Source organism: Trichomycterus rosablanca, chromosome 14 (assembly GCF_030014385.1).
Source record: "Trichomycterus rosablanca isolate fTriRos1 chromosome 14, fTriRos1.hap1, whole genome shotgun sequence".
Classification (NCBI taxonomy): Eukaryota; Metazoa; Chordata; class Actinopteri; order Siluriformes; family Trichomycteridae; genus Trichomycterus; species Trichomycterus rosablanca.
Genome location: NC_086001.1, coordinates 33,819,504 through 33,963,682, shown reverse-complemented (window position 1 = coordinate 33,963,682; position 144,179 = coordinate 33,819,504). Strand labels below are relative to the sequence as shown.

Genomic DNA, 144,179 nt, shown 5'->3' with positions numbered 1-144,179 from the left:
AGCCGATCTAACTAAAAGAGAGAAAAGAGGTGAGGCGCGGATTCGAACCGGGGTTGTGCCGATGCTAACACAGCGTTCAAACCGCTGAGCCAAACTGGCACAGCTGAAACCAAAATCCGCTTAATGCCTTAAGGGGCTGAGGTAGTTGCAGTGAAGCGTCTAGCATAAGCCCGATGCTACTCACGTTAGCCGGGCGCCTAGCAACGCTAAAAACAAACCGCAGCTCGCGGGCTGCACCGATCGCACCGTCTTTCCCTATAAAGAGAAATAAAAACCTCAATACCTCGACCTTGCGATCTACACACCCTTGCGCCCTTTTAGCGCCGGGGGTAACCGAACTGGCCCTGATAAAGGTACAGGCTGGTGCAGTGCAGCATAACCCACCAAACAAAGACAAAAGGTGCGACACCTGCAGTCTAGCAACGCCCCCTTAAATAGGGAGCTCGCAGCTGCAGGTCGTTCGCCCTAATCAGCTGGCCTCCTATTTGAGGCCATGCTGTTCTTTGTTCTGTAACGCCTGCAACGCTGGGAACTGGTGTTACGTTCACCAGACGTCGCAGGCACCCTAACAGGACCCCCCCCTCTAGGGACAGCTCCCGAGGTCCCAAGACACGCAGACCTGTTCCTTCGGTACTCACGGATCAGTTCAGGGTCCAGGATGCGTCGAGCCGGTACCCATGAACGTTCCTCGGGGCCGTAACCTTCCCAATCCACCAGGTATTGGGTGCTGCCCTGCACTCTCCTGCTATCCAGGAGGCGGCGAACCGTAAATGCAGGGGCACCCTGGATGATACGAGGGGCGGGAGGTTGTGGGGGGGGTAAAGCTCCCCCGCTCGCGAACGGGCGAAGTTGGGAGACATGGAAGGTTGGATGCGCCTTCATCCTGGGAGGCAGCTCCAACCTACAGTACAGGCCAAAAGTTTGGACACACCTTCTCATTCCTGTGATTTCTCTTAATTTTTTTAAATTTTCTACATTGTAGATTAATACTAAATACATCCAAACTATGAAGGAACACATATGGAATTATGTAGTAAACAAAAAAGTGTTAAACAAACCAGAATATGTTTTATATTTTAGATTCTTCAAAGTAGCCATATTTTGCTTTAATGACAGATTTGCACACTCTTTGAAATTTTCTCAACCAGCTTTATTAGGTTTCCACCTGGAATGGTTTTCAATGAATGTTTGTGCCTTGTCTAGAGTGAATTTTTGGAATTTGTTGCTTTTTTAATGTGTTTGAGACCATCAGTTGGGTTGTGCAGAGGTAGAGTTGGTAAAATATAAAACATATTCTGGTTTGTTTAACACTTTTTGGTTCACTACATAATTCTTCATAGTTTGGATGTCTTCAGTATTAATCTACAATGTAGAAAATGAAAATAATCAAGAAAAAACATTGAAGAGAAGGTGTGTCCAAACTTTTGGCTGGTGTGTCCAAACTTTTGGCCTGTACTGTATATGTCACCGGGTTTATCCGTCTAACTACCTTGAACGGACCAATGTACAGTGTATCACAAAAGTGAGTACACCCCTCACATTTCTGCAGATATTTAAGTATATCTTTTCATGGGACAACACTGACAAAATGCCACTTTGACACAATGAAAAGTAGTCTGTGTGCAGCTTATATAACAGTGTAAATTTATTCTTCCCTCAAAGTAACTCAATATACAGCCATTAATGTCTAAACCACCGGCAACAAAAGTGAGTACACCCCTAAGAGACTACACCCTAAATGTCCAAATTGAGCACTGCTTGTCATTTTCCCTCCAAAATGTCATGTGATTTGTTAGTGTTACTAGGTCTCAGGTGTGCATAGGGAGCAGGTGTGTTCAATTTAGTAGTACAGCTCTCACACTCTCTCATACTGGTCACTGAAAGTTCCAACATGGCACCTCATGGCAAAGAACTCTCTGAGGATCTTAAAAGACGAATTGTTGCGCTACATGAAGATGGCCAAGGCTACAAGAAGATTGCCAACACCCTGAAACTGAGCTGCAGCACAGTGGCCAAGATCATCCAGCGTTTTAAAAGAGCAGGGTCCACTCAGAACAGACCTCGCGTTGGTCGTCCAAAGAAGCTGAGTGCACGTGCTCAGCGTCACATCCAACTGCTGTCTTTGAAAGATAGGCGCAGGAGTGCTGTCAGCATTGCTGCAGAGATTGAAAAGGTGGGGGGTCAGCCTGTCAGTGCTCAGACCATACGCCGCACACTACATCAAATTGGTCTGCATGGCTGTCACCCCAGAAGGAAGCCTCTTCTGAAGTCTCTACACAAGAAAGCCCGCAAACAGTTTGCTGAAGACATGTCAACAAAGGACATGGATTACTGGAACCATGTCCTATGGTCTGATGAGACCAAGATTAATTTGTTTGGTTCAGATGGTCTCAAGCATGTGTGGCGGCAATCAGGTGAGGAGTACAAAGATAAGTGTGTCATGCCTACAGTCAAGCATGGTGGTGGGAATGCCATGGTCTGGGGCTGCATGAGTGCAGCAGGTGTTGGGGAGTTACATTTCATTGAGGGACACATGAACTTCAATATGTACTGTGAAATACTGAAGCAGAGCATGATCCCCTCCCTCCGGAAACTGGGTCGCAGGGCAGTGTTCCAGCATGATAATGACCCCAAACACACCTCTAAGACGACCACTGCTTTATTGAAGAGGCTGAGGGTAAAGGTGATGGACTGGCCAAGCATGTCTCCAGACCTAAACCCAATAGAACATCTTTGGGGCATCCTCAAGCGGAAGGTGGAGGAGCGCAAAGTCTCGAATATCCGCCAGCTCCGTGATGTCGTCATGGAGGAGTGGAAAAGCATTCCAGTGGCAACCTGTGAAGCTCTGGTAAACTCCATGCCCAGGAGAGTTAAGGCAGTTCTGGAAAATAATGGTGGCCACACAAAATATTGACACTTCAGGAACTTTCACTAAGGGGTGTACTCACTTTTGTTGCCGGTGGTTTAGACATTAATGGCTGTATATTGAGTTATTTTGAGGGAAGAATAAATTTACACTGTTATATAAGCTGCACACAGACTACTTTTCATTGTGTCAAATTGTCATTTTGTCAGTGTTGTCCCATGAAAAGATATACTTAAATATCTGCAGAAATGTGAGGGGTGTACTCACTTTTGTGATACACTGTACCTCGGTGCCAGCTTGTGAGTGGTACCTTTGACGGGGAGATCCCTCGTCGATAAGAGGACACGTTGGCCCGGCCGGAACGTTAGAGCCGGCTGCCGCCTACGGTCAGCATTGCGCTTCATGGAGCGCTGAGAGGCCAAGAGGGCCTGTCTTGCCTTCCGCCAGGCAGCGCGGCAGCGACGGATATGTTGCTGCACAGTCGGCACCGCAACCTCTTGTTCCTGATCAGGAAACAGCGGAGGGGGATAGCCAAACTGTGCCTCAAATGGTGACATACCCAATGCGGCGTGGTGCAGGGTATTGTGGGCAAATTCAGCCCACAACAACTTATCCGCCCAAGTGGCTGGATTACCTGCAGTCAGGCACCGAAGCATCTTGCCCAGATCTTGAATGACCCGTTCCGATTGCCCGTTGGACTTGGGATGATATCCCGAGGATAAGCTAGCCGTCGCGCCAAGAAGTTGGCAAAAGGCTCGCCAGCACTGGCTAATGAACTGCGGACCCCGATCCGACACAATGTCGGACGGGACCCCATGTGCTCTCACCACATGTTGCAGAACAGCCTGTGCGGTAGCCATGGCGGACGGGAGCTTGGGCATCGGAACGAAAAGGCAAGATTTAGTGAACCGGTCCACAATCACCAGTACCACCGTGAATCCCCTGGATTTTGGCAATCCTGTGACAAAATCCAGCGCCAGGTGTGACCACGGTCTTGAGGGTACTGGTAATGGATGGAGGAGCCCACGAGGACGCTCTCTTGTGCTTTTGTTGGTTGCACAGACAGCGCAGGTTCGAACAAAGTCCTTGACCTGACTCTCCATCCCCGGCCACCAAAACCTTCGGCGCAAGAACACCAGGGTCTTAGAGACTCCTGGGTGAGCCGCAAATGAGGACGCGTGAGCCCATTCAAACACCTGACGACGGACTGTTGATGGTACAAACAGCCGGTCAGGTGGACCTCCACCTGGGTCGGGCTCAACCGCTTGAGCGTCCCGAATCGTCTTAAATATGCCCCACGTTACTGGGGCAGCAATTTGACTCAGGGGGATGATAGGGTCAGGCTCAGTCTCAGGTCTGGTCGGCTCCCACTGCCTGGACAAAGCATCGGGCTTAACGTTTTTCGACCCTGGTCTATAAGACAGGGTGAAACAAAACCGACCAAAAAAAAGTGACCACCGAGCCTGACGGGAATTCATCCGCTTCGCTTGTTGGATAAACGACAGATTTTTGTGGTCTGTCCAAACAAGGAAGGGATGTTTTGCCCCCTCGAGCCAATGTCGCCACTCATCAAGCGCTAGCTTAATGGCCAAAAGCTCCTTATCTCCTACCGGGTAGTTACGCTCGGCAGGAGTTAGACGGTGTGAAAAGAAAGCACATGGGTGGAGCTTCTTTTCTGGACCCACTCTCTGGGACAATACCGCCCCAACCCCGACGTCAGAGGCATCCACTTCCACTATGAAAGGTTCCTCTGGGTCGGGCAACTGCAATACAGGAGCAGTTGTTAAGAGAGACTTAAGCCTATTGAAGGCTTGCTGGGCCTGCACCGTCCATTTAAACGGACCCTTACCTGTGAGAGCCGTCAAAGGAGCGGCGACCGTACTGAAGTTCCGAATGAATCGCCTAAAAAAGTTTGCAGAGCCCAGAAATCTTTGCACATGGCGTACGGAACTTGGAGTTGGCCAGTCCTCCACAGATTTGATTTTTGCCGGATCCATTCGCAGGGCACCTTGTGAAATTATAAACCCCAAAAAGGAAACTGATGGGGTATGGAAAATGGACTTCTCCAGCTTGACGAACAAATGATGGTCGAGCAGAAGCTGGAGAACCCGGCGAACATGCCTCACATGTTCTTCGATGGACCGGCTAAATATTAGGATATCGTCTAGGTAAACATAGACGTATCTATCAAGGGCTTCCCGCAAAGCCTCATTGATAAAGCGTTGGAAGACCGCGGGGGCATTCATTAACCCAAAGGGCATCACTAGGTACTCATAGTGTCCCGTGGGCGTAATGAATGCAGTCTTCCATTCATCCCCTCGCCGGATACGGATCAAATTATACGCGCTGCGTAAGTCAAGCTTCGTAAAAATTGAAGCCCGCTGAAGGGCTTTGAAAGCCGTGGCCATCAGCGGCAGCGGATAACGATCCTTAACCGTTATTGCGTTCAGACCTCGATAATCGATGCAGGGGCGCAAGGTTCCATCCTTCTTTCCCACAAAGAAGAATCCTGCCCCAGCTGGGGAGGACGATGGTCGGATGAACCCCTGATCGAGTGCCTCCTTTACATACTCCTCCATGGCGATCCTCTCCGGTCCCGACAGGGAGAAGAGGCGCCCCCTAGGAGGAGAAGTGCCAGAAAGCAAGTTGATCGCACAATCGAAAGGTCTGTGTGGGGGCAAGTCCCGCGCCCGGGACTTGCTAAATACCTCCTGCAGGTCATGGTACACGGGGGGCACCCGGGCCAAGTCAGGGGTCATCGCCTCAAGCGATGATGGCGCCGATGACATGCTCACTGGCAGCAGACATGCATCTTGGCACCGTGTTCCCCATGCATAGATTGACCCGGTTTGCCAATCAATTTGGGGATTGTGCTTCCTCAACCACGAGTGTCCCAAAACCACTTGGAGTTGGGGAACCTGGGTCACTAAGAATGTGATCCTCTCCTCATGACTCCCCAAACGCATCGTGAGAGGAGGCGTTTGATGCGTGATTGGACTCCCGGCCACCGCCCGGTCGTCCACGGCATGAACCACAATGGGAACTCGTAAGGGTTGAAGCTCAATCCCCAACCCATGTACCAGATGGCGATCTATGAAATTCTCCACCGCGCCTGAATCGACACAGACTTTGAGATCAGTATTCCCAGAATCCCAACGCAACGACGCCCTGAGAAAAAGACCTTGCTCAGGGATGATGGAACAGCTCGCCCTCGACTCCCTGCCACGGGAGCGGCCTACTCGTTTCAACCGAGGTCGGGCCCTCGAGGCGGAGTCGGATGGTAATGGGGCGCCCCCCCGAGTCGATCCCAGTTGCATGGGTTCTGGGTCCTGATCTCGCGACGCGGGCCGGGGCTGGCCTTGAGGCCGACAAAAGGGCGGGTGAGACCCTCGCTCCCGGGAACGTTGTCGGAGTCTGGTATCAATTGAGGTAGCTAGGAGATAGAAGGCCTTAAGAGAAGTGGGAAGTTCTCGAGTGGCCAACTCATCTTTAATTCTCTCTCCTAGACCACGGTGAAAAATGGCAACTAATGCCCCCTCGTCCCAACCGCACTCAGCCGCCAGAGTGCGAAACTCGATGACGTAGTCGGCGACTGAGCGCCCCCCTTGGGACAGCTCGAGCAAGCGCGGGCTCGCCTCCCTTCCCCCTGTGGGATGAAAGAAAGTGTCCCTCAGAGCCTCCTTAAAAGAGGACTCTGAAGAACACTCCGGAGCGTTCTGTTCCCACAGGGCAGTAGCCCACTCCAAGGCTTTGCCGGTAAGTAGAGATATAATAAACGCAACCTTGGAGCGCTCAGAAGGGAAGCGGGACAGCTGTAGCTCGAATGTGAGGGAGCATTGTAGGAGGAAGCCTAGACATTTCTTCGCCTCCCATGAAAAACGCTCGGGGGGCGGAATGGAGGTTTCGCCTCCTACAGGAGGTGCTGGGGGAGCGGGAGAGTGGCTGAGGCTACCCGAACCGACTGCCAGAGTCGGCAACAGCTGGGCGATTTCAGTCACCCGCTGTGTCAGCTCTGACAGCGCCAGTTCGTGTCTCCCCAGTGCGACCCCCTGGTGACGAAGGACGTCAACCATGGGAGGAGTCTCTGCTGGGTCCATCTATGGTCGCACCTTTCTGTTATAAAGAGAGGCTTTAGGACCCAAGGATGCAGAGAAAAATTATATTTATTTACAATAAATAATAATTTTTACAAGACAAATGATAATAATGAAAATAAAAAACGGAAACTGGCAAAACAGAAAACAATTCGGGAAAGCCCGAACGGAGCCGCTGGCTTGCTGGCAGCTGAAAAATAGAAAAAGAACAGTACAAAACACAAAAGAAACAATCTACCTATGCGAGGCGCGAACCCTGGTCACTCACTCGCAAAGCGAATGCGTATCTCACCTCGCTATCCCGTAGCTGAGAGTGACGCTGCGCCTACGCCTTATAAGGAGCGTTTAAGGAAAGCGAAACCTCAGACACTGTCCGAAGAAATCGCGCAGAATAAGGTAAACGCCTTTTAAAGCGTAAATAATCGGCTGTGTCACCAACAACGCTCTGGGAAGGAGCCGATCTAACTAAAAGAGAGAAAAGAGGTGAGGCGCGGATTCGAACCGGGGTTGTGCCGATGCTAACACGGCGTTCAAACCGCTGAGCCAAACTGGCACAGCTGAAACCAAAATCCGCTTAATGCCTTAAGGGGCTGAGGTAGTTGCAGTGAAGCGTCTAGCATAAGCCCGATGCTACTCACGTTAGCCGGGCGCCTAGCAACGCTAAAAACAAACCGCAGCTCGCGGGCTGCACCGATCGCACCGTCTTTCCCTATAAAGAGAAATAAAAACCTCAATACCTCGACCTTGCGATCTACACACCCTTGCGCCCTTTTAGCGCCGGGGGTAACCGAACTGGCCCTGATAAAGGTACAGGCTGGTGCAGTGCAGCATAACCCACCAAACAAAGACAAAAGGTGCGACACCTGCAGTCTAGCAACGCCCCCTTAAATAGGGAGCTCGCAGCTGCAGGTCGTTCGCCCTAATCAGCTGGCCTCCTATTTGAGGCCATGCTGTTCTTTGTTCTGTAACGCCTGCAACGCTGGGAACTGGTGTTACGTTCACCAGACGTCGCAGGCACCCTAACAATTAGTACTTTGTTGCACCACCTCTGGCTTTCATAACGGTTTGAACTCTCTGAAGCATGGAGTTAACTAATGACAAACAGTATTCTTCATCAATCTGCCTCCAACTGTCTCTTATTGCTGTTGCAAGATCAGCTTTGCAGGTTTGAGCCTTGTCATTGACCATCTTCTTCAATTTCCACCAGAGATGTTCAACTGGATTGAGATCCGGACTATTTGCAGGCCGTGCCATTGACATTATATGTTTTCTTGAAGGAAAGTTTTCACGTCCTTTGTCCTATGGCAAGATGCATTATCATTATCACCAAACATCCTTTTAACTGAAAAGTGTCCAAAATTTCAATATGGACTTTGGCATTTATTGAACACTGCCATCTCCCCTGTGCATTTACCTGACATGCAGGCCCACATCATCAACAACTGTGGAACTTTACATGCAGTTATCTTCATACATTTCATTGGACAGACACCAAACAAAAGTTCCAGCATCATCACCTCGCCCAATGCAGATTCTTTATTCATCACTGAAGATCACTTTTATCCAGTCACCCACAGTCAGATTGTTTTTCTTTAGCCCACTTTAACCTTGTTCTTTTCTGTTTAGGTGTTAATGATGGCTTTTGTTTGGCTTTTCTTTATGTAAATCCCATTTCTTTTAGGTGAATTCTTACAGTTCAGTCACAGACATTGAGTCCACTTTCCGCCCACCTGTTTCTCATTCTCATTTTGACGCTTTGATGCCTTCCTTGGTCTACCAGTATGCTTCCCTTTTACAACCTTCCCATTTAGTTTGTACTCAGTCCAGATTTTAGACACAGCTGACTGGGAACAACCAACATCTTTCATGACATTCCATGATTATTTACCTTCTTAACACTAGCTTGACTGAAAATCTGAGATCCTCAGGACATACCCCCTCCTTCTACATAACCATTAGAGCACTATCAGTCCTCTTTTGTCATGCATATGCTTGCAGATAACACACTATTCAACCCACCCCCAACTAATCTATGATTCTGTTTCTTGCTAGCCAGCATGGTCAAACAATAGTTTGTGCGCCAGTTTTCAAATAGTGTCATATATAGTAGTTTTCAAATAGTATTCATATATACATGTATGTATGTATGTATGTATGTATACACACACACATATATATATATATATATACTGTAGATCAAGCCAACATGAGCATTTATAGCAGCAGGAAAAACAAGATAGAAAAACAACCTGGACATGATGCAGTATAGTTTTATTTTATGCTCTGGTTAAGTGTAAAATATTGATACATTGTCATTTTTATAAACTGATGCATGACATTAAATAATGTAAAAACATGGTGTTGTAGAAAAGCATTATGTACTTTAATCAGGAATGATTTGCACTTTACTTTTTAATGTTACTGTTATATTAGTTTCTTTTTTTTTTTTAGTAATTTGTATACTTGCACATTGTAATAAAATGTAATTTTAAAAATCAACCGCCAAGGTCGTGGATTCGATCCCCGTACGGGCCACACCCAGTTTTAGACTTAAACTAACTAACAAGTGAGCCTTCTCTAACTAGCAGGTCTTATTAACCTGGGCTTCAAACATTGTCTCTGAGAAGTGTGAGATCTGTGTACTTTGGTCAGTGGAAGTAGTTTTATAGCTTTATAAAAACATTTTACTTACGTGTCCAGCCCTGCTACACAAACTGTCATTTTTGTCCCTGTTAAAAACTTTAGCTTAGTTAAAGCAAATAAAGACACATTTAAAATGTTCATCTTTTATTACTGGTTTAAAGTTGCATAAAACATTTACATTTTCAGCATACGCTTTTATCCAAAGCAACTTACACAATGAGCAATTGAGGGTTAAGGGCCTTGCTCAGGGACCCAACAGTGGCAACTTGGTGGTGGCAGGGCTTGAACCGGCAACCTTCTGTTTACTAGTCCAGTACCTTAACCACTAAGCTATCACTGGCATAAAACAAATGTTTGTACAAATAATATGAAACCAAAGTACAAAATAAACAGTTCACTTATTTTAATTATCTCACAAATCACTTCTTAGTTTTAAAGGTCAAAGGCAGCAGCATCTTTTAGATCAGAACAGCTATTAACATTAAATATCACTAAAGAGGAAATCCTGAAGACAGCAATGTAAACCTTTCATTTAAATACAAGCTGCAGTAAAGTTACATAGTTGATCCATGGTAAAAAAGAACCTCACAGCTCAGCACAATGGTTAAACTGCACAACCCAACAAGTTAAAATAACCCATCATGTGTTCTGTCCAATATTTATACAGTGCTGGGTTGCCAAATAACACTTTTTCCACCTGTATTCGGCCTTTTCTTTCCCATATACCAAAAACAGTCGCCATTGCAGGTCTACAACACGTTACGAAAACATTTGGGACAAAAGAGCCATAAACACTCACTAATTTATATACATTATAAAGATAAAATAATAGTAATAATAATAATGTCACAATTCTGTACCCAAGCAACAAGCTGTAGTTTATTTCTAGCACCACTAGATGGCAATGATGTCTGTATAAAATTTTGAACTTCACTGTAAAAGTCAGTTCAACGTGTTTTACTGTGTATATATGGTAAATAAAAGCTTCCTATCTGTACTAGATTGGTTCTTTGGCATGAGCAGCAGGGATCAATAGACCCAACATGCCTTGTGCCAGCAGGTTAGATCGATGGTGTTGTGGTTTAATGGTGTGGGACTTTTTCCTGGCTGCATTCCTTTACAGAAAACAGAATGTATTCATTGAATAATGGGATTCAGACATGTTTCGGACACATTTACGATATTATCACGTCCACATGTGGATATTACATTGAATGTTATTGTCAGTGAATGCACTGAGGGGAACATTGAAACCATCAGAAAGGCCCATGAAAGGGAACCAAGAGCAGAACTTCCAGAACTAATAGAAGAAGACTTTGTGGACAGCATGGACCTGAGAGATCGTGTGAGGCAGGTCCTGTTCAGTAGTGCCAGCAGCACGCAGCAAGATAAAGTCAGTCAGGAACCATCGATAGAAACTATGACTGAATCTCTTGCTGGAGCGCTCTGCCAGCACCTCCAGGACAAAATCACTCTTCTGCTCCAGAATGTAAAACAACTACTGGAATGCAGAAGCTCTCAGGCTGACTGTCTTTCTACACCATGTGGCTGCGACTATTCGCTATTAGATTTTTTTCTTAATCTGCTCAAGGCCAAAAAGTCCTCAAATCCAAAAGAGCTCTCGCTCTACTACAAGATTCTTCTACACACTGTTGTGGACAAAACAGTGACACAATTGTTGACTAAAGGATTTGAGGTAATCACCCATGGGCTCCCCTCAGTGTGAGCTCGTTTCATTGCTTCGTCCAGTTCTTCTAACGACCATCATGGAAAATCTCATCCCTTCAAAACAAGGTCAATTATTTTCTTTATTACTATGTGTTCACTATGGTGATGGTATATTTTTGCATCATTGTGTGTGTATATATTATTTCAGTAGAGGACGCTTCTTGCAACACGATACAGTCCTCTGAACAGAATGAAGACACCACAGAGGTCCTGGGTTCAACAGGACAGTGTGAAGACTCTGTCAATGGACAGACAACCACAGTTGGTAAATAACAGAAAATCCCTTTTGAACACCTTTCAGAACAGAACCATTTGCTACAATTATTGGATTAAAAATAAACCTTTGTGTGAGGTTTTGCTTATTTACCACATCGATTTTTTTATGAGCTTTTAACCATCACAACTCTCTTTGTGTTTCTTCTTTCTATGATACAAAGACACAAATCCAAGAAGAACACGGATGAAGAAAGTCCGGGACTTCTTCAGAGGAGTGTGGCAGAGAGTCAGACGACTTTTTAGCAGAGGATCCAGTTCCAGCAATGTAATTACATCATAATAAGAGCTGATTTTATGTGAAACTGGGTGTTAAATGAGAAAATCTTGTATGAATATTGTTTTTTGTTTAATATAAATTTTCCTTCTTTTACAGGCTTTGAATGTGGACAATCTACTGGATTTAGTTGAAAGGGTCCAAAGTATATTAGTGGAGGAACTTAAGGACAACCTGTATCCTCCACTGATAGAGTTTGTAAACAATCAATTTCCATGTACATCCACTAGTTCAAACCAGACCAGGGACCATAATGAGCCTGGACCCTGTGGAACCAGTCCCACTAAAGATCAGCAGCTTGAAACAGAGCTATGAGGGGAAAACTTGCCACCTAATAACCCAGACACCAATGTGGACAGTATGGACCTGAGAAATCGTGTGAGGCAGGTCCTGTTCAGTAGTGCCAGCAGCACACAGCAAGATAAAGTCAGTCAGGAACCATCAGTTAAAACAATGACTGAATCTCTTGCTGGAGTGCTCTGCCAGCACCTGCAGGATGAAGTTACACCACTGCTCCAGAATGTAAAACACCTACTGGAATGCAGAATTTCTCAAGACGACTGTTTTCCTACACCATGTGGCTGCAAAGATTTTGTATTAGATTTATTTCTAAATTTGCTCAAGGCCACACATTTTTCAAGTCCAGAGGAGCTATAGCTCTTCTACAATATCCTTCTGCACACTGTATTGGACAAAACAGTGACGCAACTGCTGGCTAAGGGATTTGAGGTAAAAGAGTCACCCATAGGCTCCCCTCAGAGTGAGCTCGTTTCATTGCTGCATCCTTTCATTTTAATTACAATCATGGACAATCTTGTCCCATCAAAACAAGGTAAAGTTTTTCTTTCTCACTATGTGTTCACTATTGTGACGGTATATTTCGTATCATTGTTTTGAAAAGCATTTTTAATCCCGTGTATCATTGTTTGAACAGCATTTTAAATCATGTTTCTGTGTGATTTCAGTAGAGGATGCTTCTTGCAGCACCACCACAGAGGTCCTGAGTTCAACAGAAATATCTGCAGATCCTGTTGATGAATTCCCAATTCAATGTAAATAACAGAAAAATTCGATTTCAACACCATTCAGAACAGAGAAAAAACATTTAGCATTAGTTTATATGTTGGGTTAAATGTTTTCTAATTAACCATAAAAACCTTTTATGCGTGCGTTTTAAACATTGTGACTGACTGCGTTTCTCCTTTCTATGATACAAAGGCACAAAACCAAGAAGGAAAAGAATGAAACAGGTCCAGGACTTCTTTAGAGGAGTGAGCCAGACAATCAGACGACCTCTCAGCAGAGGATTCCATTCCAGCTGAATCCACGATGCTGATTCATTTTCATTTTTAGTTCTATTTAGCAATTAAACATTGTAAGAGACGTTCTAAATAATACTAAAGCGAGTGTAGCTGCACACTTTCCAATTGGTATACTAAATGTACAAGGTATTTCATAAGTGAACAGACAGGGATGAGATTGTTTAACTATCTCTCTGGCTATAGTTCATTGCTTATATGTATCTCAACAATCTGATTAGTTTTGAAGTGATTTGGGTGAAAGTATTCCTTTTGTGGGACTTGAGCTCCTCTAATGATTGGATTGTTTGTGGGCTAAGTTATTTGAATGGGTTTAATTACAGTAGACCAAAACTGATCAGTTTAAAACTTTTCATGTTACCTTTTGCCACTTTACTTCAGTATTATTATTATACTGACTGACCGTAGCTTTAAAACAAATATAAACATGTCTGTTGTAAGCTTTAAACAGTATTACTAGAGGAAATGCATTTTTTCTGGATCTAATACGCTGTTCTTCATTATAAATCAGTAAAAGCTGAATCATGAAGAATGGAAACCCTTTTTACTTTGCAGAAATGCAGGATAGAAGCATTTTCACTAGCTGCTACAACTATAAGCATGTGGAATAAGTTTTAACACAAGGGTAGATAATTCATACATGTACCAGCCAGCCCACCATAAATCATGGTCTCAGACTCATTTAGTGTAATTGACACTTTCATCAACGAATAAAAACGAGATGAAAATGTTTGGCAGGGACGACATCCAATCAGAACTGATTTAGTTTTGGAGAGTTAGGGAGAGATCCAATCAGAACTACTTTAGCGTATGTGGAGAGGCGGGACAAGCCGGGTAGCCATCCTATCAGTACTAATTTCTTTTGCAGTACCGCTGTAAGACCACACTCGCACACATTTGATCTGAACCCAGGAAGACCAGACTGGCCTGTGAACTGTCGTTACTCATGGAACCAGGTTAACTCCACAATGTCAACAGGGAGAAAGTGGAGAGCCGATATATAGACACATTCCTCATTTCACATCGTGAAAAACAAGACGATGTGTAAACCATCTGGGGCGACGATCTCGGGTAAAAACACAACAAATCTAAAACCACTTCTGGCACTGCTGGCAGTATAATGGCAACATAATGGCACTGCTGCTTTTACGGTACCCAGTTTTATAAAGAATGTAATATGCAATTTGTTATGAACAATGCATATATTTTTCAGGCAGAGCAGGCCTACTGGTCATTAATATTTTGTTAATCTTATGCTCAATAAGCAAGGTCAGGTAAATAAAGATGTTTGAAATAAGTTACATCTGTTTTTGTGTGTATTGCACATTCAAACATTAATAATATTCCATAAGTGGTTAAAAATGTTTCATTTTGTGTAAGTGTGCATAATTACTTAAATAATTCAAGTGAACTGATTAAAAAGCATTTACATTTTACACCCTTTATATGTATTTTAGTCTAGGCAATTTTCTGGCAATTTTCACGATTAATTCGGTTAATTCGCATGAACGTTTACACCCGATGTTAGAAATGTGACAATCGTGATTGTTTACATACTTTATATTTTAATTAAAATACCAACATGTCACGAGGCAGAAACTGACCAGACGCTCACGAAACATAAATCATGGAAAGTTTAATATCAAAAGGGTGAAAACAGTGTACAAAATCGGGTAGAATGCAAAACCAGCGGATAAACTAAACAGTAAACGGAAGACAACAAGGATTATACACGGTAACGGTTAGATTCAGAAATAAGGAGCGCAAACACGATCGGCAAAACGAGACACAAACAGAAGAGTTTAATTAAGATTCACTGAATCAAACACCGCTGAACTGAATCAAAACTCCGGAGATGGTGAGCGTGATCAGGATTGGCTGACCGGGACATGTGAGTCACGTGACAGTCCGGGGGAGCACGGGAATTGTAGTCCATATAGTTAGAAGCAGACCGTGCCCCCTCCATCCACCCCCAATAACAAGAGGACAAAATCAAAGCTGAGCTGAGTGATTACTTGATGCCCCCCCAGTGTAGCTACTGATACAGACTCACTCAGTGGTGGAAACAGTACAGTACAGGCTCGTGTTCCTTTTAAGAAACCTGTAAAGAACTTTTTGTAGTTCTTTTCCTAATGTAAGGAGGCTCTGCTGCACATTATTTAAAATAAGAGTTGTTTGTGAGATATTCTTATAAAGGATATAGATAATTCAGATTTCTATTTTGTTTTAATTATTGTTAATTATTGTGATATTGTTTTTGTTATAAGTTTGAGTCCCTTGAAAGGATAATTATAGGTGGTGCTGTTACTATTTTTGCACTTCTGCAGTCTTTTAAATTACAATGCAAAAAAAAAAGAAATTTGAGTCTTGTTTCAATTGCATTATACAAGAAAAAAAAAAAACTAAATCATAATCAACAATCGGTTATAATTTTAAAATAATAGAGATTTTTTTATTTGGCAAAATCGCCCAGCCCTATTTTAGTCGACTGAAACTAAAACTAGACTAAAACTAAAACAATTCAGATGACTAAATTATGACTAAAACTAAATTACATTTTAGTCAAAAGACTATGACTAAAACTAAATCAAAATTTGCTGTCAAAATTAACACTGATGGGTGGTTCCATGAGTAACCCAAAAAATAGGTCCAGACAGTGTAGATCTTTAACCATACAGGTTTCTGAAGGCTTCTGCTAACGGTAAAAACAATCAAACCTTTTAAGATTTGAGCTTTTTTCCAGGAATAAGAAGGATCGAGAGCTCTGGGAGGTCTTTCTGGGTGAGTAGGAGATGATGAAGGTTTGATATCTATGCAAGGTTTAAGTCTCTATTCACAGGACCTCACAGGACCTCACCGGACCTCCAGGACGTCACGATAGCGTAACGGTAGACCTCTATAAATTAAGGGCTGGATTGTGTCTAACTGCATTTCTTGCTTGTTTTCTCGACGCAGGTCAACGAGCATCTCGATCCGGAAGACGAGGAGATTCTTCTTACAGTTACCAGCAGCTTCTTTGTTTATTAAATAAATAAATTGTTCAATAAAGACGTGAACTGTACCGTCGTCTGTGTGTCTGTGTGTTATTAGCACGTTTTTAGGCGTCTGTGTGCACAGACTTTGATAGGACACCCAAAAGACGGGTATGATACCGATTGAGATGCATCTCCAATTTAACTGGAGGCCACCTGTGGTCAATTGGTTTGATTGGATACGATTGGGGATTGCAGACACCTGCTTATACGAGGTCCCACAGTCCACAGTGGCCATGGGGTCAAAGGAATCGTCTACAGACCTCAGAGGCATAGATCTGGGCAAGGGTACAGACCACCAACATCCATAAATGGAAGAAGTCTGGCCTGGCCGGGAGGTGAGCAGGAACCTCCGGCGTATCCTTGTGGAGACGTGAGAACCTTCCAGAAGATCAACCATTTGAACTAGGTGCTAAAATGCACCTAGAGGTCTCTCGGACCACGAGAAACACGTTATGTCTGGTGGAGACCAGGCACCCGGCTAATGCTGCACCTACTGTGAAGCATGGTGGTGGCAGTGCTGATAGAGGGGAAGATGAATGCAGCTGATCCGTCCTGCAGTTCTTATATATTTTATTTATTTGTATTAAACAGCACTGAAACACACTCATGTTAGGACGACCATTTGAGGTTTTCAGTGTATTTCACTGTGCACATTCTTTGAAAGTAAAATTGTTTTATTTAATTTATTTTTGTTTATTTAAAATAATACTATTAAACCTACATCTCTCCGATGGTCTGACTGATGAGCTGTCTGTTCTGACATACTGTTTAAGCCCGGCTAGCTCAGTCGGTAGAACATGAGACTCTTAATTTCAGGGTCGTGGGTTCGAGCCCCATGTTGGGTGACTATCCTCATTTAACATCTACTGAAACCAAAAAACACCGTTTGAAACACCGGGGCATTAAAAAGATCTCACACTTGTCAAAAACACAGTTTGAAGCCCAGGTTAATAGAACCTGCTAGTTAGAGAAGGCTCACTTGTTTGTTAGTTTATGTACGAAAGTGATAGTGGCCTGTAAGGGGATTGAGCCCATTATTTTATTGATTGTAAGCATTTATAAAGGTCATGACACGTTCATTAGGTGAAATCATTAAAGAGAGCGTGACCTATACAGGGATCGAACTTGCGACCTTGGCGTTATTAGCTCCACGCTCTAACCAACTGAGCTAACCGGCGGGTACATCGAGTTTCTGTAGATCTCTGTACATAATTCTACACTGACTCCATTCAACCAGCTGCACGGCAGCACAAAAACCATTTGATGGTCTGCACACTTTTAGTGTGTCTCAGTTTGTTCATGCTATGATGTGAGTTATTTCTCCTGCTAAATTATTTAAATTGAATTAAGGTGGTGAAGTTTTTACTCAACAATAAAAAGTTATATTTAACATAACTGTTCAGTACATTGTTTATTTTAAGTAGTGCACTAAGTAGGGAGTAGGCGTCATTTGAGAGGAGGCCGATAGTCTCTACTCAAAACAGCAGACTGAACGAACTGGCAAAGTTAGCTAAAGAAAGAAATGCTCTGAACAAACCTTTTTTATATTTTAGACATGCTTTTTTATCCCCTTGTGTTTTTAAAGTTTTCTCATTTTGCACATAATGCTAAACTAATATTTTTATTTTATCAGTGGTCCATTCACTCCACTATAGATAATCACATTATTTCCCAGTAATAGTTTATCCTAAAGATTTATACCTTTATTATTACTATTTACGTATTAATGTTTACTAAAGCAATGAGCCACAAGAGGCCGTGCATTACTGTGATTTTAGCACGGGGATGACGTTTTTGGAACGACACAAAGCGGAGTGCCTAAAACTTCTTTCCCCGTGCTAAAATCATAACAGTAATGCACGGTCTCGAGTGGCTTATTGCTTTTATAAAACGGCGGTCAACATAAAATATAATAAATACAACAACGTTTAATTCAAAAATGTATTTATTGTGTATAAACTTACAATAAAGCGTTCTTCCGCGACGCAAGATAGTTCGATTAACAGTGTTGCTAGGCAACATGAGGGCGAAAATAACATTAACTATTGTATTCAGTGGCGTATTTATATGGACACACTCACTATATTTTATATTTATGTATTTTAGCTTGTTTGGTACAATCTGATGAGTCACACTTGTGTCTAAGTGCTGATAAATGAGCAAAGCAGCTCCAACACTGTGAGCATAATTTCTGTAAAATGTGAATGCACTGGTGTTTTTTGAGATTACTCTGTATATTAAAACTCTTTCCACACTGTGAGCACTGATACAGCTTCTTTCCAGTGTGAATGCGCTGGTGTGTTTTGAGAGCACTCTGTTGATTAAAACCCTTTCCACACTGTGAGCACTAATACGGTTTCTCTCCAGTGTGAATGCGCTGGTGTTTTTTCAGATCACTCTTTCTATTAAAACTCTTTCCACATTGAGAGCACTGATGTGGTTTCTCTTCAGTGTGAATGCGCTGGTGTACATTGAGATTACCCTGTTGATTAAAACTCTTCCCACACTGTGAGCACGGATATGGCTTAACTCCAGTGTGAATGCGCTGGTGTGTTCTGAGAGTACTCAGACACCTAAAGCTCTTCCCACACTGTGAACACTGACATGGTTTCTCTCCACTGTGAATGCGCTGGTGTATTTTAAGCTCACTCTTTGTATTAAAACTATTTCCACACTGTGAGCACTGATACGGTTTCTCTCCACTGTGAATGCGCTGGTGTATTTTAAGCTCAGTCTTTGTATTAAAACTATATCCACACTGTGAGCACTGATACGGTTTCGCTCCAGTGTGAATGCGCTGGTGTGTTTTGAGAGTGCTCAGACACCTAAAGCTCTTCCCACACTGGGAGCACTGATAAGGTTTCGCTCCAGTGTGAATGCGCTGGTGGTTTTTGAAAGTGCTCAGACACCTAAAGCTCTTCCCACACTGGGAGCACTGATACGGTTTCTCTCCAGTGTGAATGAGCTGGTGGGTTTTGAGAGCACCCCGGGTACTGAAGATCTTCCCACACTGTGAGCAGACGTTTCCTTCTTCCTGTGTGGGACTGAGAGAGGTGTTAATGCTGACAGTACCAGAGGACGTTTGCTGATTACTGGAGCTTCTGGTGGGCGTCAGATCCTCATGTTCAGTCTTAATCTTCACCAGAGTCTCATATTTAACATGGTTGCAGCTCTTGATGTGATTGTGGAGCTGATTTTGGGTTGTAGAGGAACGTGGACACGAGGAGCAGCAGAAATCCTTGTTCAGTTCTGAAGCAGAAAATAATCAAATACATTTATAACATTATAAATAATCAAACACATTTATAACATTATAAATAATCAAATACATTTATAACATTATAAATAATCAAATACATTTATAACATTATAAATAATCAAATACATTTATAACATTATAAATAATCAAATACATTTATAACATTATAAATAATCAAATACATTTATAACATTATAAATAATAAATACATTTATAACATTATAAATAATCAAATACATTTATAACATTATAAATAATCAATTACATTTATAACATTATAAATAATCAAATACATTTATAACATTATAAATAATCATATACATTTATAACATTATAAATAATAAATACATTTATAACATTATAAATAATAAATACATTTATAACATTATAAATAATCAAATACATTTATAACATTATAAATAATCATATACATTTATAACATTATAAATAATAAATACATTTATAACATTATAAATAATAAATACATTTATAACATTATAAATAATCAAACACATTTATAACATTATAAATAATCAAATACATTTATAAGATTATAAATAATCAATTACATTTATAACATTATAAATAATTAAATACATTTTTAACATTATAAATAATCAAATACATTTATAACATTATAAATAATAAATACATTTATAACATTATGAATAATAAAATACATGAATACATTTATAACATTATAAATAATAAATACATTTATAACATTATAAATAATAAATACATTTATAACATTATAAATAATAATATACATTTATAACCAGAGGTGGAAAGATTTACTCGTGTTACTGTAATTGAGTAGTTTTTTTGTGTACTTGTACTTTTTTAAGTAGATTTTACAGCCTGTACTTTTACTTTTACTTAAGTATGTTTTGTATTAAGAACTGTAATTCGCTACATTTTAAATAACATCCGTTACTGAGTAAAAAACAAAAACAAAGAAAACAATAAAAACTCGACATCTGAGAATTTATGAAACTGTTCTTTAGAGTCGGGCTGCGAACTAAATCACTGAGTTAACGAGTCAGAAATGACTCACTCCGTATCATTATGATGTTGTGTATAAACAACTCCATGAATCCGTTCATTTGGTGAAGAGATTCAAATGTATGAACCAATCAGAGCTTCAGAATTCAGATTCTGAATTGACAGTTTAGTGAACGAATCACCAATTTAAGCTTTTTACCGGGAAAGTCGTGAGAATAAATATAGTTTTCATTAGTTAGGTGAATAAAACAGTTGGGTCTGGTTTTATATATTCTAAAAACATACAAGATGCTCTTATATAAAGTGGAATGTATCCCTAATGGAACAACACATGGATATAGATCAGGTAAGCAGATAAGTGGTTATGATTTTCTGCTGCTGTGATTGATCTGGGTCGCGGTTCTGCTGTTTACGGTACGCTTTCATTTTGCAACGAAAGCATTATGAAATATTGTGATTTATTATGTTTATTAATATAATTTATTTGAGTATTTATTGAAGTAAAAAGGACAGCATCAATGTGATTGTAAGATTCTGTTGGTGTTTTTTTTATTTTGATCATGTTCCTATGATGGGGTAAAAAGTATATTTTATGTAAGTGCGACCCTGACAGTAATCTGCTGCATGACTGGTGATCTGCTGTATCATTCATCTATCAACTGTTGGAAAATAATGTCCCTCCTTCTAATAAAAAAAGTAACGTTTACTCTGAGTACATTTTAAATGAATTACTTTTTACTTGAGTAGATTTTTAGACTAGTAACTTTACTCATACTTAAGTAAAAAAATTATCAAAGTAATAGTACTTTTACTTGAGTACAATATTTAAGTACTCTTTCCTCTGTAAAATACATTTATAACATAATAAATAATAAAACACATTTATAACATTATACATAATCAAATACTTGATTTTGATTTATTCTTTATAAATAATAAATACTGTTAGTAAATGTTAAACTGAGATCTGATGCTAAAGTCCTGTAACGTGATTCATCCTGCATTCATCATTTCCTGCTCACACTGATCTGCATGAGCACAATACAAGCTTTCACTGTATGATGCTTCATTTCAGGTTCCTCTGATTCTATTCAATCCAAATCTTATTTTACTCAAGATAAAAAATATCTTACTGAGTTCATCTTTATCTTCAGGTTCTTCCTTCTTCACAGGCTTCATCTGGAAACCTCCACACTGTTGGTCCTCTGGGGTGAGGTGTTCCTCAGAGGTGACGTGTTCCACAGGGATCGAGGTTCCTTCACCTGAAATTTCTTTGTTTTGTGAAAGAAGAAAAATAAGTTTGTTATTGTTGGTAGTAACGACCAACTTCTTTATTAAGCACTTAAGTTAGAACTAACAGACACGTACTTCTATACTATCTGTCAAAAACACGACCTATAAACCTTTGTTCACACAGGGTTTCAGCAGATTTAATAATACTAATAATAATAATAATAAAACCCCAAATCAGAAAAAGTTGGGACAGTATGGAAAAAGCAAATAATAATATAAACTGCAGGCAGGCCAGTCCAGGACCCGTACCCTCTTCTTCCACAGCCACGCCTTTGTAATGTGTGCAGCAGGTGGTTTTGCATCGTCTTGTTAAAAAATACTAGCCGCTCAGGTGGCGCAGCGATAAAAACACATGCTGCAACCAGAGCCGAATTTCAAGTACATCGTAGCGTCATGATCTTTTCAGAAACACGGCTAAACCACAGCGTGGTGGAACTGATGAAGAGCTGATGTAGGTAATGAAGAGCTTCTGTGGTGGAGTTTGCCTTTATGTAAACAAAACATGGTGCATGGACTCTGCTATAGTTAATACCTACTGCTCTGCTGACCTGGAATACCTGGTTATAACGTGTAGACCCTTTATAACCAGGTATTATAACCACCAGAGGTTTCCTGCATTGTTACTGCTGCAATTTATATCCCTCCAGATGTTAATGCTAATGTAAACCCAGATGGAGTCTTTATTGTTTCTGGAGACTTTAATCACTGCAGTTTAAGATCTGGACTTCCAAAGTTTCATCAGAAGGGGACTAAAAATTTTGGACCAAGTTTACACAAATGTTGCTGATGCCTAGAAAGCTCCACCCCTCCCCCACCTGGGCCAGTCTGATCACCAGTCTTTGTTCCTGCTCCCCAAGTACACCCCAGTCATCAGACGTCTGAGACCCACAGTGAGGAGAGTTAAGATCTGGATGGAAGGTGCAGACTCATCTCTCCAGGACCATCAGCACAAACAATCACGTATATATTGAATATATCAGCTTATATACTCGACTTTATTTATTCTCCTTCATTACCCAATCATTCAGCCACTTGTATTCACCTGGCATTACTCTGTAATTATATACTAGTGTAAACACGGTACAGTCAGCATGATCTGTTTAATCTTCTTTATCTTCTGTCTCCTCATTTCACTCACCTGCTCACTTCTGCACTAAATATACTAAAATATTACAAGAAATTCAGACACGACCAAATCAGGAGAAATAATTTTGCTCAAGTCTTACTGAGTTCATCTTTATCTTCAGGTTCTTCTTTCTTCACAGGCTTCATCTGGAAACCTCCACACTGTTGGTCCTCTGAGAAGAGCAGTTCCACAGAAGCCACAAGTTCTGCAGGGATTAAAGTGACTTCACCTGAAATTCATCAATATGAGAAGAAGAATCTCAACAACTGGAGGAAACTGAAGGTTGTGGGTTTGGTTCCTAATAGGGATGTCCCGATCCGATCTTACAGATCGGGATCGGGGCCGATCAAGGCATTTTTAACTGATTGGAAATCGGCTTTAGTAATGTCGATCATAACCCGATCTTTTGTTTTACGTCAGCATGTCCGCTGTGTGGAAATACTTTAAATTGGAAAGTGAAACGAGTCCAACAGCGGTGTAATGTCTGTAATGCGAGCGTTTCACGAGGCGGTGGGAGCAGAGCTGCGTTCATTACTGTAGAATTTTACTGTTTATATGGTGTGTGAGTCGAGGATCACTCCGGTTTACAAAACAATAACTTTTAATCCGAGTATGAAAACTTCAGGACCAGAACATACAGATTTTACGAGTTTACGTGTTACAAGACTGAACGACATCTCAGTATCAAGCACTCTGATTGGCTTAGTTATGTAACCGAGCGTCGTAGTGATGCACTCGCTTAATAAAGAAATAAAATACACGGTATATTCACTAATTGTCGGGAGCAAAACACTTTGTTAACTTATTCTGTTCCGAATAGCGGACAGCCAGAGCCGAGCACGCTATCCCATGCACTATGGAAGCCCCAAAGGGTCAAAACACACTCACTTTGCGTAGAAACGTCCATCAAACCATTGTCACAATACAAGCACTTTAGGAACTGGCTTTCCTTCATAACAAAAGAGTGACTTTCCATTTTATTTTGGTATTCAGGTTTTACTGTAATGCTGTTAAGTAACTTATTTGTTTTTTTATATTCAAGTTAAGCTGCTACACCACTTGTGAGTGGAGATTTTTGTTCATTTTTAGTGTATCACTGCATTAAACAGAATTATGTTCTTTGAATATAAAGTTCAAAGTGAAACTGTAATTATCTCACTTCATTTTCACTACAATGCTGCACTAGGTTTGTTAACTTTTATTTTGTAAAAGAACATTAAGCAATAGCTTGGATGCAGGCAATTTTTTTCCTACAGCACTGCAGAGCTATTCAGTTGTTAAACATGTACATTGAATTAATTTGAATAACTGTAATGTACTTGAAGTGTGCACTGTGTAAACAGTGTTATCTAGTTCTTATCTAGACAATATCTAGAGAATACAAGTATCGGTTTGAGAATTGGTATCGGATCGGGATCAAAATTAAAGATCGGGATCAAGAACAAAAACGCATGATCGGGACATCCCTAGTTCCTAATCATAAATAAATCCTAGTTAGATTAAAACTTAAATCCAGACACTGTACTGTACTACACTAAACTGTACTACACTGTCTGGTGAAAAAGTGGCATCATGCTCTATATTTACTTACAGAAAAAATCATCATCATCATCATCATCATCCTCCTTTTGTATTATTTTCTTCTGGAATTCTTCATGTTGTAGATCCACAGGGGTGACGTCTCCCTCTTCTGCTGACTGCATTATTAAAGATCTAATAGACAGACAGACAGACTATTCAACTATAAACAAAGTTCAACTATAAACAAAGTTTAAAAATATGACGTGTTTATATAAAACTGTGAGATTTAATCATGAAGAAACTCAGTTTCGCTCAATTGATTCATTTTGCTGGATCGGTTCAATGAATCGGTTCATCAGTACTGAATCATATGTGATGCTAACAGTTAGCGGAGCAGCTAAAAGTTTGTGTGTTTAAATAAAACTGAAGTTAAATCTCCTCAAATCCTCACAGTGATGTTTTATTATGAACTCTAGTTTTATTATTAATTAGAATGTGGTTATAATTAAATATAAGGGTTATAATTAAATACATATTTTACTTACAGATGAGGCTCTACAGTACAAATACAGCAGCTTCTTGTTCTTCTTATGATGTTTAATGGCGGTTGGCAGAACAACTTAAGACGCACCAGCGCCACCAACTGGACTGGAGTTGAACAGCAGCTTAGCAGTAAAACATCTCCATTAGCACATCTGTATTAGTGGTGTGCGATACTGAAAAATTTCATATCGATCCGATACCAAGTAAATACAGGGCCAGGGAAGAGCAGTGTATCATGATTGATGAGGTGAATGCATCATCAATTTGCTTTGACTAATTAATGATTTTGTGTTTATTAGTTCATCATGTGCAGTGAAAACCCACTACAGTTTGTAGGTAAATAAAAAGTAATTTTATGAATATAATAAACTTTAATGAAGTCTGGGGTTTTTGTTGAGAAACAATTATATAATAAGAAACATAATTCCCCCTCTCATTGTACACTTTTGCTTTTTGTAAAATAAAGTACAGAAAAGTTCCGGGAGTCTCCCGCATATACACAGCGGCTCCCTGATTCTCACAAGTCAGATAAAATCTCCTGGAATCTACAACGAGCGGCCAAGAGAACACACACACACACACACACACACGCACACACACACATGAAGGAGACACAGACTTTTTTACTACGACTGCGTATTAAATCCGTTATCTGATATACAATCTAGCGCACTGTGTAGGGAACATAAATCAATTGTCTAATATACTGTCTAGTGCACTAAGTAGGGAACATAAATCTATGATCAAAAATACAATCTAGTGCACTATGTAGGGACATAATTAATTATGTAATACAGTATCTAGTGAACTGTGTAGGGAAAATAAACCAATTGTCTAATTCACTATCTAGTGCACTACGTAGTGCACTATGTAAGGAACATAAATCCGTTATCTGATATACAATTTAGTGCACTATGTAGGGAACATAAATTCATATCTAAAATACTATCTAGTGCACTATGTAGGGAAGCGACTCCTTCAGCTTCCAACTGCTTGGATTGCTGAGTACTATCAACTTAGTGAATCGACTCTTTCGAGTCTATTCCTGTCCTTCGACTTAAAAAAAACGGATTAAAGAATCGACTCAAAGAATCATTTGATTCATTTGAACGCGCAGACTCACTCGCTCTCCCGCTGTGAGCTTCTCAAACTAGAGGTGGGTGAAACCGGGAATTTTGGTATCGATCCGATACCAAGTAAATGCAGGGCCAGTATCGCCGATATCGATACCGATACTTTTTAATATTTAAGCTTCATAGATCCAAAGGATCCAAAAGACCTAGGATAGAATTTCGCCAAACATTGTACGTGACAACAAAATACTTTATTATCACAATCAACATTTTTGTTTAGAAACAATGGAACAGTAACAAAACAAGGTTTGCCTTAACATTAGGACAATAAATATTTTTTTAGGTAGAAAAGGAGAAACCACAATACAAAAATAAAATAAAAATTCTCCCCTCACTAGACATCTTTTCTAGTTCTTTCTTTCTTTGTTTCTTTTTTCAAATAGAATTGTTCTTAGGAAAAACAATAAAAAATAAGGAATTTTCTTCCTTTCAGTGCAATTCTGTTTTTTCTTAAATAAACAGAGTGTAAAAAAATATCACTCAACACAACTTAAAACAAAATCTCCTGAGGTAGAGGGCTGACAAACCACAATACAACAAAATTAACACACCACAACAAATACTGTAAACAGTTTCAAACTTGTTCTTTTTTTCAAGTCGAACAATACAAGAAAATAATACAAAGAATAAGGAATTTCTTCCCTTCAGTGCACTTCTCTACGTTTTTTCTTAAATAAATAATATTGTAAACAGTTTCAAACTTGTTCTTTTTTTCTTCCCTTCAGTGCACTTCTGGCTTTAAACAAAATAAAAACAATAAGTGAAAATTAAATAAAGAAAGTATAAATAAAGAAAGAATACAGCTACACTGTGGGCCCTCCCCCCGTTGAGAACAAAGGATTAGAGGTTTTTATTTAAGAACAGTATCATGTCTCTCTCCGTACTGTGATGTGTCGACTCGAGGATAGCGCTGAGTGGGCGGGTCAGGCTGAGCAAATAAACAGAACGTATTCTGTAAATATGATACGATTTGCAAACAAACACAACACGATCTACAAATAAAAAACACTATTTGTAAACAAACACAACACGATCTACAAATAAAAAACACTAATTGTAAACAAACACAACACGATCTACAAATAAAAAACACTATTTGTAAACAAACACAACACGATCTACAAATAAAAAACACTAATTGTAAACAAACACAACACGATCTACAAATAAAAAACACTATTTGTAAACAAACACAACACGATCTACAAATAAAAAACACTAATTGTAAACAAACACAACACGATCTACAAATAAAAAACACTATTTGTAAACAAACACAACACGATCTACAAATAAAAAACACTAATTGTAAACAAACACAACACGATCTACAAATAAAAAACACTAATTGTAAACAAACACAACACGATCTACAAATAAAAAACACTATTTGTAAACAAACACAACACGATCTACAAATAAAAAACACTAATTGTAAACAAACACAACACGATCTACAAATAAAAAACACTATTTGTAAACAAACACAACACGATCTACAAATAGAAAACACGACTATTTAACGCACACAATGTGATTTACTAATGCAAAACGCCACTGTTGCAAATGCATATGTGACTTTCAAATAAATGCACAGCAGTTTTCTAATACACTGCACTTCACAAACAAATAGAACACGTTTTACAAATACAAACGCTGTTCTGCAAATGCCGTTCGTGAATCACGTGACTTTTGGCTGCACTGTTCTGGCGCTCGTGTCACTTTTATCAGATTTTCTCACAAATACATCCCGACTCGTACAAATGCATCACACCTGAGCAGTAGGGGCCGCGGTGGGTCCACGTTACAACATGTGAATGAGCGAGAAGAAGCCACTCCAGCCGGCTTGTGAGTCTAGGTGGATGAAGCACTTTGCCTTTTTGAATGAATGATTATTTTATGGGTCATTCTATAATTTGGGGTACATTTCACATCACCAAAAAAGTACAAAAACAATGTTCTCTCTCAATAAAACAATCAGTGGTTTAAGTTAATATATTCTTTAGTATAACATATCCACTAGTTGCAAAGCTTAAACATTAATTTTTTTTATTTTTATTTAAAAGGGACAGTAGATGTAGACTACTAGGTAACTTAGTTGACAGGTAACATAGTTGACAATTTCCCTATTTTGACCCATAACTTCAGTGGTAGACCTTGCCTGGCTGACCACATGTCATTTCTTGAACAGAATAATGTCTAATTTGAACATACGTTTGAATTAAAATTATAAAAAAAATTGTAACCATAACAATGTATGTAACATAGTTGATGGTCAATTAATATACTCATTGACAATGTTCTATTATAGATAAAATATTTTAAAAAATAAGAGAACATTCACCACAGTGTGTTCAATATGCCCTCCACAGAGAAAAATGATATCATGTAATGCTGGTCACATAGTTTTAGAACAAACCATTTTTGAGTTACTGAGTGGAGTTCTGTTATAACATAGTTGACAGAACTTTTGTGGACATTAATAAATAAAGATATTTAAATTATTTAAAAGAGAAACTCAATTTAAAAAATATAATTTTTCTTTGGTATTTAAACTTTTAAAATAAACAAAAAAATAGATGTTGTTGCCCTTAATGATTTTATTCATTATTTTAAAACCAAGGCACCCTCAACTTAAAAAACAGACACAGCAAAAACTGTTCATTTAGGAACATCATGACAAATTTCAAGTTAAATGAAGCATAGGATGCACATAATGTTTTTGTGATATTACAACATGTTTTCCATTAATAGGTAAAATATGACATTTTTAAAGAAAATAGTTAGAATAAATATAATTATTATCATTGGACATGGAATGTACCCCAAATTATAGAATGACCCTTATACTATAGGTCGCGCATCTCGATAGAGCCACTGATCTGTATCTCAGTCATATATCTCAAGTTTATTTATTTATTAGGATTTTACCGTCATGTTTTAAACTTTGGTTACATTAATAACAGGAACGGTAGTTACTCATTACACGAGGTTTAACAGTTTACAAGTTTAATATCAAACACAGTCATGGACAATTTAGTGTCTCCAGTTCACCTCGCTTACACGTCTTTGGACTGTAGGAGGAAACGGAAGCTCCAGGAGGAAACCCACGCATGTCAATACATTCCCGTCCATTTACTGATTTATTAACACCACATCCTGAGTCTCTGGAGGACGTGTCTACATTTTAACATATGTAGTTTGGGTGTACATTCTGCACATTAAAATGTATCCATCTACTGCAGAGGTCACACGGGTAACACTCTTTAAAAAAAAAATCAGTAAATAATGTCCACAATAACGTTATAATAATAATGAAGTTACAATGAGATTAAATTCTCTGCATTGTCCTAAATTACCACTCAGCCCTGCTGTCATAAGGTTCCCTTCCCAGCTAACACAGAACGTTCCCGTAACGTTAGATTTTGGTTCCCCTATGGTTATTTTTAGGGAACCATCCCATAACGTTATGGTAACGTTCTATTTTCGTTAAAAAATCAGCGCTGTTCCCGGAACATTCCGGGAACTATGAAACCTAACGTTCTCTCATGTTTTTATGAAAACTAACAGAGAACGTTATCTAAAAGTTGCCTTAAGGTTTTCTTTCTTATGCATTCCAGTAACGTTCCCGGAAGGTTTTTAAGTTAACCCAGCTAGCACAATCATCTGGCCCAGTTCCCACTTTTCTACCGGCACAGTCGGCCGAGTGTCAGAATCGACCAGAATGAATGTAGCCAGATCCGGCCCAGTTGTTACCACAGCTGGGTTTGACTGGTGCTCGTAGAAACGCGTGCGCGCCGACGCTGGTTGTCCGGCTGTGGCCCAGCGTCCAGTCTCTGATTCAGCGCCGGCAGAACAGCGTCACCATAGCAACAGTGCGACACGAGCCGTTGAAAAAGAGGACTCGTTCGTTCGTGTGAGGTAAATAAACGTTTAATCTTAACAACTTTTTACTTAGTAAAATGTAAGCAGAATGTCTATTAATGAGTTCTGGATTAAGATAGAGAGTAATTTGGAAATGGAAACTGTTAGGTAATGTTATCTAGTGAGTTTCAGGTTAACTGGTAGTCTGAACTGAAACACTTCAGGTAATGTTAGCTAAAAGGCTAACAGGTTCTAGCATTAGACAACAGCTGCTAAATAATTGAAGCTCACTGAATACTGTGGATAACGTTAACTTAAAAGCTACAATAAGCAACAAGAACAACAACAATAATAGTAATACAATAATAAGCAACAGATGACCTACCATCTCTGACTACATCCACAAGGTGGACCAACAAAGCAGGTGTGTATCATTTAAGAGTGGACAGTGAGTGGACACGGTATTTGAAAACTCCAGCAGCGATGCTGTGTCTGATCCAGTCATATAAGCACAACACACACTAACACACCACCACCACGTCAGTGTCACTGCAGTGCTGAGAATGATCCACCACCTAAATAATACCTGCTCTGAGGTGGTCATGTGGAGGTCCTGACCATTGGAGAATAAGGTAAAAGAGGGCTAACAAAGTATGCAGAGTAACTGATGGACGACAGTGGAACTGTAGAGCTACAAAGTGCTTCTATAAATAGATAACTTTATTAATCCCATAGGGAAAATCAGTAAATGGTTAGTAAACTATATGGTTAGTGGAGCTGATAGAAAAAGAGTATACATACAAAGAGGTGGTTTTAATGTTATGGCTGATCGTATATAATTTTATAACCCAAAGGTTGTCCCTTGTATTTTTTGTAGATATTCAAGTGTCCACTACCATCACTGAGCCACATTTGCTTATTCACCTCTCATACATGAGTAAAAACTATGAACACTACTCTGCAGCATCTAACAGCCGGTGTAGATCATCAGCCAAGGTCACAAGATCCAGCAAGAAGGTTCTGGGTTCGATCCCCAGGTGGGGCGGTCTGGGTCATTTCTGTGTTGTTTGCATGTTCTTCCCATGTCCGCGTAGGTTTCATCCGGGTGCTCCGGCTCCCTCCCACAGTCCAAAGACATGCAAGTGAGGTGAATTGGAGACACTAAATTGTTCATGACTGTGTTTGATATAACCTTGAGAACTGATGAATCTTGTGTAATGAGTAACTACCGTTCCTGTCATGAATGTAACCAAAGTGTAAAACATGAGGTTAAAATCCTAATAAACAAACAAACAGTACTTCTTTATATTGTATATATATATATATATATATATATATATATATATTATATTGTTCACTTTTATAATTATTATTCTTATATGCAATTATATGTTATTTTCTATATACAGTATAATATTCATATAGCTGTCATTTTGGTTCACTTTTGTAATCTTATTTATAATATTCTGATTATTATTATTATACTACTTGCTGCAATTATTTATTTATTTATTATTATTTATTTCACAATCTGTAGTTAATCTGTAGCATAAATCTACTATTTTATCTATGCGAATGTGAAAGGAGAAGAAAACGGTAAATAAATAGTATCGTAGTGCTTTGGGGGCTATTCCGGCCCAGTTACGGGAGAGTCGGCGGAGATTTGGCCCGATTCTGGGCAGTCATTCAAAAAGAGTCAGAGCCGACACGGGCTGCCGGCACTGAACCAGATGCGGCAGGCTCGGCTGGCAGGAGCTGCGCCGGAAGTGGGCCACAATTACAAGGCTAGCTGGGCTATAACACTACTAGTGCTATTATGATATTTAAGCTGGATGAATGGATGGAAATTAACATGTCATTTAAGGTGACTCTAAACTAGCACAAGCAATTGAGATGCTCTGTTGTACTGCACATGCGCTGAATGCTAACATCCTGAAACTGCTAATGTTTCTCAATCTTGGACCCCAAATAAAAGCAGTAAGGTCCCACCGAGATTTGAACTCGGATCGCTGGATTCAGCGTCCAGAGTGCTAACCATTACACCATGGAACCCTGACGCAACAAAAACTAAAAGTAATGATTCGTCATTTGCTGAGTAAATAAAGCCAAAAAGAAAAATAAACACAACTTCAGATTTTACTTTTACATCTCAAGTTATTTAACCTTACGTGATTGATATAATTGACTGAAATCAATTGAAAAAACTATTTTGAACACTAAATAAAACTAATTTTAGTTAAACATTGCCACCCAAGTATCAAACTCACAACAAAACGTTCTACTGTTGAAAAATGGCACTAAGTTCAGGACGCAGTTGGCCGGTAGATGGCGCTGTAAACAATGACTTGCGCTTTGTGTTCTAATTTCGGCATAAAGCAGTCAAATGTGAAACACTACCCAGCTAGCCTTGTAATTGTGGCTCACTTCCGGCGCAGCTCCTGCCAGCCGAGCCTGCCGCATCTGGTTCGGTGCCGGCAGCCCGTGTCGGCTCTGACTCTTTTTGAATGACTGCCCAGAATCGGGCCAAATACACTGGCCCAAATTCGGATGCCAGATCTCCGCCGACTCTCCCATAACTGGGCCGGAACTGCCCCCAAAACACTGCAATACTATTTATTTACCGTTTTCTTCTCCTTTACATCATCATAGATAAAATAGTAGATTTATGCTACAAATTAACTACAGATTGTGCAGTAGAAAGTATTTTATTGAGATAATTGCAGCAAGTAGTATAATAATAATTATCAGAATATTATAAATAAGACCAATTACAAAAGTGAACCAAAATGACAACTATATGAATATTATACTGTATATAGAAAATAACATATAATTGCATATAAGAATAATAATTATAAAAGTGAACAATATATATATATATAAAGAAGTACAGTTTGTTTGTTTATTAGGATGTATATTTAGTATGTATACTCTTTTTCTATCAGCTCCACTAACCATATAGTTTACTAACCATTTACTGACTTTCCCTATGGGATTAATAAAGTTATCTATCTATAGAAGCAATTTGTAGCTCTACAGTTCCACTGTCGTCCATCAGTTACTCTGCATACTTTGTTTGCCACCTTTTACCTTATTCTTCAATGGTCAGGACCCCCACAGAGCAGGTATTATTTAGGTGGTGGATCATTCTCAGCACTACAGTGACACTGACATGGTGGTGGTGTGCTAGTGTGTGTTGTGCTGGTATGAGTGGATCAGACACAGCATCGCTGCTGGAGTTTTCAAATACCATGTCCACTCAATGTCCACTCTTAAATTATACACACCTGCTTTGTTGGTCCACCTTGTGGATGTAGTCAGAGATGGTAGGTCATCTGTTGCTTATTATTGTATTACTATTATTGTTGTTCTTGTTCTCGTTGCTTATTGTAGCTTTTAAGTTAACGTTATCCACAGTATTCAGTGAGCTTCAATTATTTAGCAGCTGTTGTCTAATGCTAGAAACTGTTAGCCTTTTAGCTAACTACCTGAAAAGTTTCAGTTCAGACTACCAGTTAACCTGAAACTCACTAGATAACATTACCTAACAGTTTCCATTTCCAAATTGCTCTCTATCTTAATCCAAAACTCAATAATAGACTTTCTGCTTACTTTTTGCTTAGTAAAAAGTTGTTGAGATTAAATGTTTATTTACCTCACACGAACGAACGATTCCTCTTTTTCAACGGCTCGCGTCGCACTGTTGCTATGGTGACGTTGTTCCGCCGGCGCTGAATCAGAGACTGGACGCTGGGCCACAGCCGGACAACCAGCATCGGCGCGCACACTTTTCTACGAGCACCAGCCAAACCCAGCTGTGGTAACAACTGGGCCGGATCTGGCTACATTGATTCTGGCCGATTCTGACACTCGGCCGACTGTGCCGATAGAAAAGTGGGAACTGGGCCAGATGATTGTGCTAGCTGGGTATTGTCTTCTCAGCATTGGTAACAGTATTTTTACCTAAATAAAACCAGGTTCCACCGAGATTTTAACTCGGATCGCTGGATTCAAAGTCCAGAGTGCTAACCATTACACCATGGAGAAACAAAAGAAGAATTAAGCACAAAGGTTAATAATTACACCATTTACTTCACGTGTTTTTTTATGTACTGTTTATGGTATTTAAGCTGGATGGATAGATGGAAGTTAACATGTCAGACATCCCAAGTTGCAAAAACTCATTTCAGGGAGCTAAAAACAAAGCTAAAACCCTCTCGCACACAGCAAAGGCTATGGGTGATAACAGAACTTTTAGGAGCTGCCAACTGAGCTACTAAACTAACTGTTCTTGTCACAAACACATTAATGTGTACTACATAGTGCACCAGATAGTGTGCAAGATAATAGATTTATGTTCCCTACATAGTGCACTAGACCGTATATTAGAAAAGAATTTATGTTCCTTCCTAAGTGCACTACATAGTGTACTAGATAATAAACTTATGTTTCTTACATAATGCTTTAGGTAGCGTATTAGTTAACAGATTTAGGTTCCCTACATAGTGCACTAGATAGTGAATTAGACAATTGGTTTATTTTCCCTACACAGTGCACTAGATAGTGTATTACATAACGGACGCTTAGCTTCTGCAAGATGATTGGAGGATCAGTGGAAAGGCTAAATCCCGTTTTGATTGACAGCTAGTTTGAGCGCTACACCGTCACTTCTCAAACTCAAACTCAAAAGAATCTTTATTGGCATGACAAATAGGGACATTCGTATTGCCAAAGCAATACACTTCATTAGTCACTTAATCACTGGGAGCTTCAGTCCCATCACGGATTTTGCGAGTGAAGTCGAAAGACAAACTGCTGCAACCCATTTCAGGTAATTTTCTTGTAAAAGGAACAGAGGGCAGAATTTATGTGTAAATACATTGACAAATTTTATGATGTAAGCTGACAATGAGCTTCCCCTCTTTGAAAGACCAGCAGCCGCCACTACAGTATATTAGACAATTGATTTATGTTTCCTACACAGTGCACTAGATTGTATATCAGATAATGGATTTAATATGCGATCGTATTAAAAAGTCTGTGTCGCCTTTGTGCGTGCGTGTGTGTGTGTGTGCGCTCTTAAAAAATGTTATTCACTTACAAACTGTAGTGGGTTTTCACTGCACATAATGAACTAATTAACACAAAATCATTTATTAGTCAAAGCAAATTGATGATACATTCACCTCATAAATCATGATACACTGCTCTTCCCTACATGAAAGTAAGTACAAACTATCGGTATCAGATCCATATCGGCGATACTGGCCCTGTATTTACTTGGAATCGGATCGATACCAGTGGCGATTTCTCTAAGACTGCAAGGGAAGCTCAGCTTCCACTAAAATGTCAAAAATTAAATGGTCAAATATGAACAGTTGTGTTAACATTTCATTGACTACAAATGCGTTAGAACACGTTCATCTCGAAGACGAGTTCGTTCAGAATCAGCTACTTATCACAGATCGACTCGATTTTGTTAACTTAACTCATACGTTCCCGGAGCGTCAATGCATTTCCCCGCAGACGCTGAGCGTCTCTTTGCTTCTATGAGGGCTGTATGGGCGGGTTTTCGGAACTCGCCGGTCATTGGATAAATGCCACGATTTTGTCCCGCCCCCGGACGCTCAACGTCTCTGGAGGTGAATAGAGCTGTGGGCGGGTCTGGACGCTGAGCTTCTGCAAGATGATTGGAGGATCAGTCGAAAGGCTGAATCCCGTTTTGATTGACAGCTATCACTGGGAGCTTCAGGCCCATCGCGGATTTTGCGGGTGAAGTCGGAAGACAAACTGCTGCAACCCATTTCAGGGGAGAATTTATCGGTTATAAATAAATAAATTGACAAATTTTGTGATGTAAGCCGACAATGAGCTTCCCCTCTTTGAAAGACCAGCAGCCGCCACTGATCGATACCAAATTTTTCAGTATCGCACACCATTAATACAGATGTGCTAATGGAGATGTTTTACTGCTAAGCTGCTGTTCAACTCCAGTCCAGTTGGTGGCGCTGGTGCGTCTTAAGTTGTTCTGCCAACCGCCATTAAACATCATAAGAAGAACAAGAAGCTGCTGTGTTTGTACTGTAGAGCCTCATCTGTAAGTAAAATATGTATTTAATTATAACCCTTATATTTAATTATAACCACATTCTAATTAATAATAAAACTAGAGTTCATAATAAAACATCACTGTGAGGATTTGAGGAGCTTTAACTTCAGTTTTATTTAAACACACAAACTATTAGCTGCTCCGCTAACTGTTAGCACCACACATGATTCAGTACTGATGAACCGATTCCATTGAACCGATCTACCAAAATGAATCAATTGAGCGGAACTGATTGAGTTTCTTCATGATTAAATCTCACAGTTTTATATAAACACGTCATATTTTTATACTTTGTTTATAGTTGAACTTTGTTTACAGGTGAACTTTGTTTACAGTTGAACTTTGTTTACAGCTGAACTTTGTTTATAGTTGAATAGTCTGTCTGTCTATTAGATCTTTAATAATGCAGTCAGCAGAAGAGGGAGACGTCACCCCTGTGGATCTACAACATGAAGAATTTCAGAAGAAAATAATACAAAAGGAGGAAGATGATGATGATGATTTCTTCTGTAAGTAAATATAGAGCATGATGCCACTTTTCCACCAGACAGTGAGATACAGTACAGTGTCTGGATTTAAGTTTGAATCTAACTAGTATTTATTTATGATTAGAAAATCAAACCCACAACCTTCAGTTTCCTCCAGTTGTTGAGATTCTTCTTCTCATATTGATGAATTTCAGGTGAAGTCACTTTAATCCCTGCAGAACATGTTGCTTCTGTGGAACTGCTCTTCTCAGAGGACCAACAGTGTGGAGGTTTCCAGATGAAGCCTGTGAAGAAAGAAGAACCTGAAGATAAAGATGAACTCAGTAAGACTTGAGCAAAATCATTTCTCCTAATTTGGTCGTGTCTGAATGTCTTGTAATATTTTAGTATATTTAGTGCAGAAGTGAGCAGGTGAGTGAAATGAGGAGACAGAAGATAAAGAAGATTAAACAGATCATGCTGACTGTACCGTGTTTACACTAGTATATAATTACAGAGTAATGCCAGGTGAATACGAGTGGCTGAATGATTGGGTAATGAATGAGAAGAAATAAAGTCGAGTATATAAGCTGATATATTCAATATAGACGTGATTGTTTGTGCTGATGGTCCTGGAGAGATGAGTCTGCACCTTCCATCCAGATCTTAACTGTCCTCATTGTGGCTCTCAGACGTCTGATGACTTGGGGAGCAGGAAGAAAGACTGGTGATCAGACGGACCCAGGTGGGGGAGGGGTGGAGCTTTGTAGGCATCAGCTACATTTGTGTAAACTTGGTCCAAAATTTTTAGTCCCCTTCTGATGAAACTTTGGAAGTCCAGATCTTAAATTTATTTATTAGTATTTTAACGTCATGTTTTACACTCTTTGGTTACATACATGACAGACACACGGTAGTTAATCGTTACACAAGGTTCATCTCTTCACAAATTTATATCACACACAGTCATGGACAATTTAGTGTCTCCAATTCACCTCACTTGCATGTCTTTGGACTGTGGGAGGAAACCGGAGCACCCGGAGTAAACCCACGCAGGCACGGGGAGAACATGCAAACTCCACACAGAAAGGACCCGGACCGCCCCACCTGGGGATCGAACCCAGGACCTTCTTGCTGTGAGGCGACAGTGCTACCCACTTAGCCACCGTGCCGCCCCCAGATTTTAAACTGCAGTGATTAAAGTCTCCAGAAAAATAAAGACTCCATTTATAGCTGCATTAGCTTTAGCATCTGGAGGGATATAAACTGCAGCAGTAACAATGCAGGAAAACTCTGGTGATTATAATACCTGGTTATAAAGGCTCTACACGTTATAACCAGGTATTCCAGGTCAGCAGAGCAGTAGGTATTAACTATGGCAGAGTCCATGCACCATGTTTTGTTTACATAAAGGCAAACACCACCACAGAAGCTCTTCATCAGCTCTTCATCACCTTCATCAGCTCTTCATTAGTTCCACCACGCTGTGGTTTAGCTGCAGTCCATGAGCCTCTTTTGTGTCAGGGTGGATGGACGGTTCAAAACAACACTTACAGTGGTATAAATTAATGTCCAACAGCATCTGTCTGTCGTATGTGTAGTTCACACGAGTGATTCAAGTGAAAACGCAGTAAATTTCCAAGTAAATAAACACTGGATTGCTAAGCTTGGTCAGACACTGAGGTGCATGCGCCACCATCTTACCCAAGGATGGAAACGTGTATTGTAAAGACAAAAAGGACCGTCCAGACTGTTATCAGCAACATGTGCTGCCTTCAAGACGTTGTCTTTTCCAGGGACGTCCAGCATTTTTTAACAAGCCGATGCTGCACACATTAGAAAGGCATGGCAATGGAAGAAGAGGGTGCGGGTACTGGACCGGCCTGCCTGCAGTCCTGACCTGTCCCCAATAGAGAACGGTCCCAACTTTTTTTAGAAAGTGTTGCAGGCCTGAAATGCAGGAATGGATGTTTATTAATAAATGAAATAAAGTTGAGCAGATAAAAGATAAAACATCTCAGCTTCATCCTGTCTGACATCAAATCAAAGTCAAAGTCTGTGTTTATATTATTATTTGCTTTTTCCATACTGTCCCAACTTTTTCTGATTTGAGGTTGTATTGTTATTATTATTATTAAATCTACTGAAACCCTGTTTGAACAAAGGTTTATAGGTCGTGTTTTTTGACAGATAGTATAGAAGTACGTGTCTGTTCTAACTTATGCCAAGTTCACACTACACGACTTTCCAAGTCGTCAGGTCGCTGTACAGTTCACACTATACGACTGAATCTCTTGCACTCTGGAGTCTTTCAGTCGGTGTATATTTCACACTACACGACTGATCGGCGATAGGCGGGTTTCACACTACACGATCCATCACCAACTGGAATCGCAGGCGAGCTTTTCTGGTCTCCCAAACTACGTTTTGTCACGAAAACACACGCGAGAAGTGACGAGTTTTCCTTCCAGACATGGACGTCAACATAAAGCGAGCTATTCGAGTTGTTTGTGCACTGATATGCAGTGAAAAAGCAAGAAAGAAAAAAAAAAGAATCTGGGTGAAGGAGTGGATTGGGTTACGTGGCCAACAGGGATTATCTGTTCTGCAGAGAGAGTTGCAGGTAATTATATATTATGTAAATTATAATATTATGCGTAAACGATAAGGTTACAAATACTGTAACGCTCGTGTGTGCTTTCATCCATTTCTTCGGTCCAAACCCGTGAAACTTTTTCAGTAGCCATGCTTGTTGTTATTTTTCACTCCCCTCCCCCCGGGTTTAGCCTCATCCCGTATCTTGCGTTCTCATTGGCTGTTCGACACAGCGAGTTGTGCGAGTCAGATTGTATATCTGGCGTGCTAGAAAACTCATCTCGCTCGGCGAGCGCTCGGCGATCACTCGGCGAGCCAGTCGGGTCGAGTTGTTGGATAGTTCACACTTTGCGACTGAGAGCCGAGTTTTGATCGCCGACTGAACGCTGAGTTGCTCCCGACCCGGAAAATCAATCGCCGACCAGTCGCCGAGCGAAATCTGGGCAAAAATCGTGTAGTGTGAACTAGGCATTAAGTGCTTAATAAAGAAGTTGGTCGTTACTACCAACAATAACAAACTTATTTTTCTTCTTTCACAAAACAAAGACATTTCAGGTGAAGGAACCTCGATCCCTGTGGAACACGTCACCTCTGAGGAACACCTCACCCCAGAGGACCAACAGTGTGGAGGTTTCCAGATGAAGCCTGTGAAGAAGGAAGAACCTGAAGATAAAGATGAACTCAGTAAAAAAAACATTTATTATTGAATTTATTTGTGTCTCAGTTGAACATTTACTAACAATCTTTATTTACTATTTATAATGTTATAAATGTATTTTATTATTTATAATGTTAAAAATGTATTTTATCATTTATAATGTTATAAATGTATTTGATTATTTATAATGTTATAAATGTATTTGATTATTTATAATGTTATAAATGTATTTGATTATTTATAATGTTAAAAATGTATTTGATTATTTATAATGTTATAAATGTATTTGATTATTTATAATGTTATAAATGTATTTGATTATTTATAATGTTATAAATGTATGTTATTATTTATAATGTTATAAATGTATTTTATTATTTATAATGTTATAAATGTATCTGATTATTGATAATGTTATAAATGTATTCATTATAATTAGGGCTGTCGAAGTTAACGCGATAATAACGCATTAACGCGACCTCAATTTAACGCGATTAAAAAAATTAGTGCCATTAACGCAAATTCTAGTTCATGTTGACACTTGACTGGTAGAACAAACGTTTTAATGTCGGACTTGCCACCGTTTTTCATTTGCGGTTTGTTAACATAATGTAACCGATCGTGGTAGTGATGCACTTGCATAATAAAGAAATAAATACACGCTATATTCACAAGTTGTCGGGAGCAGAACACTTTATTACACTTAATTAACTTCTTCTTCTGTACCGAATACCGGAAAGCTGAGTCGAGCACGTTAGTTCATGAACTATGGAAGCCCCAAAGGGTCAAAACACACTCACTTCGTGTAGAAACGTCCATCAAACCATCGTCACGATACAAGCACAGACAAGTCTGATACAATAACTACGCCTTATCCCACCTAAAGCACCGCTGATCTACAATGTTTGCTGATGGAGAAATTCTAACCTACAATCTGACATTTACTGCCTAGTATGTGAGTGAATAAAACTCCCTTACAGTTTTCTCTTGTCCCAGCAGTTTTTAACATCAGTACATTTAGCATAAAATGTGTTCAGCATTGTAATTGTAACATTTCACTTAAAAATCCTTGTTTTCTATAACATTTACACAGATTTTTTTTAATGCGATTAATCGCGATTAACTATATGAAATTCTGAGATTAATCGCGATTAAAATTTTTAATCGTTTGACAGCCCTAATTATAATGTTATAAATGTATTTGATTATTTATAATGTTATAAATGTATTTGATTATTTATAATGTTATAAATGTATTTGATTATTTATAATGTTATAAATGTATTTGATTATTTATCATGTTATAAATGTATTTATTATTTATAATGTTATAAATGTATTTGATTATTTATATTGTAATAAATGTATTTGATTATTTATAATGTTATAAATGTATTTGATTATTTTCTGCTTCAGAACTGAACAAGGATTTCTGCTGCTCCTCGTGTCCACGTTCCTCTACAACCCAAAATCAGCTCCACAATCACATCAAGAGCTGCAACCATGATAAATATGAGACTCTGGTGAAGATTAAGACTGAACATGAGGATTTGACGTCCACCAGAAGCTCCAGTAATCAGCAAACGTCCTCTGGTACTGTCAGCATTAACACCTCTCTCAGTCCCACACTGGAAGAAGGAAACGTCTGCTCACAGTGTGGGAAGAGCTTCAGGTTCCTGAGTCATCTCAAAATACACCAGCGCATTCACACAGGAGAGAAACCATATCTGTGCTCACAGTGTGGGAAGAGCTTCAGTTCCCGGGGTGCTCTTAAAATACACCAGCACATTCACACTGGAGAAAAACCGTGTCAGTGCTCACAGTGTGGGAAGAGTTTTAATACACAAAGTAAGCTCAAAATACACCAGCGCATTCACACAGGAGAGAAACCGTATCAGAGTTCACAGTGCGGGAAGGGTTTTAATACAAAGAGTGATCTGAAAAGACACCAGCGCATTCACACTGAAGTCAAACCATATAAGTGCTCACAGTGTGGAAAGAGTTTTAATACAAAGAGTAATCTCAAAATACACCAGCATATTCACACTAGAGAAAAACCGTACCAGTGCTCACAGTGTGGGAAGAGTTTTATTACACAGAGTGAGCTCAAAATACACCAGCGCATTCACACTGGAGAGAAACCGTATCAGTGCTCACAGTGTGGAAAGAGTTTTAATAGACAGAGTGTGCTCAAAATGCATCAGTACATTCACACTGGAGAGAAACTGTATCGGTGCTCTCAGTGTGGAAAGAGTTTTAATCAACAAAGTCATCTCAAAAGACACCAGCTCATTCACACTGGAGAGAAACCGTATCAGTGCTCACAGTGTGGGAGGAGTTTTACTGAACAGAGTAAACTCAAAATACACCAGCGCATTCACACTGGAGTGAAACCGTATCAGTGCTCACAGTGTGAGAAGAGTTTTAACAGACAGGAATCTCTTAAAAAACACCAGCGCATTCACACTGGAGAGAAACCGTATCAGTGCTCACAGTGTGGAAAGAGTTTTAATGGACAGAGTGATCTCAAAAGACATCAGCGCATTCACACTGGAGAAAAACCATATCAGTGCTCACAGTGTGGAAAGAGTTTTAATACACAGAGTAATCTCAAAAAACACCAGCGCATTCACACTGGAGAGAAACCGGATCAGTGCTCACAGTGTGAGAAGAGTTTTAAAAGTGCAGAAGAAGTTTTAGCTGAATTGGAACGACTGGAAGAAGAAGAAGAATTGCAGGTATCAGAAGAAAGTGACTACGATTCGTTTGAAGAAGACGCTTTTTTTCATGGAGAAGATGCTGTTCTTGACTAGTAAGTACATTTTTATTTTTTTATACCAAATTCACATTTGTGTTGTTGCATTAAGATGAAATTATTGTTTTCCAACTTTTATAACTTTCAAAAGACTATACTGTTGTTTCTTATAGTTTATTATATAATTCTTATAGTTTATTATTACATTTACATTTACATTTTTAGCATTTAGCAGACGCTCTTATCCAGAGCGACTTACAGAAGTGCTTCTATAGTGAACATTTCATATTATATAATATAATAAGGACTCTAAGAATGTTGTTACAGCTGTGCATTTATTACAAAAACTTATGTTGTATTTTTCTTTTTGTGTTTTATAATAGCAATTCTGAGGATTCAGGTGATGACTGGGTGCCAGCTGCTCAGACAAAGAGAAAGAGGCATTCTTCCCCACCCCACCCTGAATCCACATCAAGGACCAATCACGCAGATCCAGAAAGTACTGTGACGTCTGTCGAAGAGGTGCCAAGTACTTCATCCACCCACCTCCCAACAATACAGAAGACCAGGTCATCAGCAACACGTGCGAAGAGGCAATCAAGAGGACGTTCTCACCGAGTTCCTGCACAAACAAAAAGGCCAGGCAGTGTTTCTACAACCGAAGATGAAGATGATGTTTGGCATGACATCACTGATGTTGATGAGGCACCCAGCATTCCAAAGTTTTTGCCAAAGCGACCTCCAGGGCTACAGCTTCTATCGAACACTGTATATTCCCCACTGCAGTTGTTTCAGCTGTTTTTCAGTATATCTGTGGTGAAGACTATTGTAGATAACACCAATAAGTATGCTGAGATCAGAGCAGCTGCAAATCCATCTTACAAATGGATTCCTCTCAGTGTTAGAGAATGCTACAAATTTATTGCATTGGTAATATACATGGGGATTGTGAAACTAAAATCTGTTGCAGACTACTGGTCTGGAAAGGAATATTACCGCCTTCATTACACCGCAAAAGTGATGACAGGCAAAAGATTTCTGGCAATCTCTAGTAACCTGCATCTGTGTGACCCAAAAGAGGACGAAGATAACACAAGGAGAAAGGGAACCTCAACATATGACAAACTTTTCAAATTGAAGCCACTGTATACAGAGTTGCTGACAGCATGCCGGACATATTTTCAGCCGGACAAGGACATTTCGATTGATGAGCGGATGGTAGCCTCTAAAGCAAAAATTGGCCTGAAACAATACATGAAGGCAAAGCCAACAAAATGGAGCTACAAAATGTTTGTTCTGGCTGATTCAACCACAGGTTACACTTGGAATTTTTTTATTTATGAAGGCAAGCAATCCGTTTGCTCAGGCCAGGGACTGAGCTATGACTCAGTTATGTCCCTCATGGATTTTGCCCTTCTTGGCAAGGGGTACCACCTCTACACTGACAGTTTTTACACAAGCCCCATGCTCTATTTGGATCTCCTGAAGAAGGAGACTCTTGCTTGTGGTACCATCCGTACCAACCGGAAGGGGTATCCAAGAACAAAAATCAATGATCTCACCAGGCAGGCAAAGAGAGGAACCATCCGCTGGCACAGACGTGGACAACTTCTTTTTGTAAAGTGGATGGACACAAGGGAGGTGGTGGTGTGCTCCACAATGCACAAGGCATATGATGGTGACACAGTGATGAGGAGAGTAAAAAATCAGGAGGGGGTTTGGAATAAAGTGAATGTTCCAGTTCCTGCAGCGGTCAAGGATTACAACAGGCACATGGGTGGAGTCGATTTGTCGGACACCTTGATTTCATATCACAATGCCTTACACAAGACAGTCAAGTGGTACGAGACATTATTTTACCATTTCATTGACATTGGGATTGTAAATAGTTTTATTTTACATCAGCAAATATCAAAAAGAAATGCACAAGAGGCTCTAACTCAGAAACTCTTTAGAGAGAAACTGATGTCGGAGCTTGTGGCCTTTTCAGGGGACACCACCCAGGATGAGTCTGCTGCAGGACCCTCAGGTGAAACAAAACAATGCCTGCCAGCATATTACAGCGATGACAGTACAGCTGGCAGGTGAAAATGTGCCATGTGCAAAAGGTCTGGTGAAATTGTGAAGACGCCAGTGTACTGCACAAAGTGCGATGTGGCCAAAAGAAACTGTTTTTACAAATGGCACAATATGGGGCACCACAAAAACCTGTAAATATTTGTACCAAAAAATGTAAATAGACATTGTAAATACAGTAGTTTTGAGTTGATTGTATTTTTTCTATGATAATTTTGATATTTTTTCATAAAATTTGTTTTGCTAATAATTCAATTGTTCATTTCCTAATATCAAGTGTACTTTGTGAATAAACAGCATTAAAATGTGTGTATGCCCTTCAGACGGAAAACACACAAAAATAGGCTGGTCAGCCAAGGGGTAATTTACGTGTATGTAAAACATGGAGTTAAATACACATGCAGTAGTATAATTAAGGTAAATTAACTACCTAAAAGAGTTTCAATTTAGTATAGTTTAGTGCATTTAATCCAATTAAAGTCGAGCTTTTGTATAATTTTTGTACAATTACAGTATAATTAGCACATTTTAAGTGTATTGATCATTAGGGTGACAATAATACACTTTAGTGCACTGTAGCCTACTGAAGATTAGTATGCTTAAGTATACTTCTTTTTACTATGGAAGTAACTTTATGAAAAAAATACACTTAAGTAAACCTGTATAATGTATTAAAAGTGAGCTTTAAGTGAGTTACTACAGCAGTTGTTTAACATACTTTGCAAAAATATATTAAACATGTATTTGAAGACAAGTATATAACTATATTCAATTAAATGAAACTTGATTGTAACTAAACGTATACTTCAGGTTAATGTATTTATTAAAATTATACTTTTTGATACTTTTATACTTAGATGAATCTTAGTATTTTTTTCACTAGGGACAATATCAGCTGCAGCAGAAAGAACTGAGAAACAGGTAAAATATTATACAGTTCTCTTTAACAAGTAACAACTCATTAGTTCTGTTTATATTTTATACATATCTTTATATTTTATACATATATTTTATGTTATACAGCTCTCTTCAACAAGTAACAGATAATTTATAGTTATGCTGTGTATAAATGACAAACATTTAACTGGAGCAGAATTAGATTATTAAAATGCTTTTCTATTCTCTAATTGTACAATTTATTAGGTATGTTTACCTTTTATAATTATATTATTGTTGCACCAGTCCAAGTAATAAATTACAGCAGTTTGTAACCTTGTAACTTGACATCCCCTAAATTCAAAATCTTTGAATTCTGACACCTTTTGTTGAGAAATTTGTTCTCTTAAACTTGATTATTGTTAGCTTTTATTCAAACATGTTGGGGAGAGCCAGATACGCAACACAAACCACATCACAAGCAAAGCATACTCTCCTGTCTTCCCAGAGGTCTCCTTTTTATAGATGTTTTCCCCTGGTGGTAGCTTTGTGCATCTTTGTGCATCTTCCACAAATCTGTAACATAGAGAAAACCCCCCCTACATAAAACACATTATGACCCATAAAGTCGTAACACTCGGGGTTCTGAGAAATTGTAAGAATCAGAATCAGCTTTTTCGAGAGTCTGTTTTAGTACAATAAGTCATGTTAAGTTTTGTGCACCGGCACCCCAATCCATAGGAAATAATGACACAGCAGCACAAAAGCGGTTTCGTCACTTCTCATGTGAATGCGCCAGTACTGAACAGAATACGGTATTCCACGATCAAGCATCTCCACGATTAAAAGCTATAAGAAAACAATAAAGAAGAAAAGGTAAGATGCAGCTTTTATTGTATTTTTTATTGACTTTTAACTGTTTTTAATTGTATTTCACTGTTTCTATATTATATTTGTGGTATTTTTAGTGTATAAGTGACAAAAACAACCCCATTAATTTACATTACACTAAAATACAGTATATGCAGTTCCACGGGATCAATTAACAAGTTTCCTAAACATGAGAAAAAATACCTTAAAACTCAACATTTATCCATTTAACATGTTTCTGGAACATTTTACAATGTTTACAGTGTAAATTTGCTCTTGTACCAACTGTTTTCAAATCCCTTGTAGTCATGAGTTTCAGAATGAGTGAATATTTACATAAATTAATAAAGTTAATAAGTTAACCTGATAAATATTTAGTTATTTTTGTTGAATTCAGGTCAAAGAGAATTTTACAAATCACTGCTCTGCTTTTCTCTTACATTTTACTTACTGTCCCAACTTTTCTGGATGTTTGATTCGTATTAGAGATCATGAAATACTGTAAATGTTATTTGGTGAAACATCACTGTGCTTCATCATCTTGTTGTTTCTCTGTGAACATTATCTGTCTGGATGTAGAATTTTCAGTCTCTCTCGGCTCCTGCTGGATCTGCAGAATCAGTCGCCATCACAATCAGTCATGAGAAGTGTGAGAAGATACCAGATGAAGGTGAGTTCAAGCCCTCAGTGTTCCATTGTCTCCAAAATGCTTCAGTACTCAAACATCAAACAAAACAATCAAATCCACCAACATGAACATTTTACATCTAACAACATCATTTATTTACTCATTAACCCAGTACTGGTCATGGTCACAGTGAGTCCACGATTGAATGAAATACACTCACACTTAATCCGTTACTCAAAAATAAGGTATTTTTACACAAACACTGGGAGAACATGTCAAATATTTATTTACTTTTAATTTTAACTGTTGATTGTACTGTTACTCTTTCTTCAATGAAGAATGTCCAGATACCTCCTGAACCTAAAATCAGAGAAGATTTTCTACAATGTAAGTTTCTCACAAGGACACAAACGTACACAATGCAGTGAAAAAGTATTTGCACCCCCAGTACACACATGTCTATGTGTAGTGTATGTGTAATGTATGTGTGAATATCAAGTGTTTGTGTAGTGTGTGTGCAGTGTTTGTGTGTTTGGTGTTGAATACTGTTGCTCTGTATCTTTGGTTGTGCTGTGTTTCTGTGTTTGTTTGTGTGTCTAGTGTCACACTCTTTCACACATACTTAGACATACACACACTACACACACACACTGTACACACACTCTCTCTCTCTTCTGTGTTAATTGGTTTATTTTGTGTTTCCTCTCCAGATGTTTGTTGGTTCACACTGGATCCAAACACAGTAAATAAAAACCTCCGTCTGTCTGAGGAGAACAAAGTGGTGACCTGCAGTAGAACATTACAGTCGTATCCTGATCATCCAGATAGATTTGATAATTACCCCCAGGTTCTGTGTAGAGAGAGTGTGAGTGGACGCTGTTACTGGGAGGTTGAGTGGAGTGGGAATTATGGGGTTTTTATAGCAGTGTCATATAAAAGCATCAGCAGGAAGGGATTCGGGGTTAAGTGTTGGTTTGGATGTAATAATCAGTCCTGGAGTTTGTTCTGTTCTCCATCCAGATTTTCATTCTGGCACAAATACATAGAGACTAAAATTCCCATAATGCCGAGTTCCTCTAGAATAGGAGTGTATGTGGATTACAGGGCAGGAACTCTGTCCTTCTACAGCGTCTCTGATACAATGAAGCTCCTCCACAGAGTTCACACCAGGTTCACTCAGCTCCTCTACCCGGGGTTTGATGTTGATTATGGATCAGAAGTGAAACTGTCAGATTTAACAAATTAAATGTAAAATTTACATGAAAGTGTAACATTAAACTGTTTGAGTGATTTTAGAATCTGTGAGGCAGTGATACATTTATGAAGATTTTCTTTTCCTAGGCTGTTTAGTACATTAAGCCACATGAGGTGTTTTAGAGTCTCCCGGAGAAGCTGATTCTCACCTGATTTCTCCTGAGCTGTAAAACACAAGTTTAAAAGTGAAACCAGCACATGGTGAGGAATAATACAGCAGAACTTAGATATGTGGGGATGGTTTCAGAGGGGAATTGATTCTTTCACAGAAATAGTTATTTGTATTGTGGTACGTTCGTTCAGCCTTCATCAGTTTATCTCTGCTCACTCAGCATACAGCAGTTTAGACCTGCCCACTTATCCACCAATTTGCCTCCACGATGAGCCTGTATAGAGAGAGAGATTTGATTTTTAAAATTACATTTTGTTACAACGTTCAAATATACAAATTACTTTTTAAAAAACTATTTTGTACAGCAAACAAATATAACAATCACATTAAACATTTAAGTGCAATTCATTCTCAATTAAAGTACATAATGCTTTTCTACAACACCATGTTTTTACATTATTTAATGTCATGCATCAGTTTATAAAAACGATAATGTATCAATATTTTACACTTAACCAGAGCATAAAATAAAACTACTGCATCATGCCCAGGTTGTTTTTCTATCTTGTTTTTCCTGCTGCTACAAATGCTCATGTTGGTTTGATCTACAATAAAATTCAGTAGAATCAGTAAAATCTGTATGATGTGGTAATATGAGATTTTGTAACCATGTTGGAAAAATCTGTGATGTCGCCCTCTTGTGGTACTTTTGGAGAAATGAAAAAAAAGTAATATGATGTGACTCCGACAACCACAGAAGTTGTTCAGTTTTATGTATTCATCATTCACTCCTTCATCTCCTCCTTTGCATTTTTTAAAGTTTTCTCCATTTTGCACTAATTACTAAACTTGTGTTTTTACTTTCCCGGGTGTTTCTGTGGTATTTGTGTGATTGGCTGAAAGTCCTGCCAAGGATACTGTGGGTCACTGCAAGTGTTGCTAAGTCCTCAGAAAGGAAAGTTGCTATTGGCTGTCCTAAAAGTAGTTAGAAGTCGCTAAATGACGCCATCGCCTAATTTGCATAAGGATTAGCACATGTGATAGGTCTATACAAGGACGGATTAAGGATAGTCTGGGCCCCTGGGCAAAGAGTTTATCATGGTTTTGAGCTATTTTACTAGGACATTTTTCTTTTTCTGTTATGAATGATTTGTTTTGTATCAATTCATCTGCCAGGCTCATGTTCAGATCTGAAGGATATGCTGCAGCGAGTGAGTTAGCCTTTAAAGTGAGCTCACTGTTGGACATATTGTCAGGCATGAAAAGAACATCAAATAGCTCAGTTATGTGTGTGTATGCATTCAAACGGTGGTTGAGACAGGACACAAGTTTGTCAATGACAACATTGAAAGTTTCGATCCGAAACTTGTCCTTTCCGTTAAATGCTACACCTGGCTCTGCACTATCATCAGACATAATTTTGCGCTTCTTTGTACGCTGGAGGTCATGCCTGTACTCTTGGGAGACAGCAGTGGTGACATTTAAAGCTGCCCCTTCAAACACCTCAAAGTTATCTCTCTGTGCTGCCACAAAGTCTCATAAAGACAAGAGAAGTTGTGTAGCTGTACATATGTCAATATCATGCTTCTGCAGCTGCAGGCTTGTGGCTTGGAACCTCTGTAGTATTGTGTCCCAGAAGTATCTCCAACGTGTCCAATTTGTCACAGAGTGCAGAGGCTTCACTTCGAGTTACACATTTCTCCTCCATATCTTTAGACATTTCATTCAATGCCTCTCTCAGTTGTGCATAATATTTCCAAAGAGCCTTAGTTGACTCAGCTCGTGCGCTCCATCGAGTACCTGACAGTGATTTCAGTGTGAGTTTGATATCAGTATCACGGAAAACCTTTCCCCACCTGTGTGTAGATGATGCACAAAATGTGTACATTGCCTGTACAAAGTCAAAAAAAACATCCAGCTTCTGGGCTACTGTCAACAGCATTGACACCAACTAAATTCAGTGAATGTGCTGCACAGGGGGCATAACAAATCAAAGGGTTTCTTTGTTTAAGATGAGCTTGGACTCCATTGTACTTTCCCGACATGTTACTTGCATGATCATATGACTGGCCCCTACAGTTGGATAAGTCTAGGCCCAGATTCTCCACCATAGCAACGACACACTCTACCAAACTGTCCCGACTATGGTTTTCAATAGGCTAAAAAGCTAGAAAACGCTCAACTACATGTCCGTCATTATTAACAAACCTGAAAATAAAAGTAAGTTGGTCCACATGAGCAAGGTCTGGAGTGGAGTCAACTATAACAGAGAAGTATTTTGATTCTTTGATCTCATTAACAATTGCCTGCTTTGTTCTCTGTCCCATCAAATGGATAAATTCTTCACACACTGTCAATGATAAGTAGGACACAGAACCTTTTCCCTTACCTCCAAACCTTTGGAGGTGCTCAGCTAGGAATGGGTCAAATTTGGCTAAGAGTTCTATGATGCCCAAAAAATTACCATTGTGGGCTGATCCTAATAGCTCATCATCTCCCCTGAAAGCAAGTCCCCTCTCCCCCAAAAACTGGATGACTGCAACAACTCTTTTCAAAACTTCCCGCCAGTATTGTCTTTCTGCATCAATTTGTTTTGACAATATCAGAATCAATTGTTGCTGTGCCTCTGGAGCGATTACCAATCGCTGACCAATCCGCTCTGAATGTTTCCAGTCAGAAAATCCATGAACAAAAGTATTGTGCTTACTGGAAAAAAGTTTGCAAGCAAAACAATACACACAGCCAGTTGAAGGAGAGTAAAGTAGCCACTGCCTAGTCACAGTTTGCCCGTTGGGTAGAGAGCAACTGAGTATAGAGCATTTGTAAAGCTCCTACTGGTACCCCCAATGCCTCTATCCCTGACTGAGGCTGGGTACTTAGCACTATTGTTTTGAAATGCAGCTTCTCCTCTACTAACAAGAATCGACTTGGCTTGGTCGGTAATGGTACTGGGCCATAAAGCAGGGTCGTTGACCGTTTCACACCAGCAGTTGGGGTCCTTGCCATCCTCTTTTGAAAAACGACACTCACACGATGCAGCTGGCTGGTCTGATTGTGGGTCTGACACACCTGCAACTTTCCTTTCATGGTCTTTCTGCTGCTGGTCTGTGGTAGCCTGGCAGGGCTGGCATTTCTGCTCTGCACCTGACTGGGTCTGCAAAGGTACATAGTCACTGACAGGTGACACTAAGCCAGTCACATCTTCATTGGTAGAACTCTGATCACTGCTAACATTAGCAATACTTGTCTCACTCATATCCAGCGGTTTCTCAAAGAAGTTTGAGATCAAAGGAACGCTTCTCAGGAAATCTGCCTGATTTGCTTCCTAAATCTTTTTTGCTTTTCTTTTTGAGGCACCACTTTTATGTTTGGGATCCATGTTATTAATGGCAAGTGTTTCTTAAGATGCAAATATAGAAGCTTGTCTTGCAAATTCCTATTCCTATCCACTACTTACTATGTTGTTTCTATGTTGTATGTTCAGGAAAAAAATACAATCACAAAATTGTAGAACCAGATACAATATGTAATAAAAAAAGGCTGACCTATAACTATTTAGCTATAAATTGTTGTTATTGTAAATGTATTGTATGTATGTACTAATATTATAAAGCTTACACTTCTACTATTATCAATAATGTAATATGCAAATAACAATAAGCTTTTAAAAAAGCTGTAAGTTGCTAGTTAGCAACGTTACACTAGCCTTGAAAAAGGCTGTGAACCTTTCAAAGTTTAATATATTATATATAGTAATATAATATTATATCATGTAATATAATATAATATAATATATAAGCCTTTGAAAAGACTATGAAAAGAATGTAACAGAATATATGCAATATAGTATAGTATAGTATAATATTAAAATATTTATATATATTATAAAATAATATAATGCAGTATAAAGGGCAATGAGCCTTTAAAAAGGCTGTTGGTTGCTGATCTGGTAATAGCAAGGTAAAAGTTGTAGTAAAAGCACAGAGCAAGTTCGCAAGCTGAACTGTCTGAATGTGAGGAGTTTTGATACTGGCAGGGGGTTTTATATAGATCTTGCATATTCACTTGGAAGTTCTCGCAACACCTGATTGGCTCAGCCCCCGTGGGAATTTAGGGCAATGTAACAATTTTTCACCACTGAGTGAGAGAGTGGGGGAGGGGCAGCCACTATCTACTACAAAAAATGCTGTTTTGTGAGAGTGTGTGTGTGAGAGAGAGAGAGAGAGGCATGGAGAGGGAGACAGGGGGAAGGTTTTGAGTATATTAAAAATGCTGTGTTAATGATATTAAATCAAGTTTAATTATTGTCGAGACCCCTTCACACTGCCTTGAAACATGTCAAGTCATGTCAAACTGTCATTGAATAGTCATTGAATAACAAGCTGAATAAAATATGTTTTCCAATAAATAATCCTCAAACAAAATATCAGGGTTACACGCATACGCAGCCACAGCTACTACAACAAAACCACTTGCTGTTTCATCATCTGTCACCAAACCAAAATTGTGCTACTCAGTAAAATTAGCTTGCAGTTCTGTTGTATGAAAAGGCACTTTTCCTTTCATGCATTCCTTTAGAGCTAGAGTGACCACTGGTCTCTTTACTGTTGTTTATTAAAGGGGAAACATGAAACTAGTCAAATGGCTTGTTGTTTTCACATAAGTGAAATCACACCCTTGGCCAAATTCACTCAATTTAATCGGTGTCAAAGATAGCATTCATCAGACAAATTGCTTGTCTTAAATTTAAATAATTGCAAAATTGCTAAATTAATTTGTGTCTCTGCGCTTAAGAGAAATTGAACATAAAACTTTGAAACAATACAAATTCAGAAACATTAAGTTAGGGCCTGAATCGCATATTTGCAACAAAACGTCTGTTATGAAATATGGTAGCTTGCCTGGCAATTTGTAGGTCCCTAGAAAGTCAAGGAGCCATGGTAAACGACTTCTATGGAAGTCAAGGGCCCCATAGCAGGGGCCCTCGTGATCAAGGGCCCTCTAATGGTATGCCCTGCTCTTCTCTAGGGCCCCCTGGTAGGGGCTCTCATAACCAGGGCCCTCTAAAAATATGCCCCCCTCTTTCCTAGGACCCCTAGGGTCGCCTCATCCATTTTCATAAGGGGCCCAAAAGCATGGCTAGGGCCCAAAAGCATGGCTAGGGCCCCCAAAAGCATGGCTAGGGGCCCCAAAAGCATGGCTAGGGGCCCCAAAGGCATGGCTAGGGCCCCCAAGAGGCCCTGGGGTCAAAGTCCCTAATAGTCAGAGGATCCTTAAAATGGAGGGCCATTTTAAAAAATATATTGTATCATAAATGTTGATAGGCATCGCAAAATGTTTTGGGCCAGGGCCCCCCCGGGGCCCCCTGACCTCAAGGGCCCCTGGGCGCTGGCCCCACTGGCCCGGTCAGTAATCCAGCCATGGGTGTAATTATTAACCTTTGTGCTCAATTCTTCTTTTGTGGTTCCATGGTGTAATGGTTAGCACTCTGGACTCTGAATCCAGTGATCTGAGTTCAAGTCTCGGTGGAACCTGGCTTTATTTAGGTAAAAACACTGTTATCAATGCTGAGAAGACGATAGTGTTTCACATATGACTGCTCTATGCTAAATTAGAACACAAAGTGGCAAGTCATTGTTTACAGCGCCATCTACCGGCCAACTGGGTCCTGAACTTAGTAGTGATGGGAATTTCGGCTCCAACAGCCGTTCTTTTGGCTCGGCTCACTATAAAGAGCCGGCTCTTTCGGCTCCCAAGTGGCTGCTTAGATTTTTTTGTTGCTTAAATTAATTTATTACCAAATTACATGTAAAATGAATTAATAATGTAAAAAAAACATTGTATCAAATGTTTATTATTTAAATTGCTTTATTTATATACTCAACATGGAACAGAGTGCCACAACAATAAATTATAAAATACAAAAACAAAGACCCATCTCAATTAGACAAAAAGATCTGATTGTGTACATTATTTGTACGTTTGCATCTAAAGTGGGACAGCATGGTGGCTAAGTGGTTGGCACTGTCGCCTCACGGCAAGAAGGTCCTGGGTTCGATCCCCAGGTGAAGAGCCCGGGTCCTTTCTGTGTGGAGTTTGCATGTCTTTCCCGTGTCCGCGTGGGTTTCCTCCGGGTGCTCCGGTCCAAAGACATGCAAGTGAGGTGAATGTTTCTGTCACGAATGTAACCAAAGTGTAAAACGTGACGTTAAAATCCTAATAAACAAAACAAAATAAACAAGCATCTAGAGTGAAACAACACAACATCAACGAAGCATCACTCACACTCAGCAAAATATAAATGAAAATGTGAAAAAAAAAAAGATAAATCAGCATCCAGGTGACAGTATTTGTAAGTATTTAGTGAAGATTAGCATTCAGAAAAACCAAGGAGCTCATCTTTGATAGGTTGATCCTGTTTCTCCTTTCTGTTATGATCTGACCTGTTAAAAAAGATTCTCTCTTAGGGGACAGATACACAGTCTATGTGCCATCACATGTTTAAGATGTGGGTAGACTGAACACTTGGTCTCCCAGTGAACACTTGGTTCAGTGGGTCTGAACTTCTCTGTAAAAAGGGGCTTCTCGAGTCCAAACTTTACTATGTTTCCTCTCACTCATTTTCCTCACCTTTCCAGCGTGTAATGTCTGGCTGTGTAAAGCGCTGAGTTCTCTCTCTCTCTCTCTCTCTCTCTCTCTCTCTCTCTCTCTCTCTCCCTCCTGTTCGTGTGCACGCTGTCTCTGTGTGTGTGTAACCCCTCCCCTCCTGCTCAGTGTAAACACACAAACGCCACCACGTATCTTGACCAATCACGTGCGGTTTTGACAGAACAAAAAAACCGGCAAAACTATTACCTTAACGTTAATACATGGTTGTGTCAGAATCAGTTCACTACTTCGATACGAAAGGTTCCCTGAACGCATGCGCAAGGAGCCTCGCGCACTTAGTCCGGTTTAAATAAGAAAACCGTTATCTTTTACACTGTCACTGAGGATTTCAAGGTAACGTTAACTGCTGCTCTTTAGGACTAAAACTTACTAAAACATTATATTAAAAATACTGATATACTGTAGTAACAGAACAATATATATAATCAAATTATTTCGTATTTTTGATAATTAATAAATATATTATAGCTATGTTTGAACGTTAGCCAAAAATGCTAGCTTGGCAGGTACGGTAAACTAACTATCTAGCCAGCTATACATAAATATGGCAGCAAAAGGCTATCAAAATTAATTTAAAACATACATCTAAAGGAAAATTACACTGATATTATAAATACGATATAAACCATCTAACAATATAGCCAAGTTATATTACACACATAATATTTTAAAACGATTACATTAGTTACCTATACCTACAGCTGTGTGGAGCTGGTGGTCCATTGTTTTTGAGTAAGGGGTTTGATGTATATAAAAGGTTGGTTACATTAGTTCCCTCTTCCTGGCAGTTGACAATATTATAAAAACTTTTAGTCATTGGCTGGCATAAATAACCCAGGAAACATGTGTACAAAGACAAAGCACATTATCATGCCTAAAGCACATATTTAAAGGTCTTTATACATTTCCTTGATTGAATGATTTAACTAATTAAGTGTTTATATTTCTGCAGTGACTTTTTGTGCACCCAGCTCACTCAGCCACCTTGTGTTATTTGTCCTACACTGATCTTGGTAAAATGTTTACAAAAGCTGCTTTTATCAACATACAGTTTGAAAGACATTTTCAGGATTGATTAGGGATAATGTATGCAAGCACTGTACATAACACTGTAAAATATTATAACCAAAAAGCACATTATCATGTCTAAAGCACATATTTCAAAGTTTGCGCTTATGTTCTTCAGCCTACTAAAGGCACTGTTTATTCTGCTCTAGCACTGTTCTGGAAACAGCTTTTCATGATGCCACTCCTGCTGCCTGAGTAAACCAATGAACCAATTTTAACCAGGCAAACATATTTAAACTACAGTTACTTTTTTTCTTATTCAACATTTCTTTTCCATCATTAAGTGGAACTGAAAATTTGAATAAGATCCACATTGATCTGTGAAAAAATAGTTTTTTGTTTTCATTCCAGAATTACAGACCAGTGTCAGGAGGCAGGAGATCAGCAGTCAATTATGGCAGGACAAAACATTTTTATAATAAATAAAAATACTTGAAATAAAATGTGTTTTGTCTTTTTCTTTTTCATTTGTCTTTTTCTGTTACTGTTTTAATTGTACTCTATTATTATTATTACTTATAATTATAATAAAGTGTATATGTACCTGTATATACAGTATATATATATACTGTATATATATATATATATATATATATATATATATTATTATTTTATTTTATTTTTTTCCAGAGTGTTTTCATAGCGATAGGAAGCAAGAACAGTTGTAGCAGTCCCAGTGACCATTTAAGGTTACATGTGGCTGGGGAAAGCCTTTTAAAAATGTACTGCAGGGCAGAACTGGGCCATATTTGCCCCGATAATGGCTGTTCTGGCTAGCAGTTGGTTAAGTGTTGGCATATTGCTGGCAGTCATGGCTGGGATCTGGGCTGCCGGATGTGGGCCAGCACAAAAATTTCCGGCATGCCGGATATTTATATCATAAATATTTTGCTAGCTGGGTACCCACCCAGTTCTTTACCTCTATCTTCTATTGTCACTTCAGCTCAAGCCTACATACAAATACATGGACAGTGAGTTTAGTCCCATTTAACAACCGTGGACACATTTGCTGACATCAGATTCAAAACCAAACTCTCATCACACAGAGGACTCGGATGGAATTTACAGTTTAACAAATAAATTTTTTCATCAATAAAGAAACACTTGTCTCCCGACCCCTCAGTTGGTCTTGGTCAGTTGGTCACCTCCATGATAAGAAAACACCTGAACTACCACAACAGTATTTATTTATTTTAAAATGTAATTTTAAAACATGACAGTGCAGTCTGTATTAGGATTTATATGAACTGGGTTTTATGCACTAGAAGATGGTGGGATAATTAAACGTAAATATGAGTATTTCTTCTAACAAAGGAGTTTAGCTACCACTAATTTGGTCTATATATAAACACAAAGAACAAAGACTCATGATGATAGAACAATGCAACACTGTTCAGTCCACAGCCCTCCATTCACACCTTCTCATGTACATTCTGGTGGAGGACGGTTCATTATTTGCTAAGTGGAAATCATCTAAAGACTAGAATTTTGGAGTGTAGACCTAGAAGTGTTAAAGTAAGAGGCTATTCATTTATGAAAACTTTGCAAATACCATAAAGACCAGGGTAAAGTTCTTTCACTTGAAAGTAAAAGTTGTTCTGTGTTTATTAAAGTAGATTAAACTTGAATAAAGAACCAAACCAGATTCAGATCTGAGGTTGGTACATTACACCACATTACATTTAAAGATTAATGATCATATTCACACCATCATGTACATTTGATAATTGAAGTAGAACAGTTCTAGTGTATATTAGTAGAAAAAGAAAGTACACATAGCTTTTTCTGTACATGCAGTAGTGGAGTATCATTTTATTTTCTCCTCTGAATGTGCTGGTGTTTTTCAAGACGACTTCAGTCACAAAAACTTAACTTCTGTGTGACCGTACTGGTGTCTATTAAAAATGCTGCTTCCAGTAAAACTTCATCCACACTATAAGCAGCAATATGGGTCATCCTCTTATGTGAATGCGCTGGTGTGGTGTACTTAAAGGATATACCTTTCACTAAAGTTCTTTTCAGACAGTGAACGGTGATACGACCTTTCTCCTGTGTGAATGCGCTGGTGTTGTTGGAGAACATAATGTGCAATAAAATACTTCCCACACTCTTAACAGTGATGTAGCTTTTCTATGTGAATACGCTGATGCCGTTTGAGATTATTTTCATGAGCAAAACTCTTTCCACACTCTGAGCAGTAATATGGTTTCTCTCCTGTGTGAATACGCTGGTGTACTGTAAGGGCACTACTTTGAGCAAAAATCTTTCCACACTCTGAGCAGTAATATGGTTTCTCTCCTGTGTGAATACGCTGGTGTACTGTAAGGGCACTACTTTGAGTAAAACTCTTTCCACACACCAAGCAGTGATACGGCTTCTCTCCTGTGTGAATACGCTGATGTAATTTAAGGTTACTGCTTTGAGTAAAACTCTTTTCACACTCTGAACACTGATATAGCTTCTCTCCTGTGTGAATGCGCTGGTGTACTTTAAGGTCACCACTTTGAGTGAAACTCTTTCCACACTCTGAGCAGGGATATGGCTTCTCTCCTGTGTGAATACGCTGGTGTTGTTTAAGATGACTCTGCGTAGTAAAACTCTTCCCACACTCTGAGCAGTGATATGGCTTCTCTCCTGTGTGAATGCGCTGGTGTCGTTGGAGATTACTCTGCATAGTAAAACTCTTCCCACACTAAATACTGCAGATATTAATAAGTAAATAACTATAAATAACTTGATATAAATAAAGATATAAGAGATCTGACTTACTCAACATCAGTCCTGCACAAAGCAAATCTAATCCAGTTCATGACAGGACTAATAATTAGCTCACAAGTGTAAATCTTTGGTGTGCTGGGAGTAAAAAAGGCTTCATAAATCACCACAATTATGAGCATAAAGCTATTTCAAACAGTCTGAATATATTAACCTGATAATATTAAATAACAATAAAATAAAAAGAACAACAAATGCATCATAAATGTAAAAGAAACAAACAAGAAAACCCTTTACCTTCCTGTTAGAATCCTGGCAGCCACTTTAACAAAGCTGGTGTCTCCAGCAGGTCGTTTCTAATGGAGAACGTGCAGAAGATCCTTCTTACCAAGTGACTCAGCTACAAGTCTAGAGTTTAGTCCTTAAATAGAGCTGAGGACAAAGACCCAAGACCAGTTAAAAACTCTGCATTGGTCAATCATCAGACAACCATTCACACCTTCTTGTGTGAAGTACTAGATCATTATCTATGGAACGTGTGCAAATGAAGTAGATGGAGCCACAAGGCATGATGGGTGAAGTAAATCTACACCTATTTATCTCAGCAGAAAAGTTATTTACATTTAATCCTAAACACAAACAAGGAATTGAAAGGCTATTCTGTAAAGTGAAATGACATGAACTTAGATAAAGCTTTTATAATAAGAATTTAAGTCATGTAAAATGCTGTATGTACAGTGTATCACAAAAGTGAGTACACCCCTCACATTTCTGCAAATATTTCATTATATCTTTTCATGGGACAACACTATAGACATGAAACTTGGATATAACTTAGAGTAGTCAGTGTACAGCTTGTATAGCAGTGTAGATTTACTGTCTTCTGAAAATAACTCAACACACAGCCATTAATGTCTAAATAGCTGGCAACATAAGTGAGTACACCCCACAGTGAACATGTCCAAATTGTGCCCAAATGTGTCGTTGTCCCTCCCTGGTGTCATGTGTCAAGGTCCCAGGTGTAAATGGGGAGCAGGGCTGTTAAATTTGGTGTTTTGGGTACAATTCTCTCATACTGGCCACTGGATATTCAACATGGCACCTCATGGCAAAGAACTCTCTGAGGATGTGAGAAATAGAATTGTTACTCTCCACAAAGATGGCCTGGGCTATAAGAAGATTGCTAACACCCTGAAACTGAGCTACAGCATGGTGGCCAAGGTCATACAGCGGTTTTCCAGGACAGGTTCCACTCGGAACAGGCTTCGCCAGGGTCGACCAAGGAAGTTGAGTCCACGTGTTCGGCGTCATATCCAGAGGTTGGCTTTAAAAAATAGACACATGAGTGCTGCCAGCATTGCTGCAGAGGTTGAAGACGTGGGAGGTCAGCCTGTCAGTGCTCAGACCATACGCCGCACACTGCATCAACTCAGTCTGCATGGTCGTCATCCCAGAAGGAAGCTGACGCACAAGAAAGCCAGCAAACAGTTTGCTGAAGACAAGCAGTCCAAGAACATGGATTACTGGAATGCCCTGTGGTCTGACGAGACCAAGATAAACTTGTTTGGCTCAGATGGTGTCCAGCATGTGTGGCGGCGCCCTGGTGAGAAGTACCAAGACAACTGTATCTTGCCTACAGTCAAGTATGGTGGTGGTAGCATCATGGTCTTGGGCTGCATGAGTGTTGCTGGCACTGGGGAGCTGCAGTTCATTGAGGGAAACATGAATTCCAACATGTACTGTGACATTCTGAAACAGAGCATGATCCCCTCCCTTCGAAAACTGGGCCTCATGGCAGTTTTCCAACAGGATAACGACCCCAAAACACAACCTCCAAGATGACAACTGCCTTGCTGAGGAAGCTGAAGGTAAAGGTGATGGACTAAACCCAATTGAGCACCTGTGGCGCATCCTCAAGTGGAAGGTGGAGGAGTTCAAGGTGTCTAACATCCACCAGCTCCGTGATGTCATCATGGAGGAGTGGAAGAGGATTCCAGTAGCAACCTGTGCAGCTCTGGTGAATTCCATGCCCAGGAGGGTTAAGGCAGTGCTGGATAATAATGGTGGTCACACAAAATATTGACACTTTGGGCACAATTTGGACATGTTCACTGTGGGGTGTACTCACTTATGTTGCCAGCCATTTAGACATTAATGGCTGTGTGTTGAGTTATTTTCAGAAGACAGTAAATCTACACTGCTATACAAGCTGTACACTGACTACTCTAAGTTATATCCAAGTTTTATTTCTATAGTGTTGTCCCATGAAAAGATATAATGAAATATTTGCAGAAATGTGAGGGGTGTACTCACTTTTGTGATACACTGTATATGTGTGTGACTTTGTTCACATGCTAAAACTAGCAGATCTTGTTTATAGGTATGTGAGCGCAAATCCTCATTAAAAACATTTTGTACGGTTTGCAATGAAAGCTTTTAGACAGCCGTGACACATTTTGAAAGTAGCCCAATTTTCAACCATGACTGAATTTGTAAACAAGCCCAGTTAGGCGGGAAAATAACGAGAGTTGCCAGGTTTAGCAAAATTATCCAGCCTAATGTCTGATCTAAAATCAACCCTGAAGCTGAAACTAGCCCAGAATCCAGTGTGTCACAGATATTGGTGAAATGGAAAATGAACGATCAGTAATTTTTTATTATTAATAATAATATAGTTTCATTTTACTTGTAACTTGTAACTAACTTTATTGTCACTATAAATTGCACAAGTACAATTACAGCGAAATTGGCCATCAGCCCGTCCAGAACATTCAATATGACAAGGGGGGGACAGGACAGGAAGACAGGATTGGGAAAGTAGGAAAGTACACATTGGGAAAGTAGGAGATAAAAAAAACCAGTAACCAGACTGTGTTCCCCAAGGAGCACATTATGGTAACATGAAAAAAAAGCCCCTTACAGCACACAAGCACATATGAACATAACATAATCACACAACAAGCCACGGGTAGGGATGTGGGGATGATGAAAAGTAACCACTATGGGAGGCAGCCATCTGGCGATTTCGCAGCTATAACAGCGCGTGCTACAGACCCGTCCAACCATAGTGGTGGGATGAAGCTAAGAGTGGAGACGTTGGTTTGGGTAAGGAAAGAGTTCTGTCAGTTCCCATTCTGCAGCAAGAAGGAAAGTCTGTACAAAGTTCGCGATGAAATGGCTGTTTTACAGCTCTTACTGGCCAGAATGAAAAACAGTCAGTGAGGGGAGGGGTAGGTGTAGCAGCAGATCTTCCGGAATTTGTTCTTTGAAGAGCAGTGCTGAGAAAAATCTCTGTAGAGCAGAGTGACGAGACAAGACAATACAGGAGAAGCCAAGCAGGGTAGATAAGGGAGGAGGAGGGAAAAGTGCGTCCTGTCTCCACGAGAGCTAAAAGAAGAGTTTACATTGGTATTATAGCTAGTAATATTTTATCATTAACCTATTAGTCATTTTATTTATTTTTTTTATAATCGTTTTATATCTCATAAAAGAACATTAAATAATAACAGTTTAAATACTACAAGGTCTGAATTTCACTTCTACTCTTTTCTGTTCTTTCTCCTCCTGTTTTCTTCTCCTCTCCAATCTCCAATCCAATGATTTAGTCTTTTCATTCTCTTATGGTTTATGAACAGAATTTCAGGTTACATGAAGAACTATTTAGAATGATTACCCACCCAGTCCTTTACATCCACTTTCTATTGTCACTCCAGCTCAAGCCTACATACAAATACATGGACCGTGAGTTTAGTCCCATTTAACAACCATGGACACATTTGCTGACATCGGATTCAAAACCAAACTCTCATCACACAGAGGACTCGGATGGAATTTACAGTTTAACAAACACATTTATTCATCAATAAAAAAAACACTTGTCTCCTGACCCCAGTTGGTCTTGGTCAATTGGTCGCCTCCATGATAAGAAACACCTGAACTACCACAATAGTATTTATTTATTTTTAAATGTAATTTCAAAACATGTCAGTGCAGTCTGTATTAGGATTTATATGAACTGGGTTTATGCACTAGAAGATGGTGGGAAAATTAAACGTAAATATGAGTATTTCTTTTAACAAAGGAGTTTAGCTACCACTAATTTGGTCTATAGATAAACACAAAGAACAAAGACTCATGATGATAGAACAATGCAACACTGTTCAGTCCACAGCCCTCCATTCACACCTTCTCATGTACATTCTGGTGGAGGACGGTTCATTATTTGCTAAGTAGAAATCATCTAAAGACTAGAATTTTGGAGTGTAGACCTAGAAGTGTTAAAGTAAGAGGCTATTCATTTATGAAAACTTAGCATTCATAATATGAAGAATTTATGCAAACACCATAAAGACCAGGGTAAAATTCTTCCACTTAAAGTAAAAGTTGTTCTGTGTTTATTAAAGTAGATTAAACTTGAATAAAGAACAAAAACAGAACAAAAACAGATTCAGATCTGAGGTTGGTACATTACACGACATTACATTTGATGATTAATGATCATATTCATAATTGAAGTAGAACAGTTCTAGTGTGTATTTGAAAATAAAACACGGCTTCAGTCACAAAAACGTAATTTCTGTGTGACCGTAATGCTGCTTCACTCTTAAACTCATCACCTAGTAATAAAAACATTAAATTCACTTCACGTCTAAGTGAGAATCTGAATTCAAAGAACATCAGGATCAAATACTTATAAATACTGCAGATATTAATAATGAAATAACTATAAATAACTTGATATAAAAAAAGATATAAGACATCTGACTTACTCAACATCAGTCCTGCACCAAGCAAATCTAATCCAGTTCATGACAGGACTAATAATTAGCTCACAAGTGTAAATCTTTGGTGTGCTGGGAGTAAAAAAGGCTTCATAAATCACCACAATTATGAGCATAAAGCTATTTTAAACAGTCTGAATATATTAACCTGATAATATTAAATAACATAATAAAATAAAAATAACAACAAATGCAACATAAATGTAAAAGAAACAAACAAGAAAACCCTTTACCTTCCTGTTAGAATCCTGGCAGCCACTTTAACAAAGCTGGTGTCTCCAGCAGGTCGTTTCTAATGAAGAACGTGCAGAAGATCCTTCTTACCAAGTGACTCAGCTACAAGTCTAGAGTTTAGTCCTTATATAGAGCTGAGGACAAAGACCCAAGACCAGTTCAAAACTCTGCATTGGTCAATCATCAGCCAACCATTCACACCTTCTTGTGTGAAGTACTAGCTCATTATCTATGGAACGTGTGCAAATGAACTAGATGGAGCCACAAAGCATGATGGGTGAAGTCAAACTACACCTATTTATCTTAGCAGAGAAGTTATTTACATTTAATCCTAAACACAAACAAGGAATTGAAAGTCTATTCTGTAAAGTGAAATAACATGAACTTAGATAAAGCTTTTATGATAAGAATCTAAGTCATGTAAAATGCTGTATGTATATTTGTGTGAATTAGTTTCTACTGTATATGAGGAACAATAAGAAAACTATAAGAGGAAACACCCACCTATAGATTTATCTGTATTTATGGTGTAGAAATATTTACTGTGCACTTGTGTGTCTGTGAATTGTTTGATTTACTACTGCGGTCAAGCCTCCACTTCAAAATGCTCAGTCAAATCAGCCCCCACATTGTTTGTGAAGATGTGCGTATACTAAACATTACGGTAAAAGCATCTGGCGGAACTATTTAGGATAGAATTTCAGGGTTTAAAATAAAAGGTTTGGTAATAACTGGACATTATGATTTTACTTTAAATTTAAAGTCAACTAAAAAATAATCTAAGCTCATTTCCGTTTTAATTTAGATTGTTATTAAATGAAATAATCTTGATTACATGAATTGTTATTGTTATTAAAAGGAATCTACTTGTTTCCACAGAACAATTCCACTTCATAATGATAGTACACAACATGTAGGTTACAAATACATTCTAGAAATGTGACAATATAAAAGGCATTTATTATAAAGTTTAAGGGTACCAAAAAATAGGGTTTAAATCAGGGGTGGGCAATTACATTTTCCAAGGGGCCACATAAGAAACTGGGACTGTTGTGGAGGGCCGGACCAATAAGGGGAACTTAATTCTGCTCAATATTAATTTTGTCTCTTTATTTACATTTTCAGCATTTAGCAGATATCTTTATCCAAAGCGATTTACAATACAGTTACAGTATACAGCAGCAACCTGGCTGTGGTGGGGTTTGAACCAGCGACCTTCTAATTACTAGTTCCAGTACCTGGACTAGTCCAGTAGTCCAGTACCTTAACCACTAGGCTACGACTGCTCACTATTTATAAAAAGCAGTAGATTGTACTGTTCTTATAAGCTGTTAATGTTCAGATGTTACAATCAGAAAATTAGAAGTAGGCAGAGTAAAAATGTTCTTATATTTCTGTTTAGTATCGTAACAGCGATTTAGAGCCTAAATTCTGATCCTTAACCAGCATTACACCTGACTTCAGTTAATAAATACTTCAGAAGTTCATGTCTTGTAAAAACTCCTTCTGTTCACATTACAGTGAAGCTGGAAACACTCGCACACGTAAATCAAAACTTACGGTCATTTAAAGATATAGTGCTCCCTTCAAAATCAATCCTGGTGTAATGCATGTTTGATGTACGTTTATTTACATTTAATTTTTAATTGGCATGAACCTTATGCGGGCCGGATGTAAAATGACGATTATAAAATGACTAATAGTTTAATGATAAAATATTAGTAGCTGTAATACCAATGTAAACAAAATACATCACAAAAAAAGTTTCAATCTGAATGTAAAATGAAACTATATTATTATTAATAATAAAAGATTCACTAGTAGTACTGATCGTTCATTTGCCATTTCAGTTTGACTTCATCCATCATGCTTTGTGGCTCCATCTAGTTCATTTGCACACGTTCCATAGATAATGAGCTAGTACTTCACACAAGAAGGTGTGAATGGTTGGCTGATGATTGACCAATGCAGAGTTTTTAACTCGTCTTGGGTCTTTGTCCTCAGCTCTATTTAAGGACTAAACTCTAGACTTGTAGCTGAGTCACTTGGTGAGAAGGATCTTCTGCACGTTCTTCATTAGAAACGACCTGCTGGAGACACCAGCTTTGTTAAAGTGGCTGCCAGGATTCTAACAGGAAGGTAAAGGGTTTTCTTGTTTGTTTCTTTTACATTTATGATGCATTTGTTGTTCTTTTTATTTTATTATGTTATTTAATATTATTAGGTTAATATATTCAGACTGTTTAAAATAGCTTTATGCTCATAATTGTGGTGATTTATGAAGCCTTTTTTACTCCCAGCACACCAAAGATTTACACTTGTGAGCTAATTATTAGTCCTGTCATGAACTGGATTAGATTTGCTTGGTGCAGGACTGATGTTGAGAAAGTCAGATCTCTTATATCTTTATTTATATCAAGTTATTTATAGTTATTTACTTATTAATATCTGCAGTATTTATAAGTATTTGATCCTGATGTTCTTTGAATTCAGATTCTCACTTAGACGTGAAGTGAATTTAATGTTTTTATTACTAGGTGAAGAGTTTAATATCATTGTGGTATTAATGTAGTAAAAGTAATTCTAATGAATCGACTTGTTTCTTTGTTTCTGTTGCTTTCCAAGGAAACAGTTTCTACAGTCTTATCAAAGCATAAACATGAAGAACTTTCATCACTGCTCAGAGTCTGGGAAGAGTTTTACTACACAGAGTAATCTCCAACGACACCAGCGTATTCACACAGGAGAGAAGCCATATCACTGCTCAGAGTGTGGAAGCAGTTTTTCTCAACAGAATACGTTCCAAACACACCAGCGCATTCACACAGGAGAGAAGCCATATCACTGCTCAGAGTGTGGAAGAAGTTTTTCTCAACAGAATACGCTCCAAAAACACCAGCGCATTCACACAGGAGAGAAGCCATTTCTGTGTTCAGAGTGTGAAAAGAGTTTTACTCAAAGTAGTGACCTTAAAGTACACCAGCGTGTTCACACAGGAGAGAAACCGTATCACTGCTCAGAGTGTGGGAAGAGTTTTGCTAACAGTTATGCTCTTAAAGTACACCAGCATGTTCACACAGGACAGAAACCATATTACTGCTCAGAGTGTGGAAAGAGTTTTATTCAAAGTAGTGACCTTAAAGTACACCAGCGTGTTCACACTGGAGAAAAGCCGTATCACTGCTCAGAGTGTGGAAAGAGTTTTGCTCAACAGGTTAACCTCCAAAAACACCAGCGTATTCACACAGGAGAGAAACCGTATCACTGCTTAGAGTGTGAAAAGAGTTTTGCTTACAGTGATGCTCTTAAAGTACATCAGCGTATTCACACAGGAGAGAAACCGTATTACTGCTTAGTGTGTGGAATGATTTTTGCTCATGAAAAGAATCTCAAACGGCATCAGCGTATTCACATAGAAAAACTACATCAATGTTAAGAGTGTGGGAAGTATTTTATTGCACATTATGTTACCGTCTAAAAAGAACTTTAGTGAAAGGAATATCCTTTAAGTACACCACACCAGCACATTCACATAAGAGGATGACCCATATTGCTGCTTATAGTGCGGATGAAGTGTTACTGGAAGCAGCATTTTTAATAGACACCAAAACAAATAAAATGTGCTCTCGACTTTTGGCACTAATCTGACGTCCCGCTTTGAGTAGAGACTATCGGCCTCGTCTCAAATGACGCCTACTCCCTACTTAGGGCACTACTTATAATAAACTAAATAAACACTGTAAAAACATTCACCTTAAATACAGATTTATTGTTGGATTAAGCTTTCACAACCTTAATTGAACTTTAATTCAATTTAAATCATTTAGCAGGAGAAATAACTCACATCAGCATTGCATAAAGGCTTTTACAAAGCATTAACAAATTGAGACGCGTCCTGAAGGTAAACAGCTGATTACAGTTTTACCTCACTCACTTTTAATTACTTCATTTTCTTTATTCTTTCACACTATTGTAAATTGTTCCCCAACAATTCAGGGTCAGACACCTGGTACATTGTGAAATTAAGGAATATATCATTAAAGTATACTGTAAAAATATGAACATTTATAACCAGAACATATAAAACATAACATACAAAGACTTAATTCAATATGTAATTATCTCCAAATGAATACTGTGTTTTTAATTCATCCTTATCATGGATGCTTCAGCATTTGGTGACTTTTATTCACACTCATCTGATACACCTATCAGTCATAACATTCTGTCCATTTTATCAGCTCCACTTACCATATAGAAGCACTTTGTAGTTATACAATTACTGACTGTAGTCCATCTGTTTCTCTACATGCTTTGTTAGCCCCCTTTCACCCTGTTTTTCAATGGTCAGGACCCCCACAGGACCACCACAGAGTAGGTATTATTTAGGTGGTGGATGATTATCAGCACTGCAGTGACACTGACATGGTCAGTCAGAGTCAGTCAGAGAGGTTTTATTGTCATTTCAGCTACATACAAGTACATATTGAAACGAAACAGCGTTCCTCTAGGATCACGGTGTAACACGGTACAAAAAGTGCAAGACAATACAAAACGGTGTAAATACAACAATAAATACAAAAAATCCTATAATAAATAACTACAAAAGATATTCCTAATTATCCCTAATCTAAACAAGTAATTAGAAGACAGGACTAAAGACAAGTGTTAGTACATGATGGTGAATAGATGGTACAATGGTTCATGAGGTAGTGACATGTTGTACATTAGCAGCATAAAATTGGCAATGCCGATAAGGTGCCTAAAAAGTAAATAAGGTGCAAAAATACAAGTAAGGTGCAGAAATTACTTGTGCAGTTCCAGGAGGTGTGCAAAAAATGCAAGTAACATAGTCAATACAGTTTAGTGTGTGGCAGCAGAAAATATCCAGAGGAAATTGTTACAGTACTGAGTTGAGGAGTCTGTTTGCCTGTGGGATAAAACTGTTACACAGTCTGGTTGTGTTAGTCCGGATGCTGCGGTATCGTCTCCCAGACGGGAGCAGAGTAAAAAGTCCATGTGATGGATGGGTTGGATCGTCCACAATGCTGAGAGCTTTGCGGATGCAGCGGGTGTTAAAAATGTCCGTGAGAGATGGAAGAGCGACCCCGATGATCTTTTCAGCTGTCCTCACTACTCGCTGGAGAGTCCTGCGGTCCGACGCAGTACAATTTCCGAACCAGACAGTGATGCAGCCGCTCAGGATGCTCTCGATTGTTCCTCTGTAGAACGTGGTGAGAATGGGGGGTGGCAGATGAGCTTTCCTCAGTCTTCTCAAAAAGTAGAGACGCTGCTGGGCTTTCTTGCTGATAGAACTGGTGTTGAGGGTCCAGGTGAGATTCTCCTCCAGATGAACACCGAGAAATTTGGTGCTCTTGACGATCTCAACAGATGAGCCGTCGATGTGCAGTGGGGAGTGGTCCCTTAGTGTCTTTCTAAAGTCAATGACCATCTCTTTGGTTTTATCCACGTTCAGAGACAGGTTGTTGACTTGGCACCAGTCCATTAGATGTTGTATCTCCTCTCTGTACGCTGACTCATCGTTGTTGCTGATGAGTCCCACCACAGTTGTGTCGTCTGCAAACGTAACGATGGAATTCGAGCTGTGCAGTCGTGCGTAAGCAGAGTAAACAGCAGTGGACTGAGCACACAGCCTTGGGGAGCGCCGGTGCTCAGTGTGGTGGTGCTGGAGGTGTTCTTACCGATCCGGACGGACTGAGGTCTTCCAGTCAAGAAATCCAGGATCCAGTTGCAGAGAGAGGTGTTCAGGCCCAGCGTGCTCAGCTTTCCAATTAGATGCTGAGGAATGATGGTGTTGAATGCTGAGCTAAAGTCTATGAACAGCATCCTGACGTAAGTGTTCTTTCTGTCCAGGTGTGTAGAAGCCAGGTGAAGTGTAGTGGATATGGCGTCGTCCGTTGAGCGGTTAGGACGGTACGCAAACTGCAGTGGGTCCATGGTGGGAGGCAGTAGGGTCTTAATATGCCTCATGACTAGTTTCTCGAAGCACTTCATGATGATAGGCGTGAGTGCTACGGGACGATAGTCGTTGAAGCATGACACAGATGACTTCTTTGGCACGGGTACGATGGTGGTCGTCTTGAGGCACGTTGGAACGATGGCGCTGCTCAGGGAGATGTTGAAGATGTCAGTGAATACATCTGCCAGCTGGTCTGCACATCCTTTGAGCACTCGGCCAGGAATGTTGTCTGGTCCAGAAGCTTTCCGTGGGTTGACTCTGTGCAGAGTTCTCCTCACGTCCGCTGTGGTGAGACGAAGCACCTGGTCGTCACAAGGTGGGATCATCTTCCTCGCCAACATGTTGTTCTGCGCCTCGAACTAGCATCACACTAAATGCCTTAAAACCAGTCAGAAAATATGAAAATTAGAGCATTTTAATCATGACATAAGCGTTAAAAATTCAGTTTCCATGCACAAAAGAAAGACATAGAGACTCAATACTAGTCTGTTTCTCTCATTTAAGTCTATTTGTAAGACTGCATTGCTAGTAATCTGAGACTGTACTTTATACTCAAATTAAAACATCATACGCCAAGTCCGTTTATCAAAAATACAACAGAAAATCTGAATTTTGCTATCAATTTTATTAACTTTAACAAGTGTGCCATCATGGCAGCTTGATATGAATACATTACAAGTGTGCAAACAAGACAGATTTATCCAAATACACAACAAGCATGTTCAGGCCGCTTCTGAGAATTCTATTAAAACATGTCAATCTTAGATGTCAAAGCTTTCCAATAACAATGTCCCTACGTCTACAACATTAACAACATTGCTTGGTCTTCATATACCATCTTTAAACATAAAAAAATAATAATAAAAAGGGACCTGGACCTGACTTGCAGCGCGTATACGCCATGATGTACAGAACACCTTCGTGCAGCAGGCCTTTGGGGAATGTTGTCACTGGGTTCTTCCCAACACTGATCATGCAGTTATCCTGGTCAGTTAGAAGCAGGGGGCTTGATAGACGGCATCTGCTAAGAAAAGCAGCAGCGATTTCAGAGGGCTGAACAAACAAAAAACAAAGGCACTCTAAGCCACAGACATGAACAGAACAAACGATATTCAGCATTTAAATAACAACTTAAAGTTTCTTTGCAAGCAGTTTAGTAAACTATCTAAACAACAAATAAATAACAGTTGACAATACTTACCATGAGAATATGAAACAGAGGCTCACTTGGCTGTCCCAGTTTCTGTGGTGGTGAAACTCCTGATGGGAAGAGTGCTGGAAGGCCGTTCAAAATCTCAATGGACTGTTGCACTATTTAAAGAAAAGCAATGTCTTACTGAAATTGAAATCACTTTTAAAATCAATTGTTTCCCTTCCAGAATGTTTACAATATGTCATATCTAATTCATTTAATTTTTGCCTGGCCACACCACAGGATTTACAATAATTACACATTTATTTTACCTTCAGCCACCGAAACCACCAGACTTCAAATCTACCCAGAATAAAAGAGACACCACCAAACGTGTACAAGGTTCTAGACCAACCTGAGAGCTCACAACATTTCTCATGAACAGACATGACTTTAGACGGGGCTTCAGACTACTGCTTGTTGAGGATGATAAAAATAGCACATGGGATATTTTACTGATTACTGATCAACTGTTTTGCTTCAGGGTCGAGTGGCAAATAAAGACTTAACACTTAACATCTATAAAACAATCATTTACTAATAAAGCAGTATTTCATCCAGAAATTATTTTAAATCACTTTTATTTCATTTATTTAAGTTTTTACTGCAAGCATAACACAAATTTCTATCTTTAATGAGAATGTATTGTAGCATCAAGCTAACAGTTTTGTCTGTTCGTGTTTTTTAACACTCTTAAACAGACAAAGTTTCTAACAAACATTTAAGTAACATTTCCTGTTAGAGTCTCTGTAATCTGGTCAACCTTCTAAGTACTATTCACAAACAACAATCTAATGTTTGTGTTCAGTGATTAGCCAATTTAGTGATTTTAAAACCTAAATTAGGCTCCAGGGAACAAAAAATATGTTTGTGATATTCTTCTTTCAGCCATAAATGTTAATAATTGTTTATAATTACTGTTTGCTAGCTATTTACATCGATTAACCATAACATTAACACCACCTCCTTGTATCTACACTCATGGTCTATTTTATCAGCTCCACTTACCATACTGGAGTACTTTTCTAGTTCTACAATTACTGACTGTAGTCCATCAGTTTCTCTGCATACTTTGTTAGCCACCTGTTCTTCAATGGTCAGGACCCCCACAGGACCACCACAGAGCAGGTATTAATTCACTGAAGGATTGTCTCAGCACTGCAGTGACTGACATGGTGGTGGTGTTTTAGTGTGAGTTGAACTAGTACAAGTGGATCAGACACAGCAGTGCTGCTGGAGTTTTTAAAACATTGTGTCCACTCATTGTCCACTCTACAGACACTCCTACCTTGTAGATGTAAAGTCTGAGACGTTCGCTCATGTCTTGCTGCAGTTTGTGTTGGTCATGCACTAGTCCTTCATTAGTGGTCACAGGATGCTGCCCAAAGAACATTGTTGGCTGGTGGACTTAGCAGTGGAACTGAGATGCTTAAAAACTCAATTAGCACTGCTGTCTTATCCACTCATATCAGTGCAACACACACCAACACACTACCATCACATCAGTGTCACTGCAGTGCTGAGAATAATCCACCACCCAAAGAAAACCTGCTCTGTGTTGATACTCTGGGGGTCCTGAAGAACAGGATGGAAGAGGGATAAAGCATGCAGAGAAACTGATGGACTACAGACTGTAATGGTAGAACTACAAAGTACTCCAGTATGATAAGTGGAGCTGATAAAATAGACGATGAGTGTAGATTAATGTGGTGTTAATGTTACGGCTGATGTGTGTATGATGCCCATTACAATGCATGCTGGTTACAATGCATTCTGAGCCACAATATTACAGTATTTACATATAATTGTAAGAGTTATTACAAAAAAACCTAACTACAATATTAAATTACAATGAAGTTCATTATAAGTAATAAAGTGATGCTTTAAAATATTTTAGACAGCGATGCCTCTAGGGGTACAAACTGCTGAATACATTTTGAGTAATGACTTAAATTGAATTTACCTTCATCCAGAGTCACTGGTGGCCTCATTACATTTTTCATGACTCCAAAGAACTGAACTTTTGAACAGAATGCTTTCCATCAGTTCTGTGGTGTACTTGTGATTTCCAGATTAAAGAATCATCCATCCAACTCATCCATCACCTGTAAACAAGCACAAACAGCCATGACAACATATTTTAGAGAACTAGAACTAAAGCATCTCAATTTTTATTTAATCACTACTTCTGATCTAAAACTGAGATCACTATTGTCACAATTCATTTGGGACATAAAGAGAAAAAATATGATTTAAGAGATATTTAAAACAAAGAGTTTACAAAAAGTATAAATATAAATTTATATGTACACGGCCTTCTAAACAAAGTATAATTTACATAACATTACAAATAAACAAAACACTAAGAGATGAGTTACAAGAATTACTAAAATAATTCAAACAGCAGATATTAACTGTGTATTCAAATGTATTCTTTACAATAAGTCAATGGTTTTTCAAAATACTGTTTCTTATACATCAAATGACAATTTCACAAACATAAGCTGATTAAAAATGTTCTTTATAGCAGCAAAGTAAACAATCAGAAAAAAAGAACAAAACTATTTATTATTACTTGTGTTCATCACTACAGGTTCCACAATAACACAACATGAGCCATGACATGATTATACTGCAATAATATTATTGCAATAATCATTCATTTATCCTGATTTATTACTTCTGGTTACAAGTTATTCCTCCAAAACGCATCTAATAAATCAAAACACTTTTATAATCTTCCTTACCCTTAAACTTTTAGCACTTTGTGTTCTCCACAAAGTTATTTTCCTGTCCCTAACACCACGTTCACCAGGCTGAAGTCACCCTCACCTGTGGAGCCGCTTGTACATGAACAGTTTCAAAACAGTTCAGAAGCTCAAACTCACTTCACTGACATTTAAAAACTCTCATTTTAACTTTCATCTTTTTCAAGTCTAAATGAAACTTCGTTGTTTTTCCCTCTTACAGAAAGCAGCACTCATGTGTACTCTGTGAGGCTTCGTCCCAAATCACTCCCCCTTCCGTATTTAGTGCACTTGGTAGGACATGACATATTAGCGCTTCCACCACAGACAGTGTAGTGCACTATATAGGGAACACGGAGTGATTTGAGACACTACATACGGACTTACTGTAAGGAGCAGATCTGTTACCCAGTTACCTAATAAATTGCATTATCCAAGAATCCAGTGTTACCACTCGCAATTTTAATTTAAAAGTATATTCTATGGTCCAACTACACTTAGTTATCAAACCTGAAAACAATTAAGAAAAAAAATGCTGACTTTAAAGTTAAGCTAGCTAGCTAAGTTAATTAGGTCAATGCTAACGCAAATAAACCTAGACAAGACTCAACATTCAAACAGAAGATATAAGTTATTAGCTCACCTGTAAGTGCTGCGGTGGAAATATCATCCAGGGTTTCTCCATTTCAGTTGTTTATGGTTAGCACTTAGCAGCAGAAAAAGACTGAAATGTCGGTTAGAAGAAAGTTCCGGCGGGAACTGAGGAGGAATCATCTCATGTTGTACAAGGGAGCAATTCATTTCATTAGGCAGCACGGTTTTGGTTAGCTGTTTGAATTGATAAAATGTGTTGCATTTATTACAGCTCTAAAACAGTAATATAATTAAACAAAAACAGCTCAACAATACCGGTGACTGTTTCAGCTGTTACCGTGTGATGTGGCTAGTGATGTGCGATATTGCAAAATTTGGTTTCGATCCGATTCCAATACCAAGTAAATACAGCGCCAGTATCGCTATTATCAATCCGATACTTTTTAATAATTAAGGTAGATGCATCATCAAATTGCTTAATCTGAATTCTCATGAGTTGTATTATTGTAATAAATTTTTTTGTAAAGAGCTGCTCTCAGTAGGGTTGTAAATAAATTCAGATTTCTTGTTTCTTGTAAGATGTGAGAGGAGCGAGTCTGTACACACATGGTCTCTACTTTCTGATGAAACGGGAGAAACGTGCTGAATGTAGCAGAGAAAAAGTAAACTAAAGTATCGATCGCATCACACTAGTATCAATCCAATACCAACGTTGGTATCGATAATATCGATATTTGGATCAATCCACCCACCACTAGCGGTGGCTTGTTATCTACTTGTTAATAGTATATTTGTTATCTACTTGTTAATAGTATCTGTATTTGTAGCTTTAACACTTAAGTCAAATAAACACTGGGTAGAGAGAACAAGGGAGGTTTGAAAGAAAGAGAAGATAAACTGTTGCCTGTTTTCTGTTGATGCATGCTCAATAATCCAGGTACACAAATCCACAAAGTTGAATCAGTTCATCTGGACACAAGTTTGTTGTAGAGATACGTTTCGTCACTCAATCCGAATGACTTCTTCTTTATGACTGAAGAAGTCATTCGGATTGAGTGACGAAACGTATCTCTACAACAAACTTGTGTCCAGATGAACTGATTCAACTTTGTGGAGTTGCCTGTTTTGTTTTGTTTTTTTGACCCAGTTTTTTCATCTGTATGAACCCACAATCAGAATGGCTGTAAAGTTTAAAGTGCATGTGTATAAATAATGTACAAAAGAATATACAGAAAGGATATGTCTTTGTTTTTTTGCACTATTGTACTTTATTTATTTGCACTTTTTGTAAAATGTGTTATAAAACAAAAAAAAATGCTTCACCTTTTTTGAAATTTGTGTTTTGTGTAATGAGCATTTGGTTAAAAGAAACCCAACAGCAAATCGAAAATACCAATAGAATTCTTGTCAGTCACATAAAAATGTGTCATCAAATTAAGGGAAACATGAGTGGGGATGTTTAGCTTTATAATCTTAAAATAGAAATATTCAGAACACATTGTATTCTTAAATTAAGTAAAATTGTCTTAAATTTCTTTTTACGTAGTGGAGTGGGTCAATACTTTTCAGTTCTCTAGAAAAAGTTTCTTGTTTCATTGTAAGAAGTCTGTATAATTAGCTAATTTTTCTAATTAAGACAATTGTAGACAAAGTTTCTTAAATCTAGATTATTAATCTTGCACATGCAAATCTAGTCAAGTCAGTTAATTTTAAAATAAAAAAAACAAGATCTATTGTTTATTTTTAAGATTTTCTGCCTTGTCAAGATTTCATTTTTTGCAGTGCATTTTATTTTGGTATTCAGGTTTTACTGTAATGCTTTTAAGTAACTTTTTTTCTTATATTCAAGTTAAGCTGCTACACAGATTTCTGTTCATTTTTAGTGCATCACTGCATCAAACAGATTTTTTTCTTCGAATGTAAAGTTTAAAGTAAAACTGTAATTATCTAACTCATTTTGATTGATTTTGTAAAAATACAAAACATTAAGCCAATAGCTTGGATGCAGCATTTTTCCCTTCAGCACTGCAGAGCTATTCAGTTGTTAAACATATACATTGGATTAATTTGAATAACTGTAATGTAGTTGAAGTGTGCACTGTGTGAACAGTATTATCTAGTTCTTATCTAGACAATATCTAGAAAATACAAGTATCGGTTTGAGACTCGGTATCGGATCGGGATCAAAATTAATAATCGGGATCGGTATCGGGAACAAAAAAACGTGATCGGGACATCCCTACTTAACACAGATTACAAACTAATCAAGCTCATCAAATTTAAACATTGTTCACGTAAACAAAAATCTCAAGTGAAAGCAAAAGGTGATTCATTTATTTATAGACGGTGCTGCTTATGGTTTTACACTGTAAAACACGAACAGATTAAAAAAAACAACAACAAACACAACAGAAACAATTAATATTTATAAAAATAATAGTAATAATAATGTCACATCTGTACCCAAGCAACAAGCTGTCATTTGTGTGTGTGTGTGTGTGTGTGAGAGAGCGAGAGAGAGAAAGAAAAAAAAGCTTACAGCACCAGCAAGATGTGTACACATCCACTGTGTCGTCTACAACATCCTGCCACAGTGACAAAACACACAGAGAACCACACGCACCGTTTAGCTGCTGCTGCTGATCCTTTTTCACCTGCATTTAGTACAGAAACACCACAACAAATTGTTGTTTAGGTTAGTTTGTCAAATTTCAGACATTGTTTATGTAAACAAAAATCACACACACACACTGCCTGGCCAAAAGAAAGGTCACCACCCGGATTAAACTAAGCAAATAGGTAAGAGCCTCCTATTGGATAATTACTGCATGGGTGATTATGTTTCAGCTGGCAACAAGTTATTTAACCCTAACTGATATAGTGAGTAGCTTCTCATTTGTTAAACAACCATGTTGAGTATGGAGGATGAAAAATGACATAAGTATAAATAAATAAATGCACAAATAAATAATGCAATAAATAAATAAATAAACTAATAAATACATTTTTGTCATGAAAAAGGACATATTTAAATAAAATGGCTTGAATCTATTTCTAAATTTCCATACATCATATTTTATTTGGGCTGTTTCTGTATTTCTACATTTATTTATTTATTTCTACATTTATTTATTTCTGTATTTATTAGGGCTGTCAAACGATTAAAAAATTTAATCGCGATTAATCGCAGAATTTCATATAGTTAATCGTGATTAATCGCATTTAAAAAAATCTGTGTAAATGTTATAGAAAACAAGGATTTTTAAGTGAAATGTTACAATTAAAATGGTGAACACATTTTATGCTATATGTACTTATGTTAAAAACTGCTGGGACAAGAGAAAACTGTAAGGGAGTTTTATTTACTCACATACTAGGCAGTAAATGTCAGATTGCAGGTTAAAATTTCTCCATCAGCAAACATTGTAGATCAGCGGTGCTTTAGGTGGGATAAGGCGTAGTTATTGTAACAGACTTTTCTGTGGTTGTATTGTGACAGTGGTTTGATGGACGTTTCTACACGAAGTGAGTGTGTTTTGACCCTTTTGGGCTTCCATAGTTCATGGACTAACGTGCTTGACTCAGCTTTCCGGTATTTGGTACCGTAACAGAATAAGTTAAAAAAAAGTGTTCTGCTCCCGACAACTTGTGAATATAGCGTGTATTTATTTCTTTATTAAGAAAGTGCATCCCTACAACGCTCGGTTACATTATGATAACAAACCGCAAATGAAAAACGGTGGCAAGTCCGACATTAAAACGTTGGTTCTACCAGTCAAGTCTCAACATGAACTAGAATTTGCGTTAACGGCACTATTTTTTTAAATCGCGTTAAATTGAAATCGCGTTAATGCGTTATTATCGCGTTAACTTCGACAGCCCTAGTATTTATACATTTCTGCATTTATTTATTTATTTCTGTATTTCCACATTTCTGCATTTATTATTGTATTTCTGTGTCTGTATGTTAATAAGGTATGTGGTCCTATCCTCACTCTACAGCAGGATTGGTTAGCGAGTTGCAATCGATTCCACTCTGCTACTAATGCCTTTGCCCTATACAGTGGCTGCGTTCCAGGCAACAAGTTGTCGATGTTCATTCATTTTAAGCAGTCCTGTGTTACTGATGGCGATTTTTTTACAAGTCATTGCAAATGATTTAAGATCATTAGCGCAGTGGTTCCCAAACTTTTTCTGTCACGGCCCCCCTTTGGAAGATGAAAAACCGATGCCTTTTTTTATGTGGTCACTCACTCATTTACCTATACAGACAGTAAGTGTCATGTAGAATGACATCACGAAGACCCGCATAATAATAATAATAATATTTTTTTCTCTTCATTTTCGCTGACAAGTGAAAAAGCTAAATATAGCAACCTGAACATTACGAGGAAGAATTTCAAAGATATTCCTTTGTAAATCTTTATCATTTGGCTGCCAATTTGTGTGTAATAAAGACACTCAATTGAACCCCAGAACATGCTAGCCTGAATGCATAGAAAACAAATTTTAATGTTCTTTTAACAATATGATACAGACTGGATGTAAGTGTTATTTAACTGCTATTAAATTGTTTTCCAACAAAATCCCAATTTGGCAGAAAACCGCCCAATCTGGCAACACTGGAACGCGCAGAGCCCGTGGGTGCATTTACTCTTTGCGCGCCACAACTACTACTAAAGTAGTAAGTAGTGTTAGGATAAATCTTTTAGTTCAAAAGGTCCTGAAGAAAGCAGTCGGGAAGTCCAGAAAGTACTCTTTAAAACACTTTATTAAGTGTAAAAATGATCTGTGAATATATATCAGAGCTAAGCCGACCGACGCTCCTTTCTCCTGCAGTATAGAAACACAACCACGTAAGAAAGAGAGACAGCCTCTGTCCCCGCCGTTCTTTTTAAACTAGTCTAGGCTCCTCCTCCGCCGCTGCTGTTGGAGCCAATGAAATGTGCTAAAAAACCCAGGGCTCCGCCTCCCCCCCCCTTCGGTAGGAGTCAGGGAGGGCCTCTGCCAAGAGATCATGGCAGCCGCCATTTTGAAAGACCATGCGGCATGAATGTCGTAAAACTTGGAAAATGCCGTAAAACTTCCCATATTGAATTTATGTTTAATAATGATGTTTAATAATGTTGTTATGTTCCAAAAATCCTAACAAGCCCCCCTTGAAAGCATCTTAATGCTTTCACATTAACTTTTAACTATAGGTTAGGTGTTTCTAGATTCCAGGAGATAGGATAGCCGTCAGCAACCCCCAATTTAACCCCTTCTGACTACATGGCCACTGGGCTGAATTTTTACAATAAAAGGTATCTAAAAAATAAAAAGGCTACCAGTTAAACTAAAGGAACCGTACCTATCGCAACAGCTCCTAACCCTAAAACAAACAAACAAACAACAAAAATAATAAAAACAGGAAATCAAAATAAAGTAATTTAAAAAATAGGAAATCAAAAAGAGAAGAAAAAATAAAAACAATGGGTGCGTAGCTTCCACAGGAAGTCCGTTCAGGTTGTCCTCCACCGGACGGAGCTGCAGATATTCAGAAGGGGCCCATAGCTCCTGTTTTTCTGCATGACTCCTAATGTCTTATGGATTCTCCCCTGTCGGTCTTACCTGTTTCCACAGCAGCACAAACATTTAAACGATGAAACACAGAGAATATCCCTCCTAAAAATAGCAGAGTATCAAACATATATACATTGTAAACAATCCTGAACTAACCCCTTGCGTTTTGTAGCTAAACTATGTGTGTTGCACTTAACTAGTGTTTTCAAAGATGGTCTATGTGTCTGCGAACTATATGTTTATGTTTTTCCCTCCTAGTCTAATCAAATTCTTTCTCTTCTTCTGGTTCCGGTGGCTCCTCTGGACTCGTCTTCCGCATGGTTGGTTTCGTTGGGCTTTCTGCTGTGTTTTTGTTCCCTGTAGGCAGGTCCAGTTAGTGGCACTTCTGTCCCTTGGAGTGGGTCTTCCAGTCCCCTCAGTGTCTGCCTCTGCCAGTCCTTCCAAGTCTCCTTCCTTCATCACGGTGTGTGATCAGTAGTGCTGGTCCTCTCTCCTCATCTTGTCTGGTCGGTTTTACCTTTAATTAAGCAGAGTTAGTAGCACTTATACTGCTCGAAGTGGGTCTTCCGGCCCACCTTCAAGGGTATCCTCCTCATCATCATCTACATGATATCTCGACAAATCAGCCAACATCATCTGGATAACTGGTGGATCCTGCCCCCCTCTGCTTCCTCTACTCACTATATCTATTACAAATCTTCCTATTAACACCCTGATACACGGGACACAACAACAACATATCACTAAAATTACCAATCCCACACATACTGACATCACCAAACTCGTAATAACTTCCTTCCATGGCCCAAACATCCCTTCTAGCCACTTAACCCATTCATACACACATACAATCATACAACAGACAAACATATAAGCTACTTACCCAGCCCTCACCGCAGCCACCCCACTCCCAACAACGGGATACACGGCCACGGTGAGCTTAGACACCACTGCCGCAAGGCTTTCTGGGTAAAGCCCGTGCCAGACCCAGTGGCGACGCTACACTGCCCCCTCCCTAATGGTCAACCGTCCCGGTGACCCACTCACCAGCGTCCACTGGGTGGCTCCATGTCCGGACCGCACCCCATTACACTGCCGAGTCGCTTTTCCACCCACTGCTGGACCGGGTACCCTGCCCCTACAGCCACCTGGGCTAGCGCACTCAGACAGACCGGGCATATTGGCCCACCGAACCACCAGAGCCACCCAAACACCACAATCCCACTTCTGACACCAATGTGGCGCCGGCAAGTAGGAAGGATAGCGTCAGGGCCACAAGTGAGCTTCCTTTGGCAGTTCATTCAGTGGTTTAGGGACAGACACCCATTCATTGTTTATCCCTGAATTTTCCTTCCATTCTCGTGACAAAGCCCTTAATCCTTCCAAAGCTCGTGTCACACTACCATCGGGTGCAGTATTATTGGGGATGAAGGTGCAACCCGATGAACCCACAATCTGGCAAACTCCACCTTTCTCTGCCAACAACATGTCCAACGCCATTCTATTCTGTATGGTCATAAGAGAAGTCTGGTCTAGCTGGTCTCTCAGTCCCTCAATGGCCTGAACACTGAAATTAACAAATCTCTGCTGATTGTAATAGAGATAGTTTATCCAGTCTACATTCTTGTTGATAGTTACCCACCAAAAGAGTGCACTTTCAAACCCTGCAGCAATCTGGTTTCTAGCCTTAAATTCATCTGGGACCCCCCTTGGGACCCCTATACCATCAACCCACACGGTCTTGTCGAAGGATCCGCCAGGTATGACCTCTCGGGTGTCTCTTCGATGGCTGTGGTGATTGGTCAGGACGTCCCCGGCATCCTCCACTCCGTGTTGCTTGTAAATTCTAAAAGGCATAATCAGAAAGACCAACGCACACTCCCCAGACCAATTCCCATGCAACCTTCGCCGGATCCTCATATCTCCACACAACCATACTAAATCCGCCCTACTGAATTTTTGTGCGTTCAGCTGGCTGCCTGTATAGTTCCCATCACTATCCAAGATAATGGTTTCCTTACACCAACCTTCTGAAAAATGTCCCCTGTTTACCGGTCCTGGTTTGTTGCTCCTGAAACAGGTGTAATTGTCTTTATAAGCTTTGATGTTGGTTGGGGTTGGTTCCTGAGTTAGTGGGTGAGACATGGATAAATTCTCACACCCTACTGGCTCAATCTCATTGAACAATGAGAGTAGGCATGTCCAATTTCCTGAAGTTACTGGATGTGTGGCCAAATTAGGTTTTGCAGCTGCGCATACGACTTTCGCTAAGGGCTTTTCCACGCTCAATTTCTTTACTGCAGGAGCACCTTCCAATTCCCTTTTACATTTGTCAACTTTATGTTTTAGATAAATTTAGAAAATTTTTAATACGTTGTTCAGAGCCAGGTGGGGCTTTAGTTTCCAGTGGATAGAGACCAACCTCTGTCCAACTCAGTTCCTCAACTTTTGCGCCTGTTTTCGCCTTCTCTTTGACAGAGGAGGTTTCCACCAGTCGCTTAACAACTACTTGTTTCAATTCTCTATGTGTTAAATTAGACATTTTAGACCGCTTTAAACAACCTTTCGAGCAAAATCTGTAACACGTATTAAGAAAAAGACAAACTGATAGGTTTTAACGAGACACACCCTAGAACGGAAGATTCCTGCCTAGTCGAAGAATACGAGTATTCTTTTAACATTCACTGGCACAACTCACTCGGTTGTCCAAACACAACTCAGACAAAAGAACGTAAACCTCAGTACAACAACAGTGTCTACTGGAAACAAACAATTACTTCACAGCGACCGACAATGGCCCTATGGAAACAAACATATACTTCAGGGCAATCGACAGTGATCCCCTGGAAACAAACAGTCACTTCACCGCGACCTACAATGGCCCTATGGAAACAAACATATACTTCAGGGCAATCGACAGTGATCCCCTGGAAACAAACAGTCACTTCACAGCGACCGACTATGGTCCTATGGAAACAAACAAATACTTCAGGGCAATCGACAGTGATCCCCTGGAAACAAACAATTACTTCACAATTTGTCTCTCATACTGCATTAACCCTTCCTGCTATATAAAATTCCACTTCAAACAGTTCAAACTGATCAGAGCAGAAGGTGCATACACATTACATCTAACATTTTCTACACTTATTCTACTTCATCATCGCTGCATGCTAGAGAGCCTTCAAATTTTCTAAATCACATTTTTTCCAATACAAAATCACCAATCCACTATTTATTATTTACTCTGCCATGCTTAAAATAACAACAGCTCTGCTATATCAACTTCCATCAGTCCTACAAACCCCTGACTTATATTATTTATTCATTCAGATTTTTACCCCAACTTTTGGTCACTGGTACTAACACACCTCCTGCTTCTAACAATACAGACTCCATTTCCCACAATCCAATAGACTCTCACATGACCATCTCCTGCTCCTAGTCAGCCAATCCCTCATGCTCATCATCACCAGCGCTTTGATCCACTTTGGCTTTCTTGAATCACATTAAACTCTACTTAAATAGTTCCACTTAGTTAACTGTCTACTAGACTATTCGATACTTCTCACCTACCAAGTTATTTTCTTCACTGTTCCCTCAATCTTTAAACTGCACTCATCTATGATCATGCATAGTATTGCCACAAGGTTTACTGCACCACATTGAACCAATCTAACTTCTTCAATAAACTATATAATATAAAATGAGTGAGTTGACCTGATCAATTAGCTAGAAAAGATTCATCGGATACAACACAAGCATCAAATATTAACAATTGCCAATTAACAATTTCCAAAAAATATTACCAATTAAATTGAATCTTACCGGAGTCCGTGCACGCAATTATATTTAATCTCCTGAGACCCGAGCTTTGATTTTTTCAATGCATTTTTCCTATTCCTTTTGTTTTTAACCTTATTAGTTGGGCGACACGGTGGTTCAGTGGGTAGTACCGTCGCACACTGTCACAGCAAAAAGGTTCCCCTCCGCGGAGCCCGCATGTTGTCATGTGGAAATCAAAAATGCAGTCACACCATGACTTGTATTGACAATAAGAGGATGACATGACCAAATGTGCTGTTTGAGCTATGGTACAAGGGTACAGCTCTCCACTCCCCCCTTTTCTGAAAAAGAACTGCATTTATAATGCCATTCTTTTCAGAAACATCCAAATAGAAAGGGTCCGAGTATTTCGGTTGTTGTAGGTCACAATATTTTAGAAACAGTAACATATTAGCTTTTACCTTTTACTTGTATTCAGCATTTGTACACAGAGAAAAACACGACATCACTCACAAATAAACACAAGCTTTGACAGTATATAATCCAATATATCAACACATGTCTTAATCAGAGGTGGAAAGAGTACCAAAAAGTGTATCCAAGTAAAAGTACTATTACTTTAATTAATCTTTACTTAATTACAAGTAAAGTTACTACTCTGAAAATCCACTCAAGCAATTAGAAAGTAACTCATTTAAAATGTACTCACCGAGTAAACAGCAGGGGGTCTCCTCAGTGTAATGTAAACAGGAGTGGATACAAACCTCAACAGTAGTTTTTAATTCAAATGCAATAGAAGAAACGTTGTCCTTAACTCAAATGCAATAGAAGAAACATGTTGATGCAACAATTAAAACAGTTAGGGATGTGTAATGTGTCATTTCAAATGACATAAAGCTTTTTCAAACTGTACAATCACTAGCGATGTGTCGCAAAATGATTCGAATCTATGAACCGGCTCTTCTATAGCGTTTTTTTATTTTTTGCTCGGTAACAGATGCTATTCAAAATGTAACAATTACTAATACAAAACATACTTAAGCAAAAGCAAAATTACAGTCTGTGAAATGTGCTTTAAAAACTACTTTGTTACTGTAACCAGTGTGATCAGAGCGGTAACACTAAGCACTGGATTCGTGTATGCGGCGTACGTCATCATTCACCGACGCATGCGCACCGATCGAATTTGCCCAAAAATCATATCACCGTTATTGAAACATTTTCCATCGCGACATACATCGACATCAAATCACTGTCCAGCACTACCCCATACATTAAACAAAGAAACAATATAGCAATCTCTCAATAATACATGCACCAATACACCCAGCAAATCTCCTATCACGACTAACAAGCGCTGTGTTACTCACATAATTTTAATCTTATTCACTATAACAACTCTGATTAAAGAGATTTTCCTTAATTATGTGTGAAAATGTCCTATGTCACACATGGATGAATTCCACTCTAAGTACCCCCTTTCCTGGTTTAAGAACCTTAAAGTTTAAGAACGCTATCTACCTTAAAACACACTTAATAAGGTACCATAAATACTTCATCTTAACTCAGTTATCTTAAGATTATAAAATTAAATTAAATTATATAATTAACTGCAGCACTTACCCAATCCAGGCATACAAAGACAAAACGGCCGTTGGACAACCATAACACGCTGCGCACATAGAGCCAAAATGGCGGATAGACAGAAAACCACGCTCAGCTCTCCCAGAGCCAAAATGGTGGACAGACAGAAAACCACGCTCAGCTCTCCCAGAGCCAAAATGGCGGACAGACAGAAAACCACGCTCAGCTCTCCCAGAGCCAAAATGGTGGACAGACAGAAAACCACGCTCAGCTCTCCCAGAGCCAAAATGGTGGACAGACAGAGCCAAAATGGCGGACAGACAGAAAACACGCTGCGTTCCCAAGACAAAAATGGCGGATAGACGGGAGACCACGCTGCGTTCCCAAGACAAAGATGGCGGACAAACAAAAGGTTACATACAAATACACACAGAAACACTGACAAACAAACTCCTGATGTACTATTTTCGAACCGAATTTAGACTTTAGAATAAACAAATTACTCGAGCCCCGTTGCCAAAACAGACAGGCTAGTTAGAATTTTAGAACGACCGAATTAGGCTAATTCCGTTACCGAAACAGACGAACTAGCCGAGTCCCGTTTCCATAACAGCCAGACTCCTTTGAGATTAATAATCAAATTACCCGAATTCCGTTACCGAAACAGACGAATTCGTTAGAATTTATTACACTCGAATTAGGTTCGCTTCGTTACCAAAACAGACAAGCGTCCTTTCCCTTCAATTGTGTCCCAGGCCCGGCCTTGTCGAACACATGGCGCCCTTTACCATTTATTTTTAACCGGTCTGGTTCGAACTCAGATATCAGGAAACACACATTTTTAGCTCCAACATATATTCACAGTTTTAAACTATCTAATGATACTTTAGTAATTTAATCAGACACTTACGGATTCTGAGATTCACTTTCATACTCAATACGCTAAATAATAAATGCAGCTAATATATACAGAGAACATCTGTTTACCTTAAGTAGGCGCGCGCCTTGTACTGAGTACAAAAGATTTTCAGAATTCCAGGTCTTACCTTGATCAGCTGAATCGATTTTGCTGCTATTTCAGGTCTCTTGAACCATCCTCTGGCTACCATTTGTTAGGATAAATCTTTTAGTTCAAAAGGTCCTGAAGAAAGCAGTCGGGAAGTCCAGAAAGTACTCTTTAAAACACTTTATTAAGTGTAAAAATGATCTGTGAATATATATCAGAGCTAAGCCGACCGACGCTCCTTTCTCCTGCAGTATAGAAACACAACCACGTAAGAAAGAGAGACAGCCTCTGTCCCCGCCGTTCTTTTTAAACTAGTCTAGGCTCCTCCTCCGCCGCTGCTGTTGGAGCCAATGAAATGTGCTAAAAAACCCAGGGCTCCGCCTCCCCCCCCCTTCGGTAGGAGTCAGGGAGGGCCTCTGCCAAGAGATCATGGCAGCCGCCATTTTGAAAGACCATGCGGCATGAATGTCGTAAAACTTGGAAAATGCCGTAAAACTTCCCATATTAAATTTATGTTTAATAATGATGTTTAATAATGTTGTTATGTTCCAAAAATCCTAACAGTAGTAATAGTAGTAAGTATTAGTAGTAATAGTAGTAAGTTCTGTAATTGTGTTGGTGGTTGACATTCATGTTGAGTGTATTAGTGCACTGTTTTGATGGAGCACTACTTGTTTGAGGTGCGCTGTTGAATAGCTTCCCTGTGGGAACCTGCGTGCAGAAATGCTTCCGCAAAAAAAGTAACACCGGCAAAGCGGTGGTGGTATCCGCCCTGCCAGAGTGTACTGTGTGATCTAGTGATGGGAATTTCGGCTCCTTGTAGAGAGCCGGTTCTTTTGGCTCGGCTCACTAAAAAGAGCCGGCTCTTTCGGCTCCCAAGTGGCTCCTTAGATTTTTTTGTTGCTTAAATTAATTTATTACCAAATTACATGTAAAATGAATTACTAATGTAAAAAAACATTGTATCAAATGTTTATTATTTAAATGGCTTTATTTATATACTCAACATGAAACAGAGTGCTCCAACAATAAATTATAAAATACAAAAACAAAGACCCATCTCAATTAGACAAAAAGATCTGATTGTGTATATTATTTGTAAATTTGCATCTAGAGTGGGACAGCACAGTGGCTAAGTGGGTAGCACTGTCGCCTCCTGGCAAGAAGGTCCTGGGTTCGATCCCCAGGTGAAGAGCCCGGGTCCTTTCTGTGTGGAGTTTGCATGTCTTTCCCGTGTCCGCGTGGGTTTCCTCCGGGTGCTCCGGTTTCCTCCCACAGTCCAAAGACATGCAAGTGAGGTGAATAATTCTGTCATGAATGTAACCAAAGTGTAAAACGTGACGTTAAAATCCAAATAAACAAGCATCTAGAGTGAAACAACACAACATCAACGACACATCACTCAACAAAATATAAATGAAAATGAGCAAAACAAAAAGAAAAATCAGCATCCAGGTGACAGTATTTGTAAGTATTTAGTGAAGATTAGCATTCAGAAAAACCAAGGAGATCATCTTTGATGGGTTGATCCTGTTTCTCCTTTCTGTTATGATCTGCCCTGTTAAAAAAGATTCTCTCTGAGGGGACAGATACACAGTCTATGTGCCATCACATGTATAAGATGTGTGTAGACTGAACACCTGGTCTCCCACCAGCTCAGTGGGTCTACTTCTCTGTAAAAGGGGCTTCTCGTGTCCAAACTTTACTATGTCTCCTCTCATTCATTTTCCTCACCTTTCCAGCATGTAACGTCTGCCCCCCCCCCCCCCTCTCTCTCTCTCTCTCTCTCTCTCCCTCCTGTTCGTGTGCACGCTGTCTCTGTGTGTGTGTGTGTAACCCCTCCCCTCCTGCTCAGTGTAAACACACCAACGCCACCACGTATCTTGACCAATCACGTGCGGTTTTGACAGAAAAAATAAACCGAAAAGAAATGAATCGGCTCCCAATCAGGAGCCGGATCCCGTCGTTCACTTTAAAGAGCCGGATCTTAGAGCCGGATCGTTCGCGACCGACCCATCACTAGTGTGATCGATGTATTAAGCACCACGATCTAGAGTCTCTGTCAGAATGAGTCCTGACAGACCTGAAAACACGGTTTGTTCACCATCCACCGTAATAAGAATTCTGACGTTAAAACATTTAACAATATGGCTCCGCGCTTAATTTCAGTCAGACGCGCCCCCTGTCACGCTTCTGCGCCCCCCACTTTGGGAACCGCTGGCCTAGCTAGTGTTCATGTAACGTTAAGGTTGTTACAAATCGGCTGCTTCTGCCTAGTTTGCCAACCTGACCAATCCTGCTGTAGAGTGAGGATAGGACCCGCCTACCTTATTAACAGAAATACATAAATAAATAAATGAAGAAATGTGGAAATACATAAATAAATAAATGCAGAAATATGGGAAAAAACTAAATAAATGTATAATACAGAAATAAATAAATGTATAAATACAGAAATAAATAAATGTAGAAATAAATAAATAAATAAATGTAGAAATACAGAAACAGCCCAAATAAAATCTAATGTATAGAAATAGATTCAAGCCATTTATTTAAATATGTCCATTTTCATGACGAAAATGTATTTATTAGTTTATTTATTTATTTATTACATTATTTATTTGTGCATTTATTTATTTATACTTATGTCATTTTTCGTCCTCCATAGTTGAAAGACATATCCTGTGGTTGTGAAAAAGATTTAATCTGTTTCAGAAGGGTCAAATTACTGGCATGCATCAAGCAGAGAAAACATCTAAGGAGAAGCTGAAACTACTAATATCGGGTTAAGAACTGTCCAACGCATTATTAAAAAGTGGAAGGACAGTGGGGAAACATCATCTTCGAGGAAGGAATGTGGTCGGAAAAAAATCTTGAATGATTGTGACCGGCGATCACTTAAACATTTGGTGAAATCAAATTGTAGAATAACTCCAGTAGAACTCAGGGATGTTTAATAGTGACAGTAAGAGCATTTCCACATGCACAATGTGAAGGGAACTCAAGGGATTGGGACTAAACAGCTGTGTAGCCTTAAAAAAACCACTTGTCAGTGAAGCTAAAGCATAAAGATTGGACTCTGGAGCAATGGAAGAAAGTCATGTGGTCTGATGAGTCCAGATTTACCCTGTTCCAGAGTGATGGGCGCATCAGGGTAAGAAGAGAGGCGGCTGAAGTGATGCACCCATCATGCCCAGTGCCTACCGTACAAGCCTGTGGGGGCAGTGCTATGATCTGGGGTCACTGCAGTTGGTCAGGTCTAGGTTCAGCAACGTTATGTGCCCAAAGAATGAGGTCAGCTGACTACCTGAATAAACTGAACTACCAGGTTATTCCATCAATGGATTTTTTCTTCCCTGATGGCACGGGCATATTCCAAGATGACAATGCCAGGATTCATCAGGCTCAAATTGTGAAAGAGTGGTTCAGGGAGCATGAGACATCATTTTCACACATGGATTGGCCACCACAGAGTCCAGACCTGAACCCCATTGAGAATCTTTGGGATGTGCTGGAGAAGACTTTGCGCAGTGATCCAAATCTCCCGTCATCAATACAAGATCTTGGGGAAAAATTTATGCAACTCTGGACAGAAATAAATGTTGTGACATTGCAGAAGCTTGTACAGCTGCTGCTCGGACGGCCGTGCAGGACCCGTAGACGCTATTGCCGGCTCAGATACCTGTGGGGGATGAACCGGCCATGGTTGAGCATGATCAGGAGACAGCTGCTGAGGCTGCACCTGCCGAGGGTGAGCCTCTCCGGGTGTCACCAGCGGCAGGAGACATGGGCTCATTCTAAAGACAATGTACTCTCATTGGCAAGGCTAAACCATTTTTATGGTTTTAATTATCAACTTTCTGCTCTTACACACTGTTTTATCTCCCCAGTTGGTTTTTCGGATCATTCTATGGTCCAGTGTACAGTACAGAAAAGTAATGTGAAGCCACAGAGCGCGTACTGGCATTTTAACACTGCACTTTTAAATGATGTTAATTTTATAGAGTCTTTTACTTTTTTTGGAAAGTTTTAAGCTCACAGAAAACAGCTTTTACCTCAATTCAACAGTGGTGGGACGTAGCAAAAGTACAAACTAAAATGTTCTGTCAGCAATACACTTTTAATGTCACTAGAGATACAATCAGATTGCCTAAAGCACTGGAGTCTGAAATAGTGGAACTGCAGTGTTTAGCAGAGACCACAAGAAATAAGGGACACATTGAAGCACTAAAAACAAAAAAGACTGCTCTAGCTGACTTTCTGGACACAAAAGTGCAAGGGGCTCTGGTCCGATCAAGATATCAGTACGCCTCGGAAATGGATGCTCCTTCTAAGTTTTTCTTTGGTCTCGAGCGGAGTAACGGACAGAAAAGATTTATGCATGCAGTGCGAATAGAATCAGGAGATCTCTTATTCGCTTGTTAAGTGTGACGTCACGCGTCATTTCCGGGGCCAAACGAACCTAATCGCAAACGCAAACAACTATGGCTAAACCTGTGAACCTTTATATATATATATATATATATATATATATATATATATATATATATATATATTGCACTAATTATTTTGCACTAATATATTGCACTAATTGTAATGTTCTATGTTTATTGTCATAAATATTTTCTGTTTGGTTAAAGAATACTTATTTGAGGTGGAGATTTAGTATTTCAACTATTGATTATTTTTCCTGGTAATCAGTGTATGCTGTTATTCATTAGTCCTCTTCGGTTAGTCTGCGGGGGGCAGAATTGTACTGACTGTATAAATGGAAAATATATATCAAATATACGGAAAGAAAGAGGACGTGGAGCAACAGATTTATGATCGAAGTTTTGTTTGTTATACGCCAATTGCGAACATAGTGAGTTTTTATTTAGTTTTTATAAGAAACTTGGATTAATGGATAAGTCAATGTAAGAAGAAAGTTAAAATAAATTCTGTTTGTGGAAAACTTAAGGAACTCTGTGTTTGTTCATATAAAATAAGACCTTTTCTCGTCCAGACCGCTACTGAGAAGGACTGGACATTTATATATACAGGTCCTTCTCAAAAAATTAGCATATTGTGATAAAGTTCATTATTTTCCATAATGTAATGATAAAAATTAAACTTTCATATATTTTAGATTCATTGCACACCAACTGAAATATTTCAGGTCTTTTATTGTTTTAATACTGATGATTTTGGCATACAGCTCATGAAAACCCAAAATTCCTATCTAAAAAAATTAGCATATTTCATCCGACCAATAAAAGAAAAGTGTTTTTAATACAAAAAAAGTCAACCTTCAAATAATTATGTTCAGTTATGCACTCAATACTTGGTCGGCAATCCTTTTGCAGAAATGACTGCTTCAATGCGGCGTGGCATGGAGGCAATCAGCCTGTGGCACTGCTGAGGTGTTATGGAGGCCCAGGATGCTTCGATAGCGGCCTTAAGCTCATCCAGAGTGTTGGGTCTTGTGGGGGGTGGTTTGCCCTAAAGAAGATGACCCCTTCCCAGACATCACCATCATGCCAGATTTACAGGACTGTGAAGGCCCTCTGTTGGGGTCTAAGGAGGAATCCAGCATAGACTTAAAGAATGCATCTGGTAAAATGCTGTACAGAGCCTGTGTAAAGGTTCTAAACAAGAAAAAACTGAATAGAAGGACTGACACACCATGGCGTGATGTTTTTAAGTTAAGTGATGATGTTAAGCCAGAGTGGAGAGCACTATATAAACCGCCATTGACTAAGAAAGTTGCTGACATGCAGTGGAGAATTTTACATGGTATTATCTCAGTTAACGCTTTTATCTCTGTTTTAAACCCAGAGATTTTACCACACTGTCCATTTTGTAATCAGAGGAAAACAGTGTTTCAAGCTTTTATGCACTGTTTTAGGCTGCGTCCCTTGTTTGAGGTTTTAAAGAATGTTTTTAGGTATTTTAATGTGACTTTTACAATCCAGACTTTTATCCTTGGTTTTAAATATGTCAAAAGAAAAAAATCAGAATGTCAGTTGATCAACTTCATGCTTGGGCAGGCAAAAATGGCAATATATATCAGTCGTAAGAATAAGGTGGAGACTGGTACTGACTGTGAAGCCATGAGGATTTTATCAAGACTGGTTAGATCAAGGATTTTAGTTGATTTTAAGTTTTATAAAAGTATGAAAAACCTGGAGACTTTTAAAGAAGTGTGGTGCTGTGAGGAAGCAGTGTGCTCAGTTAATGATGATGAGCTCTGCTTCACACTTGATTTCAGTTAAGCCAAAAAAGGATCGTTTGATTGTACGAATGCTTTTTATTTTTACACATTGAATTATTTCGAAGTGTTTTAATATGATAGAGTGGTTCAGATAATTTTTGTACTGAAAAGACAAAGTCAAAAAAGTCTCTCTCTCTCTCTCTCTCTCTCTCTCTCTCTCTCTCTCTCTCTCCTTTAGTTCAGCAGAAGTGAAACTGATCTGATCCTGTTCTGTGCTCTCTCTCTCTCTCTCTCTCTCTCTCTCTCTCTCTCTCTCTCTCTCTCTCTCCTTTAGTTCAGCAGAAGTGAAACTGATCTGATCCTGTTCTGTTCGAGTGCGGATCTGTTCCGTGTCTGTGTTTGTAGTTTTGTTGATAATTGAAGTTGATGAACGCAGGTGAGTTTATACATTTCCACACTTCTGTACATTACTGTGTATTGTTACTTTATGTAGTTCAGATTGTTGATTTGATTGAAACACACTTGTTTTGAACAGAACACTCACGAACTAAACCAGGAAGTCTTGGACATTCGCCTGACATTCGAGTTTCTTTCGGCTCGTTCTCGGCTAATAAACATCCAAAAATGAGTAAAACTGCATTAACTGATTCTGCAGTAAACAAGGAACAAACTACAATCAAATATGTTTAAAAAGTTTTTTCTGTACATTTTTATTTTCTGTTATTTTGTAAATGTGAGCTTCATCTTAAGAGCTGGGCGGTTCCTGAATCACTCGGGTTAATGATTCGAATCTTTGTACTGAATCAGGAATCACGAGTCCAAAATCTCAATGAACCTGGATCCTATGAGTCCTCTGACTGGCTGCTGTTAAGTACACAAGGTGAGTAAGTAGATTTACTGGCAACACAGAGGACTCAGATGATTTGACTGAACCGGCTTCACTCCAGTCCATTAATCTAAGTAATAAGTTAAATATTCTAATAAACAAGCAGTTAAACACACTGGTGTTTGTTATGTGGCTGATTTTATGTACGTTATTATTATTATTATTATTATTATTATTATTATTATTATTATTATTATTATTATTATTATTATTATTATTGTTATTATTATTATTATTATTATCAGTAGTAGTGGTATAGATTAGTAATGCAGCATATTTACTTGTAAGCAAAATATAGTTATATTATTATTAAAATGCAAATGCTTACAGGCTACTTTAGTACTGTACCACTTAAAGAGTATCAGAGCCCCCATGGTTATTTTAAACCCTTGACCCATTAATATACCCATCTGATTGGTAGGTGAGTCCACCCTCCTCTCCTGCATGATCAAGATTCCACTTAGAAAAAAGTGTCAACTTGTCACTGATAAGAGAAGTGTGAGGTGCCAGAAGAATTAAGAGAGAAGGATTTCTTTACAGAAGATGAGAAGTGATATTTGGATGCATTTTCATGCTGTAAATCGATCACAATCAGAATGACAGTACAAGTGACTCAAGTGACCCAAGTGAACCGGATCACATTACTGATAGCGCTTTTCCACCAAAAGAACCATGGTTCCTGAACCAGTTCTGTTCAGGTTTCTTAGAACCTTGGTGTTCTGTAGAGAACCGACGCGCATTTCCAAGAGTTTTTGAGAACCAAGCAGCATCATCAACGGTGGGCGTTACACAACGAAAGTTAAGAGTAGTAATATCATGGCGGAGCGTGTACATTATGTGCGAGCATTTGTGCTGCAGTTACAGATGTTTGTTTTTATGTAAAAAGCATCGATCAGCTATCAGTGAAAAGAAAACGTAGACGTGTTTGTCGCAGTTGTTGTTTTCTTTAGTTTATTGATGTGAGAAGCGTTTTGCGCTTCACTTTCACCGCGACTCTCGGCTCAAGTAGCCGATTTGCTCAGCGCTCGGCTTGAGCGATAAAACATCACTAAAGTTCCACAACACGAACATCCATTTGTGTGAAATAACCATCAAATCCAGTCTAAAAGCTCCACATGTATCTGTGTTTAGCTGGATTTACTTCTTGTGTGGTGTTTATGCAGCTCGGGGTTCTAAATCTTCTCGGGAGAGTCGAAAAAGCTTCACGTAAAAAAACGTAACGTGGCTAAATGTACTAAAAGTTTGACATAGAAACACTAAATCTCTCACCGTTATTACTGGTTATAAGCACTCTGTACTGGTTATAAGTGCTCTGTACTCTGTATTCAGCAGCAAACTGGATCAAAATCCAATCAGGTGAACTTTGAAAGACAAAAATGCAGCGTCAAGCGCCATACGAGACACCAGCACAATGGTTTAGCAAAGCGTCCAAACCTCTACACTCTGACACGCCCACCGATTATGTCACGGTTCGCACAGAAAAACTAAGTATTCTGTGGTGCCAGATTAGAATGCTAGTTCACTGTCTGGAAGCTCTTTTTTTCGGTGGAAACACGCGGAACCAATTCAAAATCAAGTTTGCGAACCAGAACCGGAACGTTCCGTGTCGGTGGATAAGGGGTATGAGTGACTCAGATTAACCCGAGTCCATAAAATGAACTGAATTTACCACCACTAGTACAGACTCGCTTTACTCACATCTTACATGCACACCTTTGCTCCTCCTCTCCTGCTCTGCTGTGTTCTGTTGTGGTACCGTCACTTTGTTCTGTTGTTAAAATCCTAACAAACATCAGTACATTGGTAGTAGGGTGGCCAGATTCATAGTAACAAAAAGGAGGACAGTACACCCCAAAAAGACGGACATCATATTAGGAACAGGGGGACATGCTACTGCAACATACAGAATGAATCCAGAACCCATATAACAGAGTTTTTGACCAATTTAAGCAAGAATTCTATAACAAATGACTGTTTTACTCACTAAATGTTGTGTCTACTTTTTATATTTAAGTCCGTTCCTCGCTGCCTCAAAAGTTTACTTTTTGGCATTTTCACCGCGTTCCCGATCATGAAAGCTGAGTGACTGTCTCAGGTAGAGATGTTTACAGGACAGAGCGGGCGGGACAAATTCAACCACCCAATCACAGACTAGCATTTACAGGGCGGACCTTCTCCGATTGGCCAGTGGTAGCTCTATACGGAGTCAAATGAGACTGTTAAACCAATGAAATACAAAGCATTTGTTTTGACATGTACCTGAGCCAATGACTACGGTGGCCGAGAAGTGCAAAACAAATTTACATTTCAGAAAACAAAATTACAAAAAAACAAAAACAAATTTACAACGAAAGCAAAAACAAATTTACAAGTGCTTGGGTACCCAGTGTTTGTAAATTTGTTTTGGCATATGTAAAAGTGTTTCAGCACTTGTAAATTTGTTTTGCACTTCTCGGCCGCACATTTCTGACGGAATTTCTGACGCACATTTCTGCTGTCAATCAAACTGTTTCTCAGCGATAAAGTGAACGGAGTTTGTGATGGTAACGATAAACAAGGTTTTGTCTAGTTTGTGGAAATCATTTTATCCAGTTGACCCGCTATTGTTTTTCTTGTGGAAAGTTATTAGATAGTTTGTGCAGATGTTTAGACGTGGTGTGTGCATCTCTATCTACCGTCCGCTCTTCTAAACATCTAAGGAATTCCCACAAGAACAACAAAAGCGAAATAATGAAAGTAATTAACACAAAATGGACAAAACATTGTTTATTAGAGACGGAACATTTGATACTGAGGCTTTGAAGCTTGTTTAACTTTTGTAACACTGGACTCAGTGTATCGGAGCTTATATTAAAGCAGCATGTGCGGGACTGATGAAGCTTTGGTGCTGTTAGGTTTTTAACATATCATTATTAAACATAAATTACATCCAGACCACATGGTCTATTGTTCAAAATGACGCCGTGACCCGGATCCCCCCCCCCTGACTCATACCGAAGGGGGGAGGCGGAGCCCGGGGCTTTTTAGCACATTTCATTGGCTCCAACAGCAGCGGCGTAGGAGGAGCCTAGACTAGTTTTAAAAAAGGGATGGCGGGCTCAGATCGGCCTCTTTCTTACGTGGTGTGTCTAGACTGCAGGAGAAAAGGAGCGCCGGCCGGCTTAGCTCTGATATATATTCACAGATTATTTTTACACTTAATAAAGTGTTTTAAAGAGTACTTTCTGGACTTCCTTCGACTGCTTTCTTCAGGACCTTTTGAACAAAAGATTTATCCTAACAAATGGTAGCAGAGGATGGTTCAAGAGGTCTGAGGATTGCATCAGAATTAATTCAGCTGACTGAGGTAAGACCAGGAATTCTGAAAAAATCTTTTGTACTCAGTACGAGGCGCGCCTGCTTAAAGTAAACAGACGTTCTCTGTATATATATTAGATGCATTTATTATTTAGCGTACTGAGTGTGAAAGTGAATCTCAGAATCCGTAAGTGTCTGATTAAATTACTAAAGTATCATTAGATAGTTTAAAACTGTGAATATATGTTGGAGCTAAAAATGTGTGTTTCCTGATATCTGAATTTGAACCAAACCGGTTAAAATAAATGTTAAGGGCGCCATTGTGTATGGAACACAATTGAAGGGAAAGGACGCTTGTCTGTTTTGGTAACGGAGCGAACCTTATTCGAGTGTAATAAATTCTAACGAATTCGTCTGTTTCGGTAACGGAATTCGGGTAATTTGATTATTAATCTCAAAGGAGTCTGACTGTTACGGAAACGAGACTCGGCTAGTTCGTCTGTTTCGGTAACGGAATTAGCCTTATTCGGTCGTTCTAAAATTCTAACTAGCCTGGCTGTTTCGGGAACGGGGCTGGAGTAATTTGATTACTTTAAATTCTAAATCAGGTTCGAAAAACAGTACATCAGGAGTTTTGTTTGTCAGTAAGTCTCTGTGTATGTTTGTCTGTGAAACCGTGTGCTGGATGTGCAACGTGGTTTCTTTTGTTGTCGGCGCCATTTTGTTTCTTGAGAACGCATTTTGGCTTTCTGTCTGTCCGCCATTTTGTCTTGGGAATGCAACGTGGTCTCCCGTCTATCCGCCATTTTGTTTCTTGAGAACGCAGCGTGTTTTTCTGTCTGTCCGCCATTTTGGCTTTCTGTCTGTCCGCCATTTTGTCTTGGGAATGCAACGTGGTCTCCCGTCTATCCGCCATTTTGTTTCTTGAGAACGCAGCGTGTTTTTCTGTCTGTCCGCCATTTTGGCTTTCTGTCTGTACGCCATTTTGTCTTGGGAATGCAACGTGGTCTCCCGTCTATCCGCCATTTTGTTTCTTGAGAACGCAGCGTGGCTTTCTGTCTGTACGCCATTTTGTCTTGGGAATGCAACGTGGTCTCCCGTCTATCCGCCATTTTGTTTCTTGAGAACGCAGCGTGGCTTTGTCTGTCCGCCATTTTGGCTCTGGGTTGCGCAGCGTGGTTTCTTTTGTTCGGCGGCCATTTTGGACCAGAGAGCTGAGCGTGGTTTTCTGTCTGTCCACCATTTTGGCTCTGGGAGAGCTGAGCGTGGTTTTCTGTCTGTCCACCATTTTGGCTCTGGGAGAGCTGAGCGTATTTTTCTGTGTATCCGCCTTTTTGGCTCCATGTGAGCAGCTTGCCGTATCTTGTCCATCGGCTATCTTTGTACGCCTGGATTGGGTAAATGCTGCAGTTAATTTTATAATCGACTTTATTTTTATAATCTTAAGATAACTGAGTTAAGATGAAGTATTTATGGTACCTTATTAAGTGTGTTTTTAGGTAGATAGCGCTCTTGAACTTTAAGGTTCTTAAACCAGGAAAGAGTGGAATTCATCCATGTGTGACATAGGACATTTTCACACAAATAGTTAAGGAAAATCTCCTTAATCAGAGTTGTTATAGTGAATAAGATTAAAAAATTTTTTGACTAACCCAACGCTTGTTAATCGTGTTAGGAGCTTTGCATGTATTGTTGAGAGATTGTTATATTGTTTTTTGTTTTAATGTGTGGGGTAATGCTGGGCAATAATTCGACATCAATATGTCGCAAGTGGGGAATGTTTCAATAGCGGGGATATGATTTTAAACAAATTTGATCAATACACATACATACACGAATCCAGTGCTTAGTGTTACCGCTCTGATCGCACTGGTTACTGTAACACAGTAGTTTTTAAAGCACATTTCACAGACTGTAATTTTGCTTTTGCTTAAGTATGTTTTGTATTAGTAATTGTTACATTTTGAATAGCATCTGTTACCGAGCAAAATAAAAATAAAAAACGCTAAAGAAATCGCGAATTCAGTGAGTTGCGACAGGGAGTCGAGTCTTTTGTCTCGGTTCCTTTTGAAGAGCCGCGTATTTACATGGCGACTGCCGGAAGAGTCGGTTCCTTTGTTTCGGTTAGAAGAGCCGATTCATGGATTCGAATCATTTTACGACACATCGCTAGTGATTATACAAGTTGAAAAAGTTTTATGTCATTTGAAATGACGCATTACACATCCCTAACTGTTTTAATTGTTGTATCAACATGTTTCTTCTATTGCATTTGAGTTTAGGACAACGTTTCTACTGTTGCATTTGAATTAAAAACTACTGTTGTGAGGTTTGTATCCACTCCTGTTTACATTACACAGAGGAGACCCCCTGCTGTTTACTCGGTGAGTACATTTTAAATGAGTTACTTTCTACTTTTTGCTTGAGTGGATTTTCAGAGTAGTAACTTTACTCGTAATTGAGTAAAGATTCATTAAGGTAATAGTACTTTTACTTGAATACAGTTTTTTTGGTACTCTTTCCACCTCTGATTAAAACATATGGTAATATATTAGATTATATATTGTCAAAGCTTATGTTTATTTGAGTGAGGTCGTGTTTTTCACTGTGTACAAATGCTGAATACAAGTTAAAAGGTAAAAGCTAATATGTTACTATTTCTAAAATATTGTGTAGTTGTGAAGAGTGAGATTTCATAGCCCTATAAATCTTATGAGGTGTGATCATTTGTTTGCCTCTTGAATTAAATTGGAAATAATGCCTGAAGGTACCACTATTTCTGTAAAGGACAGGGACTCTGATCCCTTCTGGATTTGTGCAGAATTTTCTTTGTCTTTGTCTGCTACAGAAATATCCGTAGTTATACTAAGTGATCTTGAGGGTTATACTTATCTAACTCGGTTAGTGCCAAATTATGTTCTATAACTGAAAGGAACACATCTCACGTATCAAGTTAATGATTGTATAAACACTGCAGTGTACTTTTGTTTACAGGTCCAGCTAACACCAGACTTTGATTGAACTAACTTTAAAATTCTGTGCTTTCCAACAGGATAAACACATTTAGAAGGTTTATTTAATATTTTATTTTCAAGATTTGATTGTAAAATTTGAAAAAGGGGGGAGTATTATGGCAGGAATAAGAATTTATGTTTAATATGCCGCTTTGTGTATTAAATCCTGTGATACATTGTGCTGGGGCAACTGGACTGGCAGACCTACGGATATGCATGCAGATTCAGGTACGTATATGCATGCAGATTCAGGGACGCCTGGTGAAGGTAATCTTCAGCCTTACCTCACATATGAGGACATTACATTTTGGTTTTGTTATGCCTTATTCCTTGACCTGCTAAACCTAGACCGATTGTTCCCATTAGTGGACACTTTTGTCTGCCAGCTAGTGGTAGCAAAAGTACTAGAACACTAATAAAGTTTGTTTGTTTCTTTATTGAGATTTTGACATTATGTTTTGCACTTTGGTTACATTTATGACAGGAGCGGTGGTTGCTCAGGTTATATCGGGCACAGTCGTGGACAGTTCAGTGTCTCTGGTTCGCCTCGCTGGCATGTCTTTGGACTGTGGGAGGAAACCGGAGCACCCGGGGGAGGCCCATGCGACAACATGCGGGCTCCGCGGAGGGGGGACCTTCTTGCTGTGACAGTGTGCGACGGTACTACCCACTGAGCCACCGTGTCACCCAACTAATAAGGTTAAAAACATAAGGAATAGGAAAAATGCATTGAAAAAATCAAAGCTCGGGTCTCAGGAGATTAAATATAATTGCTTACACGGACTCCGGTAAGATTCAATTTAATTGGTAATATTTTTTGGAAATTGTTAATTGGCAATTGGTAATATTTGATGCTTGTGTTGTATCCGATGAATCTTTTCTAGCTAATTGATCAGGTCAACTCACTCATTTTATATAGTTTATTGAAGAAGTTAGATTGGTTCAATGTGGTGTAGTAAACCTTGTGGCAATACTATGCATGATCATAGATGAGTGCAATTTAAAGATTGAGGAAACAGTGAAGAAAATAACTTGTTAGGAGAGAAGTACATGAAGGGTGGTTACTGGAGACCCAGGTCATAGGTTTCACAGACACACAGCAACCCAGCGGGGGGTTGAGGCCATAAACTGCAGGCCCTGCATGAGTAAAGAGAAGTCTGATATTTAATCTACTGTGTACTGGCTGAGGATGGTGGACACTTATGCAGTACCAAAGATGATGTAAAAATTATGAATACCAGATCTTGCAGATGTGTGTCATGGCTGTTGTTGCATTCTGATGTTTGAGTAAAGCAGTGTTCAAGAGGCATATGGGGTGCTGAGGTACAGAATGCCAAAATAATGACATCATCAGACAAGAGGAAGGGAAAGCTGATGTGAGACTGGATGGAGACGTTATGCAGTGAAATCTCAAGCCCGTGTGGGACAGTAGTATGTTTTAATAGACATCCACCTGAAGATCTGGGTTCCATAATAAAAAGTGAGGGGTTCGGTAACATCTTACAGAGGTTTTGGATGTATTTTACAGTAAGGTATTAGAATAACAATAATTTGTGTAGAAAAAGTTTTGGTTACAAGAGTAAATTAGAAAGAGCTACAAGTGCTTGTGTTTTAGTGAGAGTAGGGATGCAGGTACCATAGTGATGTGGGGTTAATGACATTTGTAGGGAGATGTAACAATAATACAATAGAAATAGTATAGGTTGGTAGTACTTTGCAGTGAGTTAACTAAATGGAACTGTTTAAGTAGAGTTTAATGTGATTCAAGAAAGCCAAAGTGGATCAAAGCGCTGGTGATGATGAGCATGAGGGATTGGCTGACTAGGAGCAGGAGATGGTCATGTGAGAGTCTGTTGGATTGTGGGAAATGGAGTCTGTATTGTTAGAAGCAGGAGGTGTGTTAGTACCAGTGACCAAAAGTTGGGGTAAAAATATCTGAATGAATAAATAATATAAGTCAGGGGTTTGTAGGACTGATGGAAGTTGATATAGCAGAGCTGTTGTTATTTTAAGTATGGCAAAGTAAATAATAAATAGTGGATTGGTGATTTTGTATTGGGAAAAATGTGATTTAGAAAATCTGAAGGCTCTCTAGCATGCGGCGATGATGAAGTAGAATAAGTGTAGAAAATGTTAGATGTAATGTGTATGCACCTTCTGCTCTGATCAGTTTGAACTGTTTGAAGTAAAATTTTATATAGCAGGAAGGGTTAATGCAGTATGAGAGACAAATTGTGAAGTAATTGTTTGTTTCCAGGGGATCACTGTCGATTGCCCTGAAGTATATGTTTGTTTCCATAGGGCCATTGTCGGTCGCGGTGAAGTAATTGTTTGTTTCCAGGGGATCACTGTCGATTGCCCTGAAGTATATGTTTGTTTCCATAGGGCCACTGTCGGTCGCGGTGAAGTAATTGTTTGTTTCCAGGGGATCACTGTCGATTGCCCTGAACTATATGTTTGTTTCCATAGGACCATTGTCGGTCGCGGTGAAGTGATTGTTTGTTTCCATAGGGCCATTGTCGGTTGCGGTGAAGTGACTGTTTGTTTCCAGGGGATCACTGTCGATTGCCCTGAACTATGTTTGTTTCCATAGGGCCACTGTCGGTCGCGGTGAAGTAATTGTTTGTTTCCAGGGGATCACTGTCGATTGCCCTGAACTATGTTTGTTTCCATAGGGCCACTGTCGGTCGCGGTGAAGTAATTGTTTGTTTCCAGGGGATCACTGTCGATTGCCCTGAACTATATGTTTGTTTCCATAGGACCATTGTCGGTCGCGGTGAAGTGATTGTTTGTTTCCAGGGGATCACTGTCGATTGCCCTGAACTATGTTTGTTTCCATAGGGCCACTGTCGGTCGCGGTGAAGTAATTGTTTGTTTCCAGGGGATCACTGTCGATTGCCCTGAACTATGTTTGTTTCCATAGGGCCACTGTCGGTCGCGGTGAAGTAATTGTTTGTTTCCAGGGGATCACTGTCGATTGCCCTGAACTATATGTTTGTTTCCATAGGACCATTGTCGGTCGCGGTGAAGTGATTGTTTGTTTCCATAGGGCCATTGTCGGTTGCGGTGAAGTGACTGTTTGTTTCCAGGGGATCACTGTCGATTGCCCTGAACTATGTTTGTTTCCATAGGGCCACTGTCGGTCGCGGTGAAGTAATTGTTTGTTTCCAGGGGATCACTGTCGATTGCCCTGAACTATGTTTGTTTCCATAGGGCCACTGTCGGTCGCGGTGAAGTAATTGTTTGTTTCCAGGGGATCACTGTCGATTGCCCTGAACTATATGTTTGTTTCCATAGGACCATTGTCGGTCGCGGTGAAGTGATTGTTTGTTTCCAGGGGATCACTGTCGATTGCCCTGAACTATGTTTGTTTCCATAGGGCCACTGTCGGTCGCGGTGAAGTAATTGTTTGTTTCCAGGGGATCACTGTCGATTGCCCTGAACTATGTTTGTTTCCATAGGGCCACTGTCGGTCGCGGTGAAGTAATTGTTTGTTTCCAGGGGATCACTGTCGATTGCCCTGAACTATATGTTTGTTTCCATAGGACCATTGTCGGTCGCGGTGAAGTGATTGTTTGTTTCCATAGGGCCATTGTCGGTCGCGGTGAAGTAATTGTTTGTTTCCAGGGGATCACTGTCGATTGCCCTGAACTATGTTTGTTTCCATAGGGCCACTGTCGGTCGCGGTGAAGTAATTGTTTGTTTCCAGGGGATCACTGTCGATTGCCCTGAACTATGTTTGTTTCCATAGGGCCACTGTCGGTCGCGGTGAAGTAATTGTTTGTTTCCAGGGGATCACTGTCGATTGCCCTGAACTATGTTTGTTTCCATAGGGCCACTGTCGGTCGCGGTGAAGTAATTGTTTGTTTCCACGGGATCACTGTCGATTGCCCTGAACTATATGTTTGTTTCCATAGGGCCATTGTCGGTCGCGGTGAAGTAATTGTTTGTTTCCAGTAGACACTGTTGTTGTACTGAGGTTTACGTTCTTTTGTCTGAGTTGTGTTTGGACAACCGAGTGAGTTGTGCCAGTGAATGTTAAAAGAATACTCGTATTCTTCGACTAGGCAGGAATTTTCTGTTCTAGGGTGTGTCTCGTTAAAACCAGTTTATCTTTGTCTTAATACGTGTTACAGATTTTGCTCGAAAGGTTGTTTAAAGCGGTCTAAAATGTCTAATTTAACACATAGGGAATTTATCCATGTCTCACCCACTAACTCAGGAACCAACTCCAACCAACATCAAAGCTTATAAAGACAATTACACCTGTTTCAGGAGCAACAAACCAGAACCGATAAACAGGGGACATTTTTCAGAAGGGATGTGTGTATGAATGGGTGTCGCTAAAACACTGAATGAACTGCCAAAGGCAGCTCACTTGCGGCCCTGACGCTAACCTTCCTTACTCGCCGGCGCCACATTGGTGTCAGAAGTGGGATCGTGGTGTTTGGGTGGCTCTGATGGTTTGGTGAGCCAATATGCCCGGTCTGTCGGAGTGCGCTAGCCCAGGTGGCTGTAGGGGCAGGGTGCCCGGTCCAGCAGTGGGTGGAAGAGCGGCTCGGCAGTGTAATGGGGTGCGGTCCGGACATGGAGCCACCCAGTGGACGCTGGTGAGTGGGTCACCGGGACGGTTGACCATTAGGGAGGAAACAGTGTAGCGTCGCCACTGGGTCTGGCACGGGCTTCACCCAGAAAGCCTTGCGACAGTGGTGTCTAAGCTCACCGTGGCCGTGTATCCCGTTGTTGGGAGTGGGGTGGCTGCGGTGAGGGCTGGGTAAGTAGCTTATATGTTTGTCTGTTGTATGATTGTATGTGTGTATGAATGGGTTAAGTGGCTAGAAGGGATGTTTGGGCCATGGAAGGAAGTTATTACGAGTTTGGTGAGGTCAGTATGTGTAGGATTGATAATTTTAGTGATATGTTGTTGTTGTGGTATCCCGTGCATCAGGGTATTAATAGAAAAATTTGTGATAGAAGTAGTGTGTAGAGGAAGCAGAGGGGGGCAGGATCCACCAGTTATCCAGATGGTGTTGGCTGATTTGTCGAGATATCAGGTAGATGATGATGAGGAGGATACCCTTGAAGGTGGGCCGGAAGACCCACTTCGAGCAGTATAAGTGCTGCTAACTCTGCTTAATTAAAGGTAAAACCGACCAGACAAGATGAGGAGAGAGGACCAGCACTACTAATCACACACCGTGATGAAGGAAGGAGACTTGGAAGGACTGGCAGAGGCAGACACTGAGGGGACTGGAAGACCCACTCCAAGGGACAGAAGTGGCACTAACTGGACCTGCCTACAGGGAACTAAACACAGCAGAAAGCCCGACAAAACCGACTATGTGGAAGAAGAGTCCAGCGGAATCAACGGAGCGGAACAAGACGAGGGGGGAGAATTTAGTTAGACTAGGAGAAAAAAAAAAACATAAACATATAGTTCGCAGACACATAGACCATCTTTGAAAACACTAGTTAAGTGCAACACACATAGTTTAGCTACAAAACGCAAGGGGTTAGTTCAGGATTGTTTACAATGTATATATGTTTGGTACTCTGCTATTTTTAGGAAATGTTTGTGCTGCTGTGGAAACAGGTAAGGCCGACAGGGGAGAATCCATAAGACATTAGGAGTCATGCAGAGACACAGGAGCTATGGGCCCCTTCTGAATGTCTGCAGCTCCGTCTGGTGGAGGACAACCTGAACGTACTTCCTGTAGAAGCCACGCACCCATTGGTTTTATTTTATTTTTCTTCTCTTTTTGATTTCCTATTTTTTAAATTACTTTATTTTGATTTCCTGTTTTTATTATTTTTTGTTTGTTTGTTTGTTTCAGGGTTAGGAGCTGTTGCGATAGGTACGGTTCCTTTAGTTTAATTGGTAGCCTTTTTATTTTTAGAAACGTTTTATTGTATAAAATTCAGCCCAGTGGCCATGTAGTCAGAAGGGGTTAAATTGGGCGGTTGCTGACGGCTATCCTTATCTCCTGGGATCTAGAAACACCTAACCTATAGTTAAAAGTTATTGTGAAAGCATTAAGATGCTTTCAAGGGGGGAATGTTAGGTTTTTAACATAACATCATTATTAAACATAAATTACATCCAGACCACATGGTCTATTGTTCAAAATGACGCCGTGACCCGGATCCCCCCCCCCCCCTGACTCATACCGAAGGGGGGAGGCGGAGCCCAGGGGCTTTTTAGCACATTTCATTGGCTCCAACAGCAGCGGCGTAGGAGGAGCCTAGACTAGTTTAAAAAAAGGGATGGCGGGCTCAGGTCTGCCTCTTTCTTACGTGGTGTGTCTAGACTGCAGGAGTAAGGAGCGCCGGCCGGCTTAGCTCTGATATAGATTCACAGATTATTTTTACACTTAATAAAGTGTTTTAAAGAGTACTTTCTGGACTTCCTTCGACTGCTTTCTTCAGGACCTTTTGAACAAAAGATTTATCCTAACAGACTCTAGCCTCTCGATCCCCCGCTCCCCTGTTGTGAGCCACTTAGTACCCATTATCATGGTAATGACCCACAGCCTGTCTACACACAAACACCTCACACACATCATCCCCCTCTGCCCTAATTTTACAGACAGGCCTGAGTTACAGGTCTGTGAGAGCCAGAGATCTTGCTTGTTTGTGGGTGACCAAATACTTATTTTCCACCATACAAATAAATTCTTTAAAAATTCCTACAATGTGATTTCCTTTTTTTTTCCTTCTCATTTTGTCTCTCATAGTTGAAGTGTACCTATGATGAAAATTACAAACCTCTCTCATCTTTCTAAGTAGGAGAACTTGCACAATCAGTGGCTGACTAAATACTTTTTGACCCCACTGTATATGGCCAAGGGGATACCAGGGACATCATGTGCAGCGTAGATATTTATTTATACGCACACCTTTATGGCTTAAACAATGTGCGCATTGCTTTTCTGTTTAATACATGGTACTGGAATGCAACATACGGCAATTGATTTCACAACATACAGAGGTAGAAGTTCCTGCTGGTAATGTCCTGCTAACAGATAACAGACTGATATATCAGATGTCTTGTAATGCTGATGTATTCGCAAATCAGAGCTGTTTTGAGCTTATATTAGGTGGCATACAAACGTGTAAACAGGTATGGCACTTCTGTGCAATACATATGCAGCAGGCCTAATATTGCAGTTATATGGAAAGAAACCGTATAACTGCACGGAGTGTGGAAAGAGTTTTACTCAAAGTAGTGCCCTTAAAGTACACCAGCGTATTCACACAGGAGAGAAGCCGTATCACTGCTCAGAGAGTGGAAAGATTTTTGCTCATGAAAAGAATCTCAAACGGCATCAGCGTATTCACATAGAAAAACTACATCACTGTTAAGAGTGTGGGAAGTATTTTATTGCATATTATGTTCTCCAACAACACCAGCGCATTCACACAGGAGAGAAGTCATATCACCGTTCCTTGTCTGAGGAGAACTTTAGTGAAAGGAATATTCTTTAAGTACACCACACCAGCGCATTCACATAAGAGGATGACCCATATTGCTGCTTATAGTGCGGATGAAATTTTACTGGAAGCAGCATTTTTAATAGACACCAGTACGGTCACACAGAAGTTACTGTGACTGAAGTCATCTTGAAAAACACCAGCGCATTCAGAGGAGAAAATAAAATTATACTCCACTACTGCATGTACAGAAAAAGCTACAGTGGGGTCAAAAAGTATTTAGTCAGCCACTGATTGTGCAAGTTCTCCTACTTAGAAAGATGAGAGAGGTCTGTAATTTTCATCATAGGTACACTTCAACTATAAGAGACAAAATGAGAAAAAAAAATCCAGGAAATCACATTGTAGGATTTTTAAAGAATTTATTTGTAAATTATGGTGGAAAATAAGTATTTGGTCACCCACAAACAAGCAAGATTTCTGGCTCTCACACACCTGTAACTTCTTCTTTAAGAAGCTCTTCTGTCCTCCACTCGTTACCTGTATTAATGGCACCTGTTTGACCTCATTATCTGTATAAAAGACACCTGTCCACAGCCTCAAACAGTCAGACTCCAAACTCAACCATGGCCAAGACCAAAGAGCTGTCGAAGGACACCAGGAAGAAAACTGTAGACCTGCACCAGGCTGGGAAGAGTGAATCTACAATAGGCAAGCAGGTTGGTGTGAATAAATCAACTGTGGGAGCAATTGTAAGAAAATGGAAGACATACAAGACCATTGATAATCTCCCTTGTGGTCAAGATCTCATCCCGTGGGGTCAAAATGATCATGAGAACGGTGAGCAAAAATCCCAGAACTACACGGAGGGACCTGATGAATGACCTGCAGAGAGCTGGGACCAAAGTAACAAAGGCTACCATCAGTAAACACACTACGCCGAGAGGGACTCAAATCCTGCAGTGCCAGGCTTGTCCCCCTGCTTAAGCCAGTACATGTCCAGGCCTGTCTGAAGTTTGCCAGAGAGCTTATGGATGATCCAGAAGAGGATTGGGAGAATATCATGTGGTCAGATGAAACCAAAATGGAACTTTTTGGTAAAAATTCAACTCGTCGTATTTGGAGGAAGAAGAAGAACCCAAGAACACCATACCTACTGTGAAGCATGGGGGTGGAAACATCATGCTTTGGGGCTGTTTTTCTGCAAAGGGGACAGGACGACTGATCCGTGTTAAGGGAACAATGAACGGGGCCATGTATTGTGAGATTTTAAGCCAAAACCTCCTTCCATCAGTGAGAGCATTGAAGATGGAACGTGGCTGGGTCTTCCAGCATGACAATGATCCCAAACACACCGCTCGGGCAATGAAGGAGTGGCTCCATAAAAAGCATTTCAAGGTCCTGGAGTGGCCTAGCCAGTCTCCAGACCTCAACCCCATAGAAAATTTGTGGAGTCCGTGTTGCCCAGCGACAGCCCCAAAACATCACTGCTCTAGAGGAGATCTGCATGGAGGAATGGGCCAAAATACCAGCTACAGTGTGTGCAAACCTGGTGAAGACTTACAGGAAACGTTTCACCTCTGTCATTGCCAACAAAGGTTATGTTACAAAGTATTGAGTTGAACTTTTGTTATTGACCAAATACTTATTTTCCACCATAATTTACAAATAAATTCTTTAAAAATCCTACAATGTGATTTCCTGGATTTTTTTTCTCATTTTGTCTCTCATAGTTGAAGTGTACCTATGATGAAAACTACAGACCTCTCTCATCTTTCTAAGTAGGAGAACATGCACAATCAGTGGCTGACTAAATACTTTTTGACCACACTGTATTTATATAGGTTTTTTGTGTGTTCTCTAATCCCAGCTCCCTAACCATTAACTTAGCTTCGAGCTATCTCACCAATAAAATTCAACTAAGTTTAGGCATAGGCTCACATTTCTCACGCAGACACAGACTATATAAGCCTGCTTCATATACCTAATAAATTGGAAGACTTATTATAAGTGTTTTCTCATATTCAGTAAACGACACTGGAGTAGAAGATCTGAGCAGCAAGATTTTCTTCAAAAGAACTTGATGTTCTAACAGGGTCTGAAACAACTACCCGGATATTTAAATGGCTTAATCTAAGCTACAATCCCTGTGTAGCAGTAAGATGCTGCTGTGGAATTACAGCTTTGATGTATTAAGTTCTCTTGTGCTGTCCTATAGCCGTTGATCTTTCAGTCAGGTGAAGTTTACAAAAGAAAAAAACTTGTGATTGGGTCTTTAATGGCCAAGTGTATGTTTCAAGGAGCATTTTGTCTGTGACATTAAAAACAAAGCACGAATAAGACACACTCTGTGAATGAGCTGTGAGATTTGGTTTACGAGAGCGACGCCTTAGCCCATGGCCATGGCAGCACAGCAAAGAAAGGTCACACACTGAAATATGTCCCTGTGCAAAAGTAACAACTGGATGCAGGGGATTGAACCCTGGACCTCATACATGCAAAGCATGCACTCTACCACTGAGCTACATCCCCTTTTGTAACATGGCAGGATTGCTGTGGCTCGATAGCGCTATTGTAGAGAATAAGCCCGACAGGCAAGACATGGTCCCTAATTAAAAAGCTACTGAATGGAGATGCTGGGGCTTGAACCCAGGACCTTATACATGCGAAGCACACGCTCTACCATTGAGCTACATCCCCTACTTGTGCTTTTAGGGTAAACCTCCAACAGGTACGAGAGTCTTTGCAAAAAGAGAAGCAGAAAGAGGAGCAAGAATCTCTAACCTCTATCAAGTGAGGGATTGCAGATTTAACAGCACACTTGCATAGTCTTCTGTGGTAGCGGTTAAGAACTGGCTCTCTCAACCGGTTGGCTACAAAAGACATTAAACACTCGGTTAACAAGCTCCATCATGTCATGCAAGCCAATAGAAAGTCCAATCCAAAATTCATCTAACTCCTGTACCTTTGCTCAGTCAGCCGGGTGAAGTTTAAAACAGGCTTGTGATTGAGTCTGACTAAGTACATGGATATTTCAAGGGATTGTGACACTCTGGAGCTCATACAGGCACGGCATGCAGTACCTCTAAGCTGCCATCCCTATGTAGAGGAAATGTGCTGGTGTGGAAGCACAGCATTAATGTGGTAAATAAGACCTGCAAGGGAAAATAGGAAATGAGTTGTATTTCTTAAATTAGCCTAGGGGGAATGTGAACTAGAGCATATTGGTCATGTTTTAAAACGAGAGCATGCATGTTAAAGGCACGAACAGGGTTTGAATCCGTGATCTTCGGTTTACGAGACTGACGCCTCACCACTTGGCCATCGCGCCTCTCTAGGTAGCTGGCAGAAAGTTTAAAAAACGTTCTGTGTGAAAGTAACAACTGAAAGCTGAGCACATTCTTAAAGTTCAAGAGTAACAAGCAGAACGCCAGCTTGATAGTGACCGTTCTTAAAGCCATAGGCTTTAGAAACACACTTGAAGATTTTTTCTAGCAGAGTGAAACATCAAGCTACTGGAGATGCAGGGGATTGAACCCTGGGCCTCATACATGCAAAGCATGCGCTCTACCACTGAGCTACATCCCCCGGAACTGGCGCCAATGCAACAGGTACAGGACTCTTTGCAAAAACAAAAAGAGACCCATGACCAGGTATCTTTAGCCTCTAGCAGGCAGGGGATTGAAAATTTAAAGGCACAATTGCAGAGTAATCTGTGGTAGCTGTTAAGAATAGGCTCTGCAAGCAAGTTGGCTCCAAAAACCATTAAACACTCTGTTAACAAGCTGCACCGTGTCAATAAAGCAAATGGAAAAGCTGGCCAAAAATGATCAAACCCCTGGCCCTTTTGCCCAATTAGTTAGGTAAAGATTAAAACTGATTTGTGAATGGGTCTGGATCAACTACCCGTATATTTGAACAGTTTAATCTAAGCTACAATCCCTGTGTAGCAGTAAGATGCTGCTGTGGAATTACAGCTTTGATGTGTTAGGTAAGTTCTCTTGTGCTGTCCTATAGCCGTTTATCTTTTTAGCCAGGTGAAGTTTACAAAAGAAAACACTTGTGATTGGGTCTTTAACGGCCAAGTGTATGTTTTAAGGAGCGTTTTGTCTGTAACTTCAAAAACAAAGCACGAATAAGACACACTCTGGGAATGAGCCGTGAGCTTTGGTTTCCTAGAGCGACGCCTTAGCCCAAGGCCATGGCAGCACAGCAAAGAAAGGTCACACACTGAAAAATGTCCCTGTGCACGAGTAAGCACTGGAATGTGTGCTTGAAAGTGCTAATTCTTAAAGCTATCGGGTGTGGAAGCAAACTTGAAGTTTGTTTCAAGTGAGTGAAACAACAAGCTGGAGATGCAGGGGATTGAACCCTGGATCTCATACATGCGAAGCATGCGCTCTACCACTGAGCTACATCACCCGGAAGAGATACCAATGCAACAGGTACAAGACTCTTTGCAAAAACAAAAAGAGACCCATGACCAGGTATCTCTAGCCTCTAGCAGGCAGGGGATTGAAAATTTAAAGGCACACTTGCAGAGTAATCTGTGGTAGCTGTTAAGAATTGGCTCTGCAAGCCAGTTGGCTCCAAAACACATTAAACACTCAATTAACAAGCTGCACCGTGTCAATAAAGCAAATGGAAAAGCTACTCAAAAATGACCAAACCCCTGGCCCTTTTGCCCAATTAGTTAGGTAAAGATTAAAACTGATTTGTGAATGGGTCTGGAACAACTACCCGAACTGAAAAATGTCCCTGTGCACGAGTAAGCACTGGAATGTGTGCTTGAAAGTGCTAATTCTTAAAGCTATCGGGTGTGGAAGCAAACTTGAAGTTTGTTTCAAGTGAGTGAAACAACAAGCTGGAGATGCAGGGGATTGAACCCTGGACCTCATACATGCAAAGCATGCACTCTGCCACTGAGCTACATCCCCTTTTCTGATACAGCTGGATTGCTGTGGCTCTATAGCTCTATTGTAGAGAATAAGAACGCCAGGTAAGACATGGTCCCTAATTAAAAGCTTCTGAATGGAGATGCTGGGGATTGAACCCAGGACCTCACACTATACATGCGAAGCACGCTCTCTACCACTGAGCTACATCCCCGACTCATGCTTCCCAGGGTAAACCTCCAGTGGTGTATAAAGTACCTGAAGGCCATACTTGAGTAAAAGTACAAGTATCTTACCAGAAATTTACTTAGATAGAAGAAAAAGTCACCTTTTAAAATATTACTTGAGTAAAAGTCTAAAAGTATCTGATGTTTAATGTACTTAAGTATTAAAAGTAATTTGATATTAAATTTACTTAAGTATTAAAAGTAGAAGTAAAAGTAAATGCTGTTAGTATAAACTGAAGCGGTCATTTAGAAAAATATAAGATTGTTCCTTTAAGCCTGTAAACCACCTTAACAAGCTTTTTTCTTCCTTCCATCTGAACATGATCTGTGCCAATTTGTGATTATAATCAGCTGTTCACATCACCTATTTGAAATCACGTCATTATTTAGTTGTTTTTTAACCTTATTATGAGGACTAAATTGCCCTGTTCCAACTTTTTTTAGAATGTGTTGTAGCTTAAAATGCATGTATGTGTATGTTAAGAATGAAGTTGACCAGACAAAACATGAAATATTTTGGGTTCATATAAGATGGAATAAGAGTCGATGTAAATGTAAGAAACACTGCATCTATTTTATTTGCATTTTCTATACTGTTCCATTTTTTTGATTTGGGTAGTACATTCCAGTTATAGATACTGTATATATCCCAATAACCTAAAACAACTGAATTTTGGCAGAATTAATTTTAAAGCAAAACTCAAGCAAGTTTAACTAAACGTGTAGCACTTTTAACCCTTTAATGATCTGCTCAACCATTAGTATAATCTAAATAGCTGGGTAAAATAAGCTGTATTTAAATAATCTTTTTTTGGCTGTATCTACTCCCTGATTGGCGTGTGTTAAACGTAAAAAACATTGGTATTCTTACTTTAAGAAAACACCATTTCTAACTTATGTGTCAACCTGAAGCAGCAGCTGAGAAATCATCCATAAAATTTTGAAAGTTGAGTTCTTGTTGAGACCATTAAAGGGTTAAAGACGTGCATGTTCCTCAGCACCATGAATGTTTCCTCTGTCAGTGTGTAATGATGTAAGGTACCCTGACACATTACCAACATGGACTGTAGTGTAAACACTCACCTGTTGTATTCTGGCACTGCTCACACTCACCAGTGGGGTCCTAAAAGGGTACTATTGGAAAACTCCTTAGCTTTACTTACCTGGGTGAGTCCATCCTCTGTAGAAGGGGAGGGGTGAAGAACCTGTAAAAGAGAAGAAATGTTAGATAAGCATATGCTGTAAATATTGGAAATGTTGTTACAGAATGGGTTTGAGTATTGTTTGTAACTCATAACATTTTGCCATATTTGATGCTCTGTCAACTAGATATTAATTTTTTATATATATTTTGTCTTTACCTGTATGAGGTATGGTATGATCCAGGGGAGGAGCTACCTGTTTAAATACAGCTCTGGAAAAGGTGTAGGGGGTTCTTTTTTCTGGAGAAGGGCTAAAAGCTATGCTAGGCCTGTGACTTGTAAACATCAATGAATGTGACTTAAGTGACTTTGCAGTCACAAGTCTGTTTCCTCTGGTGGTAGAGGTTGAGTTTTCTATTTTTTTTTTTCATAGCGCGCTTGTAAATATTTTGATTGTTGTGGCCAAAAATTAAGGTGACGGGAAAAAAAGAACAACTTCTGTGCTCCTGCTAATTCTTTTCAGTGCTTTCAAGCATTCGCCCTACATTACCCATAAAGAGTGCCCTTTTCTACTTGTTTTGTGGTAGTCTGAGAACACGCTTTATCACACAGTGTAATACAGAAGTTATCTAAGGAAATATTTGTCTGTAGGTGAGTTTTTAAAAATGATGGGACACATCATGTCTGCACTGAATTAATTACAAGCTAATGTAGTGAAGCGTTTTATTTGTGGTTCGGAAATGTAGTGGAGTAAAAGTGAAAGTTGCCGAATTTTTTTATACTCCAGTAAAGTACAGATACTCCAAAAAACTACTTAAGTACTGTAACGAAGTATTATTACTTCGTTACTATACACCACTGTAAACCTCCAACGGGTACGAGAGTCTTTGCAAAAAGAGAAGCAGAACCAGGAGCAGGAATCTCTAGCCTCTGTCAAGTGAGGGATTGCAGATTTAACAGCACACTTTAATAGTCTTCTGTGGTAGCTGTTAAGAACTGGCTCTCTGTACCGGTTGGCTCCAAAAGACATTAAACACTCGGTTAACAAGCTCCATCATGTCATGCAAGCCAATAGAGAGTCCAATCCAAAATACATCTAACTCCTGTACCTTTGCTCAGTCAGCTGGGTAAAGTTTAAAACGGGCTTGTGATTGAGTCTGACTAAGTACCTGAATATTTCAAGTGATTGTGACACTCTGGAGCTCATACAGGCACGGCATGCAGTACCTCTAAGCTGCCATCCCTATGTAGAGGAAATGTGCTGGTGTGGAAGCACAGCATTAATGTGGTAAATAAGACCTGCAAGATAAAATAGGAAAAGAGTTGTATTTCTTAAATTAGCCTAGAGGGAATGTGAACTAGAGCATATTGGTCATGTTTTAAAATGAGAGCATGCATGTTAAAGGCACGAACGGGGATTGAACCCGTGATCTTCGGTTTACGAGACCGACGCCTTACCACTTGGCCATCGCGCCTCTTTAGGTAGCTGGCAGAAAGCTGAAAAAACGTTCTTGTGCAAAAGTAACAACTGGAATCTGAGCACATTCTTAAAGTTCAAGAGCAACAAGCAGAACGCCAGCTTGATAGTGACCGTTCTTAAAGCCATAGGCGTTAGAAGCACACTTGAAGCTTTTTTCTAGCAGAGTGAAACAACAAGCTACAGGAGATGCAGGGGATTGAACCCTGGGCCTCATACATGCAAAGCATGCGCTCTACCACTGAGCTACATGCCCCGGAACTGGCACCAATGCAACAGGTACAGGACTCTTTGCAAAAACAAAAAGAGCCCCATGACCAGGTATCTTTAGCCTCTAGCAGGCAGGGGATTGAAAATTTAAAGGCACACTTGCAGAGTAATCTGTGGTAGCTGTTAAGAATTGGCTCTGCAAGCCAGTTGGCTCCAAAACACATTAAACACTCAGTTAACAAGCTGCACCGTGTCAATAAAGCAAATGGAAAGGCTGGCCAAAAGTGACCAAACCCCTGGCCCTTTTGCCCAATTAGTTAGGTAAATATTTAAACAGACAAGGGTGACCGCAGGTTAAAAACTATGTAGAGAAACAGATGGACTACAGGCAGTAATTGTAGAACTACAAAGTGCTTCTATATGGGAAGTTTTTCAGAATGAACTCAAGTTCATATGCGTGTGGCAGGCGAGCAAATACTTTTGGCAATATAGTGTATCATTGGGGGACAGTTTAGTTATGTTTAGTTAGTTTAGTTCAAGGTGCTTGCAGGCCATGTAAAAAAAAAAAATAGAGGAATGTTGTAATCTGTTCCACATAGTTTTCGCAGAGAAATCTTGTAAAAATAGCCAAAGGCAAAAACTTATTGTTTTTGAACATGTATTGTTCTTAAAACATGTATTGTTCTTAAAACATGTATTGTTCTTAAAACATGTATTGTTCTTAAAACGTATTGTTTTTAAAACATGTATTGTTCTTAAAAGGTCTGTCTCTAGACTTTTGCAAAAAAACATAATTTGCACTTATGGGCAATGAGAGGAGAAAACTTGCTTGTTGCATGTTGGAAGTGTTTTGTAACATTTGTTTAAATAAATGTTATTTGTGAACAAAAGTTGTAAGTTGATTCATTGTAAAGTTTAAAGAAACTGGGAAAACTTTTATTAGTCAACATGAAGTCTAGAAATGACGAACATAAGCACTGTTAACTTTAGACAATACGTTATGTGAATATAGCTGAAGTTGTATTGACTTGAAAGTGTGTTAAAATAGTGAGGAATTGTATGTTTATTTAACTAGATAGCTCATTTTCTAAAATAGATAAAATAAACATAGTAAGTTATTTTGACTCAGTGCATTAAGTTGAAACAATCAATAATCATTAGTTAAGCAACTTTTTTAACTTAACTTCTTGAGTTGTTACAACGGTTTTCTTCAAGTTGAGTTTACTCAGCTTTTAAAGGCAACTTTCGTTTCTGAGTTTAACCAACTTAAAATGTTTTACAGTGTATGTAACTTTACTAAAGCTTGTATTTAAATGAAAGGTTTACATTGCTGTCTTCAGGATTTCCTCTTTAGTGATATTTAATGTTAACAGCTTTGTGATTTGTGAGATAATTAAAATAAGTGAAATGTTTATTTTGTACTTTGGTTTTATATTATTTGTGCAAACATTTGTTTTATGCAACTTTAAACCTGTAATAAAAGATGAGAATTTTTAAATGTGTCTTTATTTGCTATAAGCAAAAGTTTTTAACAGGGACAAAAATGACAGTTTGTGTAGCAGGGCTGGACACGCCTCACTATTGAAGTGGAAGGTAAACCCACACTCCTGCAAGAATGGAAATAGTAAGTAAGTACAATGTTTTTATAAATCCATAAAACTACAAAGTACACAGATCTCACACTTGTCAAAGACCCAGGTCAGCAGTACCTGCTAGTTAGAGAAGGCTCACTTGTTTGTTAGTTTAAGTCCAAAAGTGGGTGTGGCCCATACGGGGATCAAACCCTCGACCTTGGCGTTATTAGCACCACGCTCTAACCAACTGAGCTAACCAGTCTGTGTACAAAAGGCAGGGCATATACCCACATACCCGATTCTACACTGACAGCCCTTCAGTTATGGACCTGCCACACAGAAACGATGGAGAGCTTTACTGTTGTTGAGCAGAACAGATCTTCGTGTGAGATGACTGAGGTTCATGTATTTTTCTTTTAAGAATAAATAAAAGCTGATGCTTTTAACCTCATACTTTCCTAATACTTTTATTCTACACAGTCTAAATTTCTTTTAGTCTTCTGCCATGTGCAGTACAAGAATTCACTAAATTACACAGCAGTTCTCTTTTTATTTATTTACTTATTATGCCATTGAAAAAAATTATTGTAACCATTTATAAAGGTCATGCCACGTTCATTAGATGAAATGAAGCCAGAATTAAATATAGTAGAAGAACAGGGTGGTATTCTTACCTTCAAAGATCAAATTACTCAAGTTAGAAAGTCCTAATACGCAGCGCATGCTCACCTGGCATTATTAGCACCACGCTCTAACCAACTCAGCTAACCGGCCAGTTAATCTATTCTCTGTAGATCGTTGTACATAATTCTACACTAACCCCATTCAACCAGCTGCATAGCAGCACAAAAACCATTAGAGAGTCTGCACATTTTTAGTGAAGATCAAAGCAAAACTTCTCAACGAGAAATCCTGACTTCAATCAATTTCTTTGAGGAATAACAGAAAAACTACATCACAACCTACAGCACTTACACCACAACAGCTGGTTTTAACTACTCTGTACATAAATAATCTGATAATGCAAATAATTACTGCCATCGAGACTGTAAAGATGAGTGGCTCCTAAACTGAATTTGGAAGTTATTGTGCCAGAAATGCAGCAGTTTCATGTTATTATAGTCCCAAAGAAGTCCAGCATCACATGTATGAATGACTACCGCCCCATCACTCTCACACCAATAGTGATAAAATGCTTTGAGAGATCTTAGCTCATATAAATAGCAGTCTTCTATAGCAGTCTAAAGAGCAGGTGGGTATAAGCCCTCTTATAACAAAAAACCTATACTGCTATACAAGCTGTACACTGACTACTTTAAGTTATATCCAAGTCTCATTTCTATTGTGTTGTCCCATGAAAAGATATAATCAAATATTTGCAGAAATGTGAGGGGTGCACTTACTTTTGTGAGATACTGTAAGGTAGCAACACTGAGTGTTATACTGTTTATTAGCCTGACATAAACATTAGCAAGTCATGTGACCCATGTGTACCATCCAATGAAAATGCTGCGTGCATGTCTCTGTGGCGCAATCGGTTAGCGCGTTCGGCTGTTAACTGAAAGGTTGGTGGTTCGAGCCCACCCAGGGACGAGTGTCTTTTATTGCACAACCATGTTGATCATAAACCTCAGTGTATATTATCTGGAAACAGATGCTCTTCATATAGAAATATGCTTTACATTTGCTGGATGGTAATAACTCTTAGTGAAGTCTAAATGAACAATTAAACCTCAATTCAGGTTGTGTTTTCAGTTCAATTGGGAAAAATATTAACAGTAGCCAGAGGTGGAAAGTAACGAATTACATTTACTCGTGTTACTGAAATTGAGTGGTTGTTTTGTGTACTTGTACTTTTAAAAGTAGATTTTACAACCAGTAATTTTACTTTTTAACATTAAGTATGTTTTGTACTAAGAATTGTAATTCGCTACATTTTAAATAACTTTCGTTAAAAAAAAAAACAAATACAGTGGTGTTCAGAAAAATATCAGTGATTTTAAAAAAGCGAATAAAGCACAAAATCATTATAATAACTTTTATTTCCATAAATGCAAATGCACTGAAAATACTACACTTTTAATTCTAAATCAAAACATTAACAAAATTTAGCCAGTTTGTGTTCATCCTTTACAAAAAGTTAAGAAAAATTAATATTAGGCTGTTCAAAAATAGCAGTGCCAGCATTTTTCTTCAAAAACTAAAAAAATGTGTGTATAAAAAAAAAATGTTTGAGGTTTCACTTTACTTTAAATTACTGAACTAATATTGAGTGGCATAATGATTGTTTCCGAGATCTGTGTTGCATGGAGTCGACCAACTTCTGGCACCTCTGAACAGGTATTCCAGTCCAGGATGATTAGACATTCCACAGTTCTTCTGCAATTTTGGGTTTTGCCTTAAAAAAAACACGTTTCAGACGTCAGAACACAAGTTCTCTCTGGGACTGAAGTCAGGGGATTATGCTGGCCACTCTATTACCTCAATTTTGTTTGTCTGTAACCAAGATGTTTTGGGTCATTGTCATGTTGAAACACCCATTTTAAGGACATTTCTTCTTCGACATAAGGCAACATGATCTCCTCAAGTATTCTGATATATTTAAACTCATCCATGATCCCTCGTATGTGATAAATAGACGTAACACCATGGTATGAAAACATCCCCATATCATAATTTTGTACCACCATGCTTTACTGTCTTCACAGTGAACTTTGGCTTGAATTCAGTGCTCAGGGGTCGTCTGACATACTGTCTACGGCCACTAGACCCAAATAGAACAATTTTGCTTTCACCAGTCCACAAAATGTTGAGCCATTTCTCGTTGGACCAGTCAATGTGTTCCTTGGCAGATTTGAACCCATTCAGGACGTCTTTGTCTTAACAACGGGACTTTGCAAGGAGTTCTTGCTGGTAAATTGGCTTCACTTAATCATCTTCTGTCCTACTGCTAACTTCAGATGTTCCTTGATCTTTCTGGAGGTGATCACTGGCTGAACCTTTGCCATTTTGGCTATTCTTCGATCCATTTGAACAGTAGTTCCACGCTTCCTTCTGCGTCTTTCAGGTGTTGGTTGTCACTTCAAGGCATTTCAGATCATTTTAGCTGAGTAGCCAATAATTTGCTGCACTTCTCTGTATGTTTTTTCCCTCTACAATTAACTTTCTAATCAAAGTATGCTGTTCATCAGAACAATGTCTGGAACAACCCATTTTACCCAGTATTTCAGAAGGAAATGCACTATGACCAACCTGTGCAACATTTGCCACCCTCCTACCTTAAATAAGGGCCAAAATTGACACCCGTTCTTCTGCAGAATGAATGACTTCACCAGTTGAACTCCTCACTGCTATTATTTTGAACAACCGCCTTTCAATCAATGCTTCGATTACTCAGAATGAGCGGCATGCACGTCCTAAGTGTTGAGTTTGTTTTGTTTTCATTACTCTACTACACTTTCAGGTAAATTATTTGCTATATGTAGAAATAGCATTTCTACTAAAAACAGTGATCAGGTTAATGGTGTTGGACTGCTATTTTTTTTAACACCACTGTATATACAAAACAGTTACATGTGCAAAAATATGAAATAGAAAAAAAATATTAATAAAAACAGTGCAAAATAATAACAATAAAAATTATAATATTTACATTAATGAGGTAATTATCTCTCTCTCTCTCTCTCTGTGTGTGTGTGTGTGTGTGTGTGTGTGTGTGTGTCGCTTGCTCTCTCCGCTATACTGAAAGTGATTTGAATTTCGACAATAAACAGCTCTTATTATGACTGACTGATTCCCTCTACTGATAGAAGCGGAATGGTTGAATTACAGCCGATAAGAACCACACAGAAATATAAATATGTATTATAACGGCTCCCAGAGGCGCGACTCGGTTCCTTTTGTTTATTTTAAAGAGCCGTTTTAACGACTCATCACTATAGGCAAGGCACGCAACCCGCGTTGATGTTGTAGCATGGGGAAAGGGGCGTGTGAGACACATTTTGATGTTTGAGGCGACTAATGGTCTACATTTTCATGATAAGTTGATTTTTTTGTATTTTATTATTTTATTTTTAATTTATTTCATAATATCAGTAACGTGAGAATATTTTTGACGGCACCCCTGACGAAGCCAGACGCGGCACCCCGGTTGAGAAAGGCTGCTCTAACCAACTGAGCTAACCAGCCAGTTAAGCTTTTCTCTTTAGATCTTTGTACATAATTCTACACTAACTCCATTCAACCAGCTGCATGGCAGCACAAAAACCATTAGAGATTCTGCACACTTTCAGTGAAGATCTGTAAAAATGAGCGGCTCCTAAACTGAATTTGGTTGTTATTGCACCAGAAATGCAGCAGTTTCATGTTATTTTAATGATCTGAGATCTCAGTCCTACTTCAGACATCGCTGTCTGGTCATTTCTTATGTTCAGACTTTCTTAATCCACATCTAAGAGGTTTTGTGGGTTCTTATGTGTGTACTATCTAAACTATACAGTATATTTTTGGCACATTTGACACTCATCGAGCACTTTATTAGGAACCTATCTGATACCTGCAATATTTGATTATAAGCTACACCTACCACACAAATAAATTTTTTGGGTATACAGTTACTGACTGTAGCACACCTGTCACCGTGTACCATTTTCGTACCCTGTTTATCAGAAGAAAGGGACCCCTAGAGGTCCAACACAAACACAAAAAAATGTATGAATTAGTGTAGCAGGTGCAACAGTGTTGTTGGGATTTATTAGGAACACATACCCTGTTAGCACTGGTTAGCAAATCTTAACGCTGCTGCTACTACTGGCTTTAATATGACTTTGGAGTGTGTCTGTGGGAATTTGTGCCCATGTGGTCAAATTCAGTCAAGCTTCATGCAGATTTTGCAATGGAACGTTTAAACCTGTAGCCTAGTGGTTAGGGTACTGGACTAGTAATCAAACGGTTGCTGGTTCAAGCCTCACCACTGCCAGGTTGCTGCTGTTGGGCCCTTGAGCAAGGCCCATAACCCTCAGTTGCTCAGATTGTATACTGTAACTGTACTGTAAGTCGCTTTGGATAAAGGCGTCTGCTAAATACTGAAAATGTAAATGTAAACCTAAGAGATTCTCCACCACCACCACTTGCAATTGTTTTATTTGTTATAAGAGAATCTTGAGAGAACATGTCAAACTCAGAAAGTGACCACATGCCAGGTTTTGAAGCCATGTCTGAATACTAATGGAGCATGCAATGCAATGATAGAAAGTCTTTAAATCTACTGGATGAAGGTGCATTATGACATCATAAGTTCTATTAGAACACTGAGGTGTAAATCAGAGTTTGAAGAGCAGCTACATGCAGAACTGCAGAAGCCACTTCACATTTTGCTGATCAGCTTTCTCCCAAGATGTTCAGGATCGTCTCTCAACAACTACTCCAGGCCGCTGGACGGTTTAGCGGCCTGGCTAAGACACACTACAACTCTCAGTGTGAAAAGCCTGCAGCTCCGAGGATGAGACTCCGAAAGGTCGTCGATTCAGAGAACAAAAACCTGGCCAGGGTCTGGAGCGAGTACGCCAGGCGGTATCCTTTGATTTTAGACCCCAAGGACTTGCTGTTGAAAACTTCATCGGTCGACCCTGTCGCTGGTGAAGCAGAGAATAGCAGAGCAAGTCCATCATCTACTGGATTTGATCATTTGTTCCTGGAAGCTGCTCTGGTTGCACTCGGACTGGGCATTACATCCATACAGGGGTTATGCCTCATGGCCGTCGCCACCTGTGTGCTCTGATGGTCCGGAAAGGGCCAAGAGGGCTCGCCACCAGCCAGAGGAAACTTCTAGACCTCAGACCGGGTAAAACTAAACACAGTGTTATTACCCGAGTGTAATTCAGGTTTTGTGGGACTTTAATAAGCACAAAATATTTAATAGTACAGGTGGATGTCGAGAGCAGCCATATAGAAATAAGGAATCTGCCTGCTTTCCTTCTACTCACAGATCCAGCACGTCAACTTTATGGACATCGTCTTAGAGCTGGTGCTGCTGGGAATTCTGGGAAGAGCGAGGGTGCATCAGATCATTTCAGTAAGAGAGTCTGTGCTCTATAGAGTCTAGAATGAATCTGTGCTGCACTACAAGTGTAGTCAAACACCGGAGACGAAGGCTCTTTTTGGACCAGCTGATTGCTCTCATCTATTCGTGCGTTACGCCCAGATGGACTGAACGGCAGTACACAGAGCGTTATTTATTCCATCCTCAGGTGCGTGTACTTTACACCACAAATGATCTCGAATAGAACTGTCTGCTAGTAATCTGTTATTTATTCTTTTTCTCTCTCAGACTGAGATGCTGAACTTCATGGATGAAATCTTCACTCTGGACGAGTCTTTGTACGCAGAACCTGAAGCCCTGGCTGCTGCACTGGAGACGCTTTTATGGCAGAGCCTCCGACGGTTTCATGAAAGGCTGGAAACAGAAGACATCTAAAGGCCAACCTTGATTAGAACCTTTATTTAACTGTCAGGGATGCAGGTCTGGTGGTTGATGTGTTTTTCATGTGTGTTCACAGTTTCTGTACCTGTGGAGGTGTGTCAGGACCCAAGACATGGGCGACATGTGAAGATACCACCAATTTATTGAGATTTCAGAGAGACGTGCTGCCATTAAGTTGACGTCTTTACATCAGGACAACGCCCGGATGACTTCGTGGACCAGATCCAGATGTGTAAAAGCTGATGTTCTGTGAAAATGTAATAAAAAGAAGAAACTGTGATTCGTTCATTCTCTGGTGTCTTTATTCTCTAAAAGAAAAGATTTCCAGTGATTTCACTCATTGCTATAAAAAGTTGGGACGGAGGCAGAATAAGAGTGGAAGGTTTATAGAAGATTACAGTTACAGTTGCTCTCCATGCTGCTCTTTATTTTGAGGGAATTTGAGTTGTGAGATGTAGGAACAAACTGGGAACTGGAATGTGGACACAATACAGAGGAGTAAGGTGTCCAGATATTTGAGGAAAAGAGGCTGTATATGGCAAAGGAACCAAATTACTGCTCCTATTTTATACTTACACATCACAGTTCTAGTAAATAAGGGTTAAGGGCCTCGCTTAGGGACCCAACAGTGACAACTCGCCAATGGTGTGGCTTGAACTGGAAACCTTTTGATTGCTAGCTCAGTACCTTAACCACTAATACCAAGTTCACACCACTGTGTTCAGATCTCTGTTCAGTTAACACTACACAGTGGACAGTGAGTGTAGAAACAACCCAGCTAGCACGATAGATCTGGGCTGATTCCGGCTCCAGTTCGGCAGTGTCGGCTGTCTGTCGGCTCGGCACCCCACATCTGGCCTGATTATGGCTTCATGTCGGCTGACTGAGACTAGGCTACATTGCGGCACCCCACATCTGGCCCGATTATGGCTGCATGTCGGCTGACTGAGACTAGGCTACATTGCGGAAGCCCACATCTGGCCCGATTATGGCTGCATGTCGGCTGACTGAGACTAGGCTACATTGCGGAACCCCACATCTGGCCCGATTATGGCTGCATGTCGGCACTGTTGGCTGACTGAGACTAGGCTACATTGCGGAACCCCACATCTGGCCCGATTATGGCTGCATGTCGGCTGACTGAGACTAGGCTACATTGCGGAAGCCCACATCTGGCCCGATTATGGCTGCATGTCGGCACTGTCGGCTGACTGAGACTAGGCTACATTGCGGAAGCCCACATCTTGCCCGATTATGGCTGCATGTCGGCACTGTCGGCTGACTGACACTAGGCTACATTGCGGCACCCCACATCTGGCCCGATTATGGCTGCATGTCGGCACTGTCGGCTGACTGAGACTCAGCGGAATTGCGGCACCCCGCATCTGCCCCGAATATGGCTGCATGTTGGCTGACTGAGACTCAAAGCAACTTTTTTAATGCAATATAATAGTTGTATATGTATGTGTAAAATTATTTTACAGTTGCTTGATAAGCTTGTTTGACTTGAATCAGATGTATGTACGCTAAGCCATGATAACTGTTTATAACAATGATAACTTACAAGTGATTTTTAACTATTACCTTAATGTTAATACATGGTGGTGTCAGATAGAATCAGTTCACTACTTCAATACGAAAGGTTCCCTGAACGCATGCACATTTAGTTCGGTTTAAATAAGAAAACCGTTATTTTTTACACTTATTCACTGAGGATTTCAAGGTAACGTTAACTGCTCCTCTTTAGGACTAAAACTTACTAAAACATTATATTAAAAATACTGATATACTGTAGTAACAGAACAATATATATAATCAAATAATTTCGTATTTTTGATAATTTATAAATATATTATAGCTATGTTTTAATGTTAGCCAAAAATGCTAGCTTGGCCGGTACGGTAAACTAACTATCTAGCCAGCTATACATAAATGTGGCAGCAAAGGCTATCAAAAATAATTTAAAACATACATCTAAAGGAAACTTACACTGATATTATGAATACGATATAAACCATCTAACAATATAGCCAAGTTATATTACACACATAAGATTTTAAAACAATTACATTAGTTATCTATACCTACATTTGTACGGAGCTGGTGGTCCATCTTTTTTGAGTAAGGGTCGTGATGTATATAAAAGGTTGGTTACATTAGTTCTTCCTGGCAGTTGACAATATTATAAAAACTTTTAGTCATTGGCTGGCATAAATAACCCAGGAAACATGTTTACAAAGACAAAGCACATTATCATGCCTAAGCACTTATTTACAAGTCTTTATGAAGTTCCTTGATTGAATGATTTAAAACTTCTATTACCTTTGGGGTCAGTTTGACCACATTCAATGTTTAACGTCTTTAAATAAATGATTTACATCATTTTTTCTGCTTCATATTTAATGACTTTTCCTAACTTAATGTGGACAACTGGGTAAACATAAAATTAACATGATGATATGTTTTCAGTGTCCTGTACACATGTTGTACGCATCAGTGTTCTTTGGGGTCAGTTTGACCCCAGGCTGTTTTAGCTGTAAAAAACATATAATAAATATCAACATTTTACACACATTTGTTTTGGTTGTTTAGGTGATATTGAGGTCACTATGACATGCAATTTTATAATCTTAAAAAAACTTTAAGGCCCTAACCCAACATACTCACAACTGTAGTAGTGCGAGAACCACTGATAGTTCACACAACATGGGGGAGGGAAAAACATCATCCTCACGAGATTTTTGATATTTCTCATGCTGTGGGGACAGAAAAATATAGAGACAGAGGATGATGTTGAGGAGGACCCTGATTATGAGGCCTCCTCCTTTGATGAGAATGAGACCCTCAGTGTTGACCCTTCTTTTGTTTCTCAACCACCAGCAAACACACTACCTTCCAAAAATTTGGAAGTTATTATGGTCTGTCTCCTCACTTGAACAACAGGGTAGACTTAGTGCTGCTAATGTCATCAAAATGGTTCCAGGCCCCACCAGATACGCTGTCAGAAATGAAAAGTTATTATGGTCTGTCTCCCCACTTGAACAACAGGGTAGACTTAGTGCTGCTAATGTCATCAAAATGGTTCCAGGCCCCACCAGATATGCTGTCAGAAATGAAAAGTTATTATGGTCTGTCTCCCCACTTGAACAACAGGGTAGACTTAGTGCTGCTAATGTCATCAAAATGGTTCCAGACCCCACCAGATACGCTGTCAGCCATGTCAAGACATAAAATCAGCATTTGAGCTCTTCATAACACCACCACTTGAAAGGAAATATGTAAGATTTAGACAAATTTAGAGAGGTGTGTGTATGGGGACAGTTGGGAAGACTTGGATGTGACCCACTTGCAAGCTTACATTGGGTTGCTCATTTTGGCAGGAGTGTACAAGTCAAAAGGTGAAGCAACAGCAAGTCTTTGGGCTGCTGACACTGGAAGGGCACCATGTCTCTAAACACATTTCATATTTAACCACACCCACCTTCACTCCAAACCTACTGTTACACACTGACCCAGCGGCTTTTTCTTCATCAAAGCTACACAATGAGACAAAGATCAGCTCATACTTTCATTCTTACTACAGTAAAACACATTCAACTGACTTTTAAAGTGAAGTTCAAAATGTTGTACAGACATCGTCGCCATCTAGTGCTGCTAGAAATAAATTACAGCTTGTTGCTTGGGTACAGATTTGTGACTTTATTATTATTATTATTTTATTTTTATAATTATTAATTGTTACTTTATGTTTGTTGTAATAAAAATAAACTCTTCATGTTTTAAGTGTAAAAGCATAAACAGCACCATCTATAAAGATGAATCCTCTTGTGCTTATAGACTAGTTGGTTTGTAGTGTTATTTTTAAGCTTCTACTGGTGTGAATGTGTGAGTTGGAAAACAAAACATGACATTAGAGAAACTGCATGGAAGAACGTCTACCACTGACTGTAGTCCTCTCTAAAGCTACCTGAGCAGTGTTGGGGTAATTACTCAAAAAAGTAATCCATTACTCATTACTTATTACTTAACTACAATTGTAATGGGATTACTTTACTCATTACATCCTGGAAAATGTAATCTCGTTCCTCATTACTTTCCCAGACAGCACAATACGTAGGTGAAGCATCGGTAAAACACCGCCGTGAAGGAAATTCATCGCGTTCTATTTTTAGACGTAGGATATTGGGAGGCAAAACGTGGAAGTGTCGCTTTTTGCTTTCCTATGCAACGTGCATCGGCTGAAGATCGGAACATCGCGTTTTCAGCTCCACTGTCGCATCAGGGTCACATGGAGCCGTGGTCAGAGAAGCCCGCTTGGGACTGAAAGATCACCGGTTCTATTCATCAGACTGTATCAACGATTTTAAAGGAGCAGAGATGTACATGCAGGAAAAGTAAAGCCAAATATTACCCATAAGAAAAAGATTTTTCACTGATACTATCGTCAACAATAAATATAAACTCAAGACACACGAAATTCACTGTTGGTTTTGGACAGAAAATGAAATTGCTATATTAGATTTATATGCACTGCCCCCTGGTTCCATGAACTATAGCTACTGTATAGAAATCTGAATCTGTAACTGGTCATATTGTGTACACTGCCAACCCTGGTTACTATAACAACCACTGTATCAGAGAATGTAATGTGGCCTTTCATTAAAAAAATAAATCAATGTCAGGTGTAAAATGATAACCAGACAGTAGCAACATTTACAGTCACAAACAAATCAGGTTGGTTTACTGCAATGGTAGTTTGAAATGCAGTGGCATTAATAAAAATATTGTTTCAACAACAACACAAAAAGCTCAATAAGAGCATTTTCCACACCTTTAACTGTATACACAGGTGTAAAATATGTAATTTTTAAGATATAAAATATTCTTTGCCAGCCCATTACAGCTTCACATAGTGCCCAGCTCACTCTCTTCCTGCCAGCAGCAACAGAATTTCTGTTATCCATCAATGAACATTTAAAGGAAATGGTATCCTACATCTAACACCAAAGATTGCTGTGGCCATTTATGATCTGATAAGCAAAACATAATTTATCATGTAATGTTGAGCATTTAGCAGTTTGCAATAAAATAAATCCTTCAGCTAATAATTAAGGTTGCTGTGGCTGTTTATGATCCAATCAGCAACACTTGCTTCATTTGTACATTAGGCTTATTAATGCTGGCAAATTTTCTCTTCTGATTTACAAAAAATGAATTTGTAGAAATGCTTCAGCTGATGCCAAGTAGCCTTTATTACATGGAAACTTGCAGAAAATATAAAAATATTATAAGGTCAACATCATACAACAGATAAAAATTGAGTTTAATGTGCATATAACAATATAGAACATGATGTAACCTTAAAAATAGTGAGCCTGCATGAGATTACAGCCACCTGTAATATAGTTTCAGTTCAGAGTTGACTGAATAAAATATTTATCGATTTAAACACATTTACGAATGATGGTAGAACCAATCATGTTAAAATACAACATACATTGAACTTGAGTTGCATTAGATACAGCTGGGAAGATGTGATACATTACATAAATGAAAATGAAAATGACAGCACTTTTCACAATCAGACTCGAAGTAGTTTACAAAAAACCCTGGTCCAAACCTTAATGAACAAGCTAAGCAAAACATTGGCAAGGAAAACTACTCCCTCAGAGCAAGAGGAAGAAACCTTAAGAGACTCATCCTACACTGGTCCAAACTAGAAAAATTAATAAGAATAACGAATAATTAGCCTTGGCCTAATAATTAGAGGACTGGGCTCGGTACCAGAAGGTTGCCGGTTCAATTCCCAGGATCCATGGCTGAAGTGCCATGGGCACCGGGGATGGCTGCCCGACACACTGGGTGTGTGTTGACTGGTGCACTGGTGTGTGCGTGTTCACTGCCACAGATGGGTTAAATGCGGAAGACATTATTTTATAGTCAATGCGAAATCTGACCGGGAGCCAGTGCAGTGTGCATAAGACAGGGGTGATGTGTTCATATTTTCTGGTTCTAGTAAGGATTCTGGCTGCTGCATTCTGGACTAACTGCAGTTTGTTTATACACCTACTGGAACAACCAGACAAAAGGGATTACAATAATCCAACCTAGAGGTAACAAAAGCATGGACAAGTATTTCTGCGTCATGTAGTGACATCATAGCTTAGCAAGGTTTCTAAGATGATAGAAGGCTATCCTGGTGGTGATAGCTACATGAGCTTCAAAAGAAAAACTGGAATTAATAATCACACCAAGGTCTATAACAGCTGTACATGGTGTAACTGAAATACCATCCAGAGTTACTATGTAATCAGAAAGTTTACTTCTAGCTGCCTGTGGTCCTAATATTTTTTATTATATGATTTACTAAAAGAAAATTGTTCAACATCCAGAGTCTAAACTGGTGTCTCTTATCTGGATGTGCTTAAGTCAAGCAGTACAAGCAGGGAGACACAACCCTGATCAGAGGCCAGTAACAAGTCATTTACAACTTTAACACACAGGCCTAAACCCTGACTGACAAATGTTATTTCTATGCAGGTATGAACATAGCTGCTGTGCTACAACCTTTTCTAGGATTTTGGAGATGAAGGGGAGGGTTGATATCGGTCTGTAATTAGACAACTGGCAGGGGTCTAGGTTAGGTTTTTTGCCAGAGGTTTGATAACTGCTTTAAATGATTTAGGGACATAGCCAGTACTAAGAGATGAATTTATCTTTTTTAAAAGAGTTGTATCTGTTTTAGGAAAGTTGTGGGTACGGGATCTAGTATACATGTTGTCAAGAAATTAGTGAAATTAACTTGGTCTCACGGAGAGGGTTAAAAGACTCTAAACGCTGATCTGATGTAACTATACTGACATCTAGTTGGTTTGTCATCAGATTGCTCAGGTTTAGATTAATAGTATTAATTTTGTGCCATATGTTTTCAACTTCATCACTGAAAAAATTCATAAAGTTGTCGCTGCTAAATACTGATGGTGTGGATGCTTCTGTAGTGGTGGTCTTCCTAGTTAGTTTTGCTACAGTATTAAATGTAGGATTAGTTTTGTTTTCTTCTAGCGAGGAGAAATATTTTGCTCTAGCAGCACTAAGAGCTTTTCTATAATTTAGGAGACTCTCCTTCCATGCGGTTTGGAACACAACCTGGTTAGTTTGACTCTGTTCTAAGACAGTCATTCTGCTGTTCACTCAAGGGGAGGCTGCTACAGGAAGTCAGGGAAGGGTACACAGGAGGGAAGTGATGTGTTTGAACTTTTGAAGGTTGAAGACAACTTAAGCTGCTGCTCCATAAGATGATGTCCGTTGTACATGCTGAGATTCGAGCCAAAACCTGTGTCAAAAGGAAGAAAAGAAAGAATAAGTTGAGTGTTGTTAAGCAAAACAATGGTAGACAAAGCCAAGTGAAGAAAACAGCACCAAATTAGGTTATGACGAACACTGCCATATTGTTATTGCTGTATTGTCCTGCTGCAGTGGCATCAGATCTGTTTTTTTTTTTTACAAAATATATACACAACAAATGAGTGTTTCAGCTAAAATAGCTCAATAGATCAAGTTACAGAAGACAGTATATTTGCTGTACACGTTACATAATAACCAAACATTAAGTGGTTTAGTTCCTTAAACATCACATGTACTGCATGCAGCACCTCAGATTGATCTTTCAGGCAGTCCTTTATGCCAAACTTGTTTTTAGTAGGGTTGAACTAATAGAAAAACTAAAATTAGGGCAATAATCTTTGAAAAGCAATACAGCAGTGTATTCTGATAGTCAGTCAGACATTTTCTCATCTGCTTAGTCCGTCAGAGTGGTGGTTTGTCCGGAGCCCACCCGGAATCACTCAGCACAAAGCAGGAATACATATACCACATACCACACACACACACACCGAGGGGCAATTACGTGTATCCAATAAGCCTACCCTTTGTGTTTTTCAGGAGCAGGGAGGGAACCAGAGCACCTGGCAAAAACCCACACAGACACAGGGAGAAGCTCCAAACTCCTCAAAGACAGATGCTGAAGCGAGACTCGCCTGTATAGTTTTTCAATTCTAGCAATATCTTTAAGTCATATATTTGACACATAAAACATTAAGTCTGGTAATACCTATAAACTGTGATTACCTGTCATTATTTTCACATTTGTTTAATTCTGTTTTGTGAAAATAATAAATATTAAAATATAAAATATCACTCCAACGGGTCACATTTTTTACCCCAGTGGTGGAGCATGGAGTGATGCACATTCAAAGGGTAAAATATTTAAAGCATAAGACTGAATATCTGTGCATTAACACATCTTAGTGAATTATCCCATACTAAATTAGTCAATTTAGGGAACATTAACAAATAAGGCTAGTATACTGAATAAAGTATGCAACACATTAACCACAAACAGCCTATTTATTATGCTGTAGGCATTGTGATTCTTTTGACTATCACCTTATGTTGCAACTCATCTGATTTTAAATTAATAACAAAGGAAAAAGAAAAAGTTAGTGAGACTGAAAATAAAAGGCGAGTTAAACGTCTTAAACAATTGATCATAATAGGCTTTATGGGAAGCTCATGCTCAGTACAAAAATATTGTACTACCGTATAAAAGTAAAATGTAAAAAATAAAAAAGTTACTCTTTTACTATATTAAATGTAAGTTATACTTAAGCAATCTTGATGGTGTATATTAATAACCTACTGTAGGAGCACTGGGTGCTGCATGGTGAAGGAGCAGTGATGCCACAGTGATGCTACAGACTGCCAAGTGGACCATGGCTAGATTAAAATTCAACATTTGCTGTGGCTGCAATTTCATTCAAGGTCAACACCCATTCCATTTCAAGTTATGTCAATCCATTTACCTTCAGTTTTAGAAAACCAAAAACCTCTGTGAACACACCAGGCCCAGTTCTAACACCCTGCATCCATCTTTGCAGGGCTCTTATTCTTGGTAGAGGAACCCTGCACTACCTGCAGGGTCTTGTAACCTGTTGGACCAGCAGCAAAGTGATTGATCTATTTCGTCCCTTTTGTGTTTAGTCTGACTAATGCCTCAATTTGGTCATTTTGAAAAAGTGGTCTTTAAATGATTTGTCCCCAATTCACTTTGTTTGAGAGCAGCATTATCGTTCTTTATTATTTTAGTGCTGCTTTTGCTTTTTTTCTTGTCTATATTTTTTTAACAGATCCCAATGACCTTTCCCTATTCCTTACTTTAAATAAATCAAACTTTAAGCTTCCCAGTGCTGTGGTTTTTGTTTGTAAAAAGTGCAAATGCAGTGTTTGAATAGGATTACCTCATTTTTGTTGGTGTAATCTCTGGTAATGTTAAGATGTGTGTCAGTCACTCTGAGCGACAGGAGCATCTCCAGGCAGCACAACAAACCATGGTGGAGACTATATGCAGGACAACGCAGAGGAAAGAGCACAGACAAACTGTTTAAGTTCATGAGACATTCATTTAATGAATTTATGATGAATGGTAAATAAGTGCATAGTAAAAACAAGGACAAGGCACATGTGTGTGTGTGCACAGATATATAAATGTGTTTTAATGCGTCATGTCCTGTCTAGACATGATGCGTTTGAATGTTTCCCTTTTAATAGCAGATTTCTGCACCTGCAAGTCAATTTTGGCTTCTTCTCCTTCTGTTGTATTTAAAAGTCAAAGTTTACACTAGTCAGTAAGTTAAGATTACACAGACCCTCAGTATATCAATAAAAATTAGGATATGACTTCTTTTGACAACCATACCAAGTTTAAGAACATAAAGGTGCACTCACACTAGGCGCTGTTGCCTTGTACAATACCAGAGAATGATTGTACTCCCTTTTCCCCTGTGCACACTGCTATGTTCTGGGCCCGAGCACACTTGTGTCTTCACTATGCAACTGTTTTGTTGGAGAAAGGTATGTTTGCTACGACAGCATATTAGGGCCACTGCTAAATACATGAATAAATACATACATTCATACATGGATAAATGCTCTTTAACCAAGGTAACTCTTTTCTTTAAAAAAATGCATACTGATGTAACTATGTAAACATGTTGATGTGCTATATAAATATTGTTAATCAATGTATTTATTAACTATTGATTACCAAAACTCACTGTTTTGTCTGTGTATAGAGTCCACATGAATCTATTGACCACCAAGCGTACTGAACTGCCTTCGATGCGTCTCACTCAACACATCTATGCTTGCAGGCTTGTCACGTGTCACTTTGTTCCCTAATTTTGGTTCAACTGCAAATACATATGACCAGTATAAAAGCAAACCAGGACCCAATGTATTTGTTTCGTGTTAAATATAGCGTCATCCCCTGTAGCAAGTAAAAGTTTCTCCTCCTGATCAAATGCAATGAAGCATACCTTGGTCTAGCTGCTCTAAATCCTACATATACACCTAATAGGGACAAAAGTATTTGGACACCTACATATTACACCTACAGGAGAATTCATGACATCCCACTGTGAAGGCTTTCTACAAGATTTGAGTGTGTCTGTGGGAATTATTGTCCATTCATCCATAAGAGCATTTGTGAGGTCAGGAAGTGATGGACAAGAAGACATGGCTCACAATCTCCATTCTCCATTTCCCCCCAAAGGTGTTCGATGGGGTTGTGGTCAGAGCTCTGTGTGGACCGATCACGTTCTTCCAGACCAAACTCACCCAACCATGCCTTTATGAACCTTTCTTTGTACACTGGGACACAGTCATGTACAAACAGAAAAGAGCCTTCTCCAAACAGTTCCCACAAAGTTGAAACCAAATAACTGTCCAAAATGACTTGGTGTAATGAAGCATTAAGAATTCTCATTCCCAGGCCTAGACCAAGCCCTGAAAAACCCCATAACATTATCCCTCCTCCACCAAACTGGGTTGACACTGTGCACTCATTCTCCTGGCATTCACTAGGTGTTTGATTTTATATACCTGTGGCAATGGGACTGAACAAACCCCCTAAATTTAGTGATTAAGAAGTGTGTCCCAATACTTTTGTCCATATAGTGTATCAAATCAAGCACTTAGTGAATGCCCATACAGAGCTCTGACCTCAACCCCCTCAAACACTGCTGGGATAAACTAGAATGAAGATTGTGAGCCAGGTCCTCTCATCCAACATCACTGTCTGATCTCACAGATGCTATATGAACTGATCCATTTCCCACAGACACACTCTTGTAGAAAGCCTTCCCAGAAGAATGGGAGCTGTTATAGCTGCAGAGGGGAACAGACTATATATAAATGTCTATGGATTTAGAATGGGGTGTTATAAAAGAATACTTTTGTCCATACAGTGTAGCTGATGATATTTACTAGACTGAACAGCCTGAGGAGGGCGGCGGGAAAGTGTGAAAGTGACTGCACGCGCTCGCAGTCTCGCGCAGTTTGAGGGTATAAAAAGCCGTTTTTAACCCTCAGTTCGTTATTTCTGGCTTTAAGGAGTTTAGAGGTAAGAAATAAATAAAATAAAACACAAGATATGAAAAATTCATATGTTATAATGGGTGACAAAACAATATAATATACCGGTATATTAATCAGAATAAAATAAATCTTTTTGGATTAACCAGGTTAACTTGAGTTAGCTTTGAGGCTAACACAGATGGATTGTTGTGGTAAATAAAATTTTATTTTTCATTTTCAGTTTGAGAGGAACAACATTATTAAACGTTTAATATTTTATTAATTCTCGAAATATATCATTCAGAGGAGTCGATTCCTCTACACCGATCGCCAGAGGAGTCGATTCCTCTACGCCGATTACTGTTGTTATTGTAAAGTGTAACGGAATCGTGGATCCCGCTTTGGTCCGCGATGCGTGGTGCCGTGGTTAACACTGAGTCGACTCAGAGTCGTGATTTATTAGTTGACCATCGAGCACCAACAAAACGGAACACTGTAAATTCTCTTAAGCTCTAAGATGTTCAGTAGTAAAACATTAGGCACAGTTTAAACACACACTTTAAACTAAATGTCCAACGTGTCTGACTCCAACAGGCTAAACAGCTGGGCTGCTCACGTTCAGCACAATATCACTGACATATACTGGACAATTACCATTTAAACAAGAACTTAACACATTACCGACATTTCTTAAAGCTTAATTACGTGCCACTACTGATAACAGAGGAGTACAAATCCACGAGCATCCCCCGTTCTGCTCCCACACGTGGACTAACTGTTTACAGCTCACTGCAGACAAGAAGCGCCTACTTTCAGAGAAAGATCTGACTCACATCCAGAACCACCAATCACCAAATTACGCCGATCGGACCAGCGAGCTGAGGGCGGGACTAAATTGATGTCCCATATGCAAATTAAATATGTAAATAATATAAAATGTTCGAATATTTTTTACATTTTAATAGATATTGTATTTTGTGATTTAATTAAAAGGGTAAAAAAAAATTGAGATGCAATATTGTTATGTGCAGTGCGCTCTGGCCAGGGATTCAGAAGAAGTGATTGACACTTCTGCAAACCAATAGCAGGGACTTGGAGGAAGACAAAGAGAGGCGATTAGCCAAGATCATTCACACTTAGTGAGCTTTGGTGAGGGAGAGCGCGTCAATCAGTAACAGATGCGCTGGAGCTTAGAAAATATGCGCGCCTATCCACGATTTTCCTGAACTTTGACCTTTCTCGTGATTCGTAGCTGAAGCCGGTTTTTGACTTCCGGTTACAGTGTTTACATTCTGAACGACAGAAGTAGTGGTCATTCGTAACTGGTTTTTTTTAACAAACATGGCCAAAAGCACTCGGTGGTTGAATAGTAAGTGTAGAGCGACTGTCTATTTCTGCATTTTGTTAGACGAGTGCACTGTTGTACCCTTATTCCCTCCTCTCGGTGTGTTGTTGGAACGCACTCTGCTCACTCGCATGTTCTGCGTCTCTGCAAGCTGATACTCCGAACAATAAAGCAGTTTTGTTTTAGTTAAAACTGAGTCCTTTCTTAATTCCTAGCACTTGACAGTAAGGACATTTTAAGAAGCTGTGATGACCGTGTTCTGACAGTGCCCCACCCTTCCACGCTTACAGAGTGGGTAGATGACATGAGGTTAGCTATATTGATGTACGTAAGTGAACCATTTCGTCTTTTCCGAAGCTGTAGATGGTGAGGAGCTACAGAACTATAAAAGCACAGAGGCTTACATGCGTAGGAATTGCTGAAGGTAAACATCAGGCGTGGGTAATGCTGAGGGAAAGTGGAGTAGTCGAGACGGTGGGTTACTCGTGCATTGCAGGGTTAGGGAAGTTGTGGAAGGTAGGGATGAACCGAGGAACATTCTAACTGCTGTGAAACACTGGAAATAATAAACAATGTATCACGACTGATTTGTTGATTGTTTTTACTTCTACAACAGTGTATACTTATATTGGTTCATGAGTGGATGTAAAGCAGGAAAGGGGAGCTGAAGGGACAGAATAAAACGCGTTGCGTTGTTTAATTTACTAAAACAATGAACTGGGAACAACAAACAGGGTATTTACACCCGTTCAGTATTCACTTGCACAAGCCGTGTCTGTCTGGGTGTCCGGATTTAAATGTTATTTGTCCAATTTCTGCAACGCTCTCTAAAATTTTGGACTATACAAAGTGAAACTGCATTATACGATATTATAAATGTTTTATTATTATTTAATTAATAAATATTATATTATTGATATAATTAATATGATTATTATTATATTATTATGGAATGTAACGCGTAAGGCGCAGCGCACCGACAATGTTTACAAATCCGCTGGTGTTAAAAGCTCGTACTTTCCAATAACAGCTTCAATTTCTCTGAGTTGTTGTGGCACCCGAGAGCGGCACACGTCGAGCCCGAGCTCATATTTGAACCATGCAGTCCTTACCAAAAGTAGTTTAATAATGTTGTAGTTAGTACTACAGCAAATCTAACGCGACCGGAAACGAAAAACCGGCAAACGGAAATAGGGAGGTGTCATGGCAGCCCCCATTGTGTTGCCAGGAAAATCGTGGATAGAATCGGTTCGTTCGGGAACGACTCATCACTCATCACAGTAACTGTAATGTCATTACAAATATGTAACTGTAACGCGTTACATGACTTCGTTACAGATAAAAAGTAATCACGTGACTGTACCGCGTTCCCCCCAACACTGTAGCTGAGAGATACAGGGCTAATGGAGATGTTTTACTGCTAAGCTGCTGTTCAACTCCAGTCCAGTTGGTGACGCTGGTGCGTTTTAAGTTGTTCTGCCAACCGCCATTAAACATCATAAGAAGAACAAGAAGCTGCTGTGTTTGTACTGTAGAGCCTCATCTGTAAGTAAAATATGTATTTAATTATAACCCTTATATTTAATTATAACCACATTCTAATTAATAATAAAACTAGAGTTCATAATAAAACATCACTGTGAGGATTTGAGGAGCTTTAACTCCAGTTTTATTTAAACACACAAACTTTTAGCTGCTCCGCTAACTGTTAGCATCACACATGATTCAGTACTGATGAACCGATTCATTGAACCGATGAATCAGTCGATTGTAACGGATTTAGAGTTTATTCATTATTAAATCTAACATTTTGATATAAACGCGTCACATGTTCAGCTTTGTTTACAGTGTTTAATGTTTGATAGAAACAGCGAGTTCTTGTAGCTTTGTTTCCAGGTTGTTTTACAGGTTTATAGTAAAAGTTAAAAGTATTAGTACAGCACTGTTATTGGGAGTGGATGAGAAACTAGATGTAAAGAACATCAGACTTCATCATTTCACTTTGGGCCACAAAACCACTTCCACCAAACTCAAAGGGTTGTTTCCCAGACAGGGATAAAGGCTTATAGTCCAGGACTACATGTTGCTTTAAATAGAGAATCTCCATTCAAAATGCTGTGTAGTCTAGGACTAGGCTTAATCCCTGTCTGTGAAACCAACCCAAAAAGTTCTATTAGAAGTCTTTTCTGTCTGATGCTGCTCAGTCCCACAATAGTTTCAACATTTTCACTCTGTTTACAGCCTCACAGCATTAAAAATAAACAGTTAAAGAGTCTAAAAGAATTTTCCTGGATTTCTCTTTAATAGGGAATAAAGTACATTTGTCTATCTGTCCGTCTGCCTGTCAGATCTTTTAATAATGCAGTCAGCAGAAGAGGGACACGTCACCCCCATAGATCTACAAAATGAAGGATTTCAAGTGAAACTAAAAAAAAAGGAGGAGGAAGAAGATGGAAGTTACTTCTGTAAGTAAATGTGGAGCAATTTGCCATGTTAGTACAGTACAGTGTGGTTAGTATAGTAGAAATAATAAGAGAATGTGGATAGTGGGATTAGAACCTGTACTGTACCGTACTGTCCTGTGGAGAAGTGCTGATACATTCCAGTCTGGATTAAATCTAAGTAGTATTTATTTGTGGTAACTAAACCCACAACCTTCAGTTTCCTCCAGTTGTTGAGTTTCTTCTTCACATATTGATGAATTTCAGGTGAAGGATCTTTAATCCCTGTGGAACACGTCACCTCTGAGGAACACTTCACCCCAGAGGACCAACAGTGTGGAGGTTTCCAGATGAAGCCTGTGAAGAAGGAAGAACCTGAAGATAAAGATGAACTCAGTAAGTAAAAATAACATTTATTATTGAATTTATTTGTGTCTATCACTAATACTAACACTAACAGCACCACTAAACCACTCACAGTCACGCAAACGACTCTAATCTCTATTTACACAAATAAGAAAACTGTTGAGCCCAACTTGTGAGAATCTGTTCAGCCATGATAATAGAGACAGCAGCTGATCTGGTGTTAAGAACCACACAAAGTACAATAATAATAATAGTAATAAGTTTAACTTATATAGCGTCTTTCAGCAAACTCAAGGTCGATGTACAATGACAAAACAAACATAACAGAAGGGATCGATTACACATAGAATTCAAGAAGAAAAATTAAAGTATTGTGTATAGAGAAATTCACAGAGAGAAGAGATCCAGCAAAGAGTCGAGCAGAGAGTTCTAGAGTGCCTCCCATAGTGGACAACCTAAAGAAATTAATCATTCTTGATGCATCATGGTACAGGACTTTATCATCAGATCTCAGTTTAACATTTACTAACAATCTTTATTATTTATAATGTTATAAACGTATTTGATTATTTATAATGTTATAAATGTATTTAATTATTTATAATGTTATGAATGTATTTTATTATTTATAATGTTATGAATGTATTTTATTATTTATAATGTTATAAATGTATTTGATTATTTATAATGTTATAAATGTATTTAATTATTTATAATGTTATGAATGTATTTTATTATTTATAATGTTATGAATGTATTTTATTATTTATAATGTTATAAATGTATTTGATTATTTATGTTATAAATGTATTTGATTATTTATAATGTTATAAATGTATTTGATTATTTATAATGTTATGAATGTATTTTATTATTTATAACGTTATAAATGTATTTTATTATTTATAATGTTATAAATGTATTTGATTATTTATAATGTTATAAATGTATTTGATTATTTATAATGTTATAAATTTATTTTATTTATAATGTTATGAATGTATTTTATTATTTATAACGTTATAAATGTATTTGATTATTTATAATGTTATAAATATATTTGATTATTTATAATGTTATAAATGTATGTGATTATTTATAATGTTATAAATGTATTTTATTATTTATAATGTTATGAATGTATTTTATTATTTATAATGTTATAAATGTATTTGATTATTTATAATGTTATAAATGTATTTATTATTTTTAATGTTATAAATGTATTTCATTATTTATACTGTTATAAATGTATTTGATTATTTATAATGTTATAAATGTATTTGATTATTTATAATGTTATAAATGTATTTGATTATTTATAATGTTATAAATGTATTTATTATTTGTAATGTTATAAATGTATTTGATTATTTATAATGTTATAAATGTATTTGATTATTTATAATGTTATAAATGTGTTTGATTATTTATAATGTTATAAATGTATTTATTATTTGTAATGTTATAAATGTATTTGATTATTTATAATGTTATAAATGTATTTGATTATTTATAATGTTATAAATGTATATGATTATTTTCTGCTTCAGAACTGAACAAGGATTTCTGCTGCTCCTCATGTCCACGTTCCTCTACAACCCAAAATCAGCTCCACAATCACATCAAGAGCTGCAACCATGATAAATATGAGACTCTGGTGAAGATTAAGACTGAACATGAGGATCTGACGCCCACCAGAAGCTCCAGTAATCAGCAAACGTCCTCTGGTACTGTCAGCATTAACACCTCTCTCAGTCCCACAAAGGAAGAAGGAAACGTCTGCTCACAGTGTGGGAAGATCTTCAGTACCCAGGGTGCTTTCAAAATACACCAGAGCATTCACACTTGAGAGAAACCATATCAGTGCTCACAGTGTGGAAAGCATTTTAATAGACAGAGTCATCTCAAAAGACACCAGCGCATTCACACAGAAGAGAAACCATATCAGTGCTCACAGTGTGGGAAAAATGTTAATACACAGAGTAATCTTAAAGTACACCAGCACATTCACACTGGAGAGAAACCGTATAAGTGCTCACAGTGTGGGAAGAATTTTAATACACAGAGTAATCTCAAAAAACACCAGCGCATTCATACTGGAGAGAAACCGTATCAGTGCTCACAATGTGGAAAGAGTTTTAATGGACAGAGTGCTCTGAAAAGACACCAGCACATTCACACTGGAGAGAAACCATATCAGTGCTCACAGTGTGGAAAGAGTTTTAATGGACAGAGCCATCTCAAAATACACCAGCGCATTCACACTGGAGAGAAACCGTATCAGTGCTCACAGTGTGGAAAGAGTTTTAATCGACAGAGTGCTCTCAAAACACACAAGCGCATTCACACTGGAGAGAAACCGTATCAGTGCTCACAGTGTGGAAAAAGTTTTAATGGACAGAGTGATCTGAAAAGACACCAGCACATTCATACTGGAGAGAAACCATATCAGTGCTCACAGTGTGGAAAGAGTTTTAATCGACAGAGTGCTCTCAAAATACACCAGCGCATTCACACTGGAGAGAAACCATATCAGTGCTCACAGTGTGGAAAGAGTTTTAATGGACAGAGTGATCTGAAAAGACACCAGAACATTCACACGGGAGAGAAACCGTATCATTGCTCACAGTGTGGAAAGAGTTTTAATGGACAGAGTGCTCTCAAAACACACAAGCGCATTCACACTGGAGAGAAACCGTATCAGTGCTCACAGTGTGGAAAAAGTTTTAATGGACAGAGTGATCTGAAAAGACACCAGAACATTCACACGGGAGAGAAACCGTATCATTGCTCACAGTGTGGAAAGAGTTTTAATGGACAGAGTGCTCTCAAAACACACAAGCGCATTCACACTGGAGAGAAACCGTATCATTGCTCACAGTGTGGAAAGAGTTTTAATGGACAGAGTCATCTCAAAATACACCAGCGCATTCACACTGGAGAGAAACCATATCAGTGCTCACAGTGTGGAAAGAGTTTTAATATACAGAGTAATCTCAAAAAACACCAGAGCATTCACACTGGAGAGAAACCGTATCAGTGCTCACAGTGTGGAAAAAGTTTTAATCAACAGAGTGCTCTCAAAACACACAAGCGCATTCACACTGGAGAGAAACCATATCAGTGCTCACAGTGTGGAAAGAGTTTTAATGGACAGAGTAATCTAAAAAAACACCAGCGCATTCATACTGGAGAGAAACCGTATCAGTGCTCACAGTGTGGAAAGAGTTTTAATATACAGACTCATTTCAAAATACACCAGCGCATTCACACTGGGGAGAAACCGTATCAGTGCTCACAGTGTGGAAAGAGTTTTAATAGACAGAGTGCTCTCAACATACACCAGCGCATTCACACTGGAGAGAAACCGTATCAGTGTTCACAGTGTGGAAAGAGTTTTAATATACAGAGTAATCTCAAAAAACACCAGCGCATTCACATTTTACAGAAATGATGTTCACAGTGTTGGAGCTGCTTTGCTAATTCATCAGACACAAGTGTGACTCATTATCTGTTACTAGTGGTGTCTCTCAGGGCTCTGTCTTGTGGCCTCTACTATTTATAATTTACCTGCTTCCCATTGGATGTATCTTTAGGAAATACAACATTCAATTTTATTGTTATGCGGACGACACCGAGCTATACCTGTCCACTGTGCTCACGGCTACTCTTCCTCCTCCATCTCTCTCTGATTGTCTAACAGAATTAAGAACATGGTTCTCTTACAGTTTTCTCAAATTAAATGCTGATAAAACTGAAATTCTTCTAATAGGTACAAAATCTCCTCTCTCTAAATCTAACAAATTCTCAGTGATGATGAAGAACTCAGTCGTCTCTCTTTCCACTCACAATCTTTCATTTCATGCACATATTAACAATATCACACAATCTGCTTATTTCCATTTACGTAACATAAATCGTCTTTGTCCATTCCTTTCTCCTAGAAGTGCTGATGTTCTTGTTCATGCCCTGGTCACATCTTGAATTGATTATTGTAACTCTCTCCTTTTTGGTCTACCTCATATGGGAGCTAGAGCTTTTAGCTACTCTGCCCCACATCTCTGGAACTCTCTCCCTTGCCTTAAAACGTGTTTTTTAAACTTGCCTACCCTTAATCTGTGTAATTAATTATGTACTGATGTTTTGTATTGTAAGGTGTCCTTGAGTGTTTTCAAAGGCGCCCATGAATAAATTGTATTATTATTTTTATATGTTGGCACAGATGTTACTTATAGTGGGGTCAAAAAGTATTTAGTCAGCCACTGATTGTCCAAGTTCTCCTACTTAGAAAGATGAGAGAGGTCTGTAATTTTCATCATAGGTACACTTAAACTATGAGAGACAAAATAAGAAAAAAAAATCCAGGAAATCACATTGTAGGATTTTTAAAGAATTAATTTTCAAATTATGGTGGAAAATAAGTATTTGGTCAATAACAAAAGTTCAACTTAATACTTTGTAACATAACTTTTGTTGGCAATGACAGAGGTCAAACGTTTCCTGTAAGTCTTCACCAGATTTGCACACACTGTAGCTGGTATTTTGGCCCATTCCTCCATGCAGATCTCCTCTAGAGCAGTGATGTTTTGGGGCTGTCGCTGGGCAACACGGACTCCACAAATTTTCTATGGGGTTGAGGTCTGGAGACTGGCTAGGCCACTCCAGGACCTTGAAATGCTTTTTACGGAGCCACTCCTTCGTTGGCCCAGTGGTGTGTTTTGGGATCATTTTCATGCTGGAAGACCCAGCCACGTTCCATCTTCAATGCTCTCACTGATGGAAGGTTTTGGCTTAAAATCTCACAATACATGGCCCCGTTCATTCTTCCCTTAACACGGATCAGTCGTCCTGTCCCCTTTGCAGAAAAACAGCCCCAAAGCATGATGTTTCCACCCCCATGCTTCACAGTAGGTATGGTGTTCTTGGGATGCAACTCAGCATTCTTCTTCCTCCAAACATGACGAGTTGAGTTTTTACCAAAAAGTTCCATTTGGGTTTCATCTGACCACATGATATTCTCCCAATCCTCTTCTGGATCATCCATATGCTCTCTGGCAAACTTCAGACGGGCCTGGACATGTACTGGCTTAAGCAGGGGGACACGCCTGGCACTGCAGGATTTGAGTCCCTCTCGGCGTAGTGTGTTACTGATGGTAGCCTTTATTACTTTGGTCCCAGCTCTCTGCAGGTCATTCATCAGGTCCCTCCGTGTAGTTCTGGGATTTTTGCTCACCGTTCTCATGATCATTTTGACCCCACGAAATGAGATCTTGACCCCAAGGGAGATTATCAATGGTCTTGTATGTCTTCCATTTTCTTACAGTTGCTCCCACAGTTGATTTATTCACACCAACCTGCTTGCCTATTGTAGATTCACTCTTCCCAGCCTGGTGCAGGTCTACAATTTCTTCCTGGTGTCCTTCGACAGCTCTTTGGTCTGGGTCATGGTTGAGTTTGGAGTCTGACTGTTTGAGGCTGTGGACAGGTG

General features: G+C 39.3%; 1 protein-coding gene, 2 long non-coding RNA genes, 10 other non-coding genes and 1 pseudogene across 13 annotated transcripts; 6 read left to right on the top strand and 8 right to left on the bottom strand.

Moving 5' to 3' along the window:
- The first annotated feature begins 12,598 nt into the window (after positions 1-12,598).
- Positions 12,599-13,223, top strand: LOC134326733 (uncharacterized). The gene is made up of 3 exons (XR_010014563.1): positions 12,599-12,713; positions 12,847-12,933; positions 13,100-13,223. It is a non-coding gene; the product is annotated as an uncharacterized LOC134326733 (long non-coding RNA).
- An 18,736-nt stretch (positions 13,224-31,959) lies between these two features.
- Positions 31,960-32,031, bottom strand: trnaq-cug (transfer RNA glutamine (anticodon CUG)). Its single transcript has one exon. It is a non-coding gene; the product is annotated as a tRNA-Gln (tRNA).
- Positions 32,032-39,632: 7,601 nt separating this feature from the next.
- Positions 39,633-44,889, top strand: LOC134326725 (uncharacterized). The gene is made up of 3 exons (XM_063008902.1): positions 39,633-39,834; positions 41,225-42,620; positions 42,947-44,889. Exons 1-3 carry the CDS (start codon positions 39,789-39,791, stop codon positions 44,649-44,651), a joined length of 3,147 nt encoding a protein of 1,048 aa, XP_062864972.1. The 5' UTR covers positions 39,633-39,788; the 3' UTR covers positions 44,652-44,889.
- Positions 44,890-53,841: 8,952 nt separating this feature from the next.
- trnaq-cug (transfer RNA glutamine (anticodon CUG)) lies at positions 53,842-53,913 on the top strand. Its single transcript has one exon. It is a non-coding gene; the product is annotated as a tRNA-Gln (tRNA).
- A 12,661-nt stretch (positions 53,914-66,574) lies between these two features.
- On the top strand, positions 66,575-142,145 carry LOC134326726 (zinc finger protein 850-like; annotated as a pseudogene).
- On the bottom strand, positions 109,577-109,650 carry trnaa-ugc (transfer RNA alanine (anticodon UGC)). The gene has a single exon. It is a non-coding gene; the product is annotated as a tRNA-Ala (tRNA).
- On the bottom strand, positions 109,747-109,818 carry trnaa-cgc (transfer RNA alanine (anticodon CGC)). The gene has a single exon. It is a non-coding gene; the product is annotated as a tRNA-Ala (tRNA).
- On the bottom strand, positions 110,635-110,706 carry trnaa-ugc (transfer RNA alanine (anticodon UGC)). Its single transcript has one exon. It is a non-coding gene; the product is annotated as a tRNA-Ala (tRNA).
- Positions 111,469-111,540, bottom strand: trnaa-cgc (transfer RNA alanine (anticodon CGC)). Its single transcript has one exon. It is a non-coding gene; the product is annotated as a tRNA-Ala (tRNA).
- On the bottom strand, positions 111,984-112,055 carry trnaa-ugc (transfer RNA alanine (anticodon UGC)). Its single transcript has one exon. It is a non-coding gene; the product is annotated as a tRNA-Ala (tRNA).
- Positions 114,786-114,857, bottom strand: trnat-cgu (transfer RNA threonine (anticodon CGU)). The gene has a single exon. It is a non-coding gene; the product is annotated as a tRNA-Thr (tRNA).
- On the bottom strand, positions 115,044-115,116 carry trnaa-ugc (transfer RNA alanine (anticodon UGC)). Its single transcript has one exon. It is a non-coding gene; the product is annotated as a tRNA-Ala (tRNA).
- trnan-guu (transfer RNA asparagine (anticodon GUU)) lies at positions 118,163-118,236 on the top strand. Its single transcript has one exon. It is a non-coding gene; the product is annotated as a tRNA-Asn (tRNA).
- LOC134326735 (uncharacterized) lies at positions 121,965-123,404 on the top strand. The gene is made up of 3 exons (XR_010014565.1): positions 121,965-122,485; positions 122,630-122,891; positions 122,972-123,404. It is a non-coding gene; the product is annotated as an uncharacterized LOC134326735 (long non-coding RNA).
- Positions 142,146-144,179: the final 2,034 nt, after the last annotated feature.

Excerpts from the sequence above, each read along its gene's own strand:
- LOC134326725 (XM_063008902.1), top strand. The coding sequence starts at position 39,789 with ATGAAGCCTGTGAAGAAGGAAGAACCTGAAGATAAAGATGAACTCA. Across the intron at positions 39,835-41,224 it reads TGAAGATAAAGATGAACTCA|AACTGAACAAGGATTTCTGC; the intron begins GTAAAAAAAACA and ends TTTCTGCTTCAG. Across the intron at positions 42,621-42,946 it reads GAAGATGCTGTTCTTGACTA|CAATTCTGAGGATTCAGGTG; the intron begins GTAAGTACATTT and ends GTTTTATAATAG.